Raw genomic sequence first — 112,176 nt, forward strand, 5'->3', positions numbered from 1 at the left:
GTCACTTTCCCCTTCCTGGATGACCTTTAGTGGGAGTATGGGGCGCGCGACTTCCTCTCTATCGTACGAGCACATATCCAAAGAGGAGAGGCTCCCAGACTCGAGATTCGAGGGAATTCAGTAGTACACCACAGACGGGTAGTAGTTTCTCTCGAGTCTTATATGATGGCTGTTCTTACTAAGCAGTACCACACGACTCAATAATATATATATATATATATATATATATATATATATATATATATATATATATATTGGCTACACTTGTGGGTAAAGAACTCTGAGTAAAAAAATGTAGTATTTCTTATTTTTTAATGTTTGTTTCACATTTAACCCTCCAGATATGATATACATGCTTGGGTTAATAGAAATAAATTCTTAGATCATGTTATTCCACCATGTATATAATATTTTGAGGGGGTTGAAAATTCAACTGCCTACAATGTACCAAATTTTCAACCCTCATAAAATCCTATTTTCTATTATTTTGATCATGTTGAACACATTTATAGGCTTAGATTTGGTCAAAACAACATCCTACTATGAGTTATAATTGGAGGGTTTATTACCCATGAGCGTAGCATATATATATATTTACATGAGAACTAAACATATTAGGCCCCATTTCTCATTTTGCCCCATTTTATCTCATTGGTTTTAAGTATTTTATGATAGATATGAACTTTAGATGTGTTTAGCATGCTCGATTTAGTGAGAATTGACTCGGATCATGTTTTTTTTTATGACAAAACATACTTTTATGAGCAAAAAAAAATGATACCTTCATAGTCATTGATTGTGGATCACCGAAAAAATATATATAAAGGTCAAATTTTGACAATCCAAAAGCCAACTCCCACTAAACAAAACTGGTTGATCTTTTTGCAACACTATTTTTAAAAGATATTTTTAAATAAAGGATTTGGAAAATCATCAACCAAAAATATAAAAACTGACTTTCCACGAATGTGGCAAGTACGGATCGAATCCTCAGGAAACGAGAAAATATTCAAATTAAATCTAAAAATTTCAAGTTATTAATATCAGAAATATTTACAACTAAGTCAAATGCTACAAATCTAATTAAGTTACAAAATAAAAATAAAAATTAACTCTTAAACAGGTTGCTAAGTCTTCTACAGATCGTCAGGGGCATTTTTGTCTTTTCACCATAGTTGCATTCACGCTCTCAACAGGAATACACCTTTTGACCTGTAGTGAACCTATCAACCTAAACAAATAGAAAATAAAAGTCAGTAAATAATTCAATAATTAATTCTAAAAATTATACTAACACTAATTCTAAAATTAATTATCAAATCTAAATAGCAATTAAACTGAAAATAAACTAAAAAGATAATATCCAATTAAACTAACTAATTAGATTAATTTTAACTAGGTTAACTACTGTAATTACACTAACTAATATGCAAAACAATAAGAAAAACTATAAAAAATTAACTATTTAACAAAATGACTATTTTGCCCTCAATGTAATGCAAAATTGAATTCTATTAGGTTTTTAAAAATAGATTGTTTGGAGAGGCAAACAAAGTCTGAATTTGATGAAATTTCTTTTGTTCTGTTTCTGACAGATTCAAAAATCTGTGAGATTTTATGGAGTTGAAAAATTCATCCGAAAGCTCTGGATATAAGTGTTTTAAATCTAATAAAATCCTAGAAATCGTTTGTCCTGAAATTTAAAAACCATAAAAACTTATTTTTGAAAAATGCTTAAAAATGAGACAAATCAACTCCAACTGAGTTGATTTTTGATTTGTTGATAGTTAACACACCAATGAAGAGAATAAAATAAAATTTTTAGAAAAACTCAGAAAAAATACACATAAAATAACGAGTGCAATTTGGTACAAAATCCGATTTTGAAATTCAGTGCACTATTCGCTTGAAAGAATTCAAATTATGTAGTAGTAAATTGAAGCACATGCAATACAGACCTAAACACCTCTACTATGTTGTTCATGTCATGAAATAAAGCTAACTACACTAAAAAAAATTAAATCTAGCATGAATACCTAAATTACTTGAAAGACATGCAAGTTAATTCTAAACTAAAATACTAAATTACATGCAATTGCTATGCTAACTTAAAATAAAATACAACTATGAATTTGAATAACTAAATTAACGAAGTTATCTAGCCTAATGCAATTAACTTAATGTAAACTAACTAATTAACTTGAAAAAGAAAAATTGAATCTAAAACTAACATTAAATTAAAGTTAAACACTAACTTAAACCTAACTAGGGTTAGTTGACCTAACTAGAGTACTAAGGGGATGGTTATTGAGTTGACTTTGACTTAGAGGCTCACGCCCTCTTTGGTAGACCCTACTAGGACTAATTATACCTTACCACAAATATGCACTAATTCAAACTAGTAATTAAGAAACAATTAAAACTTAAAGAAATAACTAACTTACCTAACTTGACTCTCTCCATGATTTTTTTTATTATTAAAGCTAGTTACTAAAATTAATTAGATCAATTAGAGCAAAGCAATAAATTCTAACTAAGAATCTAACCTAAGCCTATCACACAATTTTCCTAAAATCTACAAAGTCAATTCTTACTAAGAAGGTCATGCCTATATTAACTTATTTACAATTTATAACTTCCTAAAATTATACTAAAAATCTCACCTATCTAAAGGGTTGGACAAGAATTCAAAATTTTTCTAAAACACCATTCACGATTTTGAACATTACATCTAAAAAGTCAAAACTTGTTAAAAAATTTGCAATGACATATACTTACCACTTGAGACTTACTAAAAGCACACAATGAAACTAAATTAGTAACTACTTTACACATGAAATTTTCCTAAGACTAAAAGCAACAATCAAGTAAACTTCCTAAAACACCTACACGGTTTTGAATAAAAATGCTAACCCTATTCAACGTCAAGACTTACTAAAATTGTAATGCAATAACAATGAGAATGCTAATCTAATAAGGTGATGCCTTGAAAGAAATGCTAACTTATTAATTCAGAATATCTAACTTACCTAAGGCTGAATGAAAGAATTAAAGATTACCTAAGATATAATTCACGAATTTGAAAATCCTATGCAAAAAGTCAACACACTAAAATTACCTATACTATCATACCAAAAATTCTTATTTACTGAAATCCACCCTAAAAGGCAACATCTAATATTGCTAAGACAACACTACACAAAAATTGTTGAAAACACTAATCAAAAGTCAAATATTGTAAAAAAATAGAATGCACAAATTACCTAACAGAACCTAAAAAACCAAGTGACACTACTTTCTTAAAATGCCCCACTACACGCTAGGGGTGGCAATCGGGTCGGGTTGGCGGGTTGGCGTGTCAGCATACCTCAACCCGAACCCGACCCGTTTATTAAACGGGTCGGCTGTGGCAAACACGAACCCGACCTGTTTAATAAACGGGTAACCCGACACGACCCGCCAACCCATTTAATAAATGGGTTGGGTCGGGTAAACGGGTTTTCAGGTTCGCGGGTCAGGTTGGCAGGTAGGCAGGTCGGGTTGGCGGGTTGACGGGTCGGGCAGACGGGTTGGCGGGTTGACGGGTCGGGTAGTCGGGTTGGCGGGTTGACCCACCAGCCTAACCCGTTTATTAAACGGGTCAGCTGGGTTGGCGGGTTGGCATACCCCCAACCCGAACCCGACCTGTTTAATAAACGGGTTACGCGGGTTGACCCGTTTATTAAACGGGTTGGCTTAAGCCCAACCCGAACCCGCCAAAGAGTCGGGTTGGCGGGTCCTGTCAGAAATTGCCACCCCTACTACACGCTTTTTGAAACCTAAGTAAAATTCAATGCTTACTAAAATAAAAAAGATGCCAACATACCTATACTAACCTAATGACTCTTTTGCTAAAAAATACGTGACCTAACTCTAACTTAAAATAACCTAATTGAAATACATACCAACTAACAAAGAACTTAGAAATTTTAGACCACGCGGTTTACTAAAAAAAATTTATTTATCACGCCTAGCACCTTAATCACATTAATTTTAATTATGCAACATCAAATAAAACCTAATAGCTATGTTAATCTTCTGTTAACCTACTGCTAATGATCAGAATAAACGTAAAACTAATGTTAATGTTGCCTATGAAACTAATGCTAACACACTCTAATCTAATCGGCTAACATTAATTCTAACAGAATAAACTAAAAACACATTTGTATGTCGGATCTAGTTGCAGCTAGATCATGACAAAACTCTAAAACATAGACCACAATTCGAACCTTACTTAACCTCTACAACACAGCAAATAAGAATTAGCAATGAACTTTATTTATAATATGCACAATAACCAGCTGATTGATTCAAAAGTATAGAATCAGGTAGACTTGATTTAATCGGTCGGTTCTTGGGTTCAAGATCAGATCTTACTCAGACAAGAGTTCGATCAGATCAGAACCTTAAACATTAAAAAGAATAGAATTTGGGCTGACACACACTACTAAACCAAAGTATGACGTAGGACTCGACACACAAGGGAAGACTCGATTTATCTAAAAGAAGCGGGGAAGAAGAAGACTAACCTCTAGGGTCGTCCTACGAGGGAGGGGGTGATGTAGAGCGGTTGATGGAGCTTATATAATACACCCAACGCATTCTTCAATGAGTTGCACTCCTCCTTTACACGGCTGCACCCATGTGAAAACCGATTTGTAGATGATTCGAAGAAGAAGAGGAGAGCCGTATGGAGAGAGAAACGGCCAAACAAGTTGATGTAGATGGCACACCACAAGGTGAAGCTCCCACGAGGTCTGCAGCACCTGCAAAAGAGAGAACACAACTCACGAAGAATGACAAAAACAATGAAGAAATGAAAAAGAAGAAGAGAAGACATACACTCATAGAGAGGGGCGTGTGATAGAGGGAGAGAGAGAAGAAAGAGAGGAGAGAGGAGAGAGAGGGGTGGTTTTCCAGAACTCCAAAAATATGTGGCCCCTTTTTTTAAACTATTTATATTCCCTAATCTGTCCTAATTCAGAAAACCACCTAAATAAGAAATTAGTTTTAGCTAAATGCCTATATTCTATGTTATTTGCATCTTACTATCAAAACGAGTTAGAAAGATGAGTTTTTTAGAAAATATCATTGAAAAACACTTTGGGTTCGCGGGTTTATGGATATTTAGGGTTTGGGTCCAGTCCAAGATCCAAAATGAAGCTCTTGGGTCAGAACTGGATCCAATCTACCTCGAAATCTGATCCAAAACCCAAAAAATGTGATATTTTCCTCGTTTTAACTCTGATTCGAATGAGATTCAAATTGTGACCTCTTTATATCTAATTACATCAATACATGGGTTTTAAATAATTAAATTATGTGAAAATGCATGAATTTTGTATGAAAATGATGTGTATTTCATGCATCATCAAAAACCTATAGATCACATTTACAGTATTAGACGTGAGAAAAATACTTAAAACTATGATTTTTGAAGGGGCCTAAGAAACATATTACTCTCTCTCTCTCTCTCGCTCTCTCTCTCTTTATATATATATATATATATATATATATATATATATATATATATATATATGTGTGTGTGTGTGTGTGTGTGTGTGTGTTAGCTACCTATTAAGGTAAGGAACTAATCATTAGAAATCACTATTTTCTTTGAAATTTTTTAGTTTTTTTGCAGATCAAATGTTATAGGTGTGATCTACATGGTTTGTTTTGTAGGAAACTTGTTTTGAATAATGTGATCATGACAAATAATTAGATTTTTAAAGGGCTTCAAAAATCAATGGCCCACAATGTGCCAAAGTTTTATAACTCAAAAAAACACATTTTTATATAAAAAAGTGGAAAATAACCATACTATAGGAAAAATTTGACATGTTTTCTAAAATTTTCTACAATTTATACTATTCTCCCTATGTCCAAAGTTGTAAATACTCAACTTCATTGTGAACTTTTTAACCCTCACAAATAAAGAACTCGCGAAGTTCACATGATATATCGCTTCGCTCCTTGGGTGACGCAAACTGCCACTTAAAAGAAGATCCACACATTTTTTTCTTACAGACATCACGAAGGTCACATACAATTATGTGCGAACTTCGTATTAATCTCGAACTTTAGAACATCGCACAAGTTATAAAGTTTGCATATATGTTACGAAGTCCGCATATATGTTACGAAGTTCGCATATAATTTTATGTGAACCTTGTTTTACTCTAAAACTTTAGAAAAAAATATGTGTGATGTTTCGTAGTTTGAAAAAAAAAATGAGGTTTGCATAAAATTATATGTCAGCTTCGTGACAAATGTGTAGTGTCTTAAAGTTTGAGATTAACATGAAGTTCATAGATAATTTTATGCGACCTTCATGAAGTCTGCAAGACAAAATGTATCTTATTTTATGCGGCAATTTTTGTTACCCGAGGAGCTGAGCAATATATCACACAAACTTCGCTAGATTGGCACATGCGAGGGTCAAATAGTTCATATTGAAGTTGGGTATTTATGATTTTGGACATGGAGAAAACAACAAAATTTGCAAGTTATTTCAAAAAAATTGTCATATTTTTTATACAATACGATCATTTTTCATAAAAAAAAGCATGATCCAAGGCTTGATCCTTAGCAAATAAACCATGTTGAGCACATCTATGTGGTTAGATTGAGTCCATACAAATTGCACCTATGATTTCTTGCTCATTAGTTCCTTACCTCCATTAGTAGCATATATTTTCCATATATATACATACATATATGTGCGTGTTGATTTTTCAAAAGATGATTCCCACTAAAAACATGTACACCACATCCAAATGGTCATTAGTAAACAATTAAAAGAAGGAAGTTTCTAAGCTGTTTATACATACAAACCATTATAGCAACTTTTAACACCCCCCCCCCGCACCAACCCACACCACCACCCCCCACACACACACACATGAGTGATGAGAGCACAATCACTAGGAGTGCAAGAGGAGCGAGATGACTCTGAGTGTCAGCATATTTTTTCTGCTGAAAAACTTTTGTCGTTGCTGATAATGCATGAAATGCATATCATATTATCATAAAATCATGCATTTATATGAACTTTTATAGCTTAAACACCTTTTTTTATGTTGTTTTAGGTGTGAAGGAGCTATGACTCAAATTTCACTCGAATCAGAGTTAAAATAAGGAAAATAGAGAACTTTCAAGGTTTTTGGAGCAATTTTTAAGCAATTCGGATCCAGATCCGACCCAAGAGCTCAAATTTGGATTATGGATCAGTTCTCAAACTAATATTATCCATTGTCCACGTGATTCAAGGTTCAAAATAAGAAAAATTCACCCCCTCCCTCAAAAGGTGATGCTTAGTTTTACAATTAACTTTATTTTAGGCTTATTTTTGGATTTTTTAATAATTTATAATAGTTTAAATAGGAAAAACCCTTAAGGCTACACATGTCTTATACTGCAAGACATCTCCTCTTCTTCTCATTTCTCATTTTCTTTCTCTTCTCCTTCTTCTCCCTTATTTTCTCAAACTATCTTCCATCGTGTGTCACCTTCGTTCCCAATGCCCACGGTGTTTTTCTTTTCTCTTCTTTGCCTTGTTTTCCTGGTGCTTTGATGTGTTTTCCTTGTTATTGTTGTTGTATTTTGCAGGTTGAAGACACTCAAGTAGAGGCTTTGATTCATATTTGGTTCGTCGTCTACCACCATTGAAGACTGGTTGTGTTCTCTCTTCAACCGGTCTTCCTTCTTTTCTTCCACCACGTTTCTCCCTCTTCGTACCTCAGTTTCCACTTGAACGTAGCAACCTAAAGAGTGTAGCAGCCATAGCAAGGACGTGTGGAGTGTTTTTGAGCATAAGGGTTCACTCTTTTCTCTCCCTTTTTCTTTTTCGGTTTTTATTCTTGATTTTGTTTAAAAAAAATATAAAAAATATAAAGAAAATATATTTTTGCCATTTTCCTTTTGAGTTTTTGTTTGGGTTTTTGGTATTAGGTGTTATCTAGTGTATAGAATATATTTATATGGTCTGATAGTTTTCTTGGTGGTGTTTTGTTTGAGTCATGTTTTGTCCAGGCCCAAGAACTTGACCGAAAAGGCCTGTCGAAAAAGTTCTGGTTTGTAAAATTTATATGTATAGAATCGTAGCGAAGTATATTTTTATTTTTGTTTTGATTAGATTAAGTTTAGAGTAGATTTAGATCACATCTAAGTTTCTTGGTTTTTAGATTTAGGTTTTTCTAAAAATAAATTAGGCAAAATTAGGGTTTTATTGATTTTTAATTTTTTTAGGCATAGTTTTATGTTTTTCTTAAAATTGTTTAAGCATAAATTACTTTCTTTCCATTATTTTTAGTTTAGATTAGGTTTAGATTAAGTTTAGATCAATTCAAAATAGTTTCTTTATTTTTTATATTATTTAAATTAATAAATTAAATTTTTTTAATTAGCTGGGTTAGTTTTTTTTATAATCCTTTTTAATTTTTGTTAATTAGATCTGAGTAGTTCTTGTCTATTTTCAGTATTAGGTAGTTTATTCAGTGTTTGATTCATATTCTTGATTATTTTAATTGCCTAAAATAATTTCTATTCGATTATTAGTTAGTTTAGATTAATCGGTAGATAAATAAATTAGTTATTTTATTTTTTATTCAGCCAAATAGAATAGATTTAGTTATTTTCAATTCTTATTGATTAGTTAATTGTTCTTTTAGTTCCAGAAATTACTTTTTAGCAATTAGATTAGAACTAGTTGTTAAATTATTTAATTAGCATTTTTTTATAGTTAGGATTTAATTAATAGTTGAATTGGACAGTTAATCATTATTTCCGATTTTTAATTAGCAACTTTAGTTCAGTTAATTTCTGTTTTCACAGTAGTTAAATTAGTGTTATGTTAGTTTAATGTCGTTAAATTAGATTAGATTAAAATTAGTTTAACGTAGATAAAATAATTTAGCTAATTCCTTCCTTTTCTTAATTATCGTTTTAGCCTAGTTTAGATTAATCTTTTTATTGTGTTTTGCTATATATTAATGTTTTTTTAATTAAGTTAGTCAATTATATTTGATTGACGTCATTTAATTTTAGTTAGTTTAGTTTAATTGTATCTTGCTAATAGCTTCAGTTTGGATAAATTATTAGCCGACTCTTGTTTCTAGTTTTTAATTAATTAAATTAAGTAGATGGGATAGCGTAGGTTAGTTATATTATTCAATTCAAGTTGTTATTAGTTTGTTTTGACTTCTGTATAGCTTTATTAGTGAATAATTAGATAAATTAGTTCTAACATATTGTGGTTCGTTCCATAGTTAATTAAATAATATTAGCCGATCCTAGTTCTTGTTTTTATTCATTATTAATTAAGTAGCATAAATATTTTAGGTCAGTTTTATATTATTGTTCAGACTTGTTAGATTAGTTAATCTATTAAATCCGTACAGCATATTATTAGTTTAGTTATTCTGGTATTCAGAACTATTGAATAGTTAGATCTTTATTAGTTGGAATCTTGTTATTAGGTTAATGCCTTTTTGTCTTTTTTATTTAGTAGTTGTTAGATTTTAGTTGTTAGTTGTTAATTCTTGTTCTTGTTGGGTTAGTAGTTTGTTATTATTATTTGTTACTTAGCATGTTACATTAGTTATTCATATAGTTAAGTCTCAATTCTTGAATACGGTTAGCCTTGTTTATTGGTCATTAGTTGGTTACTTTTATTAGATATTGTTTCTTTATATTCTTGTTAGTTAGTTAGAACCAATTAGTTAGTTAATTGATTTTTGGTTAGTTCTTAAGTAATTAGTTCTCTTTTAGCATTAAGCGTAGTTATTGTCTACTTTACTTCATTGGTTAATTGCATTGTTCCCTTTTAATTTATAGTTTCCTCTTAATTTAGTTTCCTTAATTGTTTTGTCCCTCAATTTTTAGGTCCCTTTATTTATTGAGTAACTCTATATTTTCTTTTATTTAATAATTATTGTTGAGAAGGTCTCTTTTTGTTTTTGTTTTATAGGTTCCTATTGTGCTAGCATAAGGAGGAGGGTGGGCTAAGGAGCTAAGGTGGACGTGTCAGACTATTCTCTTAAAGTTTCCTTAATTTTATCTGAGGGCCTGAGCATAATTAGGATTTTATTATTTTTGTTTTCTTTTTAATTGTATTGGTTTGTAATTAAAGGATAGTGTATTTTTTTTCAGTTATTAATAAAGTTAAGTTTAGTGAGTTATTTTTGCCTAAGTTTTGTTCCTTGTGGAGATGATCCGACTTGCTACTTTGCAATGAGTGTAAAAACTGGTTTTTAATTTATCATTTGGTGTGCAGTTCTTGATTTAAAAATTATTATTTTTAAAATCGTCACAAACTACTAAAAGTTTCTGTTGAAACACTTTTAGTAGCGACAAAAGTCGCTTCTAAAGGTTGAGACTTTTAGCGGTGACTTTTTTCTCCACTAAAAGTTTTCAGCAGAAAAAAATATGCTAAGCATCCATCACACCGCGTGATGGATGCTCAGTGTCATCCCGCCTGTAGCTGCGCACCTAAGGGTTGCACATCTACACATTTTTCACACACACACACACACACATATATATATATATATATATATATATAGCTAAGAGTGATTGGCTCCTAATGATATGATTGTGTGGACAGTCTCAAATTTCATTTTTTTGACTTTTTTTTTTAAATCTGACCTTACAGATGTGATCTACATGGTTAGTTTTGTAGAGATTGGCTTTTGAATCATTCAATTATGACATGTGAACAAAATTTTATAAGGATTCAAAAATCAATAACTCAAATTTTTTTATAAATTTTATACCTCATAAGATTATATTTTTTTCATAAAAAAAAGTATGATCTAACAATTGATTTCTATCAAATGAATCATGCTAAATACATCTGTACGGCTAGATTTACCAAACATGGTCTGAAACATAAAAAACAGCAGTATCATCATTGTATGGATCCTTAGGAGGAACCAATATAATATATATATACCCCTTAAAAAACCATACTTGCATGCATTTTTTGCTTAATCAAATCCTATAGATGTGGTCTATGTCTTATTTAGTGAAAAACATTTTTAATGTTTTGATGTGTTTTTAGATCAATAAAAACAAAAAATCAATGTTTCATATTACACCAACAACTCGTTTAGATAAAAAAATAAGAATTCTTGTCAAATTGATTTGATTGAAAGCTTGGTTTTTAATAAATGAATAATGATAAACGCATGTATATGTTTGGATTGTGCAAAAAGCACATGCTCCCCTCGGAGTTTCAAAAAAATTATTTATGTTTTGAAAGGGTTCAATAGCAGGAATGAAATTTTCAACATGTTACATGCAAGTAGGCCTAACGACCCAATTGACCTAACATTTTTTTTTACATTTATAGTGCAATAAATTATACACAAGTTATCTAAACAAGCTTATATGAATAGAGACGAACACGGAACACCCCTTGTTCGTGTTTGACTCCGCTATGTATTACGAACCAGCTCATGCTTGGCTCACCATCCAAACGAACCGAACATGAACGAGTTTGGGATGAGCTGAACCAAGCTGAGCTACGAGTTGCTCGGTTAGTTTACCAACCCTATACATGAGAGATGGATCTGAAATAGCAAGAATTGCAAAACCTCTATTTTGGATCCTACCCAATTGCATCCTTAGAGCTTGAGAACGAACCACCATTTTAATCAATGAAAAACACAGGACACTAGGATACAGATTTTTAATCAATGGAAAACTATTTTTTCATATTTTAATATTAAAAAATGCATTCTTATTAAAATAAAACAAAAACATTAAAAATCTTAAAATAATAGTAAAATATCCATCATATGTGTCGGTGTTCATGTGTATGAGCATGTCTGCTTGTGTCACCGGGGGACACGCCACCAAAATGGTGTGCCCTTAAGAGAGAGAGAGACCACCACCCTGCCTTCAAGGTGGCCCATGCATAGTGAGAAAAGTTTTTATCAACAATTTCTTGTTTTTCAAAAACTCGCAAGAAATTGAAAAAATTCCATAAATCTTGCATTTTTTCTGCAAAACATTGACAATAAAAGAATAATTAAAAAATTAAAAATTGTTTTGTATAAGAAAATTATTAATAAAAATATAGGATTTTTTCACGATAAATAGCCGTTTAAAACGTAAATATCGCGTTTAAATCACGGTATTTATGTTTTTTTTCATAAATCTCACGATATTTTGAAAATATCCTGAGAAATTGCCGTTTTAAACTTTCAAGCAATTTCTCTCGATATTATCGCGAGATTTTCCTAAATCTCACGATATTTGTCACACTGGGCCCATGTTAGGTAGGGATGGCAGTGGACCGGGGGAAAGCGGGGCCCCGCCTCGCCCCGTTTGGACCGGGGATGAAGGGTATGAAACGGGGATGGAGGCGGGGACGAAGGTTAAAATCCATCCCCGTCCGGGGGTGGAGGCGGGGATGGACTGGCACGTTCCCCCGCCCCGGCCCATCCCCGTCCCGGCCCCGCCCCATCCCCGCCCCCAACCCTTTATATTTTTACTGTTTACTAACCCTAACTCCCTTCCCTAATTTCCTAACCCTGGAGCCGCCGAGCCGGGCCGTCGCCTCTTCCCCTTCCCCATCCGCATTATCATTGTAGTCGGGCCGTTGCCGACCACCGTTGGCCGTCGTAGGGGGAGGCCTCCACCGTTGGCCGTCGCCGATCTCCGACTCGTCCTCGGCGACGCTTGGGTGCGAATGCACACCAAGAAGCTTCGACAGTACGTCGCTAACTATGAGCGCATGGCGTGGAGCGAGGTCGTGGCGGCCATGGCGGAGATGCCGGTGGTGATCGATGCCGAAAGCGCGAGGCGGGCTTTCAGACGGTTCAACTCCGCCTTCGAGGAGGCATACCGGGCGCAGACTGCGTCGATCGTGGTGGAGGACATGAAACGGGGATGAAGGCGGAAACAGGGATGGGGGCGGGGACGGGGCGGGGGTGGAGGACATGAAACGGGGATGAAGGCGGGGGTGGAGGATAAAATCCATCCCCGCCGCGGAGGCGGGGCGGGGTGGAGGATAAAATTTTGAGTCGGGCGGGGGTGGAAACCTTGTCCCCCGCCCCACTGCCATCCCTAATGTTAGGGTTAGGGTGGTCATGGTTCTCACCCGGAGTTTGCTTGCTTGAGGCAGGTCCATTTCTCGATGAGAGTTTTTTGTCATTAGAAAACAATTCGGTTCAAATAATCCGATCTCATTGGTAAAAGTTGTTTTGATCAAATCAGACCCTATAGACGTGATCTACATTGTCCTTTAGTGATGTCAACATCTGAATTGCCAGAGTTCAACTTTTTTTTTTTTAAAGGCAAGTTGGGGTTAGGCAGACCTTCCACCCGTTATTATTCAAAGTACCACTGAGGTTTGAACCTGCAACATCCCACCACAAGGAGACCTGCACTGACAGCTCCTACCAACCATGTTGAGCCCTCATTGGTTGCCTGAGTTCTACTTGTGAGTAGCGTTTTTTGGTCATTAAAAAATCAATGGTTGAAAAAATGTGAAAATTAGTGACTTAAAAAATCATGTTTTTTCACGCCGAAGAAAACACGAATTCATCTGAGACTTAGGCCGGTTAAGAAAAATGGGCCAAATGAGGAATGGGAGAAAGAGTTGATCAGACCCATATTTTGGTTTTTTCTTTTTTCCCATGGAAAACTCCTGACCAAAACATGATTTGGAGCCAAACCTACTTGTTATGATGGATTCGGGTCTCCTTATTTAAAATCCAGTTGGGTCCTGGACACGGATACTTGGACTTGATATATATTCGACCCAACAAGACAGGGAGCCGGCAAGTCGGAACAAAACCTAATCCATAATGAAACCAAAAAGATAGAGTTTAAGAATTGTCTTAAACCCTAAACCTTATTTTCTGAGCTCTGAGAAGCAAAACCTAACTTTTTCAGTATAAAATATGCAACAAGCCAAGCCATGGCAAAGAACAAGAATGCAGAACGGAACTGAAAATTGCCCTTACAACAAAAAGTTACAATGACCATGCCCCTCAGGTGATCACGCCATGATTTATTATAAATTAAAACTTGATTAAGTAATTAAGATGTCAAAGCTAAACTATTTTGGGCTGGTGCAAGACTTGGCCTTTGAATTTCACAAGTAATTTAAATAACATTATTTGGAGCCATCAAACGAATAATAATAAACACAAGCAAAGGTTATGTTTAATAAAGTATAAAAAAGGATATGTTTCATGCAAGTACTAATATAGTACTATATTACTAACTTCCAAGAAATGCCATCATTTTAAGATAAACAACAATTAAAAGCTAGAATACTTGGCAACCATGATCCGAATACATTGGTGAAGCTACACTTTTATTATAACATCCTCACTTTTCGAAACACAATATCTTCTCATCTTTTAATTGATTAAAATATTTTTTTTGCATGATTCATAAAGTATATTGTTATGTTTTAGATTTCATGAGATTTGGGCCCTGAAATTGCCAAAATCAGGCTCGAATCAGATCCAATATGATCCAAGAGAAGAATCATAATTTTATAGATAAAGGACATAATTGGAAATTTCAGAAAAAGAAGAAGATTAAATTAGCAAGGGTTAGGTTAGGGTTTTGTTTGAGAGAAGTTGGTTTTATTGGATAATGAGAGAATTATAAATAAATTGGTAAAAAGGGGCAAATAGGTATTAAAATTTTATGAAGGGCATCTTGATAATTTTAGGCAGGGGCAGCTGTCATTGAAATGAATAGCTCAGCCCCATCGTTTTTTCCTGGTTTGGACATGTATTATCTTACTTTAAGTTGGGTTACATAAATCGAAGCTAATCTCTTTCGCATTATGCATACCCCATATCTCTCTCTCATACTCACCCACACACCCTCTCTTGCCTCTCCCGCGAGTTCCCTCCTCTCTCGTTGGAGGAGTTTAGACCAATGGAGTTGTTGTAGTGGACCAGCTGAGTTGGGATGAGTGCTATTTTTGGATGAGGAATCGTTCTAATTGTCGATTTGGGAAGATTTTGGTATTCTCATTTTGGGTTTTGCTTAAATAAAAGGTGTGATCTTCCTACTCCATGAACTCTAGGGGCATGTAAGCATGTAGATGAAGTTCTGTTTGAAACCATACTCGTTAGGCAAATTTTAGCATGTTTGAGAAATGTTTTAGTGTGTGCAATCATTAGTGATTTCCTGTTGGTATTGATACTTGGTTTTATGGAGTTGAAAAACCATGTTGTAGTTAAATGTAAGCTTGATCATGTGTTTCTTGTAGAAATTCATGTTAGAATTGTCTACATCATGGTTTATCATGAAAATCCGTGATTTTTCATTAAAGATTCTTATTTTGAACTTGAGTTTTTTGGTTTGGCCCGGTTTAGGAAAGACTCTTGTTTGTCAGGAGTTGACTCTTTTATAGTCATACATCTGTTCTCTCCCTGAGGGTCGACTCACCTTAGTTGCATAACCCTGTAATGGGTTTTGAAGGCAGACAGTTGACCCCAGCATGTGGTGAGTAAACTCTTGAACGAGTGAGTCGACTCACTTTAACTAGAGAGTCGATTCATGAACATAAGATTTAACCCTCCTCCAAGCAGTGTGCCAACTAAAAAACAGAAGAGTCGACTCATAAGTATTGCAGAGTCAACTGAAAATGAGATGAGTCAACCCTTGCTCTTAGGACAGTAGACTCTTGAGACACTCCAATGTGGTCTTCTTAGTGTTTTGGATTCAGATTTGGGTTATTAAGCCTGAAGGTTTAATGTATCAGTCTGAAATGGTTATCTATAAACTGAAGTACATATATTAAGTTATTTTGTGAAGAATTTGGATGGTTTAAGATGAACTCATTTCATATATTGATGCACATTGAATGTTGTATTAAGATCTTTTTTTGGCTTGAGCTAACTTGTGAGATGTGAACAAGTGTACATCAACCGCGTAGAAAGAATTTTTGTCAATTGCATCTAAGGGATCTATTCTTACTCTATGGCTTAGAGAACACTGAACTTCAATACTTGAAGCAGAGGTGGAGTTGCAGTAGTATGCCTAGTAATTCACTATATCGACTTCAAGAGATGGATAAGGTCCTGAACTCTAAGTCCTAACAAAAGAAATGCCTTGACGACGGGTGTAATACCCAAAATTTTTAATAATTTATAAATTCTGAAGAAAATTCAAGTTTTAATTTTTATTTATTCTGAATGTGAATTATAGTGTTAAAACCCTTATTTTTATGGTTAGTATTGTTCAAAGTAAAGATCTGAATATATATTTAAAATCTTGATAAAATTTTGTTGAGGCTTGTTCAAAAATCAGAATTCAGGGACATTCTAGTCATTAATCAAATTGTCAAAGGGTAGCTTAGTAATTTGCCAATTCAGTGGCATTTTTCGGTAAAATACCCAACTATATAAGGTCAAAATAATAATCTTTCTTTTAGGATATTTTCAGGGAATTAATAAAATTGTTAGGGACAAAAATGGTAATTTACCATTTTCAATGGCAGGCTATGTAATTTATTGAACTACAGAAGGACACTCAAGTAATTCTAAATCCCCTTATGGCAATCCTGAAAGATGGGATTGAGCCAAGGTTAAATTGGGTATTAAAAAGTAGTAAACTGAATAAAATATATTAATTTATAATATTTTAATCTCAGACCATGGTTTTAGAAAAACCACTGGCCCAAAACCATGGACAGGCCATGGTTTTCCAAAACCAAGGGAGGACAAGTGTCACTCCTCAGTGAGGAGGTGACACTAAGCCTCTCTCTCTCTTTGACACTTGTCAGAAGAATGACAAGTGTCATTCAAAAATTAATTTTTTAATTACTTTGGTGACAAATGTCACCAAAGTGGGCCCCATAGGGGGGGGCGACCTCCCTTCTCTCTCTTATAAATACCCCTCACCCCCTCTCTCTCTACCCAAGTTCAAAACCCTCTCTTCTCTCTCTAAGCTCTCTCTCTCCTACTTTCTCTCTCTACCTTTGATTTTCTCTCTCTAACTTTTAAACCAAAACCTCCGTAGAATCTCAGATTTTTTCTGAGAAACCTCTTCTAGCCCTTTTCCTCTTTTTCTTTTAGCGAAGTCCGTTCTTCTGCAAGAAGCTCCGTCAGATCAGAAACAGCCTCGGAAGCACTACCTGCAAAAGTTTTGCTAAACTTAGCAGAAAAGTCAGATTTGGATAGCGGAAGCGCTGCTCAAATCAACTAAACAAGGTTAGTATTCAAGAACCATCTTCTGAATTCAAATTCTCCTTCTAAACCCCAATTCTACTTTGTGTGGATTTAAATTTTGACAATTTTGTCAAAATTTAATCCAACCCAGCCTCTACGCAAGGGAAGTTCTGTTCAAATTTTTCTAAATATTTTTAAGTATTCCGAACTACTTTAGCAGTAGTTCTGGCAAAATTTTCTAAAAGACTTTTAAAAAAATTGAGTTTTTATAGCAGGAGTTCTGTCAAAATGATTTAAAGATTTTTGAAAAAAGTAGAATTAGTATAGCAGTAATTCTGACCAAATTTTTAAATAATTTCTAAAGATTAATTATTTTAATCAGAATTTTGGCAAAAGCTTTTTAGATAGTTTAGAAATTTTTAGTAGAAGATATATCAAAATTTTTATAATTATTTCAGAAAAAAATCGATTTTTATAAAAGAAATTTTGTTAATTTTTTTTCAAAAATCCTTTTAAATATTTAAATCAAAATTTTTGAAAAACCTTTATAAAATTATTTGTGACGCAAAGTCATGTTCGAATTCTTACAACTCGAATTCAAGTTCAAACCCTTTTTCGAATATTTGAGTTATTACAGAGGAAACTCTGTGAAAATTTTTATAAAAGTTTTAAAGTCAATTACAAATAAATTTTTAGATTTTTAATAATTTCTTCAAAAGATACTTCTTTAAAATATAGGGCAAATACTACTCAAAATTCGATATAAAAATATTAACTAATATAATGAATTCTATCAGATTAAATCAAAGCACGAGCGCTTTATCCTGTTCTCCTTAAGTTCTATCAAAATCCAAGTAAGTTATTCTATCAAAATCTTATAATTTTATATTAGACATGCTTTTGATTCATGTTTTTAATTCGTGCATGATTATCTAAATTTGATTCTTGATCAAATGCATATTTTAATATCCGCATGAATAAATATTTGTTTTGAATGACAAAATTTTCAATTTTATGATTTGAATAAAATTTTGATGGATACTATGATCAAAACTTTGATTTTGATAAAAGAATTTGTATAGCATGTTGATTTTCGAAAGATTTTATTATTGCAGGAGTCATGTCTATACAAACTTAATTCTCGCCTTCATAGGCGAATGCTCGTTGTGATAGAGCAAAATTCTGGATGGGCTGGATACATATGAACCGTGTTTATTTGAAAGGAATGATTTGGCTATTGAGCCTAGTTTTTGAAAAGATAAAAAGTCCTATAAAAGAATCCTTCAAGCCCATCTAGGTTTAGCCTACCCTGGAAGGGGTAGTGGTACAACCAGGAGTGACATTGTGAAGATGATGATTGTTGGGAGCGATAGATTCCCTGGACCTCCTGTCACTCGGGTTGAGGAGGTCGAGACAACGGGTCTCAAGGCTGCCGCATGCCAGTGGATGCATCCAACTCTCCTTGTTTGCTCGCCATTGCTGAGAATCTTCCCGGTCGTTGACCGCTCGCATGGGAGCCCATTTCACTCAGGTATCCGGGTAATCCACAATAGAATAATATACCCCCGTAATACTTAGTTTGAGATCGGAGTACTCTCTACCGTACCAGGAGGGCGTTAATATCGAAACAATGACCTTTTTCTTCCACAGATTTTGATCTGAAATTATGCATTGTTGATTTAACACATAATCATGTATTAAATTGTTTTTAATTGCCTTATTTTTAATTGCATAATTATTCTTGAATGAATGCATTTTGATTTGTAAATTATTGAAATCATGCTTAATATTTGAATTGTATGGTTTTGATTAATGACTTACTTGACTATCATAAGTCTAACCCCGTTTTATGGGGATTTCAGGTTCAAATATAGAATAAGAAATCTTACAATGGATGTTGGACAAGTGTGGCATCGAAGAATCCAGATTCCCAAGATCCTGAGATTAATTTAGGATTTATTTTAAATTTAATTCTAAATGTTTTCATTTTTGAACCTTATGAAAAGACTATGTATATAATGTTAATATAAATTATTGTTGTTTTTGTTGTTAATTGGAATGTGACGTGCCTGAGGTTTAGGAAACCGAAAATCAAAAATTATTTCCGCTGTTTAAAAAAAAAAAAACTGCATTTTTAAAGGTTTTAAAACCCCGTGGCGTTACAACGGGTCCTAAGCTCTAGTTCAAGCTTCAAGGTAATCATATGAGTTTTGTAAATGAAATGGATCAATGAACACCCATTGAATGGTTCGATGATGCACAATTGGCCAAGAGAGTGGTGTCTTTTTGCACGATTAAATTAATAAATGCAAGCGGTGCATAACATGTAATGCAATAATAATTAAATTAAAAGATTTAATAAAATATTCATGCATATAAGTAAACATGACATGAGATTGCGTGCCTAAGGGTCGGCTCTTGAATGAGAAACTCAACTCCTCTTAGGTTTTGATATTATGCTATACTATGAGAGTTGACTACCAAGTTGGGTGGGTTGAATCTTCTTACTTTATGTTAGTGTTATGTTTAACATTAATAGTCGACTCTTTAAAATGGAGAGTCGACTCCTCCTCTTGTTGTATATTATGTCAGATTTTTTAGAGTCGGCTCTCGGAAGTATTTGAGTTGACCCCTTGTTAGCGACCATTGAGTTGAAAGAGTGGACTCTTCTTGAGTTCTTCTTTGTATGTATTGTTTTAGTCATCAAGTCGACTCTGATATGAGGCGAGTGACTCCTTTGAGTTTTTTTCTATTGAATAACAAATTTTCAAAAGGTTAACTTATTACGAGTAGTGGATCGACTTTTCTTGCCTGAGAAAATGATTTTTAGGTATAGTGACTTTTTATTACGGACTTGATCTCGTGCTACTACCTCGTGACACTCGTATTGAGTAGTAGGATCGCTTTGAGACATGTTGTTGTCTCACCCCACAATTATTATTATTTTTCAAGTAACCAACAGTAGACATATGGGGTAAAAGAGGACACTGTGAGTAGCTCTTGGACATTCCTGGACATGGACCTGGGACATCTTATGTGGTTTTTGAAAACTTTGTATACTTTTATAAATGTTGATAAATATTTTGTACAAGTTATATTTTGTGAAATGAATGACTTTTATAATTTGCATAAATGTGCAATTGTCTTTTTAATTTTGAATTCTAGTTTGAAAACTTGCTTTTAAAAAGTAGTTTTAAAAAAAAATGTAGTCTTTGGTTGTGTTTTTGAAAAAGTAAAATTTAAAAAAAAGGTAAAATATGTGCAGGTCATACATTAATACTGACTACCATTGATTTTGTAGGGTTGGCAAAAATAAAATGGTATTTCTAAGCACATCAAGTCCGAAGCAGATCAAGTCATGCTGAACATGAGCGTTTTTGCTCATGCTAACATCGTGGCCATCCGTTTGCATTTTGGATGAATGCCACATAGTTTTGTTGACTTTTTAGCTTTTCAAAATACAAATCGGATGGCCACGATGTTGGCATGAGCAAAAACGCTCATGTTCAGCATGACCTGATCTGCTTCCTTAACAAACAGAAATTTTCCATAGGCACGTCTCATGATAATTAAATCGGAGAGTGGTGTCCATAAATTAATATATAAGGGAAACTTACATCATTTCTTGAATAAAAAATACTTGAAATTTAGTGTATGATTGATTAGACAAATAAATATGAAAGACAATATAGAATAATCTAATAATGCTTTGAATCTTAAAGAGAAACCATCTTCAAAACTCCATCGTAATTAATGATAAACATGATGAACAACAATAAAAAATAATTTCTCTATTAAGGTCATCTCTGTTTACATCATCAACGGGAGGAGAAAGAACAAGCTACATTAACCATTTGAAGCGTTTTCAAAAAGCAGATTAACAAGCATATGGATCTGCGTTAACAAAACAATAAGCAATGACATATGGGTCACGCTCAAAGTAACAAGTTAATATAATCACTAAAGCTTGACAACAATTAACAATTTACTAAAGCTTACGAATCTCTAAGAAAGTAACAAATTAATATAATCACTACAGGTAAAACAAATCAGAGTTTGGCAAATACATGACCAATCCTAAAAGCAATTTGAACTCCGATGTACGGATGGCAGGGGACCGGGGCGGGGGACAATGTCTCCACCCTCGCCCCGGTTAAAAATCCGAACCTCCACACCCGCCTCCATCCTCGCAGCACGGGGATGAATTTTAACCTCCACCCCTGCCTCCATCCCCGTTTCATGTCCTCCATCCCCGGTCCAAACGGGGGTGAGGCGGGACCCCGTTTCTCCTTAGTCTATAGTCATTCCTTAAAGGATTGGGGACGGGGTGGGGGCTAGGTGGGGATTGGAATGGGGTGGGGCGGGGAAAAGCGTAAGGCCATCCCCGCCTCCATCCTCGCACGGGGATAGATTTTAACCTTCATCCTCATTTCATGCCCTTCATCCCTGATCCAAACGGGGCGAGGCAGGGCGTAGCCCGTTGGTCCCCCCACCCACTGCCATCCCTACTCGATGGCGTAGATTGAACTTTGGTCTCAGGGTCATGTTCCTACCTAAACATACGTTCAACCAAGCATACTAATCATCCACTTGGAAGTAAAATACATGACAAATAGATAGGGTTGAGGTGCATGGATTGGATTCAGGCTAGTTGCAGGTAGGGGTGGCAATCGTGTCGGGTTGGTGGGTCGGCGGGTCGACCCGACGGGTTGGTGGGTCGACCCGACGGGTTGGCGGGTCAGCACACCTCAACCCAAACCCGACCCGTTTATTAAACGGGTCGGCTGTGGCAAACATGAACCCGACCCATTTAATAAACGGGTAACCCAACACGACCCGCCAACCATTTAATAAATGGGTTGGGTCGGGTAAACGGGTTCTCAGGTTCTCGGGTCAGGTTGGCGGGTCGGGTTGACGGGTTCACGGGTCGGGTTGACGGGTTGGCAGACGGGTTGGCGGGTTGACCCACCTGCCTAACCCGTTTATTAAACGGGTCAGCCGGGTTGGCGGGTTGGCATACCCCCAACCCGAACCTGACCTGTTTAATAAACGGGTTACGCGGGTCGACCCGTTTATTAAACGGGTTGGCTTAAGCCCAACCCGAACTGCCTAAGAGGCGGGTTGGCGGGTCGGGTCAGGTTTTGCCACCCCTAGTTGCAGGCATTCACAAATCCTATACAATCAAATATGGCATAATCGGATTTGGAGCCGGATTCACGTGGCCAGAAAAAACGTAGAATAGCTTTGCACAATCAGATCATCAAGTCCTTGTATATGGATCTGGATCAGTTAAGTATTCTACCCAAACCATTGATATCCCTAGAAGTGGCACATGAAAGACCTATTATGATGTAGAACACCAACCAAATCTTCATCTTAATCTTAGTGACTTGATTAAGGAGAAGGTGAAGATCACACAAAGGGGGATGGCATGACAGAAATTTCTTAGAGAACCAAGGTAAATCATTAAAAATTGGCACCTAAAAGAAGAAAATAAATAATTTTTTTTTCATATCAGTATAGGAGAGAGAGAGCATTTGAGCTCTAAACAAAACACGAGACCACGAGCTTCGCTTCCGTCTCTTCGGGCGCCGCCTCCCTCCACAGTACACTTCCAATTCCTATGTTCTTTCTCCTGAAATTTGGATCGGAATCGGTAATCTCTTTTTCTTCCTTTCTTCATCTACCTGAATGCCATCGGGAAAGCTATATCCTGATATTTATCTGTTTTTCACGATTTGGGTGGAACGAAATCCTTCTCCTCACCATCGAAACTATCTATTTCTTGTTTATGTTTCAATTGAACCATATTTTTTTCAGAAATGTTGCTGTTTCATGTTTGTTTCGCATCCATGCATCTCTTGAGAAATGATTGCCATGGTTGCTCTGTCTCTGAAGGTTTTCATGCAGCCACTTATCCAGAAAACTGGGAGAAATTTTCTGGATAAGTGCTGCAGCCGAAAACCCCAAAACGTATATACTTATTGAGTTCAATGAAAGAGAGTGTTGAAGGGTTTCATGCATATTTTTAAGATTTATATTGATGTTTGATATTGGTTAGAGTTCTTGGAGAGCTGTTTGTGTTTGTTTCTTCCGATGTTTGCTTGTTTCTTTTTCTTAGGAGTGAATATGGCGGGGAAGTCTGGAAAAGGGAAGAATAGAGGAAGAGGGCATAATTCTGCTCATACCCAACAATCAAATCCTGCGGCAGACGCACGCAACAGTGCAGCGGAATTGCCTAAAGAGAACGGCGATGCGGGTGCCCGCGAACGGGAGAAAGCTTCTGCTGGTGGTGGGGGTGATGAGATTAAGGTGCACGAGGCCAATACTCCGGAGAGCACTAAACCCAAACAGGGTGAAGGTAACTTTCTGAGTTTCTTTTGGTTTGTGTGAGCTACTGGTGTTACGTTTAGTCAATGAGGCTTGTGGTGAAGTGATTCATGAATTGGAAATGTGCTTGCATTTTGGGTTCATGGCTTAAACCCTTTTGTTGTTATTTCTGATAATTGCTTCTAAAGGCGACATGGTAGCTCTGCTGGGTCGGACATCCAGTGTTTGACAGTTTACAAGCATGCTAGTAGGCATCACATTGTTTCCTGCTTTGGTTATCATATAAAGAATCTGGAGTTCGCTTGAGGTTCAGAAACTGTCGTTCCATTTGTCAGCTAAGGAACCCCAAAATTGGATGAGAGTGAGATGGACATGTCTAATTGTGCGTAGTGTGCGTATTCTTTGTTGCACATAGATCGGATACTTGGTGAGAAAGTGGAAATGTGAATAGAGAATTGAACTAATGCTGTTGAGCAGCAAAACATGCTATTCCATATTTCCCTGCGATGTGCTTGAACGGATGGGCTCTTTGTATCTCGAAGATGGTAATTTTATTTTTGATAGGCAAGCTTGGGGGATACCCTCGGTTATGATAGTGTGACCTAAACATCCAGCTATGTCATTTGAACCCAGCCTTGTAGTGCTTTGAATTAATAATGATGTCTAGTTTCTGGCTATTGCAGTGCATGCACAATCTTTCTATTGTTTGTAAATTTTTTTCCAGGCAGTGCATCCTCCAACAGCAACCTTGGTATCTAAGTTACATGGAGACGGTTGCGGATATAGGGATACAGCCATTTTTATGAAGTTTCCAATAGACAAAATGGAGTATCCGTGTCTCATAGATCGATGTGATTCATTGTTCATAGCATGTTCTATGAAAACGTATTTGGATCATTTTGGAGAACCAGTCAATTTCATGGTTTTGGTAGGGAAGCAGGGTCAACTTGCATTATGTTTGTCCATATATGAGCAGGCAAAATAATAGTAGGTCTTCAAGATGCAATCCTTTGGAAGGCTGAATGGAGAGTATTTGAAGGTCCTGGACATTAAGGTCACATTTTCTAATGATGGGTTTGAGTTGATTTAGTGATGTTCTGTAATATACCTTCACTAAGACCCTGTTTGGAAACTGTCCGTCTAAGATAGCCGGAGCGGATTTGGGGAATTCCCAGCACCACCGACTATTTGGGGAGGACGGAAAAAAAGGAAAAGAGGGAACTGGGGTGGCATCTGCCACTTCCAGTTCCTCATTTCAGCTACCACCTTAATGAGATGGTAGTTGCAAACTATAGTGACAGTTAAAAATGGCAAAATCTTGGCAGGCAAAAAATTCAAGAGATTTTGAAAATTTTCATAAATCCTGCTTTTTTTTCAGAAAAATCTATATCGTGATATTTGTCATGGTTTGAAAATCTCATGAGAAATTGCCGTTTTTAACTTTCAGGCAATTTCTCGTGATATATCGCGATATTTTTATAAATATTGCGATATTTGTCACAGAGTTGCCAACCATCACTCCCACGGCATCAGAGCTTCCGACTGCTCCAGCTCCTCTTCCGATACCTTTCCAACATTTTAAATGCAGCTTTAAAGTGACATTCCAAACAGGCAACTGGTTGGAAGTGGTAAATCCCCATGTGAGTTACCAATTGGCCCAAACATGCACATGAATTTGCCAAAACCATGAGAACTATGAATTCCGTTTTTGCATCCTTAGCTGCCATCAACTGGCAGTTTCCAAATAGGGCCTAAAAGGGTATTGTATTAATTTAGTCCAATAAGATAAAGTTGCTTCTATTTATAATGGTTAGTCTTTCCTTTGCTAGGAAAACTCTTCTTATCATGGTCCCCTCCAATAAAGTGGTCCAGCTTCCCATGTAAGGTAGGCAATATATTGCGATATCTTCAATATATCACTAGAATTCAAAATACCACGATACTATCTCAATAATATCACAGTATTTTTGCAATATTTTTGGGATTTTTTAAAAATATTTTAAGCCTATTTTTTTTTTTTACTTTTTGTTTTTTTTTGTTTTAAAATCTTTTAAAACTTGATTATTTATATTTTTGCAAGAAAAATAATGAAAAACTTATTATTTATTATCTCTTTTACTCTGATTTATATATTTTGAGTTTTTTAAGCCTTGGTGTTTTTCTTGAAAAAACCACCTATTGAAAAAAAAAAACTCCGAGAATGGCAAGAAATTACCTTGAAGGATACAAGGGACTATGATTTGAACCAAGTCACATTAGGCTGCAGGCGACATTTATAATGAGATTCTGCTGCATTTAATGAAAAAATGCTAACTTTGAAAATTTAATTGTTTGTGTATGCTTTGGACATCTTATTTTTGTCTTTTAAATGCCTGTTCTACTTTTGCTTTAATCCTGCTCAACTGGATTACTGGCGTTCCAAGTAGGGGTAGGCAACATGCCACACTTCTTGCAAGAAACTCATTACTGGCTCAAGCTTAAGCCTACTTTTATGCTTGTTTAATTAAACAAGCCAAGCTTGAACCCTTGTTTAAGCTCACTATAGGTTAAATGAGCTTGTTTAAAGTGCTGCGAATGATACATATACCCTATATTGTGAACCTTCTAACAGGAAACACTGAGACAGCCTGATGGTTACTATGGGTCTCAAGAATGAATTGTAGGGTTCAAAAACTCCATTGCTTCCTTCCCTAAGAGTGATAAAAAAAAGAAACATCTGTCTGCTCAATCACAACCAAGCTGAGCTTGAGCTAGCTGTAGCGTGATATGTTGTGGACTGAGGTGAGCTCCAACAGCCTGGCTCATGCTTGGGCCCGATCTAGCTTTCATCATCCTGGGTATTCTATATGCATTTGATTCTACAATTAAAACTGCAACAGTAATTCTCTTAGAAACTTCATTAAAGTTCTGCAAGATTATCATTGAATATATACATGCATATATTATTCCATCATTTTTTTCTAAAACTTACATGCAGTCAATTTTTCTTCACTGAATTTCTTGTCAGGTGATATTTAATTATATGTTCATGATTTGCTTGTTTTTTCTGTTAGTTTGAAAATTTTATAGTTGCATGGATATTTGCTACATTTCTTGGGCTGTTGTACAGTTTTAGAAATAAAAAGGAATTAAGTTTTTGATTTAAGCGAAAATCTATATTTATCTATGGAGATGGAGATATAAATAACTTCTCCATGCCTTTCCATTAGCAGATGTTCATCTCTATCCTGTTTCTGTGAAAACACAATCTGGCGAAAAGCTAGAGCTACAAGTAAGTTAATTTGGTTGATAAATTAATTTTTGAGTTTGCTCTGCTTTAGCATGCTGCTTTGCTTGAACTTACAATCACATTTTTTATTTGGTGTTTCATTGCATTTGAAAATTTAACAGTCTTGTTGATGCTTTCCTCTTCTTTTCCTTGTCTTTTAGTGCTGACTTTGATATTTTTGATTTGCTGATATCATTCTCCAATGATCAAATGAGTCATATCCAGTAGCTAGTTTTTAGAGAGGCTCATTGAAACACATGCAGTTAATATAATTGCACATGGAGAACAATGAAATCTGTGATGATCAATTATTTGAAATAAGTATGCGGCTGTATTATATGCTAATAAATGTAGAGTATCCATGCTACAGCAGCTGCTTTCCAATCAGTTCTATTGGAAATTTTGTGTTGTATTTAACTTCTTATTTTTGTAAAGCTTAATTTCTTTTCTTTAAGGCTGTTTTTTAATACTTTGACATGATGACTGAACATATGGGTATCAAAGAACATGGATATGTATATGTAGTTGTGTTAAATTCAAAAGGATTTCAGTATGATGTTGCAGACCATTGATTGTCTTTCATTTATGTAATAACATGGGCACTTCACGGAATTGAGATCACATGCAATGTGATTGCACACTTTAAGTGTGCCGCTGTGCCTGATCACCCACCATCTGTTGTTGGTCCCCACAGCTGACAGGCTGTATCTCAAAGATGGTGGGTGTTCAGGTGCAGCAACACACTAAAAGTGTGCAGTCTCATCACACTTGATCCTCCCTCCACTCAAGAAGGAGATCTTACCTGTGTCGGCATGGATACCAGTACTGGGTACTTCATTGGGTACAGGTCAGACTAGTTTTGGATTTGACCTGATGCATTGCCTGTTTTCATCCATTTTTTGGGTGCATAAAGGTTTGTTTTTATCCATTCTTGCATGGTGTTTGACACCTATATATATAGATTGTGTGTGTGTGCATTCATATGTAGGTGCATATATACATAATATTTCTCAAAAATACATACAAACATATATGTATACATGTGCATTGCTATGATGCCCCTGTAGGGCCTGTACCCATACTTTTAGAAATCTGTGTGATACTCCACGTATCCGCACTTGTACCTGTGGCATAGACTTTCACAAGGACATGATTTGTGATATCATGATTTGTCCATAAGTGTCTTCATGTTTGCATGTGACAACAGAAAATAACAAAATATCTAAAACAGGTTAAAACTATAGGAATCATAGCAATCTACATCACAATAGCTAATAAAACAGGACTAAAATAATGCACAATTGTCTAAAATCATGTGATGATAAAACTGGAGAATATAAAAAAAGTATTTAGTGAGCTCCTTCTATTTGATGGATTCATAACATTTTAATGACCAACTAAAAAATCTGATAAAGAAATAAAATCGAGGAAAGTTACTTGAAGCAGCTTCTGAACAGGTATTCTGCTTACTACACACCAGGAACCTTGTTGGCGGGTGGAAGGAGCTGGAAGAAAGAGTAACAGGACAATAGTGGATGGGGGATGGACAAGGGTGGGGTAATACAAGAATCCCTTTTTTGAGGGATGAGGGAAAGAAAAGGGACAGGATTACCAATTTACCAGGATAAGAGAAGTCAATAGATTGATATGTTCTGGCTTAGAAAAGAACCCCTTTTTTAGGTGGATGCAAGAATCCCAATCGTTAAAATGAAAATTAGAGTTTTAGGAATATATCCATTCCAGTGTCATAGACAGATGAAAACATGAGACATATATCTTATGCTGGATGTGGATGTTCAAAACATGGATTGCCCATGAATTCAAACACTAAGTTCTAAGTCTCTCAAGAAAGTAATCAAGACCATGAGATAACAGAATCTAAAAGTCTAACTTGGTCATGGTATTCTTCCCAAAAATTGAACTATTTTAAATTATTGATTTTCATATATTTTCAAGGTGTCATCTGACTATTTTTATTAACTTGAATATATTGATGTTAAAGATTTCTGTATCCATCTTATTTTTTCTATCGCTAAAGTTCTTGGTCCATTACTGTTGCAATCTGAATGTTTCTGGACTCTGATTTGGACTTTGTATGTCAAAACTTGTAGTTAAATCCAGGAGACTCTGTGATGGATATAAGGCAGTTCCTTCTTGATGCTCCGGAGACATGCTTCTTTACTTGCTATGATTTGATACTCCACGCAAAGGATGGTTCTGTTCACCATCTAGAGGATTATAATGAAATAGCTGAAGTTGCAGATATTACAACTGGTGGTTGCTCATTAGAGATGATAGCAGGTGCAATTAGTTTGAACTATCAATGTTTGCATTTTAGTCTTATTTGATTAAACAGTGGTAGTATTTTGAGCTAATGGGTTTGATTAATACAGGATTATATGATGAGAGATCTATAAGAGCGCATGTTCGGCGTGCCCGAGAATTACTTACTCTTTCCTCTCTTCATTCATCATTATCAACATCATTTGCATTGCAGCATGAAGCAAGTCATCAGACTGCTGCTGGTATGTGCACCATTTTATTCCGTATTCATTGCCAAGAAGACATTAGAACCTAAAAAGAAGCATACAAGGTTACTCTGCGTCAGGCTCAAAGAAGAGTGACACATGGACAACTTGGACACAGCTGTGATTTCATCCAGATATTTGATTTGGTTGAGTCCATTCTACTCGGCAAAATTATTGATTGGGAGCTTTTACTAGTCCAAGACTCCAAGGTCATCTCCCAGATGAAAGAGTTGCCTAAGCAAATTTAGTTTAGTCAAGTTAGGCTCAACAGAGTCTGGTTAAGATTAGTTGAAAATTGGTCTCTTTTGAGTCTTGAAGAGACTTATGACTAGGACTGGTAAACAAACCGAACAGCTTGTGACTCGGCTCAGATCAGCTCGTCACAAACTCATTCATGATTGGTTCGTATAGTTGCCGAGCCGAGCCATGAGCAGTTCGTTTAGCTTAAATGAGTCGAGCTCTTATAGATAAACAAATATTTTTTATGTATAATATATATTTTGAGTGTAATATACAAAAAGAAAATATGTATACAAAGATAAGGATGCATGGAAAATATATACATAAATATGAACTATTAAATATAATATATATTTTAAGTGTAATATATAAAAAATACATATATTCCATGTATAAATAACATGGAATATTTTTACACAAGACAGCTCATGTTTGGCTCGTCTCATTCAGGGACGAGCCGAGGTTGAGCTCAGCTCGGCTAAACACGAATACGAGCTGAGTCACTAACATGCTCCACTAGTAAACGAGCCAAGCTCGAACATGGCCTGTTCTGTTCGTTCGGCTCGCTTACTAGCCCTACATGTGACAACCATTTAGTTGACAAGCTAAAATTAAGTGCAGTCCTGGAAGGTTGGTTCTCCAGCCAATGTTAACTTGTTGAGCCTTTTGATTATGTATAGCATGGAGTTGATTTTTATTTGGATTTATGGTTCATTGACCAAATTGAAGAAGTCTGAATCTTAGTAATTTGAGTGTATTTTCTCATTTCATAAACTCTTCTATTGGTTATGCTTTGGTAGTTCCAGTTTGTCATAGTATAAACTAAGGTTTTCATGGAAAATAATCTTTCTTGTCTGGAAAATTTTAGATGAAAGATTTCTCATGAATGTTAAACGGACTAATATACCAGACAGTTGTTTTTACCTATTTGTCTATTTCTCTTCCCATTATACGCTTTTGTATCATAGTCACCAATCTCCTGTATTTTTATGTTTTTTGTAAATATTAAAAACATCAAATAACCTGAGAAACAAAATTTTGGCATAATTATTATTATTTTTCCAATAGACTTGCAAGAAGCCCCTCAGACTTCTATTTTAAAAAGGAAAACATGCTTCTTTTCAACTTTTAATATTTTTAATTGCTGAGAATTTCCTGATCGCAGAGAAAATGTTTATTGATATTATCCAGATACAGTTGTTTAATTGTTTGTTTTTAATGTATCTTGCATAAGCACTTTTTTTCTTTTTACTTGGGTTCTTCGTTGTAACCATTCATATGAACATTTTTTTCTTTTAACTTGGGTTCTTCATTCTAACCTTGTGCTGTGTGGTTTGGAGCAAGTTCATGATTGTCCTTGCTCTGCCTTCAAACTTCTTTGTTTCTTTTGCAAATGATCATCTTCTTCTTTAACTTGTCACAACTGTTTGCTTCAGTTTGTTTGTTGGTCAGATTTAACTGCTTAAATCTGAAAAGGCTGTTTTTTTTTTCTTTTTTTAAGTATGATTTTATTTTTCTTTGCAAGGGTTCTGCAGAATTCTTTTTGAGGAATTCTGGAGCATTTTCAACTCATTCATATACCCAAAATATCTGTATATTTTGCTTGTTTTGGGTTTTTGTTTTTGCATGTGTACATATGTATGTGTGTTTCTATCCTTCCTATGCAATTCTTTTGATGCTATCTTCCTTTTCTGCACTTGGCATTTTCTCTTATGGTTATTTCATTCCACTGTGATTGTTGACGACCGAGTTGGCTTGCTGCTATGCCACTATATCAAAATAATGGCTTTGAGACGTGATCAAGATCATGTCAAAACTTGGCATATTTAAATATGGCAATTAAACTGAATTGTTTTAGTTTCTTTGCTTAAACTTGTAAATGATTGTGAAATTCTTTATGCAAGATATCAGTATGTGTCCTGGTTCATGCACCAACTGTCCATGCTTGTCATGATTGGTGTACTTTTCATGATGATCGGAGAAATCATCTGATCTATCAGAATTAAAATATGCAGGCCAAATTGAGGTTGCAGAGCATGACAGACTAGGTTTCATGGAAGATATAACAGGCTCTCTCGACAAGCTATTATCCTCCTCTTCTAAAGACATCAAATGTGTACACAGCATTGTGTTCTCATCGTTCAATCCAATTCCTAGCCACAGACGGTAGTTTTTTTGCCTTCATAACAATATGTTCTAGAAACTTGATCTGGTTAACTAAGTTTTTTTGTATTTTTGCAAACATATACCTTTTATTTTATTGATACTGTTATGTTTGACCATTATTGGGTTTTTCTGCATGTATGACTTATTCGTCCATTTTGACACATCAGCCTGAGCATTCAACATCATCTGTCCGATTTAAATTTCTAACTTGAATGTAATTCTGCAATGAAATTAAAACTGAGATAAGGAAGTTGATGTCATACATTTGAGTGTTCTATCCAGTTAAGGCATGAAGATGTTGAAAAGGCTTTGCAAAAAGAGATTTGCAAAGTACAAACTACAAACTGAAATATTGGTGATGTACAGATAATGGGCAGGACATCTGAGATAAATACGTGGCAATTATAAGATATGTAGATGGATGCATATGTGCTTTTGTGTGTGTTGGGGTGTGGATATGCATGTGTGTGGGTGGGCACACAGGCACACATGCCTTTTCACTTTAGAATATGCATAAGCTTTCTTATATGAATGCCTGTGCAAACAAACTTAAAAAGTTGCATATGATTGCATGATGCATGTTTACAGGGCAAGGTCTGCTTGGTTCTGGTAACATCTGTAGTTGTTGAGATGTACTGACTTGTAGTTTTGTGGCTTGCCTTGTTTGCAGATTGGTTGGTGATTTGATTTATTTGGATGTAGAAACTTTAGAAGGCCATAAAGTCTGTATTACTGGGACTACAAGAGCATTTTATGTCAACTCAAGTGTGGGAGATATATTAGATCCAAGGCCTGCCAAGAACACTAGTGAAGCTTTTACGCTTATAGGTCTCCTTCAAAAAATTAGCCCCAGATTCAAGAAAGGTATTTGCGAGTCCTTAAGCTTCTTTTAGATGCTAATTACCTTTCCTCTGTTAATCTTACAACATTATGTGGGAAGGTTTTCGCGAAATCTTGGACCGCAAAGCTTCTGCTCATCCTTTTGAGAGTGTTCAGTCTCTTTTACCCCCATATTCATGGTTAGGGATGTATCCAGCTCCAGGTAATTACCGATGTCTAGGGTCGCCTCCAAAGGGACTCAACTCAAACCCAAGATCTTAACCAATTAGCATTCTGAATTAATTTAAAATCATATCTAGTTACTCATCTTTGTGCGGTCTTTTTATTTCTAGATTATAAACGTGATGCTGCTAGAGCTGAGGATGCACTGGCTCTTTCATATGGAAGTGAGTTGATTGGCATGCAGAGGGACTGGAATGAGGAACTACAGTCCTGCCGGGAGTTTCCTCACGAATCCTTCCAGGAAAGGTGTAGTCAGTTCTTCATGTTGTTCCACTGATTTCCATATTTCCTTAGTATTTTTTCTGCTTTTCCTAATGTTTTTGTCCGAAAAAAGTAAGAATAGTATGCTATAAGTAAGAACCTTCTGTTGGCAGATGTGTCATGCCATATAGCTCTTAGTTCTTAACTTGTTGAAACATCTGCAGGATCTTGCGCGATAGGGCTCTTTATAAAGTCACATGTGACTTTGTTGATGCTGCAACAAGGGGTGCAGTTGGAGTTATCAACAGATGCATACCTCCCATAAACCCAACCGACCCAGAATGTTTCCACATGTGAGTATGGATTGGAATGCTGAAACAGGTCTTCTAGAATTACTCTTATATGAAAGTTGTAACTAGTTTTTGTCCTTTTAAATTTGGAGGTGCTGCTCTCAATTGCTATACTTTTTGACCTAGTTATTTTATGTTTGGTTACATGACCACTACATTAATTTCAATAATATCATCCTCATCACGATTTGTCAATAAGGAATTGATTCAGAAGTTTTTGGATTTTTCATGGATGATGATGGTCTTTCATTAAAATTGAAACATGCATATGATAGTAAGATTTGATCAGTAACAATGTTGACTTTTGAATAATTTAACTGCGGGTTGGCGTTATTACTTTTGTTCTTGTCATCATGCAATCCTCTTATTCTCCTGCCACATTTCTGTATTAAGTAGGAAATCTAGGTTACTCTCACCATTTAAGATCATCATCCTTCTTGGCTTAATTCTGAACACTGAAAAATGAGTAATAATGCTCTTTATTAAATTGCAGATGTTCTCTTAAAATTTAGAAGTTGTTTCATAATTACCTGATACTCTCTTATACATTTTAATGAAAGGGAGGCCTTGTTAGTTGCATCAATTTAGAGACCACATCTTGCTTCTTGCTCCCCAATGAGACAAGATTGCCACCACAAAGACACCAAAACCAATTTTAGATCTTCTATCATGTGAAGATCGGGATTGTTGTTATAGTAAAAAGTTCCTTTCCGGATATTCTTCGCCGCAAGCAAAGGTCATATAGCCTGATTGACTACGAGTTGAATAATTTATGACTCTCTTTAGATTGTTTTGTAATATTCCAGTGGTTGCCACAAGGATGGACGTCATAGCTCCTGCAGAAGTAATAACAATCAAATCCGTAGGTGGGTATTCAAATAAAGGTGAGCACCTTGCTATCTTGAGAACGCCTGCTGTTACCGTAGTAACTGCATGAATTGAAGCGGATACTGGAGTGGGACCCTCCATTGCATCGGGTGACCGAGTATGCGATCTTATCTGTGCAGATTTCCCAACAGCACCAATAAGAAGTAAAATACAAATGTTAGTTATGGCATGCCATCTCATATTGCTTGAAATCCAAGAATTTCTGGGGGTACTAGTACGAGCAAAAATAATGGAAGACTCTACTGTTTGAAAGAGAGTAAAATGACCCAAAATCTCAGAAACTAATCCAAAATCACCTACTCGATTGACAGGCATAATTTTAGCAGTTGTTTTATCTGCCTGAAGTCGTATGGACCAGAAATGAATTAACAAATAGGAAACAAGACCTACTTCCTCCCATCTTCTATGTCTGTCTTTCCAGGAGAAACCCCAGTGTTCAAGACAACGAGCTCACTATTCTTGCTCTCTAATTTGGTCACTTTGCTCCCTCTTTGAGTCAAGGAAAGAATTTTACAATAAAAGAATTAAAGAAGAAAACAAGGAAAGAAAACAACAACAATTCCCTCGCTCGCTTTGCGAGCTCAGTGCCTTTTTTTATTGGTTGCTTTCGCTTCCTCTTTTAGGGCCCGAACGGCGTATACGGTCTCCAGCACCATTGCCGGAAACAAGCTTATGCTTATAACAACCAGCGCTAACTTGAGGAAAGTCAATGTTCTTAATCTCTTTCATGAACTGCAGCAGTGCTGTTTGATGAAAGGTCCCGTCATTCAAGATAGTTCTCAACACCTGCATGCACTAAAGTTGAGTGGCCGAGTTAGCAGCCCTCATCGCCTCTGTACCTGAAACAGATGCGCTGCGCTACCCAGCGGGTAACCTTGCCTTCCCAAGCCCTCTTCTGGTTGTGCGCCATTGCCAATCACGGTAACTCCCTCAAACGCTTCGCTACACGAGCATTAAAAAAAAGCCTCGTGGCGCTATACGAGACAAGCTTAAAGAAAGTAGCTTTGCTTGTATAGCAAAGCTTTGTTTGCTCGTCCGGCAACCAAGCTCGAATACCAATTTTGGGGCATGCATATATTGGCTTTCATTGTAGCCAATGTTTGGCCCTGTGATTGTGAGGTAGATCAACATTCCCATAAGCATTTGATAACTACCTTATCTTCATAGGGTTCTCAGCCATTTTGACGTAGTTTGCGATTTTGCCCAGAGGGATGTTTATGGGTTTGCACTCAATGCTGCAGTTTCCTTCAATAGATCTGTCACATATTTCCTCTGAGTGATCATTATTCTCTTGTGACCTTAATACTTCAATTTTGAGAAAATATCTCAATAATTCCAAGTCTCTGTTATCTTTTTTTTTATGACGACCCAAATCTCTGATATCAACACTTTATTTAAATAATGCTTTAACCTTGTGATTTCCATTTCATTATCACTGGTCACCACAAATTCATGTACATAAACAATAAGGATGGTGATAAACTTGCTCTTTTTTATGAATAAGGTGTGGCTAAAAGTGCTCCTTGGAAATCCAAACTCTGATATCTCAATTAAATCTCTCAAACCAAGTATAAAGTGATTGCTTCAATCCATAGATATTGCCCTCTTGAATTTACACACCACGTCTCATTTTATATGAACTTGGGTGGTGGAGCCATGTATACTGCTTATTGAAGATGCTACCTTATCTTCGTAGGGTTCTCAGCCATTTTGTCATAGTTTGCAATTTTGCCCAGGGCGATGTTTATGGGTTTGCACTCAACGCTGTTGTTTCCTTCAATAGATCTGTCACATATTTCCTTTGAGAGATCACTATCCTCTTTTGTGACCTTAAAATTTCGAGAAAATATCTCAATAATCCCAAATCTCTGATATCTTTTTTTTTTGATGACGACCCAAATCTCTGATATCAACACTTTATTTAAATAATGCTTTAACCTTTTGATTTCCATTTTATTATCACTGGTCACCATAATATCATGTACATAAACAATAATAATGGTGATAAACTTGCTCTTCTTTATGAATAAGGTGTGGCTAAAAGTGCTTCTTTGAAATCCAAACTCTATGATAGCTCAATTAAACTTCTCAAACCAAGTATGAAGTGATTGTTAAAATATATTGTATATATATATTTGTATATATATATATGTATGTATATCAGGGGCTTTTTTTGGTCATTTCACATCATGTAATAGGGACAGCCTAGTAGGGGTTGTATGGACCTTTTAGTGTCTTTATTTTCTGTATTTTTAATTTTTGACTGTTACAGTTAATAACTGTTGGAGCAGTCCAACTAGCTGGACTGTTCCCAACAGTCATATTTATGACTGTAAATGACCGTTGGAGGCAGTCTAACTACTAGCTGGACTGCCTCCCTTTTTCTCTCCTGTTTGGCTCTATAAATGGAGCTCTCCCTTGTATGAATATATGCTTTTCTAAGCATTGTTGTTGTTCAATACATTTTATATTTTTACATTGTGTTCTCTTTGTGACTTGTGTTTGTGGATTATCTCCTTTGTTGAGATTCTGATTGGCCCATTAGTGGCCCTATTGTAATTATGCTCTCTTGTAGCCCTTAGTGGCATTCTATTGTATTTGTATTGTTTCATTTCAGTGATTGCTTCAATTCATAGATATTGCCCTCTTGAGTTTACATACCGTGTCTCATATTTTATATGAACTTGGGTGGTGGAACCATGTATACTGCTTCTTGAAGATCCCCATGTAGGAAGATATTTTTCATATAGAATTGATAAATGCCTGCATGGGCAAGTATATCATGAATGGAATTCGTTTTTTCACACTACCAGAAGAGCATAAAAGAATCAAAATGAAAAAGAATGGCACAAAAAAAAGCTAAGACTCCTATAAGGAACCATTCTACAATCCAACCAGTCCACAAGATCGCTTTGTGGTCAAGCCTTTCTCGTTAAAAAAGATAATGGATGTCTTTATCCTAGTATTGGTAAAGGCTTGTTTGCTTTCAACTACAAAATATCTGTTGATTACTGCCCAACCATGTGTATCACCAGGCTATACATTGCCACCAAGATCAAATAGCCACCCATCTTTCATATTCTCCTAGCCCATGATGCCATAGTAGCACGTTTCCATTTATGTGCATGCATGTGTATTATGTATGTCTATATGTATGGCCTTATAGGTTGTAGAAATTTGTATAGTATCATTCCCTGCTACAAAATTTGAACTTCCATGGTTGTGCCTACCATTGGTTGGCATCAAGCAGGATTTCGTACATGTAAACTCTAACATTATCTCTCAGAAAGATATTCTAAATTCAAACAAAAAAATCATAAAGATGGTCAAATATTTCACAATACTTCTCCAGAACCTTAATGGTATCAATCATCTATACATTTATGCGAATGCAATTTGAATTGTTCTTCATATAATTATGATGTATATAATATACAAAAAATGTTAAAATATGATATATATATATATATATATATGTAGATTATGACACATACACATACACATATATACTTTACGTATATATGTCTATCTACATATATAAATATATGTATTCCGTTTGTGATACCCACTAGGGGTAAAATAGTCATTTTACTATTTCTCGCCACATATATATTTTTACATTTTCTTTTTTCTCTTTTTCCTTTTTCCTTTTACCTTGGAAAAGCCCCCCTTAAGGGACGTTGGAGCCTCCAACGTCCCTTAGGAGCCCTTCCAAGGGAGGACTCCTTGTGCCTATAAATAAAAGGGTTTCCCCCATTGTATTGTATGCTTCTTTGAAGCCTTCTTGAGTGAAATATATTTTTTCCTCTTCTTTTGGGTGTTTTGCCACTTTTGTGGTTTTGTTGTAATCTTGCCCATTAGTGGCTATTTGCGTATGTGCGTGCTCTCTTGTTTGCTCTTGAAGATATCGCTCCTCTTATTCAGCACTTCATTACATGGTATCAAAGCATTGGTTGTGAAAGCTTCATCGGATCCTCTCTTGTCAAGTAATATCTCTCCTCTCTCTTGCTTTCAAACTCTTTCTCTATAAATGACCAACAAAGATGCCAAAATCGATCTCTTATGTAAATTAAATGGGACCAACTATCGTATGTGGGCGGCCGTTATGGAAAATAACCTCAAAGGTAAAAAACTTTGGGGTTATGTGTGTGGAACCGTTTCGGAACCACAATTGAAATTGTCAAGTTTGAAGGCAATGAGGAAAAAACATTGAATGAAGAAGAAAAAGAGAAAGTCATTCTTGACTTCTCTTCAAAAATGAAAGATTGAGAAAGTGAGCATGCTAAAATTTTAGCATGGTTTATGAATAATGTTGAATTAAAAATTTGTGCAAATCTTGCAAAGTTCAAGAGGGCCTATGAAGCTTGGTTCTTTATGAAAGACATGCACACTAAAAAAGATTTTGCTAGACATTTCTTCTTACAAGAAAAAGTAAGAGAAACCAACCAAGGTGATATGAGTATTAGGGACTATTATAGTACTCTATCTTCTTTATGGGATGAACTTGTCCTTCTCGAACCACAATAGGAAGGTAGTGCTATTGCCATGAGGCAAGATCAAATGGAAAAGAAAATATTTTTTCAATTTATTCATGGGCTTCGTCCCAAATTTGAGCAATTAAGAGGATCCCTTCTTCATAGGGCTTCTATTCCTCTAAGTGACATTTTGGCCGATTTATGTCAAGAAGAGACTCGTTTGGCCTTAAAAAAAGATGTTGATGAAGTTCATGCCGTGTCTAGACCCGACAACAATGTAAGGCCATACAAACCACCCAATTTTTGGAAAAATAATGGTGGTGGAGGAAGAAAAATTATTTGCCATAATTGTAATGAACCGTGCCACATTCGTCCAGATTGCCCCAAGTTCAAAACGAAGGCAACTTCCGTTGGAGAAATTTCTTCAAATGAAGATTCAAAGAAAGATGGAGACATAAAAGTGTCAATTGCTCATCTTACCGAAACTCTACAACAATTCATGAAGATGAACTCCACTCCATCATCCTCTACACCATCCACTTCCGGTGCCGCCATCTCATCCTTTTCAGGTATGACCTCTTGGATTCTTGACTCGGGTGCCTCCTTTCATATGACTCCGAATGCATCACTTTTGTCAAAACCAAGTCTCAATAAATTCAAATTATACGTTTTCACCGTCGATGAAACATCCTTAAATGTTGAAGGTATTAGAAACCTTGAGAAAACTTATGATCAAAACAAAGATTTTTTTGTTCTCAAAATACAAATTATTCCAAAACTTAACCTAAATCTTTTTCCCGTTTCTCAAATTACCGATTTTGAATGTAATGTCTCTCTTTTACCTACCCATTGCTATGTGCAGAATCTTCGGTCCGGGAAGCGGATTAGGCAAGACCATAGAAGAGGGGATCTTTATTATATGGATTTTTTGTCTTTGCCATCCAAATCTTTTTGTAATTATGTTCAATTTAAAGATATTGAGACTTGGCACAAGAGGCTTGGACATCCTAGTATCTTTAAGTTGTATCTCTTTCATTTCTTGAAAAATTTTTGTAATACAAATACATTTACATGCAACGATTGTATTCTTGGAAAAGTTTATTCGCTTCTATATTCGCATAATTATTTTGCGTCAAAAAGACCTTTCGAACTTGTGCATTCCGATGTATGGTGGCCGACACCCGTTATGTCCAAATGAGGATACTCTTAGTATGTTGTTTTTATTGATGAATTTACTAGATATACATGGGTATATATTATTAAAAATAAATCCGATGTATTCACTAATTTTAAAGAATTTCATGTTTTCATTCAAAATCAATTTTAAAATACTATAGCCATACTTAGATTTGATTCGGGAGGTGAGTACATGTCTAAAGAATTTCAAAATTACCTCAAATTAAATGGAATTCTACATCAATGATCTTGTCCTAAAACTCCACAACAAAATGCTCTTGTAGAAAGAAAACATAGACATTTAATAGAAACCACAAGAACACTTCTTATCTCTAAAAATGTTTCTAAGATTTTTTGGGCCGAAGCTCTTCTTACCGCAACATATCTTATAAATCGTATGCCCTCATCTTCTTTAAAAAAATGTATCACCATTTGAAAAATTATTCAAAATTATTCCAGATTTTAATAGACTAAGGATCTTTGGATGTAAATGCTTTGTGCTTGTTCAAGGACAAGACAAATTATCATCAAAAGCTCTTGAATGTGTGTTCATTGGCTATGGTGAAAATGAAAAAGGCTATAGGTGCTATGATATACAAAACAATAAACTCTATATGTCAAGAAATGTAAACTTTCTTGAAGAACAAAATGGTTTTGATATTCACACATCTAAAGAAGACATTGATTATTTCTTCTTATTTGACTTAGCTCCTAGAATGAAGTCTCAATATGCAATTATTTGCGATAATTCTTGTGATGGTATTTTGCATCATAATGATATACCACAACATGATGATGGTTCTCGAAATGAGAACCTTAATGATATTAATGTGTATACCCGGCGGCTAGGAAATGAACATCAATCTGCCCTTGAAAGATATTCCCAAGAATTCTCTTTAGAAGAACCAGTTGAAGACAATCAACTTAGGAGATCCTTTCGTAATAGTAGACCACCACAAAAATTTGTCTTGTGAATCTTTTTCACTTAACTTTAAGACTTGTCTCATGTTGATACACTTCTATCATGAGCATGCCTTATTTAAAAAAGCTAAGGATCATCCTTATTGGATTAAAGCCATGAAAATTGAATTAGAGGCTTTTAACAAAGCCCAAACTTAGAGCATTATTCGCCAACCCTTTGGAAAAAAGCCAATTGGGTGTAGATAAGTTTATAAAGTTAAAACCAAATGCGATGGATCTCTCGAAAGATACAAAGCTCGGTTGTTTGTAAAAGGCTACGCCCAAGAATATGAGATTGATTATGAAGAAACATTTGCCCCAGTAGCTAGAATGACTAGTGTGCGAAATTTAATTGCCTTAGCTTCTATTAAACAATGGCCGATATATCAACTAGATGTTAAAAATGCGTTTTTAAATGAAACTCTATGTGAAGAAGTCTTTATGGATCCTCCGTCAGGTCTTGAAATTGGATAAGGGAATATCCTAAAATTAAACAATACTCTCTGTGGTCTTAAACAAGCACCAAAAGTTTGGTATGATCTCTTTAGCAAAGTAGTTTTCGATAATGTTTTTTCTTCTTGTTATACTAATACTGTCTTCTTTGTTAAAAAATCTGACAAATACATAACAATTTTGTTACTATATATGAATGACATGATCATCACAGGTAATGATAAAAAAGGTATTGAACTTATTAAAAATGTTTTAAAAGAAATTTTTGATATGTATGATCTTGGTTTTCTAAGGTACCTTTTAGGAATTGAAGTTGCATACTCTCTCAAATGAAGCTTGCCTCCGACATGATTAATCGTCTGGGCTAACAGATGACAAGAAGGTGGAGACTCCAGAAGTGATCAACGCCAAGATGAGAGCCAGTGATACACTCTTTTAGCAGATCCCACTCCTTATCGCCAATTAATTGTGTCACTAACATTTATCTATCACCAGGTCCAATATTTCTCATGCGATTCATAGTGCAAGCCAATTTCAGACTGCACCTTCTACCATTCACATGTCCGTAATCAAGAGGATTATCAGATATTTGAAAGACACTATAACTAAAGGATTATTCTTACCCTCCTCTTCACCTCTTACTTTACTTGCTTATACTGACTCTGATTGGGAAGGGGGGCAACCCCGATGATCGTATTTCTACCACAGGTTATTGTGTGTTTCTTGGAGAATCACTTATTTCATGGAGGTGTAAGAAGCAACATAAAATATCTCTCTCTTCTACAGAAGCGGAGTATCGTGCGATGGCCACCACCATTACTGAGATTGTATGGTTAAGAAGCTTGCTTAAAGATATGGACGTCTCATTCTCAACTCCTTCGAAGCTGTGTTGTGACAACAAGAGTTCTATTTACATTGTCAGCAACCACACCTTCCATGAACGAACAAAGCACGTAGAGATGGACTGTCATTATGTTCGTGATGAGTTCCTACGTGACACCATTCACCTTTCATATGTTCCTACCAAATTTTGATTGGCGGACTTCTTCACCAAAGCATTGCCATTGCCTCGCTTTTACTTTCTCCTTAGCAAACTCTCAGTGATCTCTCCGTGTGTTTGAGGGGGGGGGGGCGGTGTTAAAATATGCTATATATATTTATATATAGATTCTGACACATACACATATATACTTTACATATATATGTCTATGTGTCTATCTACATATATAAATATATGCATTCCCTTTGTAATACCCACTAGGGGTAAAATAGCCATTTTACTATTTTACGTCACATGTATATTTTTATATTTTCCTTTTTCCTTTTACCTTGGAAAAGCCCCCTCTTAAGGGACGTTGGAGCCTCCAACGGTCACATTTGTGACCGTTGGAAGGGCTCCAACGTCCCTTAGGAGCCCTTCCAAGGGTCCTCTCCTTGTGCCTATAAATAAAGGGGTTTCCCCAATTGTATTGTATGCTTCTTTGAAGCCTTCTTGAGTGGAATATATTTTTTTCTCTTCTTTTGGGTGTTTTGCCACTTTTGTGGTTTTATTGTAATCTTGCCCATTAGTGGCGATTTGCGTATGTGCATGCTCTCTTGTTTGCTCTTGAAGATATCGCTCCTCTTATTCGGCACTTCATTACAGAAAACTGTTTTTTAGTGGTATTAATTTCCTTTAAAAACATCTTGAAATTATTCAAAGTTCCCATCTGCCTTATGTACCTTAGGACCGAGATTCTTTTTGAAGTCGTATAGTTTGAATCGAAACTGTGTTCTATTTTAAACATCCTTTTGGATATTGAATCCTAGAAAGGAACCCATGTTTATTGGAACTTAACCTTTCCAGCCTATTAAGAACCCCTACTTTTAGCAATAGGCTTTTAGCATCAACATGGGTGAACAACTGTAGTCTCTCTGTCCACTGGAGTTCTGCAGTTCTGCTAGCATTTCGATTTCACAGTGCAAATAAGGTGGGGATTTCAGTGATTACTTTGAAATTCTTGTAGTTACTGGTATTTTGTTGGTATCAGATTCTTTGGTTCTTATATTTGTTGATGCAATTTGTTCTTATATTTGTTGATGCAATTTCTGATTAATTTTAATGCTTTTGCATACATGTCTATTTATTTTTAACCTTCAATTTTCTCATTTGTCTTGATGCTGATGAATTTGGCCATGTCTCTTCTGTGTTGAGGTTAACTGGCTTGCTATTGATTCAGAGCATCAAATCCATCATTTGTGGATGTGGTTTGATGCATTGAGTTTAAGATTTCCTGAAGTGCTCTGTGAAAAGTAGTAGAGAGATTTGCATATGTTTTAGGTTATGGTTATTCTATTCATCACTTCTGTAGTTTTCTTTTGTGTCCTTTGACAAATTTCCTTCTATTTCTGGTTTCAGGTATGTCCACAACAATATATTCTTCAGTTTCGCGGTGGACTCTGATATTGCCCAGATGTTCAAAGGCTCTGATTGTTCCATTAAGTCCAAGTCTCTTCAGGATTTTGAACATGATACTATTCACTCTTCTCTTTCATCTGAGAAGGATGTTAAGGCTTCGATGCATGGAACTGTTGTTGAGACTTCTGACCTAAAGGATATGATTATAAATGCTGAGGAACAACTGTCTGATGCTAAGGACAAACATGCAGAGGTCCAAATGACTGATAGTGAACAGGCAACATATGCATCTGCAAATAATGACTTACGCGGAACAAAGGCTTACCAGGAAGCTGATGTACCAGGGTTGCATAATCTTGCCATGGCAATAATTGACTATAGGGGTCATAGAGTTGTTGCACAGGTTCTGATCCTTTTTTTTTATCGAAAATCTGAAAATTGCACACATGGTCTTTCCACATGCAGTTGCATAGCTAATTATGTGAATGCTCACAAACGTGCATGGAGTTCCACTCTGTTATGAAATTGCTGCCTGTAATATATGATGCCCTAGTGTCAGAGTGATTATTTACGTATCCTGTCCAATATTCTGCTCATGCTGATACAAATTCTCTTTTCATTCTTCAAACTGACAAAGAGTAATCATATCCATCTGAGCACCTAATAATGCATGCTAAGATTTGTTCATGAATGCATGCCCACTCAGCTATTTATTTATTTATTCCAAGTGAGAATGCTTTAGCAATTCTTGAAACATGATCCTCTATAGATGTAGTCACAGATGGAAGATATTTATCGAATAATGGAAAATTATCTTCCAATCAACGATTTGGGATCTGCTTCTTTGTTGGCTGGTTCCACAAAAATCAGGTCATGGACAATTTGTTTATAGTGTAAAGCTAAAGGATTATTTTGGATAGGTCAATGTGTGAAAAAGTTGTAACTTTCTGGGTACCTATGACTTATGAACAATTGCAATTAGCAATTTCCAAGCTAGGGCCTTTGTGGGTAGAGGTGCAATATATGCAGCAACCTTGCCGACTGGCCATATTTTTATACCACTGTGCAAGAGCCTGACTGGTTACTGTCACTGGATGGCAAGACTTTATTATGAAGTTAGATTCCGTGAAATCAATGTATTTCCATTAGGCAAATTATGTCTTATCTAATTTTTGTTATTCTCCAACTCCTATGCAGTTTTCCTCCCATGAGCTAACTCTGTTGCATTTTCTGATTGCAGAGCATCATTCCTGGTATCCTTCAAGGAGATAAATCAGACTCACTTTTATATGGTTCTGTTGACAATGGTAAAAAGATTTGCTGGAATGAAGCATTTCATGTCAAGGTGATATGTTTGTTCACTTGAGTTTATAATTTGGTATATTGGTTACGTACAGTCTAGTTAGAATCTCATGGTGCAAGTTGTTTTGACTAAATCTAACCTCGTAAATGTGTGCATCATGCTCGATTTAGTGGGAAACGACCCTTGGATCTTGTTTTTTCAATGAAAAAACATGTTTTTTGAGTCGGGATAAATTGGTGCATTTACACTTGTTGATTTTTGCATTGCCAGAAAAAACTATACACAGGTCGGATTCTGGTTATTCAAAAGCCGGTCCCCACTAAAAACATGTAGAGATCACGCTCATGGGGTCCCTTTGACCAAAAAAAAGGAAATGGAAGTTGCTAAGTTGTTTGTACATACAAACGATTGTAGCAACTTTTAACCCATATATATATATATATATATATATATATATATATATATAGAGAGAGAGAGAGAGAGAGAGAGAGAGAGAGAGAGAGAGAGAGAGAGAGAGAGAGAGAGGTCCGTAACAGTGGGCGAGCAAATCGTCCACTGTTATCGGACGAATATCACGTGATCTGCAGAGGGTTTTTTTGTAACTGTTTCGCGACAATTAACAGCGGTCACAACCACCGCTAATTGTCTGTTTTCTACCCAGACAATTGGAGCTCGTGACCGCTGCTAATCGTCTGGAATCAACGCTGGACGCAAGTTCGATGCATGTCCAGTGTTTAACTCGTCCATCATTACAGGATTTCCTATATATATATAAAGATTTGCTGGAGTGAAGCATTTCATGCCAAGGTGATGTATTTGTTCATTGCGTATATAATTTGGGATATTAGACTTTGTTCATCTGGTATGTGCAATATATATACATGTATGTATGTATTCAAACACATTGGTAATTGTCTTTTGTCCAAACACAAGCAATATCCTCCTCCTCCACAATGACCTGTCCCATACCATCCAAATGTCTCTGTAATCCTTTCCGGCCTTGTTTTGTTGTCTTCAAGACCTGTTCTGTTCCACAAGGAGTCCACTGTCAGCTCCCACTTTTTGTTTGTAGACAAAGTGACAAACCGTGCTACTTTATTACATAGTCACTGATCTCGGTGCCATTTTGAAAATATCATGTATTTATCAGAATTTCAAGGTCAGCCTAGTGTGATATTTACAAAATATCACCAGAACATAACAGATCATGATGTTATTGCAATATTATCACGATATTTTCCTGAAATTTTCATGAGAAAAAAAATCTTTGTTTTATATATTTTAAGTATATGTTTTATATTTTAAAAACTTTTCTGACTGTTTCTTTATATTTTTTGCAAGAAAAAGACTACAAAACCTAGTTTTTCTTATATTTTCTATTATTCTTTATATTATCAAATTTTAAAACTTTTGATATTTTCTCTAGCTTTTTCCAAGAAAAGGAACTTTTTGAAAGAATCCTGAGTAAAATCTTGCCATGAAATTACTGAGAACGATATTGGTGATCATGTTTTAATAGAGTTATGGTCAAGCTAATTTTGCTTTATCCATTTTATTTGCTGCTATCTGCATGGGTTGACTAGGTTTCTATCATTGACGTTGAAGATAATCATGGCTATTTATGGTCTCTCCTTTTTGATTTGGTATCACTTTCTTAAATGGATGTCCCTTCCCACTTCTCTCCCTCCTACTCCTCTTTCCTGTTTTCCATAAAACCTTGTAGCTTCTACTTGATTTTTCTGATAGCAGCATATCACACTTAGTATGGAATTGATAGTAATATTCTTTTTCTTCAGGTTTTGGAGGCTGCTAAACGTCTCCATCTAAAGGAACATACGGTCCTCGATGGGTCTGGCAATTCCATCAAACTAGCAGCTCCTGTGGAATGCAAGGGCATTATTGGTAGTGATGACAGGTTTCCCTATGCTTCCTTCTATGCTTTGTTTTTTCCATGCCCTTCTCAATTAGATGTAGTAACTGTTTAAGTGCTTATTGATTAGTAATTTAGTATTTCTTTTCCTTGGGAAATAAACAGTATCCTTTTTGGGAAAGTATTTTTGTTCTAATGCATGTGAGTGCTTTGACTATGCTTCTCTTCTGTTGTAATTGATGGACAGGCACTATCTTTTAGATTTGATGAGAGTGACTCCTAGAGATGCTAATTACAGTGGTGAAGGATCTAGGTTTTGTGTTCTTAGGCCTGAACTTGTTTCTTCATTTTGTCAGGTGACTCTCATGTGTGGTTTACTTCACATCACATATGCAACACTGTGCAGGTTAACTTACTGTTTTTTCTAATTATGCCATTTGTTAATCTGAAAAAAGGTTGAAGCTGTGGAGAGGTCAAAATGTACAATTAAAGATGATGGGAAGGCCCAATTGGAAGTACTTTGTCAAGATGTCACCGGTACTAATGGTTCTGAATCAATGAGAAATGTACTACAACAGGTGTTATGGTCTTTTGAATTGATAATTTTTTTTATTGTTTTTTGATTTTTCCTTTGAGAGACACTGTGATTATATATAATTTAAGGACCTTAACTGCAGCTTTTTTCTTTCCATCTGAGAAGTTTGATTTCAATGGCCTCTTGAAGTATTTGTTGAGCTGTTTGTTGTCGGATGTGAAGCATATCCTTACCAACTTAAAAGAGAAAATGCATCTATCAGTTAGGAATGTGAAGGTGTCTTATACTATTTGTAGCTAAAAATGATTTTGATTAAAATATGTATGTTCTTTGTGAAGGATGTGACCGAAAAAGGAAGTGAAACTGCTGAACTAAATGATTCCGCACCTGCCTTAACGAGTTCTTCAAGTGAGGATATATTTTTAAATCCAAATGTCCTGACAGAATTCACCTTATCGGGATGTAAAGAGGTATATGTCACACAGCCAATTTTCGAGTGTTCCTATCTAATTGTTGATGCTAATGTGGTGAAGTTTTTATTTGGATTTGAGCAGGAGATAGCTGCGGATGAGGCTTTAGTAAGGAAGGCTGGTATATATCTTGTAGATGTGGTTATTCCAAAGTTTGTCCAAGACCTTAACACACTTGAGGTTTCCCCCATGGATGGGCAGACCTTAACTGAAGCGCTCCATGCTCATGGGATAAATGTTAGGTACCTTGGAAAGGTGAGTTTTCACATTGTCTACTGAATGTAATTGGTGTCCTTTCAGTCTCTGTATTTTAACAGATTCAATTTTGGAAATTTTCAGATAGCTGGGATGACAAAACATTTGCCCCATATATGGGATCTATGTGTTATTGAGATTATTGTGCGGTCTGCAAAGCATATCCTCAAGGTGACGTATTGGTAAATGTTATCCTGTGTTATAGTCTTATAGGTGTTTTAGTAGTGGCATTGAGCAATTCTTTTCTATAAGTTTACCCCTGAAAGCCTGCCTGCCTTACAAAATTTCTTTATCAGAGACTTTTACCTATCTGATCTTTCCATCTGAAGAAGGAAGCCTTTTGAACATTCTTAATCATTTTGAAATCAGGCCCATGTTCTGGAAGAAGACTGTTATATGGTATTTTTCTGCAGAGACTTGCATGTGGGAGTTTTTGTGGATCCTCCTACATTATGATTGCTCTCTATTATCTGGTACCTGAGAAGAACTTCCCATCTAAAAACATTTATCTTAAAGTTATTTCACATCGTTGATGGCTATGTCACTTGGGTACGGGTACGGGTACGGGTACGGGTACGGGTACGGGTACGGGTAAGGGTAAGGGTAAGGGTAAGGGTACGGGTGCGGGTGCGGGTGCGGGTGCGGGTGCGGGTGCGGGTACGGGTACAGGTACGGGTACGGGTACATGTACGACAATTCCAAAAAAATGTGGGTACGGGGATATGACTATATATATAAATATAAATAAATATATAAAATATCATATAAAATTATAAATTCACATAAATTTAATATTTAACATTTAACAACTAAACTAGTAAGAGACTAACAATAACTTTTATTCAAAGAATCAAAATTCAACTAAATTCACATAAATTCAACATTTAACATTTAACATTTAACAGCTAAACTAGTAACATGCTATCCAACAATAACTTTTATTCAAAGAATCAAAATTCAAGTAAGAACTGAGAAACAAGCTAAAACTAACAAATTAACAAATTAAGAAACAAGTTATAACAAGCTAATAATAATTTCAGATAATAGTACCTAACAACTTGCACTTAGCAAATAGAAATATAGAAAAACATTCATTTACATATTATCAACTATCAACCTCTGTAACAAATATCTCGAGAAATTGCCTGAAAGTTTTAAACGGCAATTTCTCGCGAGATTTTCAATCTGTGACAAATATCGTGATATTTACCATTTTAGCAGATATTTATCGCAAGATTTTCATTTTTAAATGTGTTTTATTTATATTTTCCTATAAAATTTATTTTTATATTTTAATTTATTCTTTATTGCCGAGATTTTACAAAAAAATGTGAGATTTATGAAAAATTTCAAAATCTTCCGAGTTTTTGACTCTCGAGATTTTGCCGTTTTAACTTTTGTCACTATGCTATCAACTATCAAGTTAACAACTTAACAAATAACAAGCTTACCAAAAAGATGAAAAAGTCCAAAATTCCAAAAAGGCCATAACATTTGTTTTTTCATTATCATCACCCATATCAATGGATGATGGAAGAACATGATCATCTAATTCCATGTTCAGAGTTTCAAAGTCATGATTCCCTTTTATATCAAAATCTTCAACATTAACATCCCAAAACTTGGTGCTCTATTGCCGGCAAAGAAATTAAATAATTATGTGTTAAATATGCAATAAAAACATAAAACATGATATACAAACTATAAATAAGTAAACACAAAAATTTATAGTTTGGATACCTATATTCTTCTTTGCTTCATGAAAGCAATCAAAGATTAGAATGCATGAACACTAAATCTTCCGAGTGCTTGCTAGTTTGTTTCTTTTAATGTTGTGAATTTGTGCATATGTGCTCTATTTTCTTTCACAACAAGAAGATGCAACATTGTGTGATAGTAGCTTGAAAGCAATATGCTGAATTAAGGGTAGTCATATCCATATGACACCCACTATATAAGAGGATAGTCATCATCTTTATCTATCAACCCTTCCAAACCATCAAAATTTCCCATAAAAAACTTCGAAAACTCATTATGCACATTCACATTTTGTTGTTCATTTCAAAAAATTCTATTCAAACATAAAACTCTGAATCTTTATGTGGTGGCAATCGACCAACAACTTCACTTTGCCATTTTTTTCCATAGTACTTTGGGTTCAATGAATGAGCCATGCATTGCAGAGGGGTGTTGCTCTTGTCCCATCGTGCTACCAATATTTTGTGCACATGATTATAAAAATTAGAGTCTTCAAGGGCAGAATTTTTCTTTTCATGCTTTAAAATTGCAGTTTCCACTTTCTCAATTATGGTGTCCCATATCTCATAGACCCTATGCAACATAGGTATATCTTGATCAACAATCTTTTAAATGGGCTCTGTAAACTCAAGAAAATAAATGACATTATCCCACCAAGTCATCAACAATGCATTTCTTGATAGCTTGGGCTTTTGCAACATCATTAGAACGATAGAAAACCCAATCATCATCAGTGACCAATTGAAATAGTGCATTCTTCACTTCTTTAATTCTTTTAAACATAACGGTGACGGATGCAAAACGAGTCTCAACAACCTTCAACAACTTCATATCAGAATGCTTATTATAAATATCTAGTGCCCTATGGTGGTTTACAAAAAAGTTTCTAATGTTCTTAATGTCATTCTATAGCTCCTAAATCCATGAACATAACTCGTAAGTAATGAGATCTTGCTCCTTGCTTGGTGGATTGCATATACTTTTAAGAGCCAAATTTAAACTATGCACCACACAAGGAGTCCAAAATATGTTAGGATATTCAACCTCCACAACTATACCAGCTGGTGCATTGTCAGTAATGATTTGAACAACGTTATCTTCTCCAACTTCTTTGATGCATTCTAAGAAAAGTTTTTTCATATACCCCGTATCTTTGTACTCCCCACTCCCCAGATGTGCCTATTGATTTCAAAAACATTGACCCCCTTTATTGAAGCTGCAATAAAATTTATCAAAAGATGCCTCTATATATCAGTCCACCCATCAGACACTATAGAAACACAACTTTCAGCACAAGAAAACTTTTTATATTCCAATAATCTATCCACGTTTGCTCTCTCCTCTCTCAAAATAATTGTTATTAACTTCTCAGAACCGTACCTACTCAAGTTAAAATTTGCCAAGGATGGAACTAGATCCTTCCAATATGGATTTCTAGCTACGTTGAATGGTATGGAACTTGCAAAAAATAATCTGTCCACTTTCTATCCATTTCCTCCCTTCCATGTTCATTAAACGAGCCTTCAATTATTTTTTGGCTAACATCTAATTTCCTTCTCTTCGAATTAGTAGCGTCACTATTCTTATGGCTAGATAGTGGTATGTTAATACAATTTGATGCCGCCATAGACTTTCTTTTTTCAACATTTTCGTGTTCCTTCCTCAACTGCTTAAGTGTGTCATCATCAACACGAGAGCACTGCCTAATACATTTGTTTTTGATCTTCAAGAGATGAGCTTTTACTCTTGTGTATGATCCATTAAACTCCACTTTACAAAAATTACACATAAATTGCATATTCCCCCCTCCTTTGGGACATCTACCCAACTTTGTTACATGGGCCTACAGTGGTTGACCGTTGATCACTTGATCCTCAGGTACTGAACTAGAAGTACATGTTGAGCTTATTGTCTCACTGCTACTAGCACTTGTAACTTTCTTTCCTTTATCAGCCATCCTATCACACAATCAAAAAATTCACACAATCAAAAAATTCAAAGCAAAAATGCCACATAAGAATAAAATAAGTCAACAAACCATACATGACAAAATCAAGAACTAACCTATGTAAAGTGTAAACTGATATAAACTGAAATAATATAAATATATATGCAATATCTAAAAGATATATTACATACTGAATATATCTAAATAATCTAAATTGAAAATTAAAAACTGAATATAAACTATAAAGTTATAAACTGAATATTAACTGAAAATATAAACTAAATATATGTAAATTATAAACTGAAAATAAAAATTAGAAACTGAATATAAATGATAAACTATAAAGTTATAAACCGAATATTAACTGAAAATATATCTAACTTATAATTTGAATCTGAATACACTGCATATAAACTGAATATAAACTATAAAGTTATAAACTGAATATAGACTATAAAGTTATAAACTGAATATTAACTGAAAATATAAACTAAATATATCTAAATTAGAATCTGAAAATATAAATTAGAAACTGAATGTAAATGACATTAGAAACTGAATATAAATGATATTACCCAACTAAATATTGAATCTGAATACAAACTGAATAATAGACACTGAATATAAACAATAAAGTTATAATTTATAAATTAAAAATTTGAATACAAACTGGAAACCTAAACTGAATATATGTAAATATGTACTAAATACAAAACCTAAACTGAAAATATATACTAAATACAAACGGAATATAAACTAAAAGTCACCCTAAAACAAAAAAAAAGAAAAAACAAAAGATGATGGTCCTACCTCATCACTGCTTGCCGGAGGTGATCTCCTTCGAGTCTTTGAGTTGCAGTTGCAGAGAGAGAGAGACAGAGGGAGAGGAGAGAAACAAGAGAGAGAGGGAGACATAGAAGGGGGGGAGGGAAACAAGAGAGAGGCAAAGGGAGCGAGAAGGGGAAGGAGGGAGGGAGAAGGGAGTAAGACAGAGGGAGCGAGAAGGGGAGGGAGATAGAGGGAGCAAGAAGGGGAGTGAGACAGAGGGAGCGAGAAGGGGAGGGTGAGAGAGAGAAGGGGAGTGAAACATAGGGAGCGAGAAGGGGAGGGAGAGTCAGAGAAGGGGGGGTTAGGGTTTGGGTCGAGAGGGAGGGGCTCGAGAGGTTAAGACTTAAGAGTAGGGTGGGGCAGGACCAAAATGGCCCCGCCCCTTTGACCGACGTTTTTAGTGTGGTTTTGGGTCTACAAAAGACCCGAAACTAGACTTAGTGCGGGACCCGGCCTGCCCCGTACCTGCACTACGTCCCGTACATGCACTCGTGTCAACATGGGTATGGCTACTGTGTATCCGTGTCGCAGTTGCATAGGTTGCTGGCCTAATTCTCTTGCATTTTCCCCCTCCCCTCAAGCTTTTCACAAATGATTCATGCATCTTTCAAATAACAAAGGAGAAGATAATCTAGAATTTCTCCAACTGAAGTCGAGTGAATCTATGTATCAATTTTCTATTTTCTTTCTGTATTCAAGAACCTAATGTTCTGAAGCTTTTCGATTATACTCATGCTTATGGCCTCTCTTCTCAAAGTTTTGTTGTACAAAGACGACAATTATTCACAAGAGAATCAGGTCAATTTAAGTCACAGTTTGCAATCCCTTTGACTTTCCTTAACACTTTCACTTTCAGGAAGGAAACACATGAGTAGAAGGATATGCAAGGTGGATGATTCCAGCATATCTCTAAATTATTCTCGCAATTTATTCTCCAACTTATAATCATCACTACATGTGGCTTGGTTAAAGCAAATGGAGGAGACATCTACCTGACAGAACACTTCCACTCATTGAATTCTTTCTTAAAACCTTATCTGCATCTGCAATAGCTTAGATTTTGTTTCAGGATAACCTTGCAAGTGGTTTTATAATTTCTTAAGAAAGATTTGCCACATTCAGATCCATCCTGTTTTTAGGACATCCGACAAACAAAATGAACTATGTGGCTTTTTGCCTAACCCTAGCTTGCCTATATATATATATATATATATATATATATATATATATATATATATGAGAACTACAGTGTGAAACACGATTTCATGGTTTTTTTTGTTCTTTTCTCTTGAATCTAGCCATACGGATGTGATCTACATGCTTGGTTTTATAAGGACCAGCTCTTGAATCATCTGATTATGATGCATAAACAAGATTTTTTAAGGCTTTAAAATCAACGGCTCATAGTCTTCAAAAATATTCAAACATTCAAAAATCACATTTTTTCATTGAAAATTCATGATGCAACAATTGATTCCTAACAGATTCACCATTCCAAACACATCTACATGGTTGGATTTGCAAAAAAAGTGTTGGAAATGCCCATATTTCTAGTTCTTATTATTTCTGTTATCATATTCTAGTGACTATATATAAGGCCAGTAGAATATGTTAACTGAAAATATGTGAACCAGAGTGTGAACTAGGCATTTCTGACACTTTTTTTGCAAATCCAACCCTACAGATGCATTCAGCCTGGTTCATTTGCTAGGAAATGATTGTTGGATCATGTATTTTTGATGAAAAATGGTATTTTTGGATGCATGAATATTTACAAAAATTCTGAGCCGTTGATTTTCAATCCTTGAAAGATCCTTCTTATACATCGTAATCAAATGATCCATGAGTCTTTTTCTATAAAACAAAGCATCTAGATTACATTCATACAATGGAATTTAAGAAAAAAGTAAAAAAACCATGGAAATCTCGTTCCATACTCCAGTTCACATATTTACAATTAAAATATTCTAGTGATATATATATATATATATATATATATATATATATATATATAGAGAGAGAGAGAGAGAGAGAGAGAGAGAGAGAGAGAGAGAGAGAGAGAGAGAGCTGCTAATCACTTTTCTAGCTAACCACCGAGCTAATCAAGCTTTCGAAGTTTTTTTTTCATTTTTTGCTTAAATCTGTCCATACAGACGCGTTCTAGATGCTTGATTTTATAGGAATCAACTCTTGGATTATCCGATTCTGATATGCAGGTAGTTTTTTATAAGTTTTAAAAAAATCCAAGGTCTAAGATTTCCTAAATATTTAAGGCTTAAAAGATCATGTTTTTCATCGAAAAAATATGATCCAAGTGCCATTTCTTAGTAAATCAACCATGCCGAACACATCTGTATGGCCAGATTTAAGTAACATGGGGAAAACCGTTCGAAAGTCCTGTTAGCACAATGGATAGCTAGAAATTTAGAAAAGTAGTTAGCAGTTACCACCTTCTCTCTCTCTCTCTCACTATATGGCTTTCTTTTTGGGAAATGATGAGATCTTTTAGAATTAAAGTTAATAAGACTATAAATTTTAATTTAATTGATAAAAGTTTGAAAAATTATGTTTTCTTAAAAATATCTTGATAATGTGCTTAATATTAACATGGTATTTTTCTTTAGGAGTATTAAAGTTGTTTAAATCGAAAAAAAAATGCTGTGACTATAATTCAAATTCACTGACTTAGAAAACAGCTTTTTTTGATGTGTATTCAACTTTCAATTACCTTATTGCAGACTTAGATTAGATATGGCAAAGCCTTTTGGATCTGTATGCTTGATCATTGTCACGATAATACTTGATACAAAGTGAGTTTGATGAGTCTGAAAGAAAGTAAACTTTTATGTTGTCTCTAATGGCATACAGCAACCTGGTTTTGCTATCTCATTACTGTATTCTTATAACTAGAGATGACAGACTTGGTTTCTGATCCATGTCCAGAAATGGTACAATCTCCAAGTGAGTGTATTATCAGACTTGGAGGTTCATATCAAATGCTTTTGATGAGTCCTACCTCACCAGTAGAAATAAAAAAGCAGATATCCATGTGATGGTGAATTTCATAGCACACTGATTGTACTTCTGTGTTATCAAATCATTCTAGTTATGCACTTGCTCCATTTTTTGTCTATCTGGTATTCCAGCCCATTTGTCAATTATCTGCTGATCAAGCCAGCTCTCTCTCTCCCTCTCTCTGGTGCATAACTTAAGACTCATTCTGAACTCATTTTCTGCCTTATCATAATTGGAGAAACCATGTTTTTCTAGGCTAAAACTCTATTTAAATGATGACTCCTGCATGTTTTCAATTGATAAGCAAAAACTAGGCTGGATTTTCTCTATTACATATGCTGATATACGGTCTTGCTCTTCTTGTCTGGTGGATGATGTTCATGCCCATACCACCGCCTAAACTATTCTATGTACCATGCCAAGAATATTTATGTGATTGCGGCTTCCTAAGATGCTCATACTTTTTAGTTCGGAAGTTTGTTCCAGTATATGTATGTATTTTGGATCTTAAGACTGTTATGGTACTTTTGTCTGTTGAAGATTGAATATACTCTTAGTATCATTTACAAGTAGGTGTGACCATCACATGCGAGTAGCAGAAACTGCTTCAAGCCTTCCATTACCACTTCGATTCTTAACTGGAAGAGATCCGGTATTTCTTTTTTGTGGCTATATTAAATGGTTATGTTCGATCTCAATTTCTTTTCACATTTTGGCAGGATGTATTGAGACAATGTCAAGACCATGAACTCGGACCTACTATATCACAATTCTTAAATTGTTTCCTGGGACATGATGCAACTACTGTGGCAAAAAATAATACCAGCAATGTGCGATCAAGGACTGTCAGGAAGGTATGCGCCAATCAGTGCTTTCTTGTTCCACTTGTAAATGTGCTTGTGTATGCATTTAAAGTTGTGGGTATTTCTGCCTTTGTTTATCACTGTTGTAAACTGCACATTAAAAGGTGTGTTGATAGGGTCTAGAAGTTGTGTTTACAATATCGTATCAATTCTATGTCACAGGGATTCAGCTAGCAGGGTGCTGCACCCGCGTCGACGTGACTCGACTCGGGTGCGGTCAACCCAACCCTGGGTGCGTTGACCACAACCAGGGTCATTTGTGTCCAACTTTTTTATTAATTTTTTTGTGTCCAATTTTTTTATTATTTTTTTTTGTTCTGGGGGCGCTGCCCCCCAGAGACCCCCCCTCCAGGGGCGCCCCCCTTCTGGACCCCCGTCGGGGGGAGCCCCCGTACCCCCCTTTCTGTAAGGGCAAAAACTCTGAATCAGGCTCCACAACCCATCAGCTCGACCAATCCCCTGCACAAAGAGGGCGCAGGGAGGGGGCTCGACCCCTCCCCTGCACAAATTTTATATATATATATATATATATATATATATATATATATATATATATATATATATATATATATATATTGCCGCACCCCGCGCCCAAGTTTTTTGAAAGTGCCGCACCCATGTGACATAGCGTATCATCAGTCATGAAGAGAGATTTTAAAAGTGACTGCAAATTTTAAAAAATTTAAAATTAATAAAACAAAATATTAAAATTTAGAAAACATTGTAGAAATTTAAAAATGAACTACAAAGATAAATAAAACACATATGAGCAATTAAACAACAATATTAAATAACATGAATATGTAAAATTAGCAAATAATACATGAGAGTGATGATAAAAAACTGTAATTACAATATCGTTAAAGTGTTGTTACCTGTATCAAAAGGGTGTAAGGTTAAAACATTTAAAAATGAAAGTACTAAATAAAGTAATATCATAGCATATGAAATTGCAAATAAAGAATCTGTTTTCAAATATTTAATTCAAGAGTATAAGAAGTTTAAGGTGTGTTTGAATGCTCAGATCTCAAACTTGAATGTGAGATCTGAGTATTTGAGATGCAGGTATCTCTGGCTTGAAGCAGTAAACACCACTCTTAAGTCAGCTGGAGATAAATGAATCTCTATTAAAATATGAATTTTAGATCCTCATTTTGGGGTGGATCTGAGATTCATTGTTTGTTTGCTTGGATCCCATCATGGGCTCCTTGCAGATTCAGTGCATGTATTTGAGATCCGAGGTATTCAAATGCCCTTTAGTATGGATTAATTATTACAAAATAGAATGGTGGGATTTCCCCCATATTTCTTTCTTTCTTTCCTGTCTTATTCTTCTACATTTAATTTTACATATTCTTCATAGTAAACTGAGAAGAAAATTTATTTCCCTGTCGGGTTATGATTATGGTGAAGGGGGCATTAACAAAGTCTTCTTTATTCAAAAAGGTTTAAGTAGGAGTGGAAAAGATATCTAAAAGGAATTATAAACAAAAATTTGATAAAAATGCCAAAAACTAATCATATTTACATGCAAATGCCAAAATAAACCATAACTTATGATACCACATGCATCGTATGATACATTAAGATATGGTACCTTATCTTATGGTACATATGGGACATCTTTTTTCAACTTGTGGTACAATATTATCTGGTATGATATAGTACACCTTTTTTTAACTTGTGGGTGGCCCAACATATCATATAGATATCCAATGCTACAATTTATCATACCACTTATACAATATAATATATCTTTGCCACATTGGCACTTAATTTTTTTTCTGTTTTCTCTTATATATTGTTTGAATTAGAGAATGTCTTTCTTTAATGTTTTGAAGATGATTGGACTAGCTTGAGAAATCTTGTTGACTGGATGGTTGGTCTTTCTGGCAGCTCATTTGATCAGAACACTAATCTTTCCCCTTTTCTTCATACTGTTTTACAAAATGTAATGTTCACCATCTTTTTTTGTTTTTCTTCCACACTCTTTGCCTGGACCAACAGCCCTATATCTCATAGTACAACTCTACTGCTTAGCATTAAATATGAAAAAGAGGATTAGATGCACCGAAAATCAATCTTGAGTGATATTGGTATTATGTATGCAATTTATGGTTATTCTCTCACTGTTTACTGTGAGAAATGTTTGGATAAATGGGACAAGTTAGTGTTTGAACTGTCTGAGTTTTCTGAGGCAAAGCAACAAGAAGCTAGGAGAAAAATTTCCAAGTTGATAGGTTGGTTTAATCTCGGGTACCAGCTCTGATTCAAACCCAGATATCTAGTTATGGACCTGAAAAATGCTGACCCGAATGTCATTCTGGTCAACCTGAACCCAACCCGAGTAACGTGGGTTGGGTTTATATTGTGTGTTTTTGCTGGAAATTCGAGCTGACCTGGCTCAACCAAGTGTTCTTTATTTATTTTAATGTAAAAGTAATTTCTGAATACCCTCTAAAATTCTAAATTATGTGACTTGGGTCTGGGATTCTATTTTCTTGGCCCAACATAACCAAAACCCAATCCCAACTCCTAATGCTTATTTGTGTGCATTTTGGGTGCACTCTGATGGTTCGGGATACCTGACCAGTTGTCATCCCCAGGAAACTTTAGAAATCTGCACGAATCTTTGCTTGTGAACTTTGATAGATCAATTGGATAATCATAATCTAGTAAATTTGTAACTAGGCTTTTACTATAGTGGAAGAAACTGTAACGGCTCTATGGGGGTGTTTTTGTTTCAAAACTTCAAACTTTGACCGGGCATTGAGGATAGTATTCCAGAATTGCATGATGGGATAGCGAAATTGATAATCAAAGCACACAAACCAGTTGTCTTTCATATGGTCCAGTCATCTTGATGAAGTTTGTTGTCCTAGAATGGAGAATTGTAAGTTTGTTACAGATCCTTCTGGGACTTTATTTTGTCTTGTCTAGTTTATCTTCTTTAGGTCTGTCTGCACATGATTGGCATTTTTTTTTTGAATCCTGCTTGTAGCATTTCATGGTAAAATGACCATTATTTTATTTTGAAGAACCTATGTAATAACCAGAGTTGAAATGTTGTAATTCTAATTTAACCCTCCAGGGGCGGGCTAGCCGAGAGCAAACAGAAAATTCTTTGAAAGGCCAGGGAAGTTTGATTAATGGAACAATGATACAGAAACATCATACGACATATTCTCGCATCACATCAGAAGGTCTTTGGCTCGACATTGAAGAATTTACAAAACACAAGTATCAGGTGTGTAATATCTCTTGTTGCCAATATTTTCTTGGTCAATTTGTCTTGATGTAAATAATCTGTGCTTGTAGTTTTCCTTACCTGAGGATGCAAAATCACAAGTAAGAAAGGTGTCAACCATCCGTAATCTGTGCCAAAAGGTAATTTTGAATTTTAAAGTATGCAATCTGGACCAATGACTGTGATATTTGTATTCATGGCTGCTGATCTTTCGGGGTTTCTTCTTTTTGGCATGTTATAGGCTGCTGATCAGATAGTTCCATTGACGATGCTGAAATAGTTTGAGGGTCCATTAAATGAAATATGTATTAGTATATGTTTTGTCTCATTCTATCTTGTAAAGTTAGTGGGAATGCTTGTTACGTCTGGGATAACCCAATAGCCACCTGTTATTGGTGTTGTCACTGACTTCAAATGATTTTACATAACTAATATCCAGAAATAAACACCACTATAGAAAGAAACACTTATTCTTGATGGCCATGCCTATCTATAATTACTAATATCCAGGCATAAACAATTAAACACTACTATAGAAAGAATCACTTATTCATGATGGCCATGCCTATCTATAATAAGAGGGAAAAATTTAGACAATTGTCTTATATGATCACTAAACTATAACAATATGATATCATCCAGCATTGTCTTAGAAGATGAAAATGATTTTGAGGTGGATTATCTAATCAACTTCATCAATGAAGTACTAGATTGTACACCAACTTATCTTAGATGCATTTATTTGGTACATTTTTTTCATTGATGATTATATCTTGTCTTTGGATATGTTCTATTCATGGCCATCTTAAATAGTGTATTCTCTGGGTTCATGCTTATCGGTAACCTTTTTCTCCTCTAATTGATTATTGGTTAAACTGTGTTATGTGGTGGAATATCCCTTGTTCATAGTGCAAGTACCCCCTATATTTTCTTTCTCTTCATCCTTCTGAAGAGCCAAAGTTTGCCTTCTCATTGCCATCTATTTTTTCACTTTCACTGTCCTCTTGTTATATATTAACTTGTCAGTTATCTTATATTACCCTTATGATTTCAAATAAGCCTCTCAAAATTCTTTTATCCTTGTGGATGTTTTCAATCTTTTTAGTTAGGCTCTTTTTCTCTTATCTCGTGTTTCACCTTATTTTTCTCACCATTAAGCATACAAAATTTGAGATTTGAAAGTATATGCAGTGACAGTCATCTCTTGATTATTTGATCAGTCTTTTAGTCACTAAGATGGAAGAACTGGGAATGATTCCATAGAGAAGCCAAAACTGAAACACCTGATTGTGCTAGCATACGAGGAACTAGGAAGGAATCCTTTGAATCAGAGAGTGGTTGACTGGTTTTAAGACTGCTAATAATGTCAAAATTGCCATACTCAATACACACACACACCATAAGATTCTATTTTTGAGACGGTGAAAATCATCGGATGGTTTAAAAATGGTATAAAATATCATATTCGAGTCAACTTTAACACATGAAAATAATAAATAGAATATGCTAAACATGATCGAATGATTAGATTTTTCTTTTGGAGCTTAGATCTATGTAAATCAAGTGTATGCCACCATAAGCTATATGTATATATATATATATATATATATATATATATATATATATATATATATAGAGAGAGAGAGAGAGAGAGAGAGAGAGAGAGAGAGAGAGAGAGGTTTATATTTGGTACAAACGATTGTACCTACAATCTAGTTTGAATCTCATGATGCGAGTTGTTTTAACACAATCTAACCTCATAGATGTGTTCGCCATGCTCAATTTAGTAGAAATCAACTCTTGGATCATGTTTTTTTGAACGAAAACACATGTTTTTATGAGTCGGAAAAAATAGATGCCTTCATATCCATTGATTTTTGGATCACTGGAAAAATCTGTATACAGGTCAGATTCTGGCCACCCAAAAGCCGATTCCCACTAAACAAAACCTGTAGATCACATCTATCGTGTTAGATGTGAGAAAAAACCCAAACAAGGGAATTCTGCCCCATTTTTTAGGTCGTTTGCACATACAAACAATTGTAGCAAATCTTAACCCTATAGGCTGTTAAACATAATTTTTTCGTAGGTTAGGCAGTTAAACGTAAAATTCCCTATATACTATATCACACACACACACACCAATGGAAACCGCCTGCCTGTGTTGACACGGGTACGCCTACCGGACTCAGTACGGGTACGCCCTGGGTCCGGTCCCACACCGATCTGTTTCGGGTGCAACCCATAACTGACCCAAACCTTGTTTTTGTAGGGTTTTTGACTATGCTACATGGGATCGACTCTTGGATCATGTTTTTTCGACGAAAAAATGTGATTTTCTGAGCCGGGAAAAACTGATGCCTTCATAGCCATTGATTTTGGATCACCGAAAAACCCTGTATACAGATCGGATTCCGGTGATCCAAAAGCCAGTTCCCACTAAACAAAACCTATAGATCACATCTATGGTGTTAGATGTGAGAAAAATTGCAAAAAAAAAAAGATTTTTGAAGGGGCTAACGGGGGTAGAACGAGAAAAGGGGCAGCACCAGTGCATTACTCTATCTCTATCTCTATCTATCTATATATATAGCCCTGTCCCCGTACGTGCAATTTTTTGAAATCGCCGTGTGGTACCCTACGTACCTGCTTCCGTACCCATGTGACATAGCCTATCCATATAAGTTTCTCCTCTTTTGTGTGTGTGTTGTATGTTTACATATGTACATATATATGAAAAATGAAGTAAACATATACTTTTTTTTCAGATATATGTATATAGATATGTGAAAAGACAAAGTATACATATATATACTTTAAGATGGTCAAACAAAAAAAGGAACAAATTTGATTTGACTTAGAGCTGGGTCTGGTTCGATCTAGGTCTTTTTCAAGCCTGGTTAAAGCAGGTTTGAATGTCAATTATATATATATATATATATATATATATATATATATAGAGAGAGAGAGAGAGAGAGAGAGAGAGAGAGAGAGAGAGAGAGAGAGAGAGAGAGAGAGAGAGAGAGAGAGAGAGAGAGAGAGAGAGAGAGAGAGACCCAATCCCTGGGCTCCCATGTTCTTCGAAATTTCTGTAATACTGTGCCTGCATCCACATGAACACCTATGTGACATAGCTTTCTTTCAATATGTTGTACATATGAGAAAGTTTAAGTCTTGGGACTAATATTGTGAAATTCAGTAAATTTTGTTTATTAATAAATAGTCCTAGTATTGTGGGAACCAATGAAGTGTGAACACGTATGCACATATACACTTAATCACATCCACAAGCACACACACACAAAGTTTATTAATTCTGGCAATACAGAATATTGCTGGTTTGGTGGAACACCGTATCAGTTGTTATCTTGTTTTGGATCCCAACTATATCTCAACATGGCAAATTATCTCTATGATATAAGTTTACTTGATAAATCTCGGGAAAATCTTGACACTTAAGAATTTTAAAAAATTATAGAAATAACAGAAAGAAGAACATAGCATGTTTTGATAATAAAATAAATAAGTAAAAAAATATAAATAAAGAAGGAAAAACATAATTAAGATAAGGAAAATAAATAAAAAAATAAAAGTAACAAAAAAATGTCAAGATATTATAGGGATATTATATTTCTGTAAAATCATTCTTGAAAATATCATAGTATTTTTCCTTCTAAACTATGTCACATAGATGCAGGTGCGGATGCGGCGATGCAGCACTTTAAAAAAACTTGGGTGCGGGGGTGCGGAGTGTGTGTGTGTGTATATATATATATTATATAATTTTTAACAGTTTCAAGTTAACATTACGTGTATGCATTTATGTATTTATATATATAATATTAGATAAAACTGGATTTGGTTAGGGTTAACTGAATCTACTTTTTGACAGAAATGGACCTCAGTGTGGTTGACTTCACCTGACACAAAGGAAGCCGTGTCTAAGTGTTGCGGGTGCGACGCGGGTGTGGTGCCCTGTTAGAAGATGTTACATAGCTTCTAAATAGTTTTATTAGTAATACCAAAAAGAAGCTATATCTAGCCGATATGTGCTCAACTTATAATGTTCAACAAAGAAGTTTGGGAAAATGTACTCTGAATTCAATAATATAAGTTGGTTATGAACAGGCTCTGCGGCATGGTGAAAAGGCTTCATCTGTTTCTTTCTTTCTTCTTCTAACTGGTGGGTTTATATGGATGTCTTTGCATATAAAGGTGTAGTGCATCCATATGACTAATATTCTCAACTATGACATGTAGAACAAGATGCTTGAGTCCACTTACAGCTATAGCGTGCTTCTACATTACGAGTATTGGATATGTATCATCCTTGATAGTGATATTTTATGTATGAACAGCTAGGGATATCCATTGCAGCAAGGAAGTATGACTTTGATGCAGCCTCCCCTTTTCAAACATCAGATATTTTGGATCTTCAACCTGTCATGAAACATTCTGTTCCAGTCTGCATGGAAGCTAAAGATCTTATTGAAACAGGAAAGCTTCGATTAGCTGAGGTGCGTGGAAACTGAAGCCCCGGAGTAACTTCCATGATGATGTTATGCATTATTTCTGGCACTTGATAATAAGTTCTATTGATCCAGTTTACCTACTGCAGGGAATGCTTAATGAAGCGTATTCATTGTTTTCTGAAGCTTTCTCGATACTTCAACAAGTAGGACCCTGCCACTTGCCCTTATTCCCTTTTCAACATTGACATTCTTAAAGTAATATGATGTTGATAATTATGAAATGCAGGTAACTGGTCCCATGCATCGGGAAGTTGCTAATTGTTGCCGGTAATTGATAAATCATGTATACAAGATGTTTAGCTTGTGGGGGATGTGTAGGTGTGCATGTAGTTTAAAATGTGTGTATGCATGCTTGTCTATGTATGTGATATTTAATTGCAAGTGTCTAAGATATATTGAAGCCAAAAGCTGGTCTGCTTTTAAACCTTTAATTTGAAGTAGATATCCTGATTTTGTTATTGGGATACAGTGATGTATTTGGGAATTTTCTTAAATGTCAATTCTGTCATGTTCTTTTATGTAGATTAGCCTGGAGAGATAAAAACTGGTATTCATAATAAGCGTTTGATAGAAGTTGAATAGAAATGGATTGATATCTATGCAAGTGCAGAGCCTTCCCGTTATACCTTGAATGAATAGCAATTGATAGTGCAGTGGTATTCTCTGAATTAACCCATCTACTTAAATTAATGACAATTCATATAGATGTTCAACCCTTAGAAAGCTGCATATTCTGTTTGGCATCAAGTGCATGCGTTAACCAATCTATGCTGCCTTAGTTAATTTCCTGGTGAGTTGATTTGTGACTTGGTCCTGGTTTCATGTCTTCCACTTCTAGCTGATAATGTTCAACCTTCCCTTTTATGAGAATGATGATCAATTCACTGGTCCTTTGTGTTCCCATGCTATACCGGATTTGTAAATATTGCTGGTTCTTTTTGATTATCAAAATAAAAATGGTGTTGCAAAATCTGTCTTCAAGTCTGAAACAGGCTGATCATCTTTATCCATTATATTTCTGCACTAATCACTCCATAGCGTCGCAGTGGACTTTTAATATTCAATCAAGTTTTCTATGGCTTTATTGTCTAGCTTTTGCCTGTGAATACTCACCATCATGTGATTAACCTTCTTGTTGTTAGATAGATTAATCAATGCCATAGAAAGAAAGAGTCACCAATGGATTTAATTTATGCAGGCCTTCAATTGCAAAAGACCATCACCATAGTGACCTAACCTTGTACTTTCATTCTTCTTCGTTACATATACTTGAATGTAGGATCTTGTTTTCTTCCTCTATATGCTGCATGTTATCTGTCCTAGTAGCCTTGAGATATTGCGATGTTCACACTGCTGTAATTCTTTTCTCGTTATATGGAAAGGTTTAAGGAATGATCAAGAAAGATCCACCATTAGCCAAAGTTCTCGTCAATGTTGAGAGAAGCTTGCATACAGAACGGAATCAGCTCATTAATCAAATACTCTCTATATGTCTATCACCTGATTCTGTTTTGATCCAGGACAGATTCAGATTTGGGTCTGCCTTGACCCAGGTCTGACTCAGGCTTGGGTCAAAGCAGACCCATGTCTACTTAACAACTAGATCATGATTCTGACCTGGTCTGATCCAGGTCTTAATCGGACCTGTGTCTGACCCAGGTCTGATTGTAACACCTGGCCAGCCAGGTGTTAAGGAGAGAGAGAGAGAGAGAGAGAGAGAGAGAGAGAGAGAGAGAGAGAGAGAGAGAGAGAGAGAGAGAGAGAGGGTCAGGGTCAGGGTCAATGTTATCGTGCCTTAAACCCCTTTCTATATATTTTTTTAAACCTTTTGGAAATTAACAAAAGTAGACTTAGTCAGCATTGACTGAGTCCAGTTTTTGGACATATTTAATGTCGGATGCAGGTCAACCACACCTGTCACATGGGTATGGGTATGGAGGGTACGACACGACAATTCCAAAAAATGTGGGTACGGGGAGACGGCTATATATATAATATCACATAAATACAAAATAAATTCAAAGAATCAAATTCCATTATTCCAACAAGGCAACAACATAAATTAATTTAACAACCAACTGAATTAGTAGCAACTTTTATTCAAAATTCAATTAGTAAAACTGAGAAGCAACAAACTATAACTAACACTAACAATTTAAGAAATAAGTTATAACAAGCTAATTAACAATTTCAGACAATACCTAACAATTAGCACTTAGTAAACAGAAATATAGAAAAACATTCATAAACATAGTATCAACTATCAAGTTAACAAATAAAATTAATAAGCTTACCAAAAAGACAAAAATGTCCAAAATTCCAAAAAGGCCGTAACAAAAATGTCATGGCTTGACTGTTCCTTTATCACCCATATCAATGTGGGCATAAACTGAATAATATATAAGCTTAATAATATATAAACTGAAAATATAAACAAAATATATCTAAATTATAAACTAAAAACATTAAGCGAAAATATATACTGAATACAAACTGAATATAAACTGTATAAATTTAACATAACCTAAATTATAAACTGGATTATATAAACTGAAAATATATCAAGAAATATACTGAATAGAAACTGAATACAATCTAAAACCCTAAACCCTAATGAAAACACCCTAAAACGAAAAAAAAAGAGAGATTTTGCTCCTACCTCTTCACCGCCTGTTGGAGGTTGTCGGAATTCACCGGAGGTGAACTCCTTCAAGTAACCTCGCAGTCGCCAAGAGAGTGACAAAGAGAAGGGGGAAACCATATATATGAGAGAGAGAGAGAGAGAGAGAGAGAGAGAGAGAGAGAGAGAGAGAGAGAGAGAGAGAGAGAGAGAGAGACCAAAATGGGCCCGCCTTTTTGACCTTGGTTTGACCAAGGTCAAAACCCTAAAAAAATTTAGTTTGGGTCGGGTCTGGGTTGGACCCGATCTGGACCAGTGTGGGTCCTGACCCAGGGCGTACCCATGTTGCATCCGGTACCTGCACCCATGTCGCGAAATGTCAACACGGGTACGACGCCCATAATGCCATGTCTATGTTACATAACCTGACACAGTGAGTCCCAAGTTCCGTTGCACCCGCATCTGTCACATGGATACAGCTTCAGATATGGGGATACATCTATTTTTTTAAAGTTTTCAATATGACCAATATATAAAGGGGCATGGTGGAGAATCCGTGTGACATAGACCCACATCGTGTTGCCCTGACATGGGTGTGTTAGGCTTTATAACAAGTCATGTTACATAGCTCAAGGTCATCTGGAAGACTTACCCTCAGTCCTAAAATTAAAATTGCTAAAATTTCTAAGTCTTGTCTTGACTAAATCCTCCTCCTCTCTCTCTCCCACTGCTTTCATGTTCAAAATGCTTTTTATTTAGATTTTCTGTTTAGTATGTTATTCAAATCAGAGTTACCGAAAGCTTCTTAGATAGGTGGGAAACTCGCTTTAGAAGCGCGGTACTCCTCGCTTCCGAAACTTGATGAGAACCTTGATTCCCCCACACTTCTCCTATGCTTTTCACACACTTCATCTATTCTTATATATTCTTTTATGCGTTTTCTCAAACTCTTCTCAGTCACTTTCATGTGCTTTCTCTAAATTGGTAGTCATCATTTTTAGATTTTGTTAAAAATGCAATTCTTACACTAATTTATTTTAATTTTTATTTGTGTTTCATTTTGATTCTCATTCAATTTTTATATTTCTTGTTTTATTCCTTGCTTCCCGCTTCCTATACATTTTAAAATGCATCTCTTCTCTCTTCCGCTTCCTGTATCGTTTCCTGCTTCCGCTTCCTAGTCTAGCAACCTTGATTCAAATTACTTGCCATGTTAATGTTCTGCTTTTTAAGTATTTTAATCTTGGAAAACTTCTCGACCAATTAAGTTGAAAGAAAATTTTGTTGTCGTTTTCTTCTTCCTACCTTTTCCTATTTGCGATAGTGATGGATGAGCTTACGAGATCAATTCAAGAAAATGTACCGTGGTGTATGTTGTTTGCTGATGATATTGTTTTGATTGATGAGTCTAGAGCTGGGGTTAATGCTAAGTTAGAATTATGGAGACAGACATTGGAAGCTAGAGGTTTTAAGTTGAGTAAGAGTAAGACTGAATATATGGAATGTCGGTTTAGTAAGCAACGAAGTAGTGATGGGAGTGTAGTGAAGCTTGGTGAGCAAGATATACCGGTGAATGATTATTTCAAATATTTGGGATCCATCATTCAAAAGTATGGAGAAATTGATGGAGATGTAAATCATAGGATAAAGGTTGGGTGGATGAAATGGAAAAGTGCTACTGGAGTGCTGTGCGATCGTAGAATGCCATTGCGGTTGAAGAGAAAGTTTTATAGGACGACTATTAGACCCGCTTTACTATATGGTACGGAATGTTGGGCTGCCAAGAGACATCATATTCAAAAAATGAGTGTAGCTGAGATGCGGATGCTTAGATGGATGTGTGGAAATACAATAAAAGATAAGATTCGGAACGAAGAGATACGTAAGAAGGTAGGTGTTGCACCCATTGAAAATAAGATGCGAGAGAATCGTTTACGGTGGTTTGGACATATTCGGCGAAGGCCTAATGATGCTCCAGTTAGAAGGTTGGAGAAATGGGAAAATATATTAGTTAAAAGAGGTCGGGGTAGGCCTAGGAAGACTTGGATGGAGATGATAGGAAAGGATATGAATGCTTTGAACCTCACCGAGGACATGGCGTTGGATAGAAATGATTGGAGGAAAATGATTCATGTGGAAGACCCAAAATGAATTTCTTTTTTGGTTCATATCGCTGACCCCAATTGTTTTGGGATGAAGGCGTAGTTGTTGTTGTTTGTTGTTGTTGTTGTTTTCTTCTTCCTACCTTTTCTTGTTAAAATGTAAAACTGTACATATATGTATATATAATAATATTATATTATTATATATATATATATAAATACATTTTTAATTTCTTTCTTTTCTGTATTTTTTTTCCTTTATTTTTATTTTTTGTCTTTATGTCATCTAGTTCAGTTTGAACTAGAATGACTGTTGCTAGTCAAGTCCTGTCCAGACTTGACTAGCAATAGAGCTGTTGGACTGACACAGTCCAACAGCTCTTAATAGAGTTGTTGGACTGACACATTCCAACAGCTCTAAATAGAGCTGTTGGACTGTGCCCAACAGCTCTATTGAGTCCTCTTTCAGCTGTGTATATAAAGGGGTGCAGCCCCTCTTGTATTTTACTCCAATGCTTCTTAAGCAATTGGTTTTTCATATCAATAAAGAATACATTTTTATTTTTATTTTGTTTCCAATTATACCCTTTTTAAGGGTTATGCTTTAGTGTCATTCTTGACACTTGCTCTTGTTAATCAAAGCTCGTGTTTCGAAGATCCCCATTTCATTTCATGGTATCAGAGCCGCGGAAGTACTAAATCTTGAGGAAAAGCTGCCTCGGTTTCCGTGCCCGTTTGCAAAAGTGTTCGCCACTTGAAGAGAAGTGTTTTATCACTTCATTGAAGAAGATTTCACATCTTGTTGTATTGTTTTTTTTTCTTTCTTTCTCATTTTCCTTCTTGTTTCTCTTCTATCCCTATTCTTTCTCTCCTTGTAATCGATGGATGACAATGATAAAGTCACCATCATGCCTATGAAACTAAGCGATACGAACTATGTAACATGGGCTTCAATCATGAAGCACCATATATGGGGAAAAGGCTTATGGGGGATTATGGATGGTTCCGATTCGGAACCTAAGCTATCTCTTACTAAAAAGGAGGGAGATAAAGACGTCCCTCTATCGGAAGAAGAGAAAATCAAGGCTATTGCCTCATACGAGAAGAAATGGAAAGAATGGAGAATATCTCATGCGAAGATAATGTCATGGCTTATCAATAGCGTTGACATTAAAAAATGCTCAAGTCTTGCCAAATTTGATCATGCCGATAAGGCATGGGAATACCTTAAGAATATGTATTCCCTTAAAGATATTGCACACGTGTGCAACCTCCAAGAAAAAGTTCGAATGATGACACAAGGAGACAAAACTATTCGTGAATATTACAATGGGTTGTCCGAACTTTGGGAAGAACTTTCCCTTTTAGAACCAAAGTGGCATTGTGCCGAAGACATCGAGCTTCGTCAGAAACAACTCGATGTTGAACATTTTTACCAGTTTATCACTGGATTAAGGCCGGAATTTGAAACCACTAAATCGGCCCTACTTCACCGGGGAAAAATTCCTTCTATTGTTGAAACTATTGAAGAGTTAACAATGGAAGAAAATCGTCTCCGGAAAGGTTCTTTAAAAATTGAAGATGATTCCGTTTTAGCCGTGTCTAGACCACGGAATCATGTTCGATCATATAGGCCTCCTCACTTTAACCGACAAAATGGTGACTATGATAAGAAGAAAGTTATTTGTCATCACTGTCATGAACCGGGACACTACAGGCCACAATGTCCCAAATTTAAGGAGCTGAGAGAAAAAAGAGCTGCAATTGCTGGATCGGAGCCTAAAGATCAGGATGCACCAGTTTCCCTGGCCCAACTAATGGAGATCCTTCAGCCTCTCATCAAAGGTGCCTCTTCCTCATCTGAAGCTTCAACCGGCGCAGCAGCCTCATCTTTTTCTGATTTAGGTAAAATTTCTTGGCTTCTTGACTCCGGTGCATCTTTTCATATGACCCCAAATAATCAAAGTCTATCCAAATGTGTTAAAAATAAAACAAGTGTGTCAAAGGTCTTTACTGCTGATGGGACTTCTCTTGAAATAGAAGGAATAGGAGATTTTGAAAAAATTTATAAAACAAAAAATTTTTTTATTCCAGAAATTAGACATGTTCCCAAATTAAATTTAAATCTTTTATCTGTATCTCAAATTTCTGATTATGGGTGTAATATTTCTTTTTCTTCTTATGGTTGTTGGGTACAGGATCGCCAGTCAGGCAAGCTGATTGGGGAAGGCCATAGAGAAGGAGGACTCTATTACATGGATTTTTTGGAAATGCCGAAGAAAGCTTTTTGTTATAATATTCAAAAAATAGAGTTGGAACTGTGGCATAAGAGACTTGGTCACCCACATATAGCCAAAATCCAACATTTTCCAAATCTAGGGAAATTTTGTAACTCTGAATCATTTGATTGTAAAGATTGTATTCTCGGCAAAATGAAAAGATTACCATTTCAGAACAAAACCTTTTTCTCTTCAAGACCACTTGAATTAATACACTCGGATGTTTGGGGTCCTGCACCAGTAATTTCTAAAGGAGGATTTGTTTACTATGTTATTTTTGTCGATGATTTCTCCCGACATACGTGGATGTACTTTCTCAAACATAAGTCTGAAGTATTTTCATACTTTCAAACTTTTCATAATATGGTTAAAAACAAATTTCAAAATGATATTACTATTTTTCGCACAGATTCAGGGGGAGAGTTTTTATCCACAGATTTTCAAAATTATCTTAAATTGCATGGCATCACACATCAAAGATCTTGTTCTTATACACCTCAACAAAATGGACTGGCAGAACGAAAACATCGCCATATTATAGAAACCACTAGAACTTTATTAATAGCAAATCAAGTCCCTAAAGACTTTTGGGCAGAAGCTGCCTTAACTGCCACCTATCTCATTAATAGGATGCCATCTTCTTCGTTACAAAATATCACTCCCATTGAAAAACTTATGAACATTTCTCCAGACTACTCTAGATTAAGAATATTTGGGTGCAAATGTTTCATATTTACTGACAAAAATGATAAACTTTCTCCTCGTGCGAGTCCCTGTGCCTTTTTAGGATATGCTGAAAACCAGAAAGGTTATAGATGTTTTGACTTCAAAAATAATAAACTATATGTGTCTAGAAATGTTTCCTTTCTTGAAAAGGAGAGCTTCTTTGATTTTAGAAAATTAAAAGACGTCACTGAGTACTCCTTTTTGCTAGATCTAACATCAACATCTGATGAATATGACCTTGATTGTAACTTTGATGATGATCCAAGAATTATTGATCTTAATGTTGAAAATGAAGAAGTTCATAGAGATACTAGTATTCAATATTCCAGGCGACAAGAGTCTAATACTCCATGTGCACTTGAGAAATATTCTAACATTCCAACTAGACAATCATCCCGAATCTCGAGGCCTCCAGAAAAGTTTGTATCATACGAGTCTTTCTCACCCACATATAGGGCAGTTATTGCATTAATTCACTCATATGAAGAACCATCCACATATTTTCAAGCAAAAAATGATATCAAATGGATAGAAGCCATGAAAGTTGAATTAGATGCACTTGAAAAGGCTTTTACATGGAATATTCAAGATCTTCCTCCAGGGAAGAAAACTATAGGATGTCGATGGGTTTATAAAATTAAAACCAAGAGTGATGGTACTCTTGAAAGATATAAAGCCCGTTTAGTAGCCAAAGGTTATGCCCAAGAATATGGGATTGATTATGAAGAAACCTTTGCTCCGGTGGCTCGTATGACTACTGTCCGAACCTTAATTGCCTTAGCTTCTATCAAAAAATGGTCTATTTTTCAAATGGATGTCAAAAATGCTTTTTTAAATGGAAAGCTAGTTGAAGAAGTATATATGGAACCCCCTCCTGGTCTAAGTATTCCTAAGGGTAAAGTCCTTCACTTAGAAAAAGCTCTTTATGGACTTAAACAAGCACCAAAAGCTTGGTATGATAGGTTTAGTCGTGTTATGATTGATATTGGTTTTCAATTCTGTTTAACTGACACTGCTTTGTTTATTAAGAATTCTGATGCAGGGATCATTGTGCTTCTTCTCTATGTGGATGATATGATCATCACCGGAAGCGATAAACAGGGAGTTGAAACAATCAAAACACTTCTTAAATCTCATTTTGAAATGACTGATTTGGGCTTGTTGAGATATTTTTTAGGCATTGAAGTTGCTTATTCTCCTAGAGGATATTTATTATCTCAGACTAAATTTGCTTTTGATATTGTTTTCAGGTCTGGTATTACTGATGATAAGAAAGTTGACACTCCAGAAGTTGTTAATGTTAAAATGAAGATTGATGATGGAGAACTTCTTGCAGACCCTACTCCTTACAGACAGCTTGTCGGGGCACTTTCCTATCTATCCATTACCAGACCAGATATAGCACATGCTGTTCATACAGCAAGTCAATTTCAACATGCTCCTACTTCTGTTCATATGGGAGCAGTCATGCGTATTATCAGATACATCAAGTCCTCTCTTTCACGAGGACTTTTCTTATCTTCCTCCTCTTCTCTTGATTTAATTGCATATACTGATGCTGATTGGGGAGGTGATCCCAATAACAGACACTCAACCACTGGCTTTTGTGTCTTTTTAGGGGAATCATTAATCTCGTGGAGGTGTAAAAAGCAGCAGAAGGTATCTCTCTCATCCACCGAAGCTGAATACAGAGCCATGGCAACCACGACCATGGAAGTAGTTTGGTTCCGACGACTGCTTGCTGACATGGGAGTTGAAGCAACAAAGGCTTCACAAATGTGTTGTGACAACAAAAGTGCGATCTACATTGCCAGTAACAGAACATTCCACGAACGCACCAAACACATCGAAATGGATTGTCACTACGTCAGAGAGGAATATCTACACGGGATAATTGATCTGCCATATGTCACTTCAGAATATCAGTTAGCAGACCTCTTTACAAAGCCTCTCGCTTCTCTCCGATTTCACTTTCTCTTAGACAAACTTTCGCTCATTGTACCGTAAGTTTGAGGGGGAGTGTTAAAATGTAAAACTGTACATATATGTATATATAATAATATTATATTATTATATATATATATATATAAATACATTTTTAATTTCTTTCTTTTCTGTATTTTTTTTCCTTTATTTTTATTTTTTGTCTTTATGTCATCTAGTTCAGTTTGAACTAGAATGACTGTTGCTAGTCAAGTCCTGTCCAGACTTGACTAGCAATAGAGCTGTTGGACTGACACAGTCCAACAGCTCTTAATAGAGCTGTTGGACTGACACATTCCAACAGCTCTAAATAGAGCTGTTGGACTGTGCCCAACAGCTCTATTGAGTCCTCTTTCAGCTGTGTATATAAAGGGGTGCAGCCCCTCTTGTATTTTACTCCAATGCTTCTTAAGCAATTGGTTTTTCATATCAATAAAGAATACATTTTTATTTTTATTTTGTTTCCAATTATACCCTTTTTAAGGGTTATGCTTTAGTGTCATTCTTGACACTTGCTCTTGTTAATCAAAGCTCGTGTTTCGAAGATCCCCATTTCATTTCATTTCTATCCTAATGTCTCTGGTGTTGAGAATCCCTTGCTATGGATCTGTCCTTGTATGTATTTGGTATTGATAATCCCTTGCTAGGAATATCTGTTCTTGAGTAATTCTAAATTATTATAGCTGGAACCCACAAGAGCTCTGCTCATCTGGTAAGGCCAACTTGTGCACGTCACCAAGTTAACAGGATGTCATGAGTTTGAAATCCACAAGGGGCATCCCTTGCTACAAAGTCAAAGCTGCATGTACTTCCAAGTGGGCAGGGGAAACTCAAGGGTTTTACCAACTGGAGGCCTTCCAACATATGCTTTGTGATGGTGGTGTCTTCCCTCGGCCTGGCCAAAAAAAAATTATAGCTAAATATCTGCTAATGTATGTGGTGTTCATGCACTTGATGTGCGTAAAAAAAGGTTGTTACAACTTGCTCCCATGGCTTAGTTTTTTTTAGAAGATCCTGCATAATAGTCTTAGTTATCGATAAGATGTTTACTCGGGGGATTATGGAGAAACATGAAGCTACTTTAATGTTCAGTATCTTTGCAAAATTCAAATTATTTTCTTAGAAAAAGAATGTGCCATGCGCATTGGCGGTGCATCGATTCGTTTTACGACTTTTTTCCTTGTGAAATTTTGGAAAAATTGTAGGATAATGCACCCAATAATACATAAAAATTAAGCAAACAGAAATGAAACCTCCAAACCATAGTCATCTGCATCTTTCAAGTTAAGTTCTCGTGGAGGATTTTTCTCTTAGTTTTTTCAATAAGTGGGTTTTTCTTGAAAATTCTCGGGAGTTTTAACTATTGAAGACATTTAAAAAAGATAAGAAAATAGGAGGTTTTGCAAAAATATCAGGGTAGTTTGAAAGGTTTTTTAAAATACAAAAGAAACAAAAAAAACTGGACTTAAAGTATAGAAAAATAAGGTTTATTAAAAATTATCCTGATACTATCGTGATATTTTGAAAATATTTGCAATATTTGCCGATATTATTGGCTTACCTTAAATTGCCGATAATATCGCAATATTTTCAAAATATTGGTGATATCAATGGCTGCTCCAAATCACAGCTTGGAATTTATTCTTTCGTCATTGGTTATTAACTTATTGAGCTATTTATATGATTGTTATGAACAAAGATCATATTGACTTGTAATCCTGCATGTATGATGATGGGATCATTTATTCTTCTGGATGATTTCATTACCCCGAGCATTTGTGAGATAGCTTGAAAAAATTGCAGCAACGTTAACATCTTGAGAAGTTAGGAGAGTATCAGGAAGATAGATCACTAAAATCTGCTAAAGAATTCAGGCAAATCAGTCTCTGAGGTTTCTATATTAATTTCTATCCTATAGAGTTCCCTAACATAAAACTAAAATCTGAAATTGTTATGATTGTAAACAATTAAATAATAAATCTAATTAAAATATAAATTTGTAAATGAAATTTTTCTGTGTTAGAGTTGTAGTTTATGAACTTCAAAATTGGAATATATATGTTTATGCGGATAATAGTCTTTCCTTTCTGAGTTTGATTAGTGATCCAAGTTGTGATTGTTAGTTTTTGGTCATTTCTACAAATGACCATTTTTTGTATTCGAGTTCTAATTACCAATATAGTTGGCCGAGCAGGAAGCTTGCATGATACTGATCGTTTTAACATGCATATCTCATTTTCTTCATTTTTTCTTTTTATGCTCTGCATTGTTAATTTAGAATCCTTAAATGCTTTTGCAATTTGCAGCTATCTTGCAATGGTTCTCTATCATGCTGGCGACATGGCGGGGGCTATAATACAGCAACATAAAGAGCTGATCATAAATGAGCGTTGCCTTGGTTTGGATCACCCTGATACTGCCCACAGGCATCCACTCTTTCTTGATACATTGCTTTGACATGTCTGCATTTATCATGTCTTTGTTGTAAAGCTTTGAGTAGGCATGTGCCTGATGGAGGTCTGCTTTTTATAGTATGTTGGTAATGACTATCTTTAATCTGCATTTGACTCATGCCCTGTTTGGATGACAGGGGGACAAACCTGTGTTTTGCGAAACCAAGCATTTGCCATAAACCAGTTTTTAACTTAAAACCTGGTTTATTGACATTTTAACAGTCATGAAACCAGGTCATTGAGGTAAAATCTGGTTTGGCACCCGAAACCAATAGGAGCTTAGTGTTTTTCACATTTTACTTTTACAAGAAATGTACTTTCCCATTTTCCCGCTTTTGGAAAATTTTGGAAATATGTGGTGTTTCCTACTCTAGTAGTGTGCTTCTGGGCCCCTTTAGGTGCTTTGGGTAACTATGGTTGTCACTTTCTGTGAAACACACATACACACGCATAGAATGTACAATCTAGTAAAGAACACCATGTTTTTAACATTTTTGTGTGTGCATATAACCTTAGAGATGTGATCTACATGGTTTGTATAGTGAACATGTTTTGGATCATGTGATGTGCCACATAAGTAGGTTTTCCAAATGTTTAAACAAATCAACAGCTCTCAAACCAACCATTCTGAGTGCGTCTATGATGTCGGATTGACTAAACAAAGCTTGCATCTATGCTTTCTAACTAAAGAGTATGGTACAGTAGACAGTAGAAGATATACACACATACACGTATAGGGAAAGTCTTTGGTCCAAATATGCATTGAAACTCATAATTGCAAGTTGTTTTGACTCAATCTGACCTGTAAATGCAGCACAGTCATTCTGTTGGCTATCAACCCTTGCATTAAAAAATTTTCTAAGTCATGAATATTTGGTGCATTTACGGCTTTGATTTTTGAATTGTTGGAAAAGATTGCACACATGTCAGAATCTTGTGATTGAAAAGCCAATTCCAACTAAACAGATCATGTAGATCACTTCTGTAAGGCTAGATACACTTGGAAACACATCAGCAATGAGATATCGCTCATTTGAACTTATTGATAATATATATGCATATTCACACCAAACACTTCTCCCCATATATATATATATATATATACACACACACACACACACACACACACACACACACACACACAGACACAGCAGAAATGTACCTTGATTTCTTTGGACCTGCTTGGGATTAACGGGCAAACCTTTAATTACTTCTGTAAAATTAATGATTGAACATGCAATTTTGTATTTAGTAAAAATAGTCATAGAGGCTGCTTGCAAGTGTAAGACAGATTGAAGATATTATGTGGGCCTTTCCATTTTATCATATTGTGAAAGAAATGCTGTCCCTAATTAGATGGCTTATTGATCTCTTATACTGTGTGTGTGTGGGGAGGGTGGGGCGGTGCGGGGATGCACACATGTGCGTGCATGCGTTTGTGATGTGTTTATAATGGTGTTTGTTAATGTCCATTGCTACTGGTGGTGGTGATAATACAATTGATTTTTTTTATTTGACCTGATTCTTTAAATGATAAATATCGTGACTTATCCTTGCATGTGAAAATTAAACAGTGAACATCGACAACCATGCTATATATATGTATATAAAGGCCACTAGAATATGTTGACTAGAAATTTGTGAAGTGAACTGGAGTATGAACCAAGATTTTCATGGTTTTTTTATTTTTTTTCTTAAATTTCACCGTACCGATGTGATCTAGATGCTTGGTTTTATAGAAAAAGACTCTTGGATCATCTAATTACGATGCATAAGAAGGATCTTTTAAGGCTTGAAAATTAATGTCTTAAAACTTTTGTAAATATTCAAGCATCCAAAAATCATTTTTTTTTCGAAAATACATGACCCAATGGTCGATTCCTAGAAAAAAGTACCACATTGAATGCATCTGCTGGGTTGGATTTGCAAAAAAAGTGTCAGAGATGCTTGTTCATACCCCAGTTCACATATTTCCAGTTAACATATTCTAGTGACCCTATATATATACATTTATTTGTTTTTATATATTGATGCATGTTTTCATGTTTGTTAGCATCTATGGCTAATACTTAGTGGTGATGTCTTTACAGCTATGGAAATATGGCTTTGTTTTATCATGGCCTTAACCAAACGGAACTTGCTCTAAGATATATGTCGCGGACGTTGCTACTGTTAAGTTTGTCAAGTGGGCCTGACCATCCTGATGTAGCTGCAACATTTATAAATGTAGCAATGATGTATCAGGATATTGGAAAAATGAATATTGCTTTACGTTATTTGCAAGAGGCCTTGAAAAAGAATGAACGCCTCCTTGGTCAAGAGCATATTCAAACGGCAGTCTGTTATCATGCACTTGCCATTGCCTTTAACTGCATAGGAGCGTATAAACTCTCTCTACAAGTATGTGCCCGATGACAAGAACCAAGTTCTAGGATTTTTTTTTTGAATTCATCAATGATTTATGTTCTCACCATTTGTTCTGCAGCATGAAAGGCGGACTTATGACATACTTGTTAAACAACTTGGTGAGGATGACTCAAGGACACGTGACTCACAAAACTGGATAAATACATTTAAATTGCGAGATATCCAGGTTAATAGATTTCTTGGTTATTTTAGAAGTAATGATGTTTTGTAATTCAATTTGAAGAAAATTTGTTGTGCAGGTTAATGCACAGAAACAGAAAGGACAAATTGCAAATGCAGCATCCGCCCAGAAAGCAATTGATATTCTTAAGGTATGTCACTCTTTGTCATTTAATAAAATTGGTGTTGATAAATGGAAATTGACTAGTCAGGATATTTGGAAGTAGATATTCTTAAAATTTTGTTTTCGTGTTTAGATTATGGTGTCTACGGCCATAAGTTTACCACTGCAATTGTTTTGGTGAGGAGAAAACTTGATCTGGAAAGAGTGTGCAAGCGTCTCTCTCTCTCTCTATATATATATATCTATATCTATCTATCTATCTATCTATATATATATATATATATATATATATAGAGAGAGAGAGAGAGAGAGAGAGAGAGAGAGAGAGAGAGTAATGCTACGGTGCTCTGGGAGCACCTACTCCGTGATAGGTGCTGCCTACTCGGTTAATGCTCTTCACACCTTTTTGTTCCGTTTCGAACCTCAATTTATATTCTGCTATGTTGGGACCAATGGCTTTTTGGTCAGAGTCTTAGATTCTTTGCTGTCATCTTCTTTCTTTTTCCCGTCACTAATCAGAAATCTATTGTAGGCTCACCCTGATCTCATGCAAGCATTTCAAGTATCAGCTGGAGGATCTGGCAGTACTGGTGCATCCATGAACAAATCCCTCAATACAGGAATAATTGGTGAGGCTGTTCCTCGAGGAAGAGGAGTTGATGAAAGAGCTGCTCGAGCTGCTGCAGAAGTTAGAAAAAAGGCTGCTGCCAGGGGTCTTCTCATCCGTCCGCAAGGTATTTCAGTCCAGGCATTGCCGCAACTAACAGAACTACTGAACATCATCAATTCAGGTGTGGGTAATGATGCACAAGCATCCGAGACGAAGGAACAGACCAATGGTCCTGTTGCAAATGGAAGTGACACTGCAAAAGAAAATGGGCTGATGGGTGGTGAAGTACAGGCGCCTGTGGGACTTGGTGCTGGCTTAGCGTCATTGGGCTCCTGGAGAATGTCAAAGCCTAATGCTACATCTTAGATACAAACTCTATGAGAAAAGAAAGCCAAGGGGATAGGATGCCCTGAAAGTCGGTTTTATGGGGCGGGCCAGCAGTTCTTTTTATTCATTTTGCATACAATGACCATTATTTGAAAAATTTCCCTTGCCACATCAAAGGTAATCTTCTTGCAGTTTTTCCATCTTTTCAGTCGTGTATCAGTTTCATTATTTTCCTTCTGTATTGACTGTTTCCTGCTCTGCAGGATGTGGAAAATTTGGGAGCTGCTGCCCCAGTGGTGAATAGTTTTTGCAAGTTTTCCAGCCTCGTGTAGATTGCGAACGTGTAACAATGTCTCTAAATTATTCGGTTGGTAGCCCATTCTTCAAGTGCATGGACAGTTTCTTTTGTTAGCGATTAAATAATTTGGTTAGTTCTTCAAGAGCATGGCCACTTTCTTAAGCTAGCGATTCTTGAAAATAATAAGAAAAAATTATAAAAGATATCACTGTAAGAGGTGACGTACTTTGGTATAATGATGAGAAGCGGTTTACATTGCAGTTGGACCTTTTCGTGTATTTTTTGGTTACAAATATGACTGCCAATGGAGGTTCCCTCAATTTTGTGTCCTGATTATAACCTCTTTCTTGCTGTGTGCTACATTTTTCAATATATATATATATATATATATATATATATATATATATATATAAGAGAGAGAGAGAGAGAGAGAGAGAGAGAGAGAGAGAGAGAGAGAGAGAGCTGCTAACGGCTAACCAATCTTTCGAAGGGTTTTCCCATATATTACTTAAATCTGACCGTACATGTGTTTTACATGCTAGATTTTATAGGAATCGACTCTTGGATCATCTAATTCTGATACATAGGTTTTTATAAGGTTTAAAATATCGGTTTAAGATTTTCCAAAATATTAGGTTTAAAAAATCATGTTTTTCTTCAAAAAAACACAATTCTGTTTCCTAGTAAATCGACCGGGGATCTTGTTTCCTATTTAATCGATTGGGGCACACATCTGTACGGTCAGGTATCAAGTAATACATGAGGAAAGCTTGGTTAGCATGGTGTTTACTAGAAAATTTGTTAGCAGCTGTCACCATTTCTCTCTCTCTCTCTCTCTATATATATATATATATATATATAAAATGTATATATATATATGTGTGTGTGTGTGGAAGGGGGACCATTAAACCAAAGGAAGGTCTAAAAAAGACAACCATTGATAATCGACCGTGTTTTTTATTGTATCTATTGAGTTTTTCGTCAAAATGACTTTACATAGTAGATTTTTATCATTCATTTAGTGAGCGGCACATTTTGGATTTTTATGAATTTTTGTTGTTTAGATGCGTTTTTGCAAGCACTAAAAATCAACTGCTCACAATACTTTGTAGTATTAAGTTTTAAATGCTTTGTGAGCCCTTAATTTTTCACGTTTTAAAAAATATGTCAATATATGTCAAAGTATTTGTGTAAAGCGTATTTCGTACTAATTAAATTGTAAAGAACAAATATATGAGGTTTGATCGATAATATGTTCAACAGTGAATATGGGGAGCAGTTCTATAGGTTTTAGATTTTGTTCTTTTCGTACATTTTTCCTTCTCTCTCCTCTCTCTCTCTCTATATATAAGGAAGAGAGAGAGAGAGAGGTAACTGGTCACATTTATAACTAACTGCTGTGCTAGCGCTAGGCTTTCAAAGTATTTCTTCGTGTTTTTCTTAAATCTGACTGCAATTGTGTTTTATATGTTTGATTTTATATGAATAAACTCTTGAATCATTCAATTATGATAAGCAGGTTGGTTTTATAAAGTTTAAAAGGTGGATGATCTAAGATTTTTCTAAGTATTCAAAACATAAGAAATCCTGTTTTTCATTGAAAAAACATGATCAAGTGTCATTTTCTAATAAATAGACCATGCCAAACACATCTTTATAGGCAGATTAAAGTAATACAAAGGAAAACCCTTCAAAAGCCCAGTTACAGTGGTTAGAAGCTCTCTCTCTCTCTCTCTATATATATATATATATATATATATATATATATATATATAATGAGAACAGTTTAACGTCATACCATAATTTGGTCTCACGTTTTCAGACGGAGCGTGAAATTTCACGCAGGGCGGAAAAACAAACCTTTAGCTGTAATTTTTTAGTTGCTGCTAAAGGTCTGTGAAACTTGTAGCAACGACAACCACTAAAAGTTGACGCTAAAGGTCCATTACCTTTGGTCGCTGCTAAAGGAGTTTTTGCAAAGACGTGCGTGTGCCAATCGTCCGCACCGGTTTGATAATGTCAGACCAAATTAGTGGGAATGATAGATCTAAACTGTTAGATGTGTTTAGCATGCTCAATTTAGTGGGATTTGACTCTTGGATCATGTTTTTTTGATGAAAAAATATATTTTTATGAGCCGGTAAAAACTAGTACCGTCATAGCTATTGATTTTGGATCACTTGAAAAACCTGTATACTGGTCAGATTCCGGTGATCCAAAAGTTGGTTCCCACTAAACAAAACTTATAGATCACATCTAGGGTGCTGGACTTGAACAAAAAAAAATTCTTAAAACTATGATTTTTAAAGGTGTCTTACGAGACCCAATAAAAAAGAGGTCTAACAAAAGGACCAAAATCTCAACCAACGACCATTGGACGATTCATTTTTCTCCAATGCTTGAGCATTTTATTGATCAGACCTAATATATTTGTTCTTTATAATTTATTTAGTTATAAATATGCTTTACACCAAGAGTTGACATATAGACATGTTTTTCAAAATGTAAAAAATCAACGGCTCACAATGCATTTAAAACTTTACAATACAAAATACTGTTGTCCATTGGTTTTTAGTGTTTTAAAAAACACATCTAAACATCCAAAAATCATAATCCCAAACATGTCTTTCATTAAATGAATGATAAAAATCCAACATGTAAAGTCCAATAGATGAAAAACACGATCATTGTGGATTTTGGACTTTCCTTTGGTTGGACAGTCCCCCTCCTTCTCTATATATATTCTGTGACGTTGCAAGTTCGAACCCCTAGTGGTAGTGTTGTATAACCCAAAGTCGAAAAAAGAAATTGAATGGTTTATTGTTGAAAATTCCGAACCGCATTGCTGGGCAATCTCTTACTCCTTTCCAAAAGATGCTTGTCAGCGGTGGTTACCCATGTGGTCAGTGGGGTCCCGTGTCAAGCTGAAGGCCCAGGATCAAATCTCGGTGGCACATGGGGGCTGATGTTGCTTTTATCACAGTTAGGTCACATAAGGCTGGGTGGTCATGTCATCAACCCGGAGTTTTACCTTGCAGGCGGGTCCATGAGGTGACACAGTTCTCCCTGAGGGTTCCTTATAAAAAAAGTTTTTTTTTTTTTTTTTGCCTTTTGGACTAGCATGCATGATACCTTCCCAGCTATTTTCCAATTGGGGATGGATGGAAACATTTTATTTGTTTTTTTGGGTTAAATTTTGTTGAGTTTTTTTTTTCTCCACCAAAAAGGCTATTTTTCATGGTTTTGATCATCCAGACAAGTTAAAAACCAATTTTGGTACTAAATTCAGTGTGCTAAAAAGCCAGTTTTAGGCAAAATCTAGTTTTTTAAAACCCCCCATCATCCAAACAAGGTCTAAAACCAGATCCGAAACATTCTAATAACAGGATTTGAAATGGCTCGTCAAATCCGCTTAAACTTAATTATTGGCCAGGCACGTTTTGAAGTCAAACTCCTTGCACCCTCACTCCAATTATTGCATGCCGTCTTGACCGAACCCTTTTGGTTAACCAGATGATCAGGACCGCGCTTTATTGGGTCTTAAGTAAGGTTGTCAACGGGTCAGATTTCAGTCCAATATCCGACTGAGAATGAATCCTGCTTATCAGAATCTGGTGAAGAAAATAAGGTTCTGATAATTAATCTGATTTGGATTTGATATGCATCCAGGTCTGAATCAAGTCCAAATGCTATAGATAATCTGACATGATTGCAGATAAAACGTATCTCATTAGCTAATTTAATCTGGATTTAGTATGACCTTTCTCCATCCGAATGTAAATCGTATTAGTCTAGATAGAATTAGGTTCAGTTTAGTAATGACTAGATCTGAACCTCATCCAGCCCGTTTACTTCCCTAATCTGAAGTCATTGAGTTTTTTATTCATGCATTTTTTTCTTGGAAGTGGCTCAAGCAGTGGCGTAGCTAGGATTCATGTGAGGGGGGGGCAAACAGGGCTCTAGCAAAAGGAATTTTTTTTTGTGTGATAGTCGGGGGTTCGGGGGCATCGCCCCCGGATTTTTTTTTTTGAGATAAAATATAAAATGGCTACAATTATTAATAAAAATCTATTTCATATGGACAAATCAAACTATTTGCTGCAGTCAGGGCTGGGCTAGGACTGGACTGGGCTAAAAAAATGGATAAAAATCTATTTCATATGGAATCAGGGCTGGGCTAGGACTGGGCTTTTAAAAAAAAATTGACTGTTTCGGGAGGCAGGACTGGGCTACAACCCAGTCCTCCCCCCCCCAGCTCCGCCTCTGGGCTCAAGCATAGTTACTAGGAAGAGAAATGGATATAAGAAGCTATGCATTAAGCACTAGCGGAGAAGCTAGTGTTAAAAAGTAGTATGAAGCATGAAGCAAGATACTTTTGTAAGCGGGGTCCCGTGTCAAGCTGAAGGCTCAAGATCGAATCCCTCTGGCACATGGGGCGACTGTTTTCTGGTAGTGGTCCGCCTAACCCCAACTTGCCTTTCAAAAAAAAAAAAAACCTTTTTTGTAAGTGATTGTGAAAGCATGTGAGAAGTGAAGAAGAAAACTTGAAGGAAATGACGATAAACGATTGAGAAGTAAAAAAAATAAATAAATAATAACATAAAAAACAAAAGGGAATCAAGGGAGAAACAAAGAGAAAATGAGTGGGAAATGAAAATTATGCGAGAACGAAACAATTTGGGAAGCAAATGGAAAACAAAATTCCCACAAATGGGAGACAAGTTTTCCCATTTTGATAAAACCGTGTCTAACGGGTCAGATGTAACCCGATATCAGATCCGAATTTGAATGTATGGTAGCCAAATCCAGATCCAATTAAAAATCAGATTCAGGTTCGGTATTGAGTTTTGCATTAAAACCAGAATCGGAATCCGATTAATTAAAAACCCGAATCATCGTGGTCGTGGTAATATAATACTTAAAAACTTTTTATAATTTAACTAAAAGAATTTCGACCAATAACAAAATTTTGCACTTATCTTGCGAATTCTCCCTCTAAAATAATCGTTCCACGTCAATGCTAGATATGGCTCACCTGGATCGATTCATCAGTAGGTTTTTGACGTGTTTGTTTGGGACCCAGACCCACAGGATGCTGCACACTGTAAAAGCAGACCCCCCGATCGGGTGCAATCACATGGCACAAATTTTGTGCATTAAGCCTACGATCGCCCTCCATCAAGCCTTGGGCCTTACAACTGACAGACCTTGTTCACAAGATGGAGGGTGATCAGGTGGTTAATGCACAAATATTTGTGCAATCATATTGCACCTGATCTCTTAACGTACTGATTTGTTGGTGGAGATGGAGATTGGCAGCTAACTACAAACCTAGTTGAAAATATGGAAATGTATGTGCATCTTGGGACCCACAAGGTTCTTATTTAATACTACCTTAATTGGAACTACTAGGAGCTCGAGAATTTGGAGTTGCATGAAAGTACTTGGTTCCATTCATCGCCTATGCCATCCTTATCTTCTTACCCTTCATTGGGATTTCATTGATGCAAGTTGCTTTAATCAAACGGGAATCCATAAAACATCTTTTATCACTTGTTTTAATCAAAACAATTTATTTATTTATTTATAATTAGTTCCATGAAGCTTTTAAGCATAAAACATCTTTTATCACGATCAATTCATTTTTAGCTTATAAGTTATTAATGCTTAAAGCAATATGATATCATAATAAATATCTATATCATAAAAAGAGGTCAAGAGCATACATTATTTGAGAGAGGAATATTCTCCTTTTTGAGTGAACTACCTCTATACACAGAAAGTATCTCATCTTTCCCATATCCTCGATATCAAAGACCTTGAGCAAATATTCTTTTAATTCCTATATTTTAGGATTGCTACTTTGGGTGATGATCAGGCCATCCATGTACACAAGTACCATTAAGGTCTCTGAGTTTGTCCTTATAAATAGGATGTGTCGGCATTGATTTTTTGAAAATCCTCTTTCTAGAAGGGCAGAACTCAACTTAGCTTATTACACTCTAGGTGACTGTTTTACGCCACAAATGGCCTTCTTTACTTTGCAAGCTATCTTAAGGTTTCCTTCTTTAGGGTGACCAAGGAGTAACTACATAGATACATCTTCTAAGTCAGCTTGGAGGAGGGTGTTCTTATCCCAATAGCAATTACATGCTATGGATAAGAGCACCCTTAGGGTATTAAAAGTTGGCTACTCCCAAAGTCTCGTGATAGTGGATCCCTTGAGTTTGGGTGAACCCTTTAGCCACCAGGCGGGCTTTATATTTCTATAGTACCATCATTTTTGTATTTTATTTTGTAGTTTATCAAAAACCCACCACATTTTTTTTTCTTTGGTAGAGACAATATCCCAAGTATGGTTTTTGTGAAGAGTATGAAGCTCTTCCTGCCTGGCTTTTCTTCATTAAAGAAGAGTTCTTCCTTCAAGAAAGAAAGAGCCGATTGGAGGAGCTCCCCAGACATCATATTAATTGAGTTCAAACAATGTCTTGGTGGTTATATGAGAGTGCAAAAATAGGGTGCGAGTGAGTTTGGCATAGCGACATACATCACAAGAGGAGCAATCAAAATCAGGATGTGACATGCGAGTTTTAATGACCTTATTGGAAGGTTGGCCCAACCGGTAATGCCACATTTTGTTGCCATCATTTACCTAAAATGACATAAAAGCTTCATTCCCTGCTTTCAAGAAATATAAACCCTTGACCACCTTCCCTTTACCAATCGTCTACCCCACCTCTCGATCCTAAAAAATCACATTAGTGGGGGGAAAATAACATTGTAGTTGTGGGTTTGAGTAATTTTGGGCATCGATACATAGGATATTGGAAGCCAACTTGGGCATATAAAGGGCATCACATGCGATGTTCTTATCAAGGAAGTAAGTTTCTCTTATGCCTTCCACTGGGGCTAAGGATATGTTGGCAACTGTCAGAGGTTCTTTATGTCCAGGGATCTAATATTCATCATATTGCATTTGGCACAGGTCACGTGATGGTAGCTCTAGAATCAACAATCTATGTAGATTGATTAGCAGAAGAAGATGAGGTCATGAGATCACCTGTATTACTTGGGTGAGCCAAAGCATTCGAGGATTCTGAGATGGTGGTTGCTTCCTTGGTAAGATTCCAAAGGAGTTGAGTCAATTTTTTGAAGGTTAGGGGTGTTTCCCCATTGCCATCACTGGCGGTTAGAGCGACATGTTTGTATTTCCTTTTGTCATCTTGATTTGTTCCAGGTTTATCGTAAAGTTTCCAACACTTCTCTCTAGTGTGACCCATAGTGACAAATATCGTGAGATTTATGAAAATCTAGCGATAATATCGTGAGAAATTGCCTCACGGTTTAAAACGACAATTTCTCATGAGATTTTCAAAATATCGTGAGATTTAAGAAAAGACATAAATACCATGATTTAAATGCAATATTTATGTTTTAAATGTCTATTTATCATGAAAAAACATATGTTTTTATTTTTAAATAAATTTTATTAATATTTTCTTATAGTAATATTTTTTTATGTTTTTTTAATTTATTTTTTTATTGTCGAGATTTTGCCAAAAGATTGCCAGACTTAAGAAAAAATTTCAAATTCTCCCGAGTTTTTGATAAACGATATTTTGTCATTTTTAACTTTTATCACTATGGTGTGACCATCTTTCTTGTAATACGAGCAATTGATTTCTTTGCCCTCGGAATTTTCCTTTTCACTTGACGGTTTCTCAATGGGGTTTTGAGATTGTTCAGCCATGAAAGCAATTTTTTAAGGTTCAACATTCTAAATCTTAGTGGACTTTATGACTTTACTCCTTGACTCTTCTCTCGTGAGGGTTGAAGAAAAAAAATTTAGAGAGGGCAGATCAAAGTCCCATGCCATCCAACGTCTGAAATATCTTTTCTTGTTCCTTTTGTTTTTAAATGACCTTGGGATCGATAGATGTGTAGGTTATACATGCCATTCATGATCATGCATGTAACACCCCAAAAATTCATAGACTTAAAAATTTTGCATAATTTTTTTTCTCTTTTGAAACACAACAAAATTATTTTAAAATATAAACTTGCTCCGATCACTGAGCCCGTTAACGGTGAAAAGAAAAACCACAATAATTATTTCAAAAATATTTCATTCCATTGAATAAATATCAAAGTTTATACATGCCAAAAACATAAAGACTCAGAGACACTTCAAATTAACCTAATCTATATCAAAATCTCAATTGAGTCCTCGTGTATTGTAGCACCCACCCGTTTATATATATTTACATGAAAATTTTAATAAAAACAAGTGAGACAACTTAATGTCAAAGTATATACTAATAGACCTCTCTCGGATCTCTAGTGTGTATGAAATTATTTATAAAAGTATGTCACACAATACATATCGATAAGACACATCTTAGTTAAGTATTATTCTACAATCACAATTGAACTAAGCATTCATTAATGCATATTTACATTTCAATTTATTCATGTAACTCTTGTATATATTCATGAGAATTTATAGATCACCAATCATTCCAAATAATCAAATTTGAATTGTTATGATTTGTTTGCATCTCACAAATCATAACGATAAATCATAAAGACTGCTTGCATCTCACATTCTTTATGATTGAAATTTTGGGAGAAAATAAAAGAGAGTAGCTAGTGAAAGAGAAACCGGGGAAGGAATGAGAGGGATAGAAGGAAGAAAAAAGAGGGAGAAATCGAGAAGAAAATGAGAGAAATAATTATAAACAATTGCTATTTTGGGTTTTCATCCTCACAACCCTTTATAGAGATAAATTTTCTAATCTTGGGTTTTCACCCTCACAACTCTTTACAGGGATAAATTTTCTGATCTTGAGAAAATAGTTCCTAATACATGCCATTGTCATAATAAGTGCAACAAGCTCAAAACTCATAATGAGAAGTACTTTTTGGGTAAATACCCATACTATTATCAATATATATTTTCAAAATCAACATGCTTATAATTTTAATAGCATAGATTTACATTTAAAGCATACTTTCACTTCATCAAACATTTATGCATCATAATATGCATTTCAAAATCATTTAAAACATATATTATAAAGTTATTATAGAGGTTGCAAAATCAAACTGATTCTTGCCTACGTATCCAAATGGAAATCAAACCTCCCATAGTTTCACCCGAAATAAATCATCTAAAAATTTGGCAGCATCTGCCTATTTCGGATTATACGAACTAGAAGTCAAATAAGGTATACATGAGTATACATTCACTTTATCAAACATTTACGTATGTGTTTAAAATTAGTTAAACACTAATAATCATCATAAATGATACAACATTTATATCAACAATTAAACACATCATATTATATGTTTTCAATCATTCAATCACAAATGAATCTCTAAATAATTTCAGAATCTTAGGTTAGCGCTCATGGCTCAACCACAATCTTATATACATATGATGATCTTAGCATACAAACTACATACAAGTCTCATAAAATTATTAAATTAAATTAGGTTTTTGAACCCGTAATCCCTATAATGAGAATGCCAAACCTCAGAGCCTACTCATTTATTTCATTTCCTTAAAAGTATATCAAATTAAATTTTAAAATAATTCAAATAAATTCTTACAACTCATCTTGTTTTTTTTTCCTATTTTGAGATTTTCTGAAATATCAAACAACACTTGCCCTATTTCAGAAGACCATGACAATGAGGTATTTGGGTATTTCTTACCCTATCTCAGATCGTAGTATCCAAAAATTATTTTAAAATTTTGGATAGAACCTGCTTTATTTTAGGGCGTTAATGCTTTTGAATATACTAAAGTTTAAGCAATATCTGTCTTATATTAGCTAAAAAAATCCAAAGATCATTTTGAAATTTTTGACATAACTTCACCTATGTGAGAGCATGAATGGACTAAATTTTTTGCATAATCACCGTATTTTAGTTCATGAAAGAGCTATGAGGTCATATAGATCCATACAAGGGACTAGATGAGTTCTACATGTACATATATTGTTTATTTATGAGTAAAAATTTGGACAACACTTTCGCATTGTGTTCTCAAGTCTGTTTTTGACAAGACAATTTTGATAGCGCTTCTGATGTGCTATCTCAAAATCTTCGACAATGAGTAGAGATTTCGCTAGTACTATTTTAAAACTGCCGTCGAATTGGGCAAAACCTCTCTTGGCCAAGCTCCAAATGTCGGATTTGTTTGAGCAGGAGTCACCCAAACAATCAGAGATTGTTAATAGGTAGAGGTAGGGGTCACAAAAGTTTCTAGCAAAATAAACTGAAAAAATAATGAGGCTTGGGATACTTAAACAAGAGAGAGAAAAGCTTGGGAGGAGAGAGAAGCTCTGAAGAGAGAGGGGGGAAGTGATTTTTCTGAGGAGAGAGAGAGATATCTCAAGGGGGTATTTATAGGCCCAAGGGGGGTCGCCCCTTGCTAGGTGTCCTGTTCTGAATCCCTCTTCAAAGACCATGTTTTTAACCCCTTGTTTTTGAAAAGTGGTTTTGTAAAACCATTTATAAAAACCATCAAATCTGATTGTTTTCCTTAAAAAGGGTGGGCATATGTTTATTATTTTATTTTATTTATTTATTTATTATCTTAATTTCATAAATCCTATTTATTTTTACCTTTTAATCCCTAGTTAGTTTCATAAATAGCTATTTTAATTAATATTTTAATAGGCTTGGTAATTTTAATGCTTAACCTTAGTCTAATTCTAAATAACCAAGTTGCCACTTGAGTACACAATTACCTTTTATTCCTTTAATATTTTAAATATTTACTAGAATATGCCCTTGGGATGGTAAATTACCAATTTTAACTTGAACAATTTAACTATTTCTCAAAATATACCCCTAGGTTGTGAAATTATAATTTTTTCCTTGATCAATTTAAATATTTCTTAGAAATTACCCTTGGGATATACAATTACCATCTTGCCCTTAAACAATTTAACTATTTACAAGCATATCCCTAAAATATGGATTAAGATAAATATCCAGATTCGCTAAAAATATTCATTTGGATAATGCCTAGATTCATTAAAAAGATCCAAGGGATTAAGTTTTATATAATAAATTTATTTAATATTTAAAAATTATAGTTATTACATTCCTACTTTCTTAAAAAAAAATTCATCCTCGAAATTAACTATACACTTAATCAAATAGATGAGGATATTTTTTTTGCATCTCTGTTTCTCGTTCCCAAGTATATTCTTTGATGCCGTGGTGCTGCTATGAGACTTTGACTAGCGACACAATTTTATTTCTTAGTATTTTTTTGTTATGATCTATAATTTTTACTGGTTGTTCTTCTATTGTCAAGTCTTCATGCACCTCTAGATCTTTATGTTGAATTATATGAGAGGAATTCATAATATATTTTCTAAGCATTGATACATGAAATATGTTATGTATCTATGCATACTAAGGTAGTAAAGCTATTCGATATGTTGCTGCTCCAAATCTTTCAAGTATTTTGAAGGGACCAATATATCTAGGGTTAAGCTTGCCTGTGTTATCAAACCTAAAAGCACTTTGGATTGGTGATATTTTAACAAACACATGGTCTCCAACGTCAAATTCAAGTTCACGGTGCCTTTGATCTACATAGCTCTTCAGTTTAAAGAAATATGAGATGCAAGCATTCATTATGATTTATCGTTATGATTTGTGAGATGCAAACAAATCATAACAATTCAAATCAGATTAAATTTGATTATATGAAATGATTGGTGATATGCAAATTCCCATGAATTGATACTAGAGGTATATGAATAAATTGAAATGTGAATATAAATTAATGAATGCTTAGTTCAATTGTAATTATAGAATAACACTTAATTAAGATGTGTCTTATTGATGTGTATTGTGCGGCATATTTCTATAAATAATTTCGTATAAAGTAGAGATCTGAGAGATGTCTACTAGTACATATGATGATATTAAGTTGTCTCACTTGTTTTTATTAATTTTTTCAGGTTCATAGAGATGAACGGGCGGATGCTACAATACATGAGGACTCAATTGATAATTTGATATATATTAGGTTAATATACGTTGGTACCTGATTGTTATTTATTTTGCAATCGCACCCATAGCATGGTTACATAGTCATGGGGATGCTACAGTACATAGACTCAACTATGATTTTGATGTAGACGAGGTTAATTTTAAATATATCTTAGTTTTATTATTTTTGGCTTGTATGAACTCCGATATTTATTCAATAGAATGAAATGTTTTTAAAATAATGGTTGTGGTTTTTTTTTTTTACCTCCGAAGATCGGAGCTGGTTTATGTTTTAGAAATAACTTTCGCTGCATTTCAAAACCCTTTATATATGCATTTATTTGTTTTTATATATTGATGCATGTTTTCGTGTTTGTCAGCATCTATGGCTGATAATTAGTGGTGGTGTCTTTACAGCTATGGAAATATGGCATTGTTTTATCATGGCCTTAACCAAACGGAACTTGCTGTAAGATATATGTTGCCGACGATGCTACTGTTAAGTTTGTCAAGTGGGCCAGACCATCCTGATGTAGCTGCAACATTTGTAAATGTAGCAATGATGTATCAGGATATTGGAAAAATGAATATTGCTTTACGTTATTTGCAAGAGGCCTGAAAAAGAATGAACGTATTCAAACAGTACTGTTATCATGCACTAGCCATTGCATTTAACTGCTTAGGAGCGTACAAGCTTTCTCTACAAGTATGTGCCCGATGACAAAAACCAACTTCTAGGACTTTTTTCTTTTTGAATTCATCAATGACTTGGGTGCTGTTTCCTGTATTAACTATTTTTTTGAATTCATCATTCTTTTTCCTTTTGTATTAACTGTTTCCTGCTCTGCAGGATGTGAAAAATTTGGGAGCTGCTGCCTGTGGTGAACAGTTTTTGCAGGTTTTCCAGCCTTGTTTAAGATTTTCCAAAATCTTCAAGGCATAAAAAATCATGTTTTTCATAAAAAAAAACCCGATCGAAGTATTGTTTCCCAGTAGATCGATGGTGCCACATCTGTACGGTCAGGTATCAAGTAATACATGGGGGAAAGCCAGGTTAGCAGGGTGGTTAGCAGCTATCACCGTCTCTCTATCTATATGTGTGTGGAAGGGGGACCGTTAAACCAAAGGAAGGTCTAAAATCGACAACCATTGATAATCAACAGTTTTTTTTATGTAACGACCGAGTTCTTCATCAAAATAAACTTTGCATATTGGATTGTTATCATTCATTTAGTGAGAAATATGTTTTGAATTTTTATGAATTTTCAATGTTAAGACGTGTTTTTGAAAGCACTAAAAATCAATGGCTCACAATATGTATTGTAAGGTTTTAAATGCATTGTGAGCCGTTAATTTTTCAGGTTTTGAAAAACATGTCTACAAAAGTATATTTCTTACTAATTAAATTGTAAAGAACAAATATAAGAGGTTTGATTGATGATATGTTCAAACATTGAAGGGGAGCCATTCGATCATCGTTGGTTGTAGATTTTGGACCTTTGGTTGTACGATCCCCCTTCTCTCTCCTCTCAATCAACATGTTAATCTGACAATCACACTATATTTTAAGGCTTTATATTCTGCTTCGTCCGCTGCAAAGGGTGTCATTGATAATGTCCTAGTTGGGTCGATTCAGCATGAGCAATCCAGATCTATGCAAAGGAGGTTCTCTCAAGATGAGATTTTTAGGGCCATTAAGGATCTGTTGGGTTGGAAAGCGCCCGGTATTGATGGGTTTCATGTCGACTTTTTTAGAATCTTTTGGGACTATGTTAAGTTCGACGTGGTGAGCATGTTTGACAAGTTCTATCGTAACTCTAGATTGCCTTATTATTTTCACTTAGTTATTATTTCGCTCATTCCAAAAGATGATGAGGCCACTGATATTTCTCAATTCTGCTTGATCTCGGTTATGAGTGTTCTCTATCAGATGTTTGCCAAGGTTTTGGCGAATAGGCTGAAATTGGTGGCTCATCAATTTTTTTCAGACTCTCAGTTCACCTTCATACGTAATAAGAGGGTCCATCACTCGTTCATCATGGATTTGGTGAAGAAAATAAGGTTCTGATCAATAATCTGATTTAGATTTGATATGTATCCAGGTCTGAATCAAGTCCAAATCCGATAGATAATCTGATATGATTGCGGATAAAACGTATCTGATTAGCTAATTTAATCTGGATTCAGTATGACCTTTCTGCATCCAAATGTAAATTGTATTAGGCAAGATAAGATTCGGTTGAGTTCAGTGAGGACTAGATCTGAACTTCATCCAGCCCGTTCACATCCCTAATCTCGAGTCATTGAGCTATTCTATGCTCTACTCACAAACATATCCCACATTATCACCATACATACATGCTCAGGAGGTGAAAATCCTCGTAATCTTGAGTTTTTTATTCATGCATTTTTTTCTTGAAATTGGCACATGCATAGTTACTAGGAAGCGAAATGGATATGAGAAGCAATGCATTAAGCAGAAGCGGCGAAGCGAGTGTTAAAAAGTAGTATGAAGCATGAAGCAAGATACCTTTTGTAAGCGGGGTAGTGTGTCAAACTGAAGGCCCCCAGGATCGAATCCCTCTGCCTCCAAGGGGAGACAGTATTTTGGTAAGGGTCTGCCTAACCCTAGCTTGTCTTTCAAAAAAAAAATATAGATACCTTTTGGAAGTGATTGTGGAAGCATGTGAGAAGTGAAGGAGAAAACTTGAAGGAAATGATGAGAAACAAGTGAAAAGTGAAAATAAATAAATAAATAATAACATAAAAGACACAATAATCAAAAGGAAATCAAGGGAGAAAACAAGAGAAAATGAGTGGGAAATGAAAACTAAGCGAAAGAGATGCAATTTGGGAAGCAAATGGAAAACAAAATTCCCACAAATGGGAGACAAGTTTTCCCATTTTATCCCATTTTGATAGAACCGTGCCTATAGATGTCAACGGGTCAGATGTAACCCGATATCTGATCCGAATTTGAATGTGCGGTGGCCAAATCCATATCCAATTAAAAATCGGGTATTGAGTTTTGCATTAAAACTAGAACCGGAATCCTATTAAAAACTCAATCCAACTAAAACCCGAATCGTCCTGGTCGCGGTAATATAATACTTAAAAACTTTTATTAGTTTTATAATTTAACTAAAAGAATTTCGAGATCTTGCTAAATAACAAAAGTTTTCACTTGTCTTGCGGATTCTCCCTCTCAAATAATCGTTACACGTCAATGCTAGATATGCCTCACCCGGATCGATTCATCAGTAGGTTTTTGGCGTGTTAGGTTGGGACCCAGACCCACAAGATGCTGCACACTGTAAAAGCAGACCTCCCGATCGGGTGCAATCACATGGCACAAATTTTGTGCATTAAGCATACTATCGCCCTCCATCAAGCCTTGGGCCTTACAACTAACAGGCCTTGTTCCCAAGATGAAGGGTGATCCAGTGGTTAATGCACAAATATTTGTGCAATCATATTGCACCTGATCTCTTCACGTACTAAATTGTTGGTGGAGATAGAGGTTGGCAGCTAAGGTGAAAGAAAAGACGCGTTTGGCCGTTATAGAATTATGGGAATTGGGAAGGCCATTTAAAGGCCATCAAAGTTCCATTATGCACCACCAATATAGTGCTTCTCATATACTGACACACAATCCCCATGGCTTCCTTCCTCCTCCTCTTCCTCTTCCTCTCTGTTTGCACCACCACCACACTTCCATTTTCCGCCGCTTACCGGTGGGCTTGCATCCCGGAGGAGCGGCAAGTCCTCAACGAGATCTACCAAAGGCTTCTACCCTTTCCATTACACCCAGTTGCCGACGTCGGTCAACTGCTGCGAATTGCCCGGCGTGTTCTGCAACGTCAACACCAGCAGTATTTATTACTTGATCCTGCGCAATCTTGATTTCGCAGGCGAGATCCCTGCCGCGGTCGGCCGGCTTCCCAATCTGCAGGGGCTCATCATCCACAAGATGCCGAACCTCACCGGGGGGATCCCACCTTCAATTGCCAATCTGCAAGGCCTCACAGAATTGAGTATCTCATGGACCGGACTATCCGGACCCATACCAAATTGGATCTTCCGACTCGTTAACCTTCAGACACTCGACCTGTCGTATAACCGTCTCACCGGTTCGATCCCTCCGTCTCTGTCCCAGTTCCCCAACATCCAATCCATCAACTTGGAACGGAACCACCTTACGGGACCAATCCCGAAGTCTTTCGGCAGGTTCGCGAGCACGATCCAGTTACTGTATCTGTCGAGCAATGACCTCTCTGGCCCGGTTCCAGACTCCCTGTGGGATATTTTGGCGTACATACAACTGCAAATGAACCGCCTCACCGGATTTCCGTCTCGGCTCCTCAACAACGAGTCGAGTTCGGTAGCTTTTATCGACCTGTCTCGGAACCAGTTCGATTTCGATCTGTCAGCCGTGGTAACTCCACCGCGCAGCCTGCGACGTTTGGATCTGTCGCACAACATGATACGTGGTAGCATCCCGAAGGCTTTGACGGATCTCACTTTCTTCAACGTGAGCTACAACAGGTTGTGTGGGGAGATCCCCCGGGTCGGGGCCATGCTCCGATTCGATAACACCTCCTTCATGCACAACAAATGCCTGTGTGGCCCACCCCTCCCCGTGAAGTGTTAGTGCCACTGGGCCCACTTGTCCCCTAGCAAATAAGCGATGCCATGTATGAAAGTATTAGATCTTGGGCTGGCATACCTCTTGAAAAAAAATATATACATGAAAGTAATTATTTAATAGTATCTTAATTGGAGCTACTAGGAGCTCGAGAATTTGGAGTTGCATGAAAGTCCATTCATCCCCTATGCCATCCCTATCTTCTTACCTTTTGTTGGGATTTCATTGATTCAAGTTGCTTTAATCAAACGGGACTCCATAAAATATCTGTTATCACTTGTTTTTAATCAAAACTATTTATTTATTTATTTATTTATAATTAGTCCCATGAAGCTTTTAAGCATAAAACATATTTTATCACGATCAATTCATTTTTAACTTATAAGTTATTAATGCTTAAAGCAATATGATGTCATAATAAATACCTATATCATCAATCATGTGGCTTATAGACTCGATGTGGCTTTCACACCATATAAACCAATCGTATCTTAATCTTAAAGGTCTACAACATATAAACCAATCATGTTGTATACACAATGGATGCATTTATCGTGCATTGAAGTCCAATAAATTTTGTCACCTATGGTCATGTGGCTTTCACACCATGACATTGGGTAAGACCAAATATTTTTTTTGATTTTTACTCTGAGAAACTGCCGCAGGAGCAGAGACCTAGCCGCGCTGGCTCAGCCTGCTGTACTACGATCTCTGTTCAGTGAGTCACCAAGCTTTGGCTTACGGATAGGGTGAGGTCCATGGGATTTGAACCAAGACTGCCCAGCAAAAGGTGTAGGCCCATCCCACGCCAACCCCCTTGGATCTAGGTTAAGAAATTATATAACTTGGTCTTATATATGCATGTTTTACAACCAATCATCATGAGATTCACTAACGAAGAGCACTTCCACGCAAATTTTGCGACAGTGAAAATAGTTTCACCGGTGAAAAACCGTTTTACTGCCACACTTTCTGCGCCAGTCAAACTTTTTTCGCTGGCGCCGTTTGTGCGCCAATAAAACTATTTTAAAGTCCTTTTTTTACTGGCGCAAAAAAGTGCGCCAGTGATAATAGTTTTACTGGCAAAAAAAACGTTTTACTGGCACACTTTCTACGCCAGTCAAACTATTTTCACTGGCGCAGTTTGTCCCCAAAAACACTATTTGAAACTTCTTTTTTACTGGTGCATTTCATGCACAAGTAAAAACATTATTTTTTTCCAAAAACATTGAGGGTGTATCTGAGTTTTACACTGCCCGGTAAGGAAGAAACTAAAAATATAAACAGAATGCATTGACTGAGGCCACTAAGCAAGCATAGAGGTTATAACAGGGAGAGAGCTAGCAGCCATGATTTACACTGACAGGCATCAAAATAAAGAGTACAATAGAAAAAACTGAAACCCAAACTTAGATGAAAATTAGGCTGGCAAAGGTGGAACTTGGAACGCCTGAGAACTCCTGGCCTGTACTTGAAGGGGATGGCCCTGATCACAATTTGGTGGTAGATGGCAGTACCAATGAAGGGGCCAACCCAGAAAATCCACTGCAAAGATGCAAAGTTAATCACAGTTTAGTATGTTTGATTGTTTGCTCACATAAAGAACAGAAAAGTAGCTATTATTTTCGGGGGTGTTCTTATCAAGAAAGTATTAAAAATGAAGAGAAGATAAAACTTACATGGTCATGCCAGGCATGGGGTCTGTTGAAGACTCCTAGCTGGATTAATGTCAGTTCCTGTGATGGGGATGGTAGCCAAGTCGTCAAGAAAGACAGAAAACCCAATAGGTAGAGGAGCCAAGACCTGTTCACCAAAATCAAATCACAAACCTATTATTAAAACAAAAAAAAATACCAATCTAATAAAAAAAACAGAAAAACAACGAAAAAAACTAAAACTGAAAATATAAATAGAATAATAGTTAAGAAATCACTCGCTATGTCCACGGCAAAGGAAACCCAGAAAACTGCAATCGATTTAATTACTCCTCAGATCACTTACTATTGGAACTCTTTAATACATATCAAAGATATCACAGACACACACACACACACACACACACAAGCATTTACTATTGGAACTCTTTAACACTGAAGCATAAGACAACTAATCAAACAAGATTGTTGCATTAAAAATGACAATAATCTGTACAATTTCAAAGGACATTTTTGTCTCCAGGAAAAAAAGATAATAATTAAATGTTATATGAAGTATCTCATTATTTTTTGACATCAGCATTTGGTCAAAATCTCAGCACCAGTCCTAGTGATCAAAATTGCATGATCACACTGTGCAGTAAGGCTGCCATCAGCTGTAAGTGTGGTCCAGTTGTCATCCCATGTAACACACTCTATACCTCCCATTGTAAGGATCAAGATATAAGATAATGATGGAAAAGTTGAAAACTGTACAACCATGCGGCCAGACAAATTAGTGAATGTTTGACCTTCAACCGTGCGGCCAGGTTAGTCATTGCCTGCAAATGTGCCATCTCTTAACTGTGAGGCAGTGGAAAATGTGGAAATTAATTCACCATACACACAAAGATAGTCCCTGAATTGCAACAGGGAGCAATGAAAATCAGATTCTAAACAATCTACCAAAAAACTAATCATGAGATCAATGTCCATGTGAAACGTAAATTTTTGAAGATTATAAATAAATAAAGAAAAACATTTTATCCTTAAGTTATAAATGTGTTTCTAGCTTTTAAACTTCATTCATTGATATTTTACATGTTCATTTACTCACTTCTAGCCAATAAGAGCATAATTGACATTTTTAGAATTATTTCAGACCAAGAACTACTTAAAATATTTATTTTCTAATGAAAATTAGATATTTTAATGAGTTATGATTTGTCAAGGTGTTTTTTCAGTGTTGTGAACTTAACTAGATGTATTTTGAAAGTTTGCTAAATAAATTCTATAAAGAAGGTATTTTGGTCATAAATAACTTTAGTAGAATATTTTAATTAAATATTATTTATTAATTTAAAAATACTAAATAATTTACTATTTAGAGTTAGAAGAGTTTATTTTGTTTTAGCAAAAGGTAAGATTTTGTTTTGGTAAAAAATAGATTTTTAAAATGGACCAGAAGACCATAGACTCCTTGTGGGAATATTTTCTGGCTGGGGAATTTCACCGGGGTGGACATACAACTGCAAAGGAACCGGTTCACCAGAATCCCGTCTAGAATCCTCAACACCGAGTCGAGGCCGGTAGCTTTTATCGACCTGTATTGGAACCAGTTCGATTTCGATCTGTCAGCCATGGTAACTCCACCGCGCAGCCTGCGGCCGTTGGATCTGTCACACAACAACATACGTGGTAGCATCCCGAAGGCTTTCGTGGATGGATCTCACTTCCTTCAACATTAGCTACAACAGGTTGTGTGGGGAGATCCCCCGGGTCGGGGCCATGTTCCGATTCGATAACACCTCCTTCATGCACCCCTCCCCGTGAAGTGTTAGTGCCAGTGGGCCCACTTGTCCCCTAGAAAATAAACGATGTCATGTATGGAAGTATTAGATCTTGGGCTTGCATACTTCTTGAAAAAAAAATGTATGAAAGTATCGGCATCTTGGGACCCACAAGGTTCTTATTTAATAGTGACTTAATTGGAGCTACTAGGAGCTTGAGCATTTGGAGTTGCATGAAAGTACTTGGTTCCATTCATCCCTTATGCCATCCTTATCTTATTACCCTTCATTGGGATTTCATTGATGCAAGTTGCTTTAATCAAACGGGACTCCATAAAACATCTTTTATCACTTGTTTTAATCAAAACTATTTATTTATTTATAATTAGTTCCATGAAGCTTTTAAGCATAAAACATCTTTATCACGATCAATTCATTTTTAACTTATAAGTTATTAATGCTTAAAGCAATATGATGTCATAATTAATACCTATATCATCAATCATGTGGCTTATAGACTCGATGCGGCTTTCACACCATATAAACCAATCATAACTTAATCTTAAAGGTCTACACCATATAAACCAATCATCATGTTGTGAACACAATGGATGTAGCTATCGTGCATTGGAGTCCAATAAATTTGGTCACGAATGGTCATGTGGGTTTCACACCATGCTATTGTGCAAGACCAAATATTATTTTTTTGATTTTTACTCTAAGAAACTTGCCGCGCTAGCTCAGTCTGCGGTACTACGATCTCTGTTCAGGGAGTAACCAATCTTTGGCTTACGGATGGGGTGACACCCATGGGATTTGAACCAAGACTGCCCTTCAAATTTTGCAATGAATAGGATGTCAAAATGTTAGAATTTGTCAATATGCCCTCAAAACAATTGTCATAAACGCATGATAACCAAGTTAAGTTACAGGCAATCAGAATCAGAAGATGAAAGACTGGTGCTGTCCATGTCATACTGAAAGGCTTTTTTTATAAATTTTTTTGAAAGGCTTGTCGTACACAAGATTAGTCGCCATAAGTGGAAGAAGAGGTTGATTGACATTCAGATCCATGAAAGATGGCCCTTGTTGCCTTGTAAGCTGCAATACCTGATCATGAGAAAGAAGGAAGCCTAACTACATACATATTGCAAGTGCATATGACAAGTTCAGTTTATAGTTTAAAAAGCTACAATTGCAGCTCAGTGTACTATCTCAATTAGCTTGTTCTTTGTAATCGTTTTGACAACAAACATCTGAAACCAATCTCTTGGTATCTACAGTGTTTCGAGGGACTAAGGTGATGAAACAAATCTAGGGATGTAAATGGGTTTGGCTTTCTATAATATTTAAATAAGCCATCCAACTGACAAACAAGTAGGCTAGGCTTTCTATAATATTTAAATAAATAACCAAAAACAAGTAAAAAATTTGGTCAGCACAGAACAAGTACAGTTTCTCATCTTCGGTTCTAGAATGAGCATATCCTTCTTCAGTTTGGTGATGGTTGTCCTTTTCTTCTAATAATTTCTTCTAGTTCTGAAATCCTCAGCCAAAAAACCTTTTCAGGACATCCAGAAGGAAAAGTGTAGATTGGATTAAGTAATCAATCTTCTTTGTCTAAAGAAGTTACCTTTGAGCTAGCAAGTATTAGGTTAAATCATAAGAGTTGAAATAACTAAATTACTCTTACAATTACTCCATACTCGATTAAGTAAAAATGGACATAACTTTGTACCTTCAACTCAAAAGTAAGTAAGGTTTGGTGCATTGGACTCGTATCGCAGAGAAAAATATTTTTGTTTTATGGTTTTGGTTAAATTATGAGCACAAAAATCAAGGTCTAACAAGTCAACTCGAGAGATATATTTTTATTATTTTGTTAAAATATAAATAAGGTATGTGTATTAATATGAACATGATTTTGTGATGATCAGATTTTATTGTTAGAGCCACCTGGGACTCGATTGCGATCAAAGTATAGCATTCGTATTCGAGGTAAGAAATATTATAAGTAATCTTAGTTATGAATAATTTATATTGCGTAGCATGCTATTATTATTGTTGTATATTAAAATATTTAGAAATGTAGCTCTTGAGTGTGAACAAGATATGCATAAAATGACTATGCATGAGTTAATTGCAATAAGATGATTATATGCACATGTGAGTTGTAATATGCCATGCATATTAAAAAGAGATTATTTTATGATAATATATCTATGTTATAATCTTCAAATAACATGTATTGTGATGAGAATGTGATTGTCCTTGAATCTGGTTATATTGTTTGAATTTATATTAAGATTAGCATGCTTAGCCCCTTAAATCTTGAAAGTAGTGACCTATACAAAAGGCTACTTGGTTTGCGGCTAGAGTGCAACCACCATGGAGAGTGGGCCGCCAATGATTTGATGACGTAGAAACTCTACTTCATTGCAGGCTTAGTATGACACAAAATATGAAACCTAATACCATTTTGTGATTGAAAATGAGATACATCATGATTATTTTACGATGGCATTCGTGGGAGAATGAGTGAAGCACGAACTTGAAAGTAAGGTTCAAGGTAATGAGTCAAAGATATGACTTAGGGTTTTATATTTACACAGTATCTGAAACTCTAGGCAACCATGAATAGTTGAAAGTCATTATGATTATGATATAGCATGAAGCATGTCGAGTTTGAGTCTGACATCTCTGCTAGCTAGCAGTGGGGTCCTCATTGTTTCACTACATTGCCTGGGGATCCAGAGTTCATTGAGAGTGTATGGTTCATAGTTTGACAAATAATATTTTATTGGGGTGTTTTACACGAGTTGCTATGCCCATAGACGATTATGACCAGTATAACAGACCTAGTGTTATAGTTTGCTGTGAGTGAGTGTTAGACTAACAATTAAGGAGAAGATTTTAAAACATACAAACTTTGTATGATGTGTCGAAAACTAAACTCAGATTAGGAGCTTAGAGCCTCCTACAATTGTAAGTTAAAGTCATTTATTTCTTATAAATATTCTTTACTGAGTTGTAGACTCATCTCCTGTATAATTTATAACTATAGGTTCCAAGCACACTAGCGCATACAAGACATGATCAACTACTCCGACAGTGCAACAGAGTATTTGTTAGTTTTATTTTTTTGTCATTGAACACTCATATAATTATTATTTTCTCTGTTATGAATGATGGACTTTGTTAAAGAAATGAATTTTATTAGAAAAAAAAAATTAACCATGTTTTCTCTGTGTGAAACCTGTATGCTTTCTCTCTGAGAAGTAATACCAACCAGACTTGGACTCTCGAGGTCCCAGACCAGAGTATTACACTATAAAATAAAAAAAGTTTATTAAATCATTTATAAAAAAATAAAACTACACAAATTAACATAAAGATATTTAGTTTATGAATTTATTCTTACATTTATAATAACTTGACGTGTCTTTATCTAATCTAAAGTACAAATTAAAGCTTTCACTACCTTTGGTAATAATGAACTATGAGTGTCATCAAACACTCGTCCTCTCGTACTGACACTACAAGAAAAACGTGGATTATCGACAGACATTTGCGACCGATTTTTTCCGCCGCAAATGTGCGACAGATTAGCGAGAGACAACTATCCGTCGCTAACATTCGAAATATTTGCAAAATTAGCGACAAAAATATCTCCATCGTAATTCTATCGCTAATGAGCGACAAAACTTTTCTGTCACCAAACACTACAAAAAAATGCTAATTAGCAACGAAATTAGCGAGGGAATTATTTCATAGCTAATCTGTCGCTAATTAGCGACAGATTAGCGAGGGAATTATTTCATAGCTAATCTGTCGCTAATTAGCGACAGATTAGCGAGGGAATTTTCCCTCGCTAATTAGGGATGGATTAGCGAGGGAAAATTTATCTCGCTAATTCCGTCTCTAATTTTCAATTTAAACCGTCCCATTTAAGGCGCAAAATTTTCCTTCTCTCCCCATTCCAAATTTAAACCGACGACTTCTCGAACGATGACGACTTCATGGCGGAGGAACGAGAGGAAGAAGAGAAGTCGGAGTCGCCCGCCGACGCTGGAGGACCAAGCTGACCCGACCTCTCCAGTCCGGTAAGTCGTTTTCTTTTCTGTGCGTGGCTTTCCGTTCGTGGCCTAACGATTCTGTTGGGGGTTATGATTTGAGGTCGACAGACAAGCAAGAGAACCAGGTCGGGAGGGTGCCGAAGAGCGCGCTGGTTCAGAGGTGCAACCACTGCGTTGTGCAGAACACCCTGTAATTGGAAGGCCTAACTGGAAGAACCCATGTGGAGCGCCACCAACGAAGCATAGAGCCCATCCTTGACGCCAACGAGCGTCTCGTGGCTACCCTCCTCAGCAATCGCTCTGTTCTTCACCATGACGATCACGTCGGTGCCCCTGATCGTGGAGAGGCAGTGGGCGATGATGACAGTCGACCTGCTCACCATCACTCTGTCCAGTGCCTCTTGGACTACGTGCTCCGACTCCACATCGAGCGCGAAGGTGGCCTCGTTAAGGAGGAGGATCTTGGGGTCCTTGTTGATGGCTCTGGCGATCCTCTGCTTCTGCCCGCCAAAGAGCTGGATGCTGCGCTCGCCCACGCGAGTGTCGAGATCAACCGGTGAGCGTTCGCCGCCTCCGCGGTGGCGACAATCTTGTCTTTAGAGATGGAGTTGTGCTTGCCGTAGGCGATGTTGGCACGGATGGTGTCATTGAGAAGGACGGGCTCCTGGCTTACCAGCCACTGCGTTGTGCAGAATCGAAGAGCATGCCGATTCAGAGTGCGCCAGAGAACGTGTTAGAGAGCGCACCGAAGAGCATGCCCGTTTTGTGCAAAAGACCCCGCAGTGGCAGCCTGGGCCGCTCGGGTGCAACACATATGTGGTGCGGTACAAGTCCGACCTATTGCTGCCGGAATACCGCCCGGCAGGGAGCAATTTTTTTTTTTAAAATTTAGCGATGGATAATATCCGTTGCTAATTTAAAATAGCGATAGACTCACGACAGATATTATCTGTCGCTAATTTAAAATAATGACGTACTCACGACAGATCATGTCCGTCGCTAATCTGTCACAAACTAGCAATGAAAGTAGTGACATATAAGTTCTATCGCTAATTAGCGACCATGATTATGCGACGAACGCTATTCATTGTTAATCCATCGCCAATCTGTCGCTAAACTGTTTAGCGACGGATTAAAGATGGATTAGCGATGGATAGCGTCTGTCGCTAATCCACATTTTTCTTGTAGTGTGAAAGTTAGCTTTGAAGCATCTGTATTGATAGATATACTCAATATGTCACTGGCTAACTGCGAAAGAATGCAATATTTTGCTTCTTTATCCTTCCACCATGCCAAAATGTCAAAATGTTCATCTACAATGTATTTGACTAATCCATCTTCCAAGTAAGTGGGAAGATCTGATTTTGTATCTTGAAAAAGAATATTGCTTGTCTGTCTTAAAAAAGCAAAGAAATAGGCACTCCCACTACTAATGTTACTGCCTGCTTTGTAATCCCCACCACTATTGTCGACCTTATTGATGTCCTTGCTTCTTAAAGCACCAATGTTAAAATAAGTGGTTGCCCTATATTAACTCTCATGTTGAGCAACATAATCGTCATAAAGCTCTGACATTGTAGTTTTTACTAACTGGACATTCTATTTTGCTTCTTCCTTGTCAAAATAGATTATAGAATGTACAACATTTACCAAATTGTCTTTTATTCTAGGATCCAAAATTAAAGCAATGGTCATCAACAAATTACAACTTCCTTAATATTTCTCAAAGTTTTTTCTCATTTTTTTTCATGATTGTTCTCATAAAGCCAAAACCTTCATTCACCTTTTTATCCAATACCTCCTTCACCTTTCAAATCTCTAAGAAAAACAAGTTTTAAGTCAGATATTGGGTCCCTAAAAAAAGTCAAGAAACATTGTAGAACACTTTGAGGAAAATGCATATATCTTGAATTCTATCCCAATCTTCATCTTCAAGCAACGAATCAAAAGATGCATCATCAACCTTATATTGCAAAAAGACATCCTTATATATCAAGGCAAACTCCAACATTAGGTATGTTGAATTTCATCTAGTAGGGATATATAAAACTAACTTTCTTGAAGTTGGAACAACTACTTCCTTTGCTGCAGCTATAAAATTATGAAGTCTTTATGGTGAAACTTTAATATATTTGATGCTTTTTCCTACCTTGTGAAGTGCCACTTTAATCTCCTCAAGCCAGTCTTATACTATTAAATTCAAAATATGCACACAACATCACACATGAAAGAATTTAACACCACCAAATAAGTGTAAACCACTTTTCTCTAAGCTATCTTTTAATGTTATAACAAGAACATCATTGTTAGAAGCATTTTCAACTGTAATCGCCAAAGTTTCTTCTTAATCTCCTAGTTTGTAAGGCACTTTGCAATGGTATTGGACAATGCTTTACTAGTATGATAATGCTTTACTAGTATGATGTGACCCTAACTCACAAAAATTGACCCCGGAAGTTTTATCTTCTCTTCATTTTTAATACTTCCTTGATAAAAACACCCCGGAAAATAATAGCTACTTTTCTGTTCTTTATGTGAGCAAACAATCAAACATACTAAACTGTGATTAACTTTGCATCTTTGCAGTGGATTTTCTGGGTTGGCTCTTTCATTGGTACTGCCATCTACCACCAAATTGTGATCAGGGCCATCCCCTTCAAGTACAGGCCAGGAGTTCTCAGGCGTTCCAAGTTCCACCTTTGCCAGCGTATTTTTCATCTAAGTTGGGTTTCAGTTTTTTCTATTGTACTACTTATTTGGATACCTGTCAGTGTAAATCATGGCTGCTAGCTCTCTCCCTGTAACCTCTATGCTTGCTTAGTGGCCTCAGTCAATGCATTCTGTTTATATTTTTAGTTTCTTCCTTGCCTGCCAGTGTAATACTCTATGTTTTTGAAAAAAAATAATGTTTTTACTGGTGCATGAAATGCACCAGTAAAAAAGGGCTATGCGCACAAACTGCGCCAGTGAAAATAGTTTCACCGGCGTAGAAAGTGTGCCAGTAAAACAGTTTTTCACCAGTGAAACTATTATCACGGGCGCACTTTTTTAAGCCAGTAAAAAAGGACTTTCAAATAGTTACTGGCCCAGAAAGTGCGGCAGTAAAACGGTTTCTCACCAGTAAAACCATTTTCACTGGCGCAAATTTCGCGCCAATGAAAATAATTTCACTGGCGCAGAAATCTTCTTGTTCTGTGCTGACAAAATGTTTTACTTGTTTTTGGTTATTTATTTAAATATTATAGAAAGCCTAGCCTACTTGTTTGTGAATTGGATGGCTTATTTAATTATTATAGAAACCCAAACCCATTTACATCCCTAGATTTGTTTCATCACCTTAGTCCCTCGAAACACTGTAGATATCGAGAGATTGGTTTCAGATGTTTGTTGTCAAAACGTTTACAGAGAACAAGCCAATTGAGATAGTACACTGCGCTGCAATTGTAGCTTTTTAAACTATAAACTGAACTTGTCATATGCACTTGCAATATATATGTAGTTAGGCTTCCTTCTTTTCCATGATCAGGTACTGCAGCTTACAAGGCAACAAAGGCCATCTTTCATGGATTTGAATGCCAATCAACCTTGGCTTCCACTTATGGCGACTAATCTTGTGTAGGACATGGACAGCAGCACCAGTCCATCTTCTGATTCTGATTGCCTGTAACTTATCTTGGTTATCACGCGTTTATGATACTATTGTTTTTACTTTTTAGGGCATATTGACACATTCTAACCTTTTGACCTCCTATTCATTGCAAAATTTTATTAAATTATTTTTCTAAATGTTATCTTTAATGCTTTTTCTTGAATTGGTCCTACCTAGGTGGCATTATAATTTTTTTTGGTTTTGTTCTTATTAGTATTTTATGTTATTAATTGGAAACTGTGGTGCATCTTTATAGGTATTTGAAGCTTTTGGTCCTGTTGAGCTTGTTCAACTACCCCTTGAATTAGAGTCTGGACACTGCAAAGGCTTTGGATTTGTGCAAGTGAGTGAATCTAACTATTTATTTGAACTTTTCCTGTTTCATGTTGGCCAATTTTTTTTTTTCATTTTTTTCCTTTTGGCTCCCTAGTTTGGATCTAACTCTATGTTTTCACTTTTCCTGTTTCATGTTGACTAATTTATTTTCCTATTTCCTATTTTGACTTCCGTAATTTGCTCAAATGGAGCATGCAAATGCAGCTCAGTGTCTGCTTGTTCATATTTTCAAAATCAATATAGGGAAATAAGAAACGATCAAAAAAGAACCTTGTGGGTCCCAAGATGCACATACTTTCATACATTAAGTATGCAAGCCCAAGATCTAATACTTTCATACATGTCATCGCTTATTTGCTAGGGGACAAGTGGGCCCACTGGCACTAACACTTCACGGGGAGGGGTGGGCCACACAGGCATTCGTTGTTCATGAAGGAGGTGTTATCGAATCGGAGCATGGCCCCGACCCGGGGGATCTCCCCACACAACCTGTTGTAGCTCACGTTGAAGGAAGTGAGATCCGTTAGATCCGAGAAAGCCTTCGGGATGCTACCACGTATCATGTTGTGCGACAGATCCAAACCTCGCAGGCTGCGCGGTGGAGTTACCACGGCTGACAGATCGAAATCGAACTGGTTCCGAGACAGGTCGATAAAAGCTAGCGGCCTCGACTCGGTGTTGAGGAGCCGAGACGGGAATCCGGTGAGCCGGTTCCTTTGTAGTTGTATGTCCACCCAGGTGAAATTCCCCAGCCAGAAAATATCCCACAGGGAGTCTGGAACCGAGTCAGAGAGGTCATTGCTCGACAGATACAGTTTCTGGATCGTGCTGGCGAACCGGCCGAAAGACTCCGGTATTGGTCCCGTAAGGTGGTTCCGTTCCAAGTTGATGAATTGGATGTTGGGCAACCGGGACAGAGACGGAGGGATCGAACCGGTGAGACGGTTATACGACAGGTCGAGTGTCTGAAGGTTAACGAGTCGGGAGATCCAATTTGGTATGGGTCCGGATACACCGGTCCATGAGACCCGCAATTCTGTGAGGCCTTGCAGATTGGCAATGGAAGGTGGGATCCCCCCGGTGAGGTTCGGCATCTTGTGGATGGTGAGCAGCTGCAGATTGGGAAGCCGGCCGACTGCGGCCGAGATCTCGCCTGAGAAATCGACATTGCGCAGGATCAGGTACTGGACACTGCTGGTGTTCGTGTTGCAGAACACGCCGGGCCATTTGCAGCAGTCGACCGACGGCGACCAATACTGGAAAGGGTTGTTGAAGCCTTGGTTGATCTCGTTGAGGACTTGCCGCTCCTCCGGGATGCAAGCCCACCGGTAAGCGGCGGAAAATGGTAGTGTGGTGGTGGTGCAAACAGAGAGGAAGAGGAAGAGGAGGAGGAAGGAAGCCATGGGGATTGTGTGTCAGTATATGAGAAGCACTATAGTGGTGGTGCATAATGGAACTTTGATGGTCTTTAAATGGCCTTCCCAATTCCCATAATTCTATGACGGCCAAACGCGTGTTTTGACCTAGGTTTGTAGTTAGCTGCCAATCTGCATCTCCACCAACAAGTCAGTACGCGAAATGTAGCAGTGTGCAGCATCCTGTGGGTCTGCTTTTACAGTCAAACACGTGAAAAACCTACTGATGAATCGATCTGGGTGAGGCAGATCTGGCATTGACGTGGAACGATTATTTTAGAGGGAGAATCCGCAAGATAAGTGAAAGCTTTTGTTATTTAGGAAAATCTCGAAATTCTTTTAGTTAAATTATAAAACTAATAAAAGTTTTTAAGTATTATAATACCACGACCACGACGATTCGGGTTGTAGTGGGATTGGGTTTTTAATAGGATTCCGATTCTGGTTTTAATGCAAAATTGAATAACCGATTTTTAATTGGATATGGATTTGGCTACCGCACATTCAAATTCAGATCAGATATCGGGTTACATCTGACCCGTTGACATATATAGTAACGGTTCTAAAAAAATGAGAAAACGTGGGAAAACTTGTCCCCCATTTGTGGGAAGGGTATTTTCGATTTGCTTCTCTCTCTCTCTCTCTCGCATAAATTTCATTTCCCACTCGGTTTCTCTTTGTTTCTCCCTTGCTTCCCTTTTGTTTTTTGTGTTTTTTATGTTATTATTTATTTATTTTTCACTTCTCAATCGTTTCTTGTCATTTCCATTAAGTTTTCTTTTTTCACTTCTCACGTGCTTCCACAATCACTTCCAAAAGGTATTTTTTTTTTTGAAAGGCAAGCTGGGGTTTGGCAGACCCCTACAAGAAAACAGTCGCCCCATGTGGCAGAGGGTTTCGATCCTGGGCCTTCAGCTTGATACAGGACCCCACTTACAAAAGGTATCTTGCTTCATGCTTCATACTACTTTTTAACACTCGCTTGGCCGCTTCTGCTTAATGCATCACTTCTCATATCCATTTCGCTTCCTAGTAACTATGCTTGAGCCAATTTCAAGAAAAAAAATGCATGAATAAAAAACTCAAGATTACCAGGATTTTCACCTCCTGAGCATGTATCTATGGGGATAATGTGGGATATGTTGATGAGTAGAGTATAGAATAGCTCAATGACTCGAGATTAGGGATGTAAACAGGCTCTGAATCCATATTTTAGGGACATGCTTGTAAATAGTTAAATTGTTTAAGGGCAATATGGTAATTATATATCCCAAAGGTAATTTTTAGGAAATATTTAAATTGATCAAGGAAAAATTAGTAATTTCACAACCTAGGGGTATATTCTAAGAAATAGTTAAATTGTTCAAGGAAAAATTGGTAATTTACCATCCCAAGGGCATATTCTAGTAAATATTTAAAATATTAAAGGATAAAAAGGTAATTACGTACTCAAGTGACAACTTGGTTATTTGAAATTAGATCAAGGTTAAGCAATAAATTACCAAGCCTATTAAAATATTAATTAAAATGGTTATTGATGAAACTAACTAGGGATAAAATGGTAAAAATAAATAGGATTTATGCAAATAATAAAATAAATAAATAAAAAATATAAAATTAAGATATTCCCAACTTTTTTTATGAAAACAATCAGATTTGATGATTTCTGTAAATGGTTTTACAAAACCACTTTTCAAAAACAAGGGGTTCAAAACATGGTTTTTGAAGGGAGCTTCAGAAGAGGACACCTAGCAGGGGGCGACCCCCTTGAGCTTATGAATACTCCCTTGGGATCTCTCTCTCTCTCCTCATAAAAATTGCTCCTCTCCTCTCTCTTTCAGAGCTTCTCTCTCCTTCCAAGCTTCTCTTTCTCTTGTTTAAGTATCCCAGGCCTCGTTATTTTTTCAATTTATTCCATTAGAAATTATTGTGACCCCTGCCTCTACCTATTGACGGTCTCCGTTTGTTTGGGTGACTTCTGCTTAAACAAATCCGACCTTTGAAGTTTGGCCAAGAGAGTTTTTTCTCAATTCGATGATAGTTTTAAAATAACGCTACAGAAGCGCTAGCGAAATCTCACTCACTACAGAAGATTTTGAGATAGCACATCAGAAGTGCTATCAAATGTCCACTCATAAATAAACAATATATGTACCCGTAGAACTCATCCGATCCCTCGTATAGATCTATCTGA

At 36.0% G+C, this 112,176-nt stretch overlaps 3 protein-coding genes across 4 annotated transcripts; 2 read left to right on the forward strand and 1 right to left on the reverse strand.

Annotated features, from left to right (window-relative positions):
* The first annotated feature begins 22,698 nt into the window (after window positions 1-22,698).
* On the forward strand, window positions 22,699-80,676 carry LOC149828969 (clustered mitochondria protein-like). Of its 2 annotated transcripts, XM_090017841.1 has the most exons (30): window positions 22,699-22,845; window positions 23,311-23,550; window positions 26,732-26,790; window positions 28,899-29,088; window positions 29,181-29,312; window positions 31,571-31,721; window positions 32,392-32,585; window positions 32,662-32,763; window positions 32,894-33,029; window positions 33,209-33,337; window positions 43,685-44,087; window positions 44,925-45,029; window positions 46,784-46,902; window positions 47,105-47,213; window positions 47,313-47,435; window positions 47,731-47,862; window positions 47,947-48,117; window positions 48,202-48,288; window positions 56,386-56,520; window positions 59,621-59,776; window positions 59,848-59,916; window positions 64,135-64,293; window positions 64,395-64,451; window positions 64,535-64,575; window positions 76,325-76,444; window positions 78,562-78,871; window positions 78,957-79,064; window positions 79,138-79,209; window positions 79,714-80,295; window positions 80,382-80,676. In XM_090017841.1, the coding sequence occupies exons 2-29, from the start codon at window positions 23,319-23,321 to the stop codon at window positions 80,155-80,157; spliced, it is 4,245 nt and encodes a 1,414-aa protein (XP_089873967.1). In that variant the 5' UTR covers window positions 22,699-22,845; window positions 23,311-23,318; the 3' UTR covers window positions 80,158-80,295; window positions 80,382-80,676. The 2 variants fall into 2 exon arrangements, with proteins under 2 accessions (XP_089873967.1, XP_089873968.1); XM_090017842.1 differs by lacking the exons at window positions 22,699-22,845; window positions 23,311-23,550; window positions 26,732-26,790 and adding an exon at window positions 27,541-27,634.
* Window positions 80,677-96,094: 15,418 nt separating this feature from the next.
* LOC149828970 (polygalacturonase inhibitor 1-like) lies at window positions 96,095-97,088 on the forward strand. Its single transcript, XM_090017184.1, has 2 exons — window positions 96,095-96,296; window positions 96,349-97,088. Exons 1-2 carry the CDS (start codon window positions 96,095-96,097, stop codon window positions 97,086-97,088), a joined length of 942 nt encoding a protein of 313 aa, XP_089873310.1.
* An 11,791-nt stretch (window positions 97,089-108,879) lies between these two features.
* On the reverse strand, window positions 108,880-110,003 carry LOC149828971 (polygalacturonase inhibitor-like). Its single transcript, XM_090017017.1, has one exon. The coding sequence runs from the start codon at window positions 109,968-109,970 to the stop codon at window positions 108,951-108,953; it is 1,020 nt and encodes a 339-aa protein (XP_089873143.1). The 5' UTR covers window positions 109,971-110,003; the 3' UTR covers window positions 108,880-108,950.
* Window positions 110,004-112,176: the final 2,173 nt, after the last annotated feature.

This window comes from Nuphar pumila, chromosome 9, assembly GCF_984573655.1.
Source record: "Nuphar pumila chromosome 9, dmNupPumi1.hap1.1, whole genome shotgun sequence".
In the NCBI taxonomy this organism is placed as follows: domain Eukaryota; kingdom Viridiplantae; phylum Streptophyta; class Magnoliopsida; order Nymphaeales; family Nymphaeaceae; genus Nuphar; species Nuphar pumila.

Excerpts from the sequence above, each read along its gene's own strand:
- LOC149828969 (XM_090017841.1), top strand. The coding sequence starts at position 23,319 with ATGGCGGGGAAGTCTGGAAAAGGGAAGAATAGAGGAAGAGGGCATAAT. Across the intron at positions 32,586-32,661 it reads TAGCCCCAGATTCAAGAAAG|GTTTTCGCGAAATCTTGGAC; the intron begins GTATTTGCGAGT and ends TTATGTGGGAAG. Across the intron at positions 47,214-47,312 it reads TTGTTTCTTCATTTTGTCAG|GTTGAAGCTGTGGAGAGGTC; the intron begins GTGACTCTCATG and ends ATCTGAAAAAAG.
- LOC149828970 (XM_090017184.1), top strand. The coding sequence starts at position 96,095 with ATGGCTTCCTTCCTCCTCCTCTTCCTCTTCCTCTCTGTTTGCACCACC. Across the intron at positions 96,297-96,348 it reads TGCCCGGCGTGTTCTGCAAC|GCGAGATCCCTGCCGCGGTC; the intron begins GTCAACACCAGC and ends TTGATTTCGCAG.
- LOC149828971 (XM_090017017.1), bottom strand. The coding sequence starts at position 109,970 with ATGGCTTCCTTCCTCCTCCTCTTCCTCTTCCTCTCTGTTTGCACCACC.